The sequence below is a fragment of the Trematomus bernacchii genome, unplaced genomic scaffold, assembly GCF_902827165.1.
Source record: "Trematomus bernacchii unplaced genomic scaffold, fTreBer1.1, whole genome shotgun sequence".
Lineage (NCBI taxonomy): Eukaryota > Metazoa > Chordata > Actinopteri > Perciformes > Nototheniidae > Trematomus > Trematomus bernacchii.
In genome coordinates, this window is record NW_022987591.1 from 228,581 (window position 1) to 350,476 (window position 121,896).

The window sequence follows — 121,896 nt, forward strand, 5'->3', positions numbered from 1 at the left end:
TGTAGAGAGCTTAGAGTACAATCAAATTGATTGCCTGGTGTCTTTTGTAGTACATAAGAACACACTTAATGAGATGTTATACACTGTATATGACAACATTGCAGGTAAACAACAGCACAGTGGGAAAGAGCTGTGTGAGTCCAGAGTGGTGATGAAAGGCAGTAAATAGGCTCTATGAGTTGTTACCAGGACGGATATACAGTTTAGCTGCTCCCTTTGGGGACAACCCATTTCCCGAAATCCTTCAAATCTTCTGGTTAAGCTCTAGTTTTGTAAAAGAAAATGTGATCGATATCAGGTGTGTGTTATGTGGAGCACTTTGTCTTTACAGTAAATGACCTGTAAATGTAATGTCTTTTTTTTTCTAGTTGTGATTTTCGTCTAGCATTTACCACAGACACAGAGATAGTTCAAGATAAATAAATAAACAAAAACAAGTTACTCCTCCTGGCTGTTTCTGCCCCCTCCTCTGTGATGTGTTTAAAATGAAACGTTGCCATTATGCAGCTGTCCTCCCTGACTCAAAGCTATGCTCTGTCTCCAAGGTGACAACACATTTACATTGTAGCCATGGACACCACATCTATCACCCAGAGCATGGCATCCAGTGACTTGCACATCAAAGAGGCATCAGTCATGATGATGTCAGATGAGCTTAACTATGTCTTTCACATACCCAGCAAAAATGCAATGACAGCAACTCTACACAGTGAGATATAAAGCCACAGCACCAGTCAGAAAAGATGCTGACTGACAGAGAAATCAATGTGTATCAATTGCTTGGCCATTGGGTGCACAGCGTGAGGTGAATGACAAGCGTGTCCTTTGGCCTGATGATATGATATTCCCAGCGAGGTCATCAGAGTCTCCCCCCGTCCTGTTGCAGCTCTGGATCTGTATTATTGAGCTCAGGCCCTCCAGCTCTCTGGAGTGCTATATTTTCAGTAATTGAGTCGTGGGATACACGACTTCAGCTCCAGAGTGTGTATGTATATGTGTGTATAAGAGCTTCAATGTGTGTGCGTGTGTGAGTGTGTAATAGATGTTTTGACTGGCTTGTCAAAGGTAATTGAGTCGTAGGTAAGAGAGAGTGAACTTGCCAGCTGTCAGTCTCTTAAAAGGCAAATCCATCAGAATGCAGCAGTCCCTATAACCTAAAGAGACGTGTGTGTTGGTGTGTGTTGGTGTGTGTTACATGTGTGTATATAGATACTGCACCTCCAAACAGGCAGGGCTGCAGCTGTATAAAAGGCCACAGCACTATGATTCTGTACCATTACCATTTTGACTACAGAATGTGCATGACAAATGGAGTTTGAACATGGACATTCTGTAATCTTGAAGTCAATCTGTTTAAGTGAAGATAATAAAACAGTCCTTCATCCTCAATTCTCATTTAGTTCAAAGAAACCATTTTCCCTTTAAGGGACATTTTCCAACCGAATTCTGAGCTATGAGAGTGTTTTGCAAACAGAAATGAAAAATAAAGAACATATATGCACATATTCCAAAAGCTTTTGTGTTGCTCCTTGTTTGAAATGTCAAAATACATTAGGCCTGAATATCAAAACCTGCAGTTTGCGCTGTAGATTGTCCACGAGCCAGCCACAATATAGATTAACATCTTTATTTTAAGATGACCATTAGTCCACCTGCCTACAGTATGTGACCTGTTATCGTACACATGTTATTGTGTAAGTCTGTTCACATCATTTCCACCTCCTCCAAAGAAGCACAGCAGACATATCCTTACCTGCATCGATAATGCAGCTATACAGCTCTTTATTGCCAGCATCAGCACATCTGCCTCGACATAAATACTAGAGATTTAGCATATGCTTTCGCACACTGACTTTATTTTAGGTGACTTCATTTTGGTAGCCTATTATGTTTTAATCTAACAGAATAGAAAGTGCTTCATGGGGTTTTTATGCTGACTTGAATCAAATCAAAGAACCTCAAGGATAGAGCTGAACAGCCAACAGCTGTGCTAGTCTGCACATAATCTGTCTGTCTCCTCCAAGGTCACACTGAGAGAGCAAGATGTTAAATACAGCAGCACCAATAGTAAACATGAAAAGAGGAAAAAACAGCAACATATAATATTCAAATGTATTGCTAACATGCATTTTGGTCCATGTCTTGTTTTTATCTTCTGATGAGCTTAATACGTAGATGATCCCATGCATGTATACTGAGATGTTGTGTACATGTTGATATGCTTTCTGCCCTCGCTGTCCTTTTATCAAGGGACATTTCTCTCAGCAACCCACCTGTCAGCATGGTGTTTTGGCTGTCATATTTACAATTTGACCCAGTTATAGACTGTGAGATGTGACAATTCTGACTCCACCAAGCCATCACATCCGTTCTAGTCTGTGGTTGACATCAAAGCAGCAGGGTAACATAGTCTTTCAAGATACAAATTATATTAGAATTGTGATGTAGGAAGCACAATTATTACATCAGTCTTACCCTTCAGAATAGGTTTTCTTGGAATCTAGCTTTTAAGTGGCCAGTGTTCCTTCTTGTAGGCCTATATCAACATCACCATCTTACACCCACTTCATTTTTACATTTGATGTCATGCATGAATGATAGCTACAGACCCTGTCTGTTCATGCATTATAACCCAGCATTGATTATTCACAAAGCCCACTAGCTTTAATTTGGGTATTTTACTCATAACCTGTAAATATAAACCTTCACCTAGTGATTTTCTGGATTATACTCTCTCCTATAGCACCACCTGGTGGGCAAAATTCGAATTCGAATCACCTGTGTGTAAAAGTGGTTCCTGCTCTCTGTGTGATAGCATTTCAAAACGTTGCAACACTGCGTCAAGCTAAATGGGTACTAATTGTTCAGCAAACCTTTATGAAAACAACTGTATGCTTTTCAGTTTTTAAAAGCTTTTTTAACAAAATATTATTGTGAAAGGGCCAAATGAATTACAACTTTGATGGCGTTAGAATGTCTTGAACAAATCAAACATAACAAATTCCTGGTCTGTAGTGAATGAGTCTATGCTCTGTTTAGTTATAAGCCACAAGCATCCAATAGCCTTAGCCTACAATTAAAAACTATTAGCAATATATTGAATAAAGTAAATTAAATGTAGTAATTAAAGAGGGCACAGAGGTCACATGTGCTTGATACTTGTAAGCATATGCTACAGTTCTGTGATGATAACAATCTTATTTTATCAAGCCAAATACTTTTGCCTACAGATAGCTATTCATATACACAGTAAGCGAGGCCTGGCACACAACTTCATGGCTTGACCATTGCATAAGCACTGCTAATGCCCATGACATGTTAAGATCAATTGAGATTGTGTATGAGGCATCCATGTTGATCACATTCCTTTTGTAATGTCACTAGATTGTGATAGTCTCCCTGAGATGTCTCAGGAGGTTAACAATGCCTGTAACACTAAAGTGGATTGGTCCAAGCTCACAAATGAGGATAGGCTATTGTACTATGGGTTTATCGAGCAATTGCACAGCTGATAACAAAGCAAGCGGCTCTGACCGAATCACTGCAGAGCACCTTAAACTGGCAAGCCCGAAGGTTGCAGTTCTTGTTGCTATTTGTTTTACCGGCCTCATGACTCATGGTGTGTTGCCGGACTCCATGTTGACTGTTACTTTGGTGCCTGTCATTAAGGACAAAGCGGGCAAGGTAGGGAGCTTGGATAATTATAGACCAATTGCTCTAGCCAGTGTGTTATCCAAAGTCCTGGAAAGAATTTTGTTAGATAGATTATGTTCTTATTTATGTACCTCAGATAACCAGTTTGGCTTCAAGGCTAAGCATGGTACTGAGCTATGCATCTATGCTTAGAAGGAAATGGTAGAAACATATAGAAGACAGAATTCCACTGTTCTGATTGGTTTTATTGATGCCTCTAAGGCTTTTGACACAGTTAACCATCATAAACTGTTTTTTAAATTGAAACAAAGGGGTGTGCCCAACAGTATAATTAGGATCCTGGCTTATTGGTATGCCAACCAGAGCATGCGGATAAAATGGGGGAATGCAGTCTCGGTGCCATTTGGTGTTAATAATGGAGTTCGCCAGGGCGGGCTCCTCTCACCATGCCTTTTTAATATCTATATGAATGATCTATCAGATGATTTAAGTGGCTGTAAAACAGGATGTGTGATTGGTAATGTGATTGTAAACCATCTTATGTATGCCAATGATTTGGCTATTGTTTCTCCTAGCAGAGCTGGATTTCAACAGTTGCTAAATGTTCTGATTATGGTGTCAAATTTGATGTTAAATACAATGCTAAGAAGAGCGCTGTAATGATCTGCAGAGCAAAAGGGGATAAGAACCTTGGTTTTCCAATATTCTATCTGTCAGGGCAGGTGCTGTCTGTTTGCTGTAAAACTAAGTATCTGGGACACATCATTACAGATGAAATGGCTGATTATGATGACATGTATAGACAGTGGCGTATGTCTTATATACACAAGCTAACATGTTGGCTAGAAAATTCTCTTGGTGTTCAGATAAGGTTAAGGTGAACCTCTTTAGAGTTTATTGTACTCCTCTTTATACTGCCCCCTTGTGGGTCAAGTTTAAGAAGGGCGAGCCTCCAGAAGCTCCAGGTTGCTTATAATGATTTTTTGCGTGCCGTATACTGCTTAGAAAACCAAGGTGGTGCAGTGCAAGTGAAATGTTTTATAATGCACGAGTCAACACGTTCCATGCTCTCTTGAGAAATCTGATGTCCAAATTCATCTGTCGATTGAATGTTTCTCATAACTCTGTCATTATGCTTCTTTCAAATCCGTGTCTCAGTGCTGTACGATACCAGTCACCTCTGTGGAAACATTGGTATAACTGCATTTTTGTATTTATATTTGAGTGTTTACATGTCTTTTTAAAAAAATTGACCAAGAGTCTCTTTAAATAAAGCTGATGATGATACTGCTCATAAGGGCACTCAAGTTAATGAGAGACAAACTAGAAGTAAGCTGTTAAAAAATAAATCAGACAACCATATTTACCACTATTTACAAATCAGAGGGCAAGGAAATAATATACAGAAGAAAACAATTTATGGGCAACTAGGATCAGAAGATAAGGGGAATACATTGACATGAATTGAGAGAAAAAATAAGTTGGGAGCCTTATAATGACTGCATTAAGTTAGGACAGCGTTATCTGACCGGCACACCCAGCATCTGGGCAGTGTGCTGTCTGATGTGGTGGTTGGTAGTATTGGAGCCCCACAGGGGACTGTGCTGTCTCCTTTCCTGTTCACCTTATACACCTCTGACTTTCTATACAACTCAGAGTCATGCCACCTGCAGAAGTTTTCGGATGACTCTGCAGTGGTAGGGTGTATAAGGGATGGACGGGAGGAGGAGTACAGAGCGCTGGTGGGTGATTTTGTTGAGTGGACTGGAAGAAATCATCTGCTTTTGAATGTGGCCAAGACCAGAGAGATGGTCATTGATTTCAGGAGGAAGAGGACATCTCCTCCTCTGCCCCTGTGCATTCTGGGAGAGGATGTGGCAGTTGTGGAGGTCTACAAGTACCTGGGAGTGCACTTAGACAATGGGCTGAACTGGAGGATCAACACTGACGCTGTGTACAAGAAGGGGATGAGCAGACTCTATTTTCTGAGGAAGCTGAGATCCTTCAACGTATGCAGTAAGATGCTGGAGATCTTCTATCAGTCTGTTGTGGCTAGTGCACTCTTCTTTGCTGCGGTCTGCTGGGGGGGCAGCATCAGAGCCGGTGACACCAGCAGGATCAATAAACTGATCAGGAAAGCTGGGTCAGTCATCGGCATCAAGCTGGAACCCTTTGAAGCTGTGGTGGAGAGGAGGACACTGAACAGGCTGTTGTCCATCATGGATAACCCCACCCATCCTCTCCACCTGCAGCTGGACAGTCAGCGGAGCTCCTTCTCCTACAGACTGCTGCAGCTCCCCTGTCTCAAGGACAGATACTGGAAAACATTCCTGCCCACTGCAATAACTCTGTACAACAAATCACCTCTGGCTGGAAGAGAACTCTCTGCTCCATAGTTTCTCTAGAAATAAAACCACCTTGTACATTTTACTCACACATAATCTGTTTCATATTTAATACTCCATAATTCCATATATTTTGAATATATATATATTTGTATATTTGTATATATATATATATATATATATATATAATATCTGTATGTATATTTTGTATTTTGACATGTATATTTTATATTTTATTTTATATTTTATTTTATTTTATTTCTATTCTTGTATATTTTGTTTTATTGTAAAATGCCTTTTATGCTGCTGTAACAAAAACAATTTCCCAATTTGGGATCAATAAAGTACGATCTATCTATCTATCTATCTAACCGGTGCTTATAAACACTTTCAGGATCCAAACACTACTGGAATATGATGGATGTGGACTAGATGTTTGACTGATGGGGCAATAAACGCACCCACCAGACACTGTAGGAGTTAACTAACTCCAGAAGATGGCAGCAATGCAACACTAACTGATTTTGAACCTCAGAGAAGAAGGAACCTTTCTTCTGCATAGCCCAACCAACACGGAACTTATTAGGGATACACTAGCAATGCTAACCAGCTGTGTGGCTAGCCGGGTTCCTGTCGACAGTTATTCACCTTGCTTCCTCACAAGTTAACTTTCACTGTAATTTATCTAACTGCTACATAGCCGCATGACAGCAACTTTGCTGTCTATGTGTTACGGTTTTGTGAAATATTCATGCTGCTGAGGTGCTAAAAATGAGAGAAGGGTGAGTATGTGGCTACTTTGCTAACCATTGAAGAGATAGGTGGCTAAATAAAACAGTGCTGTTAGCATTAGCCGCAATGGGAGCTGTCATAGGATAGGTTAGCTTGATAGTTAGCATGCTTGTTACAGAGCTAAGCGAGCTAGCTAGCGTATATTTCGGTTTTATAGTCACTCAGTTCAAAGCTTGGTATATTGCCGTTTCGGAAACAGTTCGGCTTGACAGTCCATAAATGCTGTCGGTAATGTTAAACTTAAGTTATCGTTTGCCGGATAGTGCTAGTTTTTATAGCTATCTTAACGTTAGTCGTTGCTTTTATGTGCTTTTCACCAGGCTGCTAGCAGCTGTCAACATCTCTTCCTTGTGGGTGGGGTCAAGAGATGTTTTGTTTTAGTCTTGTATTTTTTACATGTATTTTATAAATGTATCCTGATGTTGTATTCAGCAACATTAACGTAGATTTATCGTATTCCCGTTGGTGGTGCTTGTTCCTGGTTCTGGAAAGCCCTACCACTTCTACTGACCACACCTGATGAGGTGAAGTTTCAGTTCATCCAGACGTGTTGGCCACCACCCCTGTTGTTGGTTTAACTCACTAACAGACAAGTGATGGTTGTGATCAGAGATCAGGCACATAGCATTTGATTTGCCCTGAACACAGGATGGAGATGCACGGTGTTGTTCCCAGAAGTTGAATAGTTTGCTAGGGGGCTTTTTGATTATGGGGGTTTTAATCCTAAACTAACTAATCTACCCGGTATCTCATATTTACCAGATATGTAATTTTTATATACATTAATGCGAGTATTTTTTAGTTTTTTCTCAAATTGACATACACTGGGGTTTTGCATTGATGCACTAAATAAACATATATTTTTTTTACTACAAACAAATTGAATTGACTATGATTTTAATGTGGACCGCATATTCTGGCCAGCATAAGTACATCCTTACCATGTTTTTAGTAATACTTTCTATAATCAGGTACATTCATGTTGAAGCACCTCCCTTTTACTCTTCCTTTTGTTCTTTCTTTATTTGCAGAGTGTGTGTCCAGTGACTCAGCTCTTGTGTCGCCATGGAGAAACCCTGGAGGCTGTGGGCGGCAGTGGAGCGTTGTACCCTGACTCTGGCCTCCTGGTCCTGGGGTGCTTGTCGAGTCTCACTCTTGGCTCTCATCCTCACCTTCCACCTCTATGGAGGCTTCTTTCTCCTAGCTCTTATCCTAGCGTCTGTGACCGGCATCCTCTACAAGTTTCAGGATGTGCTCCTCTACTTCCCTGACCAGCCCTCCTCCTCGCGACTTTACGTTCCCATGCCAACAGGAATCCCTCATGAGAATGTGTACATTCGCACCAAAGACGGTGTGAAGCTTAATCTCATCCTGCTTCGCTACACAGGAGGCGACACACCTCCCGGGGCCACCTCTGGCAATCAAAGCAGCCCAACTTCCTCTGCTCCACCAACCATCCTTTATTTCCACGGTAACGCAGGTAATATTGGACACAGGGTTCCAAACGCCCTGCTTATGCTGGTCAATCTGAAAGCTAATGTGGTGCTGGTGGACTACCGTGGATATGGAAAGAGTGAGGGGGAGCCCTGTGAGGATGGGCTGTACCTGGATGCAGAGGCCACTCTGGACTATGTCATGACCCGTCCCGATCTGGATAAGACAAAGGTGGTTCTGTTCGGCCGCTCACTGGGGGGTGCTGTGGCTGTGCGCCTGGCGTCAGTCAACCCTCACCGCGTAGCAGCCATTGTTGTTGAAAACACCTTCCTCAGCATCCCCCACATGGCAGCGACGCTCTTCTCCTTCATACCCATGCGCCTGCTGCCCCTGTGGTGCTATAGGAATCAGTTCCTGTCCTATCGACAGATGGCGCTGTGCCGCATGCCTTCGCTGTTCGTGTCCGGCTTGTCGGACCAGCTCATCCCACCAGTCATGATGAAACAACTGTATGAAATGTCCCCTGCGCGGACTAAACGCCTGGCTATCTTTCCAGAGGGCACACACAACGACACGTGGCAGTGTCAAGGCTACTTCGCTGCTTTGGAGCAGTTCATTAAAGACCTGATGAAGAGCCACGCCCACGAGGAGAGTGCTCAGCCCTCATCTAGTGTAACCATCATCTGAAATAAGCAGTCAGGGATGACTGTTGACTCCATATTATAAGATGGAGGAAGTGACGGCTGTCACAGTAATTGTTTGGATGTACTTATTCAATTTTTTTGAAAAGAATGTACCTTTTTATGCTTGTGTGGGTTTCTATATTATTTCACTCTTTCTACCTTTTCACTTTATGTAAATATAACTTTTGTTTAAATAATTTGACTATTTCAAGGTTTTAAGAGAGGGTAACAATGCCCTTATGGGTTCTTTTGTGTTGCAGCTATGAATGCATGTATTTATGACCTTAAATGAATGAAGCCAGATCATACATGCCCATACTGCAAGACATGTCACTACCACAGGAATCTGTAATGGGTCTACTGAAATTAAACTGATTACTACTGGAAATAAAATTAACCTCATCATAAAAAATAAAACACTGATATGTAGGCCTATACTGTATATATATTCGTTAATATTACATTTAAAAAAAAAAATCAGATTTACCCGAGTTTGGAGTTATGTCGGCTAACATCTTCTGAGCAATACTTGGAAATCTTGTCAGGCACAATTGCGTAAAGAAAAAACTTGTGCTGTTGAATAATTATATTCAGCCATCAAAATATTTTAGGTGGCTCTGACATATATATTACTTCTGACTATTTAAAATAACTTATTGAGATATAATTTCCTGTCAAAGTGCTTCTGTTTGGCGCGGTTTGGCTAAGCTACAAGATATTTACCCTGATCCTCTATACTGTTAAAACAGAATAAGGTACATTTTCCTCTTAAATAGGCCCAAAATGCTTTTTTTAAGCAACCTACTGGCTACTGTAGTTTGGTAAAGAGCAATTGCTCTGTTTGTGATTTGTTATTTAAAGGATAGGTGAAGTTTTCTACAAGTTTATTAGTACCCTACAACACATATCGATATCTACAATGAAATGTTGACTGTGTAAACCTCCTTCCCTAACTGACGGGATGCACTTAAGTAAATCCAAGATAGTTCAAGAAAAGGTGGTGGACAAAATAAACATCCTCTTTTCATGCAAATACAAATAAAATATAAGGCTTCTGCAGTCTGTGCAAGATACATTAAATGAATCTTTTTTTCAAGATAAGGTCTAGTGAAAAAAAATGGTTTTCCTGCTCCTCAACCCAAATTAAATTTTTCCTAAATAGATTTAGTTTAGAAAATGACATTCATTTAGTCCAACTCAGGGTGCAGGATTTGTTCCTTGTTTCTTACAGTCTAAGCACACTAGGAAGGGATTCTTAATGGCCAGTATAGACAGAAGGATCGATTACAGCGACCAATTACTCCCTCAAATACATGGCATGTGAGTATTGTATAGAATAGTCTTGAAATGATCTGAGCCTATCCTTTAAGAACTCAAAATAAAGTGTGAGCATTTTAAATGAATTATGTGAGTATTTGTTTGCCATCATCAGCTTTCTAATTTGTCGTCGGAGGATTCTAGGTGTTCGTCTCATCGCATGCTTATGTGGCAAAAAGGCTTTACTCTCTTGGAGGGCTTTTGATGAGCTAATGAACCTTTCCTGCATGTCTTCCAGGGGGAGAAGAGCCGGACGATTAGCACACTGTTTCCTGCTTTTGCTTTCCAAATGCAGCCTGCTGCACTGCAGTGGTTCTAAAGCCATTCGAATACAGATATACTTAGCCATATTTGATACTGTTTCCAAACAGTATGCAGAGCAAAATTCAACAAACATCAAAAGACCAAACTTGGCATCAATGTGAAACGGTAAAATGGGCTTAATGAATGTAAATTGTTGTCTTGAACTAGCAAGTGTGCTTTTACAAGAATTACTGTATAGATGGTCTCTTTTCTCCCTTTTATGTGTGACTTACTGCCACCAGTGGCAAACAACAGTTTCAAACATGTTTTTCTTATGTCGAATCCATAAAAGAGTTAGATTTATCCCATTATATGTTGTAGAGCACATTATGCAATCTGGATTCAACCTTGTGAATAGAAACTCATTTTAGTTCCACACTTTGTTTTCCACACTTCTGCTGTTTGCATGACAACATGTCTTCATTCAGGAAATATATAGAACTTCAACGTCATCATTCACTTAATTGTGAGGGTGGCTGGCCTGAAGCAAATTCATTCTAACTAAAGAATTGGGTTTTTATTCTAGCCACATGTATTATTACTTACCAACACCCTGTTGATGAAAAGAAATGGAATCAAACTGAATGTGTCTTCATTTTGTTTTCTTAATCTACCAGGTTTTCTGCAAATGCACTATTGAACATATTTGTATCTATTCATATGATTGTTATTTGAGTAGAATGAGTGATGTTGAAAGTGTTGGCATAATTTGGAATTTCCATTTGCAAGCTGGCATGTGATTTACGTTTTCCTTTCTGTAATGGACCTGCACAGTGTTTGTTTGTGTTAATATACAATGACTTACAGTAACTCCACATGATGGAGTATCTGAACAGTCAGACATCTGAATGATTCATATTTATCCTCAACATAACGCAGTCAGTTTGAGAGATTTTCCATCTTACATATGTTGTTTTTCTATTTCCAAACAATGTCAACAACATTTTTTGTAAGTACACATTTTCACTTTCTATTTTCTGTACTGTAACATGCAATAAATTGATACATTAAAAGCATGTCTTGTTACATATTTTTTAAGATTTCATAATGTAACCACTTCACTTTTTTAATTCTGGGAATCACATTTGGTTTGTTTTGCCCTTTACATTTTGCTTCGTTCAAAGTTGAAATGTTGTACTTCCTTCTTTCAGTACGTCTTGGCTCCCGTAGCTGTCACATTTAAATGTTATTAATAATGTCTTCATCTCTCTCCCCCTATTTTCCCCACCATCTGCCAAGCTTGCCTACTTGTTTGTTTCCACTCTGTAACTATCACATTGTTTTTTGAGAAGCTGGAATGTGTTTCTAAAATGAAGAGAAGAGATAGAGATGTGTCGAGGCAGGAAGCAGTGAGTGTGGTTAGCTGAGCGGAAGAGTAGAGGGGAAGCAGTTTTTTTGTACAGTATTTGTTCTGCGTAATCAGTCAGACATAACTGGAACCGGCTACTGAAGGATAAAATGAGAGTTAAGGAAGTTGCTGGAGCTTTTGGTGTGGCGATAAGGTAAAGCCAGAGGCACAAATGACCGAAACAAACTGCCAGCATTCCGAGCGCCAGTGTGTCTGTCTGGTGATGCAGTCAGTGTGAGCTGTTGGGAAATTGTATGGACCCTGGGATGGCAGTTTTGGCAGGTGTAGAGCCTGGGACGGGAAAAAAGACAAGTGAAGGGAGGCTGTCCTGGCCTGTTTTCCTGCTGACCCTAGCTACCGTCACCTCCTCCCTTTCTGCTCTGTCTCTGTACCAACTGGTGGCCCTCAAAGCCGAAGTAGAGGGACTCAAATCTGAGGTTTATCGCAGGAGAGAAGAAGGACAAGAGGCCAGGCATGGAAGCCAGGTGAGAGACAACTATTCCATAAAGACATCTTCTTCTGCACAGGATTTGAAAGGCAAGCATTCTACCAACATGTATTGTTTTTCTGCTTTTTGTGTCCATTCAGACTGATAATATTAGTAGGAGAAACAGCCATGAGTCCATGCATCAACCTGGGTCTCCCCTGATGAGGAGGAGAAGATTAGTCTCTGGTTCAGAGACATTAGGTAAGACACGGTAGGCTGCACCTGAACATGGTAGTTCACTGTTAGCAACCGTTAGTCCGTTATCAGGTCCTTTAGTTTCATGGGAAACAAGAGTGTTAATGTTTTACAAATCCATTTGTTCATTTGCAAAAGGACCGAGGGTGACCTGTTTCATTTCTGATGTTTAAGGGGGTATTTAAGGTATGAAGCTAAAAATCACAAAATGTCTCAGAGGTCTTTACATACACACTACCATCTAACAAATGAGTTATGAGCGAAAACTCATAACTCAAGAAGACATTGTTCGTTTTAAAATGGTATAATAGCCAAGTGCTCATGACTCATCATTTTTGGTGAAAACCACTTGCCAAATAGGAAGTCTGATGTGGTGAGATTATGCAACCATCCACTATTAACTAATGGCGTGAGTGTGTTCAACATTAGCTTGAACTAATAAACTACCTCTGGGGTGTACAGGACACCAATATGTAGATGTTGTTACAAAGAGATTAACTTGTTGGAGAAAGGGAAGGATCAGATGGAAAAAGAGAGGCAGCCATGAAATAAGCAATGTACATATTGTTGGGAAACAGCTGACCAGTTTTAACATGTCGACATTGTTTTAACAGTAACTCAGCCTTGTCTGCAGTTGTTGGCAAACAATAACAGGAGAACCTTTTCGAAAGGTAAAGTATGCCTGATCTAGACTATGATAGTTTTCTGAATTGTAATGGTGATTTTATTTACATTTGATCTGGATTGTAATTTGACATTTAGTATATGCATTAGTACAGCACTATATTTCACCCTTGATGTATCAACACCATATTAGTGACTCCAGTAACTGATCTGAAACAGGATGACAGTCAGTATCCATCTTTGATGCTTTGACATGGTTTCTGATATATTCTTATCTTTCCAGAACATAACTCGGAGCCACACACAGGGATCCCCTGGCAGACTGGACTGAAGAGAGGCTCTGCACTGGAGGAAGATGGAGACACCATATTAGTCAGAGAGGAGGGATTCTACTTTGTGTACAGTCAGGTACATATGTTCGCGTCATTGCATCGTTTTTCCACAGGGAGGTGCTGCTACAGTAGTCTGTTTGCCAAACACCAGATATCAGAAAAAAAGAGAACATGCCTACATGCATTGCAGAAAAAAGGGTGTGCTTGATCTTAGTATACATTCGGTTAACCTTGAAGAAAAGTAAGATAAAGAAGAGGACATGCAAATGCTGCATGCATATTCAATAAGCAGCAAAGTAGCAATTGATATAAAACCCACATGACTGTTTAAACATGCCATGCCTCATCATACCACAGATTTAACCCAGTGTTTCTGATGTGAACAGGTCTACTACATAGACAGCACCTTTGCAATGGGCCACGTGGTGATCCGCAGGAAGAGGAATGTGGTGGGAGACGAGCCTCAGTATGTGATCTTGTTCCGCTGCATCCAGAACATGAACCCTGTGTACCCTTACAACACCTGCTACACCGGAGGTTAGTCTAAGTTGTTGTTAAAGCCAAGTTCACGCTGTTTTACAACACCTGTTATGGAAGGCCAGCAAGTGTGTTTATTCATTATTCAAGCTCTCAAGCATATGTGTGTGTCTGGGGATTGGCTGCATACTGTATGTTTGTTGTGAAGCTGTTAAAAAAAAAGGCAGTTCTTTGTCTCAAGTGTCATTTGCATCCCTCAGGTATTGTAAAGCTGGAGGTCAGGGACCACCTGGAGCTGCTGATCCCTCGTTCAACCGCCAACGTGTCCCTGTATGGAGACTCCACCTTCCTGGGTGCTGTCAAACTGACTTAAATTGTGACAACCACAATGTGCACCTAGAGATGCTGTTGTGGCAGGAAATAGGTACCATCAAAGTAACAAGGCACAGTTCTAGTGACCTCATTTGACTGAGACAATATGTGAGGTGAGGTGAGGTGAAGAATAAGGAAGCAACCGTTTCTGCATTGGCTGAACAATAGACGTGTGACTCATTGTGTGTTCAGACGGGCGGGACATGAAGAGGACTGAGTCACATAACATACAGTAGTCTTTACTCTTTCAAAAATACATACACCTAGCTTAATCAGTATGGTAATTTCTACAACACAACAGGGAAAAGGTGTTGTGAAAAGTACTTTTTCTTTCAATATTCACACATGGTAATATCTGCATTATAATTTTTGTATCATTCTCATACTGTTTAGTTCATTTATCTACTCCTGTAGTGTCATTACTGAAATAGTTATTTCCATCTGCTTTGTTATTCCAGATATTTTAACATAAACAACAGCTGTTTGATGTATCATCTGTTAATCATCCAATGAGGGTTAACCTATATATGTCTACTCAAAAATTCCGATGCAATAAAGAGAAAGTTCTTGCACAAGCCATGACATCATCTGGAATCTGGGTGGATGTTGTTCCTCTGCTGGCCACAAGGGGGAAATGTGTTCAGTGTGGCAGATCATCCTGCCAGGCAGCAGAGAGACAAGTGTGGCTCAGGTTGAGCAGGAAATGTGGAACTTGAATAAAGTGTCTATTTTTAGATTGAGACAAAACTGTACAGGCAGATGATGTCTGCACATTCAAAGGAGATGCTGCTCAATGAATTTGTAATGCCTGCGGAGCCTGGAGGTACAGTAATAGTGAAATGGTGTTAATGGATGAATCTTCATGTTAAGCTTTAGGAAGAGGGAGGGAGAGTAACATCTGAGGCAGGATTCAGACACATTTTGATCAATGGCAAAATGCACAAGAGACATTACTCCCCAACCCAATATTTTTATGGTATAATTTTTTTCTTTCACTCATCCTCTGATAATGCTACTGGCTTACCGTATGTGTTAAGAAAAAAAACAAAAAACTGTTACATCATGAAAAAAAAATGAATTTAGTCATAGACCTTTCTTTAAAATGTAGATCGTGGCATTATTGAAGGTTTATATTATTTTTGGTTTCTTCCAGTCTTCCCAATCTTGTTTTGTTAATAAAGTAGCCTAGTCAAGTTGACCTCACCTTTACTTTTAGAATATGGATCTACTCAGTCTGAAAGTCACTCAGTCACAACATGCATATTGTGGGGTTTTTTCAGCCAGCTAACTGTTTGTTTGAAAGAAATTGATATTTAAATGTATTACTATTTGGGTTCTCATTTACGCGCCACCCTGTACAGCCATTTTCTCCCTCTCTGCTCACTCACACACACGTAGGCCTTCTGTCGGTTGGGGCAAAGAGTTAGACAAAGCCCAGTGGGTGGTCACTCCTTCACTAGGCAGTTTGCCCTTGGAGTCATGGCTCCATTTGACATGAAGAGAGTCCAAAAGAGGGGGAGGGAAGAAAAAGGTCTAAAATAGAAGCCTTGGAAAGAAAGATTTCAGATGGACTAAATGGATAGCAGTAGCCATTAGTGGAATAGAGAGAGAGAGAGAGGCTGGGAGGCTAAAACAGAGAGCAGGCCCGGCCCATGGTACTATAGCAAGGGAAGTCAGAAACGCTCTTTGATACTCTGGTAAACAGAGCAGGCGGCTGTACAAACACCGATTGGAAAATAAGAAGTAGGGGGAAGGAGGGTATACGAGAAGTGGGAAGCACAGACCTCTCCTATAAATGTGTCAAGCATGATGCTCCCCCTCCCTCATGGCCAGAAATGTCTTTGTGTGGTGCCATGGTGACGGCTGGTGTGTTGGCGGAAGCTGATGTCATTGTGGGCTCGCCTCTCAAAAGAAAAACCAGCGTCTGACTGGAGAATCAGGAAATGAGACCTGCTGAGTACTCATGCTGGCACTGTGTATCATTCACACACTCACACACATGTGGCAAGTGCACAGATTTGTATTATCAAACCCACAAAAAAATTGAAATGTTATTTTCACACATACATACTTAAAATGTTATATATCTTTTACGATAATTACATTTCTGTTTAGTAATAGTTTGAACATAATTTGCATTAGGATAAACACATTCAATACATTTTTAGCTGGAGCTGACAATAAACATGCCTTAAATGTTTAATGGTTGTTATTTGAAACAGTCTTACAGAAACTAAACAAGAAAAATACATGCCAATATTTGTTTTCTTCTTTTTCAAAGGTCACTAAAATTGATGTATTTTCACAGGAGGTACAGTAAGCAGGATAACCTCATATATACATGTTTTGTGTGATTTTAGTTAAATTCTCAAGTAGCACAGTACAAAATATGTTGCCTCCTTTAAAGAGATGGTACAAATCAGTGGAATCATCAGTCAATCCCTTAGAATCTGACTCCACCAGCATCTCTGTGTCCCCATTTGTCCTTTTCATTTCTCCATCCTCCCTCTCTCCGCGTTTGGGAGCTTGAGGACAGACCTGACTGATGAGGGTGGCTAAAGGTGATCCCTGAAGCCAAATATTAAAAGCCAGCAAGCTCTGTTTCTGCAGCAAACCAACAAATAGTCATTCTGCAGCATTTGCAACATAGATTTGCACATAAATACACTTACATGTGCAGTAATTTCCTCCCATAAACACTGACAAAATATAGGCTGCTGCAGCCTACATCTATTCTACATCATATCAGTGTGCTTCAGTGTACAACACAGTTTTTCTACTACTTCTCTAGTATTTGGGGATTACTTTGATCTGCTGCAGTCAGACCAGAGTAATCAGGCTGATCCAGAGCCCTCCAGCTGAACTGGCAGCAGCACTGCATGGATTTCTTATTTAAGTGAGGATTTGGTTTACCAACATCCACGATCGTGCCATCCGTTACTATAAAGTCTAAACACCGTGTTCTGTGCCAGCATTTCTGTATTTTTGATCGATTCAGCTTGAAAAGACACTTACTGCTTTTGATCTGAAAAACCTGATTGACCAATTATAATGAAAGGTTTATTTGTAACAGTGTTAACGTTAGATCTGGTTTAGTTTTCTCTCCCCTGACAGGATCTGTTGGAATATAAGCTTATCTATAATTCATAGTTCTGCCTCTGCCAGGAACCAAACTGTCATGAAATGTAAGGCTTGCAATCTGCATGTTCGCATTAAAGAGTCAAAAACTGATTCAAAAGTTGTCTCTGTTCAAGATCATCTTGATAAATCGTTAATTTTTTCTTGGTCTTTTTTTCCACAAGGACATCGGCCTACCACAGGGGAAAAAACATCAAATGTGAAAGAGGAGAAAGGGATTTTCTACAATTTGGCACCCTTTTTTCTCTTCATCTCCTGACTCCCACACTCTGCGTCTTTATGGCTCCAAGATGGAGTTTTGGCAAGGGCACAGAGAGCCAGCAACATTTGTCTGGGTCTTTTTTGTCTCTTTTTTAGATGCCCTCCCAGATCAACGGGCTGCGGGAGTAACTGTGCACTTTGTTAACGCTGTAAATGTTCTCTTTTACACTACTGTCAACTGATCTCCTCATCTCTACGCAACACTTCGTTCAAAAACATATAGGGAACACAATGGCCTTAACATTGCATCAACATGCATCTTTTGAGATCCCTGTAAGCATGAACACAACTAAAAACGCCAATTATTATAAGAACACAGATTACTATAAATCGAGGTATATTCATGTTGGTAGCCTAGCCTATGTCAAAAATATTCTTGCGACAATATTTTGACAGAAATGTGGTTAATCTAGTGTTCATGATTGCTAATAGTCATAATGGTGCTTTAAATTGATGTCAACATGCTAACATGCCTACAATGACATTGCCAACATGCTGATGCTTACAGTAGGTATAACGTTTACCAATTTCACCATTTTAGTTTAGCATTAAAACGTGCTAAGATTAGCTCAGTCGCATTAAACACACAGTTTAGCTGAGGGTGATGGGGTTGGATGGGAATTTGTTTTGTTAAATCTGAAACAAAGTATTAGACCATTTGTTATTTCCATCCCCAGACTATGATGGTTGAAAATTGAAAACAAAGATTAAATTACGATATTATGAGGAAATAGTCGAATAATCCTATAATTTCCTAGTAATTTCAGCAGCAGCAGGTGCATGCTGGGTATAGCTAGCTAACATGTGCTAACTTGTTCAGGTGTCTGAGACCATTGTTCAATAGTCTCCAACCGTGAAGATGGGTTGACAAGTTGTATTGGAGGGAGACTGAACGAGCAGAACACTTTGAGGATTTCGTCGCGGTTCTAAATCTCCGAAAATGCTCTTTAGGAAGGTGGGTAACTTGAATTATATTTAAAACGTCACAACCACTGTGTATGAGGTGTCTAATACATGTGCTGTTTATTTGTGTTTACTAGTAGGGCCTATGTTTGTGCGCTGTAGCTACTGCCGAGTTTACTGCAAAGCCTATTATTTGTACATATCTAAAGAGGAGTGTTATTTAGCCTTTTACAGTTTTTCTCGATTGCTAACACACTTTTTTTTTTAAATTGCTCAGTTTCTCAGAACACTAAACACAATTCACAAAACCACACACCCAAAGTGCAAAACACCTCATTTCTCCTGCTAAATGAAGAACTGCACTCAAATCTACATAAACACTTACCAAATGCAAACTTTTGCACCAAATATAACACACTTCATTCATAATACTAGATTGTTTGACCACCCAACTACACACTGGTCTAGACAGGTATTTTCTGTGTTAGAGTTTTACTCGCTACAGGGTGTACTTTGAGGGTTTGTGACTTTGCAGACCGTTTACATGCAGAAAAACCTTCATAACACACAAGGGGACGGGTAATAACCAGAAAAGCATGATATGGGCCCTTCAATGTTGGTCATCAGAAATGTCTACAAGATGGTCTACGTACAGATTTGCTGCGTAAAACTCCTTGGTATTGTAAAATTACGAAAGGAAATTGTTAACAGCTCAATAAATACCCGTTCAAATAGTAGAATGAGCAAAAATATACAATTTAGAAAACATGAACAAAGTAGTAAAGATTATAGAAAGATTCAACGTGAAGTATGCAGTGCACATTCTTGTGTCTGTCATTGTTGTTGTGTCTTCCTTTTTTGTTAGGCTATTTCTTTTACTATACACTGTGAAATGATATTGTACACTATTGATATGATTATCAGTTCAATGCACAGTCTGTGAATTAGAGAGGGAATTACTTGTTGGTAATAAAGGCGATGTTGTTCCAATTAGTGCTTTCAGTAGGACTTTATTTTGTAGCTTAAGGTACTCTTCCTTGTAAAAGTTCTAATAGGCTAACATAACTGACCTACTTACTACTTTTTACCTTTTTATCTGACACATTTAACAATAATAATGTAACTGTTACTGCTACTCTTTCCATCCTTCGAGTTAAGGGGATGAGAAGACATGTAGTAGCTAGGAACTGTCCTCTTGCTCCCCACATCTGCTCTGCACTAATTCTATTGTCCCCCTGTTTCTCTATATGGTTTCTCATTCAGTCCATTGTTTAAGTGTTTAGTTCTCCTCCCCCTAACACTAACACATCATGCAAACACCCAACACAGCGCAACAGAGTGTAGTGTGTATGATGTCCTGTGTCACTCATTCCCCCAGCTGCTTCTGGGCTTGTGACAAGATAAGATTTAAACTCCCTTCTCACTTGCTGTTTTTTTTCTCTCGCAAACACACGCTCACTCCCTGACAAACTCCTAAATCTTCCTCTCTCTCACTGACTCATGCTCTCTCTCTCCCTTTCAACTACTCCCCCCTCGTTCAACCAAATTGGCACACTCCCCTCTCTCCCTCTATTTCCCCTTTTCTCTGATGGGATGTCAGTGGAGGATTTTTGCCTATGGGTGTAGATGCAGAGAGAGCTGGAAGTTGATCTCCATCTTTCTCTCTCCCTCTCTCTCTCTGAGTGTTTCAGATCTTCGCAGCTGATTGTCTCTGGATGTTAGCTGGAAAGGAAGCATCCAGAACTACGGGGGAAATGTAATCATGAGGTACGGTGCCACTTGTTCCTTGTTTGTCTGAGAGTGTGTTTAGCTGTGTGTGTTCTCTGTTTACTATTTTACCTGATGGAACAATGTTTAGCCTTTGGCAATTTGTTCTCACTATCATTTTAAATCCTTTATTAATTACATTCATGTGTTTTGGTAAATGAACAAACATCTCAGAAATAGTATAATGTCTGTCTGCTTCTGCCTCTGTCTGCATCCATTCTGTTTTATATGTTTTCCAAGGGAAAGTCCTTTTATTCTTCTGAAATGGCCACCGTCTGTCTATTGACTGGCCCTTATGTTTCTCTCTCTTTTTTCCCTTCTTGCGTGCTTTTGTTTGCCTTGAGATGTTGCATGTGTGCTGGCTGGCAGCACAGAAAAAGGAAAACAGATTTGTTGGCTTGATTACTGCACATTCAAACACTCTTCAAAAAGCCTTTGGGTAGTGGATGTCAGCTGGGAATCGTCCCAGATTCAGAAGGCCTTGGGCGGCTTTTATCCAAAAGCTGTGTGGTTGTGTTGTGTGTTGAGTGTCTACCGGTGTATCACTACCAGAGAGTGAAACAGATCAAAGAAGCAGGATAAGTGGGAAGAGAATATAAAAACAATAAGACACATAAACCAACCAATTGAACCAGGCAGATTGAAAAGAGCAGCGAGGAGACGGACAGACCAGTCTGTAAAGCATTTTCAGTTTGATGTGACAGAATGTCGCTGAGTAACAGACAACATAACTCTGCCTGTGTCACCCCACAAAACTCTGCTTTTGTTTCACAGGAGCTCACAGATGGGCTCATTCAGACATGTGTGTGGGAGAGGATGTGTGTGCATGTGAGTTGAAGTTGTTGGCGTTAAACCCTTGTATAATACGAGGCAGAGTTGTTACTTTGACACACTGTGTAAAACAATAAATCATGGTACTGATGTACAAGCCATTGTACTCACAGCCCCACTTTCAAGTGTGTGTGTGTGTGTGTGTGTGTGTGGTGTGTGTGTGTGTTGTGTGTGTGTGGTGTGTGTGGGTGTGTGTGTGTGTGTGTGTGTGTGTGTGTGTGTGTGTGTGTGTGTGTGTGTGTGTGTGTGTGTGTGTGTGTGTGTGTGTGTGTGTGTGTGTGTGTGTGTGTGTGTGTGTGTGTGTGTGTGTGTGTGTGTGTGTGTGTGTGTGTGTGTGTGTGTGTGTGTGTGTGTGTGTGTGTGTGTGTGTGTGTGTGTGTGTGTTCCTGCGTTCCTGCTCAGCCAGATTGTGGGGTCTGTGTAAGGCAGTGTTGCATGGAGGTATCACTCTCTTTAAACTAAAGAGATTATCTCAGCGACATGGTTCCATAATGCCATGTTCCAGCAGTTGCCTTCTTGCTTGTTTTCTGCTTATGTTTCTTCTTTGGAAAATGGCAAAGCGTGCCGTCGTGTTGGTCTTTGGGTGTAGCCAGCAAGAGGCTAAAGGCTTGAGGCTGTAGACAGTTGGTCTGAGTCAGGACGCAGCCCAGTCCCCTGTGCTGTGGTCATCTGTTACACCACATCATCTCAAGATTTAGTCACTCTGTCTCTGTCATAATTATGGGCTGATTTAGAGGTTAAGGAGAATCATGACGAAGAGGACGAGTAGGATGGGGAGAAAAGAGAAACTGTGCAAAGTCTTCCCTGCAGGAACACTCTTTGGATGGATCGTCTGCTGTCAGAGCTCCAGAGGTGTTCAAGGAATATACAGCCCCTCCCCACTGTTTTACTCATGGACAGCTGCCCACCGGCTGTGTTGCAATGCTGAGGCCCTGTGGCTTTTGCAAGATTTAAACGACACCTTTTATGCATGATTAAGTAGGAGAATACTTTGCAGAGAGGTCTGTTAGGAAGTGTGGTGTGGTTGTAAAAGCCATAGCTGCATTGAATTCAGAAAGCATAAACTAGGAATGACAGCCACCACCTGTTACCTAGAATATTTCTTTCGGCTGTCTGATCATTGAAATCAATCTAGTGAAGAATTCCTGTTTGCTAAAGCCTAATTGTCGGCCTGTTCATCACAAACCTTTGGTGTGTCTACCAGCTGATCTATTCTTAGACGGGACCAGCCGGTTACCCATGCTTACTGGGTTTCCGTTGCATCTCCTTAGGATCATCACCCCACCCCCTAACCCCTTCAGAAAAAAAGCACATACATACATGCACAGACATACACTGAGTAGATTGATGTATTTCATGAGCCTGACGTCAGAAGGCAGGCAGCTGACTGGGCAGACAGAAGGGGGGGTGGGGGATTAAGGGGGTTACCGCTCATCTGGGGAAGCCTGGATTAGTTTCACCCTCAAATCTGGTTAGTGCAAATTGTAATCCACACCAATATGTGCTATCTATAATTGGCAAACTATGACTTGAGACAGATGTCTGTCATATATGACTGGACATGTAAAGTATTTATAAGCATCATGTTAAAAAATAAAAGAGAAGCAATGTGTTTACTGCAATTAACTTTAATGTTGATTGGTCCCATAGGTTACTTTTTTATTAAAGCTTGTTTTGTCCAAAAGATCTGTTAATTCGGATAAATCCTAAATAAAGCAGGAATCAAGAAACAACAAACTCAACAAATTCCAATGCAGCAGAAACAAATTAGTATTTTCATCATCAATTAATGAGCTGATCTTTTGTTTACATTTTTTTACTTTAAAATGTCAGAAAAGTGAGTAATGTTCATCCCAATTGTATTAAGTCCAAGGTGATGTGTGTGTTTTGTTGAAATCTCTATATTTGAGAGGCTGAAAAAAAACAGCATTTCCTGCCAATATTGAAGAAAAATTGCTTAAGCTGTCAATTGACTGTTAAAATAGTCAGCAATCATTATGTCCATTAACTATTTAGAAGAAATGGAGATATTACCTTATTTTTTGTTACATACATTCTTATGGTCAAAACATGGTGCCTACTTTACCAACAAACATTACTTGGACACCAACAGTTGGGTCAGATTTTCGGGTGTGTTTTCCGAGAAGCAGCTAATGTTGAGGTTGGGGCTGAAGAATACTTAAGTTGTATTCCTGAAAATCTAATAAGTAGAAGCAAAAAAACTGAAACATTTTCTGCTTGGCATTTATTTTCTTCCTTAAAAACTCAGGTGACTGCATGAGTGGGAAATGATCCTGAGATGCAGATGAAATCCTAGACTATTCTTATAAGTGATACCCGGGGGACTGGGCAGTTGGCAGCCTCAAACAGCAGCTAACGCTAATGACAGGTGGTGGGATGCAGGGCTGGCAGCAGCAGCAGCAACATGTTATTTGGGCGTGGAACTCTTCCAGCAGGCTAAGATTAAATCCAAACCTCTGGTCTTTGAGATTTTCCCCTATCTGATGAAACAATGTGATCAAAGCGAAGTGGTGTGCATGGATCCAATACTAAACAGGTGCTTCGGTTTCACCAAGCCCTATATGATGGTTGTCTCTGTCAGAGGAGGGTGTGCTGTTTCCCATGTGACCTAATCTTTCTATAGAAGACTTCCTCGTATTAATACAGGCCTGCTGCGGCTGCCATGTGGCGGGCGGCCTTGTAGACTTTGTTTCCCTTACATGACTATTATTGGACACCGTGTCAATAAAGGACATCAATGTTGGGGTCAGTGTCTGGGCTTGCCGGGACTTGCTTCTGCTCCATTTTGACGTGTTTGTGCGTTCAAACATGTTTGCTTCTTACCTTCTCTGCTGGACAAAGAAAGCTATATAGCATGCAGACAATGAGAACAAAATAACAAACCGTGCTGGACATTATGCTTATGGAGAGAGAGAAAAAGCACTCCATACTGTGGGTTAAGGTACTTAAACGTTATGAGAGTCAAGGAGTGGGGGCTGAAAGGACAAGAGTGTGACATGGCAAGGATGGTGATGGAATATGGTAAAGGTCTCTTTTTAGAAAGAGGTGGGAGGAAATGGAGCATCTGATAAGGCAGCTGGTTCTCTCCCTCCCTCGAAGGTGTATAGGAAGGCTGGTATATGAAATGTAACTGCTTTACTGCTCCCGTTACCATGAAGCCACGCACGCACGCACGCACACACACACACGTCGACCCTCCCCTTGCACAAAACACTTGTCCTCATACCTGGTTCCCTTGCCTGCAGCCACACAGTGAATGTTACAGGGCTGAGAGTGAGCCCAGCTGCAGAGTCATGCAAATGATTTGAACAGGACTGGTTAAGCATTCCCTTTAAGAAAAAAAAGACGCAGCTTTGATCTATCCAAGAAGCCGTGGGGGGGGAGTTTATGCCGAGATGAAAGATAACGTCGAGCTGTGATGTTTGTGTGCTTGATTTCAAACTCTCATATTCAACCTTGATCAAATTAGGTCAATACTTAATGGGGCATGATGCCCCCTTCTTACAATGCTATGATACGCTCCCACCTACAATCATGCTAATCTGCTACAGATCCCCGTCAAACTGATGTCTATCCGAAGAGAGGGAATGAGAGAGCTGGATGAAAAAATAATTGAGAAAAAGATGAACACGCAGTAAAACTACATTTAGGGTGGAACATAGTGATGGAAAGAGAGAGGAATCGAGGTGAAGGGTAATGTGATTGGTTGAGAGAAGGGATGGAGGAGAGGGCGATAAAGGACTGACTGTTGGTCTCGTATTAGTCATTTTCTCTGCTCACTTCTGTAGGTGCAGATAAGAGTTCTGAAGAGTCATGATGTCTAAGGCAACATCTCAGACTATACTGTGAAGGGAATTGCTTCGGCTTTGGATTACAGGTTCCCTCCTCAGGTGTGTACGTGTGTTAGTGTGTGTGTGCGTGTGTGTTTGATTTGAACCACTAGGCTGGTAATTCCATGACCCTGATGTCCCGCAATTCAGAGATTTAATACACGCTCACCGCTGAACCTCCCTCACCTTCTCACCTTCTCCATCTTCCTCCTCTGCTCATCCTTCTTACGTTTGTCGACTTGGCCTATTCCAGAGTAGAGGGGAGTTAGCTCAACTTAAACCACTACCACACGCTTCACTCCTTGTAACATAGGGCTGATAAGTGTTAGAAAGTATTGATAAGTCAAGGTTAAGAATGATATTCCAAGTAAATGTGACCTGGCGTAGCAGCCTGACTACAGATTAGCTTCAGGAGTGGCCAGAGAATGGGAAGAGTTCTTTGTTTCTGTGTCTAAGAAAGAAATGTCACCCACCTTATCCTTGGCATTACTGCAAAGTCAGGGTTTGCAAGGCAAGGGCATATACATTTAAAAAAAATGATCATAGAAGGCTTCATGTTATAAGCAGAGTATAAGCATGTCCCATGGTCATTAAACGCGAAGGAGAAGAACATTTCTCTTTTCACTCTGTCGCTGTCTATTCTGGCCCATTATGTAACTAATTAAAACAATTAATTCAGTAAATTAATTAAATTAGAGTGTAAGTAAAATGCAAAAAGCGAATGAAGTCAAGATTCATGATGTCGCAATGTCGAGCTGAGAAGTGAAAATGTGTTACTCTTATCTGTGGCTGGGTAAAACCATCGTTAATTATGTGAGAAGCAACAAAGAGATTTAGAATGACGGCGTGAGATCGATGCAGACAGATGGAGAGATTTACGGCACGGAAAGCTAATTAAAAAGCAGATAATGTGTGAAGAGATGTGACTGAGAGGAGATCCCTGTCTGTTCAGGGATACCCCTCACTCTCTTTCTCTCTTCAAGCCTTCTGAGTTACTTGCTCATTTCTTTATGATGACCTTTACAGTATAAACTCTGCTTCTGTTCCCTTTGTCCCGAGTCATATCTGCTGACTCTGATAAGAAGATGTTTTGATTTGTCACCCCTATGTGTCTTCTGTTACAGTTTCTGATCTGACCCTCTTTGTTTTTAATGTGAAGATGAAAGTAGGTATAGGAGGGGAGATGCACAAGGGAGATATGAAAATAGCGGGGTGGTGATTGATGGGAGTGCAATGTGAAATGGTTTGAGTAGGTAACATCTGAAGCCTGTGAAGAGACGGCTTGCTGAGAGTAGAAATGTGGATTTGGGGGCGATGGTGGCTAATAATTGAATAAGATGGGGCTTTAGACAAGGTGGTGATGTGTGTAAGTGTCTCTTAGTGACCACATTTTCCTCCCCCTTTTCCAAGGTCAACATGGGGATTATTAGCAGAGAGGCACCGTAGTAATTATGGTGCTGGTCATTAACTATTCATCAGCTCACACTGCTCTGCTTGGCCAAGTGTTTGTGCTTATGTATGTGTGTTTGGGAGATACACACATCTGTGCTTCAGTATTTAGGCTCTGTATGCAAATGAGACAGCTGGCTTACGTCTCAACAGGAGATTTCCAGGCGCACCTATTCAGCCTCTGTTGTGTCTCCCACTTCTCTTTGTCTTTATGGGCAGCTTTGACAAAACTACGCCCGCTTGACCACAAACTCTTCAGGGCGTGTGCGCTACATGAGGTGAATCCATGTGCCTCCCCTTTTTTGTGTTTTGTACCCTCCTACTCATTTTTTACACCAGCAATGTCATGGTTGGGGGGGGGGGGGGGTGTGTAACTGTACCCCGTCAGATGGAGTAAGTGGGCAGGGTTCACCGGGGTCTGGAGAGGGGGGAGGGATATAGAAAGAGAGCGAGAAAGACAGACGTAAAAGAATGAACGGCTCCAAGCGGCAGAGTTGCCATGGCTACGGGGGGGAAACGGATGAATGAATGACATCACAGTGGCGGGGAGGTGAGGGAGTGTGAAATTGATTTGGTGGCGGAGCACGGGGAGGCGTCTCTCGTTGGGTTTCCGTCGGGCAGACACATTTCTCTCTCCTCCGTACCGTGGTGTCTCCGGTGGACGCACTCTCACTGGTAAGGCTGCACTTTCTCTCTTTCCACGCTGCTCATCAAGAGTGAAGGCTGTTTTTGAAGAAGCTGGTGAGTGTATGTTTGATGTTTCACTCTGATAAATGTTTTCAGCCCTGACAACGTGCGAGACGGACATAGTGAGAGGACGCGTCTGTGTGAATGTGCGTGGATGTCATGTGTTGCTCCCGGCATGCCACTGGGAATGAAGGGAAAGGCAGATGTGCCGTGCAGTTGTCGCAGCTCTAAATAGACCCTGAGATGCTTAGAGTGGAAGAATGCGTGTGTTTCTGTCTGGGAATGAACAGCTGATTGAGCAAGAATGATTACAATGTGCTGTCAGATCCTGCCTAGAACAGAAATCTGAGTCAGTGTACAGTATATGTTGCCAGACTTAAGGGCTGTTCTTATTATGTTTATGTTTTTTAAAGAGAGACATGCACTCTCGTAGCGTTGTTGTTGTCAAGCAACTTGGAGAGGGAGAACAAAAACATGGGCAGTCATTGAACAGTTCCCTTGTAGTAGGTGAAGTCTCTCTAAAGAACAAATCACTCTCAAAATTGGAGTGTAAACTTGGCTCCTCTGATTAAAAGGGAGGTCGAACTTCTCAGTGCACCTCCCTGCTGCGAGTTCTTGGGCAAAGCCAGTGCCATTCATCTGCTTGTGTGATTAATTACGAAGTTGACCCGCATTGACCGCTGGGTGACAGACAGCCAGAGTTGAAGCGTCGGAGCTAGAGGTCAGAGCAAAGCCAATCAGAATCCTCAGTGTCTCCTCCCTATGGCCCGCATCCAGAAATGGGGGGACAGATTACATGGAGGATCAATGGATCAAAAATGTTGGCCAAATTGGGAAAGCATAATCCTTTGCTATGACTATCAACTGATCTACAGATCTGTTGTAATGCACCCCCTATCACAGTGTGGAAGTGGTTTTGGGATGGTGGTTGGGTACATATCTTTTAATGGATGCCATCAAGGCAACCCTGATGTTGAGCAGAGCATTAAAGCTCCAAGGACACTCTCCTGCAGGCAATCTAGTAAAGTGGCCTTGTGTGGCAGGTACATGTAAACAGTGCTGTCTTTGTTTGGTTCAAAGGAGAATATGTAACAAGATACATTTGCATTGCTATTTGCATTGTTTAGCTGACATTCCTAATAAGACTAACCTGTTATTTTCAGCAAATCAAAGCAGCCAAGTATTAGGCTAACGGTCATGACCATACATGTAACACAATTACCTTGATGGCTATGGCGGGGAAATGTTGCCGTTAAGGCAGGAATTTAAAATGTAAAAACAGCATTACTGTTTCTATATGATTCTATTTCATTTTCATTTTAGAATCACTGCAAGGTAGAGTTTACTGGAGCAAGTGTTGCTGTCAAAGTGTTCAGCGTCAGCACTGTGGGTAGGCTAAAGGCATCTATTATGAATAGGGAAGGGACGAATATACCTGAGGCTCTCTGAGACAGTTTAATTTGAAACTGGGAAAAAAACACTCATGGCAGGTGTAGGAAACGGCTCTAGGTGTGGGTCACTGTGTCTTTGTGTGTGCATATTCCTTGTTTCATACACATCAGGCAATCTAGTTGGCATGTTGTATGTGATGTGAGGAGACATCCGGGCGTATATTTTATGGCTTCAGTACAAACAATACAAAGCAGTGCTGGCATGTCTTTTAAGTCTAAAGTCAGTTTAAAGCCAGCCGGGCTAATGGCTGTGAGTGTGCCAGCTTTTTGGATGGCACGGTTGGGGGCACAAGTGGGTCAGTAGTGAAGAGCCAAGCCAGCTCTGATCGCACTTTGTCTCACTCTGAGAACAGAACTGCCCTGTAGCGAAACACAGCTCAACTTAGTGTTTGTATACTGTTGTAAGAAAAGATTCTGAAGTCTATTGCATCGTTTTTATGTGAGTTGAGTTTTATACTAGTTTACTTTGTTCTGCTCTAGTTCCCTATCCATGACTACTGAAAAAGAGGAGGCGTTCCAACAAAGTGTGTGTGTGCGTGAGTGTGTGTCCATCTGTCAATCCATCCTCCTTGTGGTGTCCGATGGTCGGCAACGCTGTGCTCTGGTATGGTGACTGGACCCGTACACAAACACTCCCACAGTTAAACATGCCCACATACACAGACTGTGTGGAGGGTTTGGCATGCAGTTCTACATTATGAGTTATACAGACTTCCAATAAGATAAACTGCTTCAACTTTAAAATTGCCATGTGGACAACTCTGACATATGAACCTAATAGTGACTGTAGTCTGTGTAGAAATAAAACCTACGTAATTAGTCAGCGCTCACACTCATCAAACAAACAAAAAATCGTATTTGTGAAGTGTGTTATCAGTACGCTTATGGTTGGTATAGGTAAGCTACAATAGCACACGTTTTCTGATCCTCACAGTAGCAGCATGTTTTGCAGTTCATTTTAGCATGATCGGATTAATTGAATAGCACTCTGTATGTCTGTCTTTCTGTCTGACTTGTAACTTCAACTGGTAGCAAATGGAAAACCTTCTAGTGTGAATTGACAATATGTACAATGGATACAGTAATTGGTGTATACGTTCTGACCTTGTCCAGCTTGAAACAGGCTATACTAAACAGTAACGGAGCGTCCACACAGCAGCGTTAAAAAAATCTTGGAGGTGGGCGTATCTGAAGCTTGGGGATTTTTTGCGAGCAACGCGACCAACAACCAATCACATGAATCTCCCGCCCCCGACATACGAAGCAAAAAAGCCCGGAGTAAACTGGATATAAACTCCCCAAACAGGCGAAAACCTACCACTGTCTCTGCCACCTCCCTCCATGCCTGGCTCCTCCGGTTTATATCCCGGTAGGTAAATAGGGACTGGTCATAAAGCACCGGGTGATTCCCTACCGCTAATTTCTCCTCCATTTTTTGGAATATGAGGAAATGACCTGCGGTATGTCTCTCCCAGCATACACGCGGTTTGATTGGCTAGCGCTTGAACTGTCAGATTAGCATAAACGGGATTTGATTGGCTGACGCTTCCACCTCAGCTTCAAAAGTTGAACATTGCTCAACTTTGAATCCTGAAAATCTCCGCTCTGCTGCCCACAATGCAGTTCGGCGCAAAGTGACGTCACCCCATTCAAAGTGAATGGGCAGAAGCGTTCCAAGATTTTTTTTAACGCTGCTGTGTGGACGCTCCGTAACAGCATGCATGGCCGAGAAAAGAGTGTCCAAAGACATACAGATAAATGGTTTGTAGACACTGTCCTGTATGTGTATATGTAAACTATGCATTGTCTGTCTGAGCTACCTGTCAGTCTTTGCTCCATGTTTACTTGTCGGCTGTAGCTCTTGACCCCTAAACAGGTAATCCTCCTCCAGTTCTTTCTGTAAGGAATTGTAGTTGTTATTGTATTTTCATGTTATTGTTGCGTTTGAGTTCTGAAAGATTGATGGAAACAAAGAAACAGCAGATTTTGTCCTTTAGAGACACATTTATATCAGTCCCGCTTTTCTCCCCTTTCTGCACATCAGCGTTCTAAAATCCATTTAGACATCCCACAGTCATGAAACATTAGATTAGGAAGAATGATAAATGACTCTGCACTGTTGTCTCGTCTTGTACAACAAATGTGTCTCAACTAATCTGTCACTTTTTAATATTGTATGTGCTTGATGCTGCTATTCTCAGTTGTTCAGATGCGAAAATGCATACAGGAATGCACAAAAGTTGAGTTTTTGAAAGTTAGTTTCTGGGACTGTTTGTTCAGAAAAGGCCATTACAATCTCTCTCACTGTCATTCTTTGCTTTTAACTGTGTGTCTCAACTCTTTCTATCTACAGTACTTTCATGTTTTTGTTTTGCAGTTGTTGATGGCACTGTGACCAAATGTCTGTATGCTCGCTGTGTTATCCCTAAGATCTGCTTGTTCAATGACTCTTAAAGCCAGATGGGACTAGTTGCAAATTGTAGGGATAGGAACATCTTTGTTTTCAAGTCGTTGCTCTGAATTTCAAAGCAGTTACTATTTGCATATGAAGCACTCAACTATACGTTGTTTTCTTCCAATTGTACACTCAAACATTATTAATGTTCTACTGATATTGCACTTTCTCTTTGGTATTCTATCTCGGCTTTCCTAAGAAAAGAACAGGCAAGTTCAAAAACCAAATTCAGATTATCTTTATTCACCTTTATTGTCAGGATTCATGCAAAATAACACAGGACATAGTATACAGATTGTTTCTTTAAGAGGATCTTCAGCACCCAGGTCAGAGTACAAGTAAACAGCCCAAACAATCTATAGACAACAGTTTAACATGTGAATGGCAGCAGGATGAACGTGGCCTCGGAGCTCTTGGTCCTTCTCTTTAAAAAGACGACCTGAGGGTAACAGATGTATCCGTCTGAAAGCGCTGGGGTTATCCTGGCACTCCAGAAGTGAAGTAGCCTTTCTTATTGTGAATACATCAGTAAGCTGGGCTTGAATCCTAAACAACCCTTACTACCAGCCACTTTAATGAGGCTACCAGGCCTGCTTTTGTTGGCCAACGGCAAGTTAGCATATAAGCAACAATAAAGAACATCAAAATGTATTTAATTATACGCTATAAAAGAAAATCTTCACCTTACCCGAGAAATGTTTCATTGCATTTCTTCATTGTGGTAGCAGCATTTGTTTCAGCATTGTATAGTTAAGTGAATTTCACATATTCAGGAGTGTGTGCACAGTACAGCATGTGGTCACACTTGCTCAAGTACACAGCAGGTATCTTAGGGAACACTGTTTCTTAAAATGTCACAGCTGTTAGTGTTGCATGGTAACATAAGCTGAATGGTGATGTGGGTTATGAGTTAGACCAACTGTGCATACGTCTGTTAGCTCTCTGTGAGTCACTAATACAGTGTGTGTCATGGAGTGGTTATGGTTTTCACTCTCAGTCTAAACCAGAACAAGAGGAGGACTCTGTGCTGAGTGTCACTTCAGTTGGGAGCTTCTCAGATGCAGGCCTGCGTTGCTCGTTTGTTTGTCTGGTTATTGATTGTCTCTCGCTGAAGCTTGCAGCCAGCCTTTATGATCCCATGTTGTCCATTGTGCCAGCTGCTTAGAGCTGGGAGCTAGGGGATGGGGTAATACAGGAGAGACAAAGGCAGAGAGAGAGATGTACTCGCTTCCAGTTTCAGGGGTTTTGGGCTTGACAAGAGGAGGGGAGGTGATTTAGAAGGAGTAGCAGAAACGTAATTATAGGCAGAAAGTGAGACATTCAAACCCAAGAATGTGTAAGGGTAGAGAAAGTGCCTCATAAGTAATTTATTGTTTTAGCTTTCCTCTGTCTCACAGCCTTTGTCCTATACGACACTCATTTACTTAATTTGTCTGTCAAATTGTCTTGAATCAAACAGACTTTTCACTGAACTCTGCCTCCAGCTCACAATTCCATCATGTCCGTTCCTTTCTCCCCACAGACAGTGGTGTTAATGAGATGTCTGCCACTGTTACATTTGTAGCAATCTATCCATTTAAAGACGCTATAAATGCTAACTCTCTGTCCTTGCTTCACCCTCTTCTTCTTCACTGACCTGAGAAATAACATCAAGATTACCAAGCTCCTTTATTGTCCAGCTAATCTAAAGTAGGTATAAAATAAGTCTGCCACCTGATCATACTGTTGGGATCCTAAGCAAGCGGAATGAATTATAATCAACGAATGGTCTGGTTTTTTTCCCAGTCCTATTTATTTGTAATTTTTTATAAACCCTTTGATTAGAGGTCATCCTTTTTGTCTTGATTGTCAGTTTCTTTGACCATCTTCAAAGGTGAGATGGTTATAATAATATAGATTAGGGATCTTCACATGTGAAGACATGTGCAGTGAGTGCTTATACATACAGTACATATGACAGGACTGCAGCAGAATGACAGAGCGATGATGATCTGCTACACGTGACGTGCAGGCTGTTCTGAAGCAGATTGCCTATCTTGTCACACCTGGTGAACGCCTGTTTTCCTGGAACAAAACAAGTCTTGGTTCAGAACGAACGATTATTATAAAGATTTTATTTCTTTATTATTATGTATTACTTAGGAAACAAACGTCACTGTTTGGGCAGGCTCATTTACATTTATTTGCTTCTTCTGCCAGAATTATACATGTGTTTTCACTTTTTTAACACTTTTTAAAAACAATTGATTTCATTTTAAGAGAAGAAGCAAAATATATCCGATCAAATAATTTGTTAACAACAGTACAAAGATAATGCTGATATTAGTAGTGAGATAAACTCCTTCTGACTATTGGACAATGTTTACACTCCAACAAATCAAGATCAAGAACATTGCCAGTTTGCAGCAATAACATTCACAAGTTTTCTTTCCATTTGAAACAAATGAATTGAAAGGGAAATCACTTGCTTTGTGTCAGGCGCATTAATCAGATTAAAGGGGAGGACATGTGTCACTCTGCTGCGATGCCTGTTCGATCAGTGTCTGTGGGCTGTTTAATGCAACACTTGGCATATAACAACTGTCTGTGAGTCAGCCACTCCAGTGGAACGATTATCTCTTTGGGACAGATGGCTGCTTTTTACATGATGCCTTTCCACCTGTTGTCCATCATGTTTTACCACCGATGCATTGACTTTGTTTTCTGCTAATGACACCAAATCAACAATGTGACAGATATCCATACGAACTTTATTAACTGATATTGTATAAGAGTTTGTTATGTGTGAGTCGGTCTGAATGGTCAATAACTGCAGCTTTAATTACCACTCATATGGACTTGAGAAAAGTACAATAACTCTTTGATTCAGTTTCTTGTTGCGCTGCAGCATCATGCAGAAAAGCATTTTAATCCACGTTCAGGAAACAATCCACTTCTGAATCGACCAAAAGCTGCTATGCTATTAACTAGTATTATGAATATTAAATAGTAATCCCTGCTGTTCAGTTTAAAACTGGTTTGATCTGCTGTTTTGGAGGAAGACATGGTTGGATTATAATATAATCCATCCTAAAGTATGCTATGAATATAAATAGATTTTAGACAGAGGAAACGGAGGTCTGTGCACTTTTTTACTGCATGCTAAGTCTCTGCTAGTAGAAGGCCATGAATATTAGAGAGAAGTTCTATTTTGCTTGAAATGGAAAACTCAAACTTCTTCAGTCGGTTAAATAGCTTCTTAATTATAGTTATTCTATATCTTTCTGTCTTGTTGCTCCCTTGTTTTGGGTTACAGTATATTGTGCCTACAGTATATGTGTATAATAGATGCTACTATTTGTGCGCAAATTGCCTTCTATTGAGAATCCTGTCAATAGAGTTCAGTTTGAGCAACCACACTTTATGTAGACAAACTGGAGGGAAATCTGCCATGTAATGATTTTTCTGAAGCACAAACACTGTGAAATATTTAACAAAAGCACACGTTTGCACAAACACATACTAACTTGCTTTTGTAAAACACTGCCTCAAAACACAAAGAGAGGGAAAGCAATCGATGGAACATCAGCAAGTCACTCCCAAAACCTCAACAGTGTGACATCAGCACCATACAGGGCCAATCTGGCTTTACCTCACACATTACAGTAATTACATACTATAGCACACTTTAACAGGACATACCTTTAAATCAGTCACAGCCTAAGTGTTGTTGGTGTTTTGATATTTGTTTTTTGAAACCACTTTAGTTCCATTTGGTCATAAATGTTTAATTCTTGCACTTACTTGCATGTTTTTATCTCCTTTCTTCTGTAGCTAGCACATATTCACAAGGGTGTAACTCATAGTGTAGACAGTCAACACCTGGCCTTGTTAATCCATGGCTGCTCACCACCTAGTCATTACATATTCTAAAATATGCTTTAACTAATCCTTAAAAACAACGATCATGTGGGTAAAAAGATGGGCTGACAATACTTTAGTGTGTTTATAAGGTAAGCTTACAAAAGAAACTGGTCATAAAGACAACTTATAAGTCCTTTTTTATTACTGAAAATACTCAGATCAGATGTAAAAAATGTATTTCTGAGAGGACTCAACATTTCGTTTTACACTTTGTGTTTTGGTGCAGTAATGATTCAGTGTATTGCCTTAGAATGTCCCCATGCAGTTTAATTTCCAATTAGTTAAATCTCATGTAAAGAAATGAACAACGAACCATTTCCTAGTGTTTCGTCAGCAACATTTTGAACAAAAACTATTACAGTGAAATTGGCAATTTAACAATAAAACCCAATGTAGTGACTAAAAAACAAGCTGCCACCACAGATTACCAACCACAGCACGGTGCATTGCAGCAAATGTTACACAATGAACTTTGTTAATTATAACATTCTCTGTGTATTTATAGAGAACCTTGTTGGGAAGAACATCATACTGTACCATCAATGGTGGGGTTTTTCCCCTAAAATCCTCATGAGCAAGACATGTTTTGCTGTGTGTGTGTGTGTGTGTGTGTGTGTGTGTGTGTGTGTGTGTGTGTGTGTGTGTGTGTGTGTGTGTGTGTGTGTGTGTGTGTGTGTGTGTGTGTGTGTGTGTGTGTGGTGTGTGTGTGTGTGTGTGTGTGTGTGTGTGTGTGTGTGTGTGTGTGTGTGTGTGTGTGTGTGTGTGTGTGTGTGTGTGTGTGTGTGTGTGTGTGTGTGTGTGTGTGTGTGTGTGTGTGTGTGTGTGTGTGTGTGTGTGTGTGTGTGTGTGTGTGTGTGTGTGTGTGTGTGTGTGTGTGTGTGTGTGTGTGTCTCTCATTCATTACATGTGGACTGTATGGCAATCAGTTATGATCTAGCAAATCATACCAGAATTTAAAATGTGACTGATCAAATAAATAAATATTTATTTGTGTAAATATATCACACTTGCTGAATAATTGATCCAAAGAGATCTCAATTCATATATAATGCATCACCCCCAAACTTTCCACTGCCTTTGGCTTTGCCGTAATTGGGAACATTTCCTGCATCAGACATCCTACATTATTAGCATCAGCCGTCATATTCATACATATGCACTCACTCCATTGTGTTAACCATAGAGCATCGTAGTGGTAACACAGTTGTAATATTGACTGACACCTGAGGGTGATGATTGCAGAGTGACAGCTGTTTCAAAGAAAATGAATTTTGTCATGTCCTCTGGGACAGAAGCTGTTAAAAGGAGACCGTGTCATGGCTGTACGGAGGCGGGGGGGGGGGGGGGGGGGGGGTTGATCTCCCACAGCATCTGCTACAGTTAACATTAATTATGATGCAACACAAATATGCACAGATGTATATTGTTGCACATTTCTAGATAGATGGAATAAATGCATCTTTAAAAACAGTGACACCAGCAATTGCTGCATTTTAAAATATCGAACATCTGTATCATCTCTTTTCTCTATTATCTATCTTTATTTCCTTCACTGAATCTGCACTCTGTGTGCGTCACAGCTTAGGTCCTAAACCTGATTGTAGCTGAGAAGTAACAAATGATAAGGACGAGACTCCCACACATTATCTTGATGCTGTTACACCCGATATAACGTGCCCTCTAGCGGGGTGTCTCACATTGAGACCTCATGTTACCATGTTACTTGTCCCAAAGCTCCAGCACGTCCCCGCTCCACTGATACAGCATGTTGCAGGTCTATCCCTGCAGGCACACATTCACACGGGCCATTAATGCCTCACGACATTCAAATGAAAAAGCATGACATTTTCTTGTCAGACTCACGCTGTGAGGTGTGGATGTCAGGGGCAACGTTAATGGGCTAGTCAATGTGTTATTCTTGACCAAAAAATATGACACTGTCTGTCTGGTGTGTGTGGAGGAGCATGCAAGCCGCAAGTGGTGTTCAGAGCGTAGCAATGACTTATTCAGTAGTCGCTATACAGCAATCTTTGCTAGAGATTCGGCATTCAAATATACTCACTCACTCACTCACTCACACACTCACACACAAACCCGGCCTCTTTACTCAGGTAGATGTTTGAGCAGTTGTTCCAGCAGTGTCTCGCTGAAGATGCAGCACCTTGCTTCTGTGACCTGATTTCCTAGGACAGGAATTACTCGAGCATTCAGTCTGACACACACACACACACACACACACACACACACACACACACACACACACACACACACACACACACACACACACACACACACACACACACACACACACACATCCTTTTATCTCATCTCCACATGCCCATGTTTGACAGCTTTGAGAGATTTAGCTCACCCCCCCCCCTCCCAGAAAATGCAGCATGCTACATAACTTGCAGATGTGTGAGCACTGTGGCACAGATTCTTAATGTGTGTCACAATCCTTAAATCACACGATGCACACCTCGTTAAGCTCATCTGTCTTGTGTGTGAGTCTGCAGTCTTTCTTTCCATCTCACTTGATCTTTTCCTCGTTTTCACTCTAGTCTGCTCTTCCCCTCTTCCCTCTCCATTCTTCCTCTCTCTCTCCTCTCGTTCATACTCGCCTTCTCACCCTGCTCGTACAAATCCTCATTTTAATGCAACGCTTTATTCATATATGCAAATTAGCCTTAAAGTCAGACATTGCCCTACTGACATTGCAAGCGCATAGTGCATGTTGCGTCACTTAAAACTATGTGTGTTGAAGCATGGTAAACGCATGATGAAGTGTGTGTGTGTGTTCATTTGATGGTCTCGAGCCCTACAATTCTAGTAAACTATACTTATCTTGAGTCCATTTGTGGCCAGTGTAAGACCGTTGATGAACACTTAACCTGTCACCGCACCAAAAGCCGCACTGCAGCAGCTTCTCTTTTCTCTTTTTAGCTGTCCAATCCAATTTAGGATTCCCTCTCTCCGTCTCTTTACATCTCTTGCTTATTTTTTTTCTCTTGCTCCCCTTGCTGTATCTGTATTCCCTCTATTCTTCTCTATTTCTCTATATCTATCCTCCTGGTTTCTCCAACCCCTCTGCTTTCATTCTTTATCTCTCTCTGTTACCGCCACAGAATAGGGAGGCAACATTAATCCCACCCCCTTCTTTTCTTTTCCATTCGGCTGAGAAGGTGGAGGATAGTCCAAAGAGGTGTGCATCCCTATGAGTCACTGCATATATGTGATTGACGGAGTCTGGGAGGGGGGTGTGTATGGAGGTGAAGAGCATTGCGTCATTGGGGGTGTGTTGCGGAGGAGGCGGGTTAAGCCGGCTGTCAGTCAGTGACGCGAGCGCAGCACGTGCGTCGGTCATGGCTGGGGAGACGTTGTGCGGCGGTTTTCAGGCTGTAGGCGAGGAGAGCTAGAAACAGCCGCAGCTTCCTTTGCCGACGGGTTGATCGAAGGAGTGAATGTCTGTGTGAGTGTGTGTGTGTGTGTATGTGTGTGAGTCTGGGTCTGTGTGTAGATGCTGCATGGTGCTGCAACCGGAGCTGCTGCTGTTACTGCCGGTGAATAGTGCAGACAAGGGAACGGAGTTTGGGTAGCATGCAGGGAGCCAAATTAATAATGCATCCTGCCGGGCTACATTAGTTAGTTCTGCTGGAACCTGTAGCTGCCGACTGTCTTCCCGCCTGCTTGACTTACTGACTCCCCGCCTACCTTCCTGCCTGCCTGCCAGCCTTTTTGCCTGACTGGCGGACTGTCCGACTTAGTCAGAAAATGTCTCACTACCATTTCATCAAATGCTGTAAGTAGCCATTCACCATCTCTTTCTGTGTGTGTATGTGTGTGCAAGTGTGCTTGTGTGTGCCTCAGCCGAGGGTATGTGCTAATTGTATCAGCACTTACTATATATGCAGGGTGTCATGTGCTGTATGAGTTTACATGCTTAAGAATTCTGGTCACCAGCTGCCAACACAGCAGCACAATCTTAACTTTGAGTGTGTATCCTTGTCCCTGTGTGTCCCTGCCTGTGAGTGTGTGTGTGTGTGCACAGTAAGTGGGAGTGTGGGCTTGCTGCAGAGAGCTGCTGCAGATGTGTGAAGTTGACCGGTGAATGCGGCAGGTACTGGCAGAGAGAAAGAAAGCTAAAATAGAGGCACAAAGATGCAGACCCCAAGAGCATTTGGCATATTCATAACACAGTGACAGACTGACAGAGAGAGAAAGTCGATTCATGGAAAAAGGGACAGATGGATGGAAACTGGTGATTTAGAGGAGCGTTGCAGAGAGGAGATGGAATGGCAGGATGAGAAATGGAAAGGAAGTCAGGATAGGATGAGTGACACATCAAGATTGCAGCCAAGAATGATGAGCAGATGGAAAAAAGGAAGGAGAAAGAGGGCATAAAAGGGGAGAAAAGTGAAAAATATCATGAAGGTGATGCATACTGTCATGAAGACTTTCCTTGACTCTGAGAACCCTACCTGTCTTACCCCCAAATCTCTCCCTACAACATACATCCATATATACCCTGCACATTTATGGTGTCTGCAGTTTGCAGTCGGTGCCTGAGTGTGTGCACATCATGTTGCACAAATTTCAAATGTACAACGTCCTGCAGTGCTGTCAGAGTTATTAGCTGGAGCCTGCATGGGATGTTCCACATACAATAAATAACTGATAGCCTGGTGGTAGCCTGATGGCAGCAGAAGAAAGCAACTGCTTTCCATCCCTCTCTGTCTCTCCACTCACTCCGTCGTTCTCATTCATTCAGCCTCTGTTTCCCATCAGAGTCAGCTCTTCTGTCTTTCCCTCTCCTATTCACATGTCACTGGTCTGTTCAGAGCCCTTCACCATACAGTAGAACATGCCAGTGTCCATTTTTGTATGGCTATTAAGAACAAACATTGTCATAGTTTTTGCAAATTCTGTGATTAAGTGTGAATGATGTGTGTTTTCTTCAGCTAGGTCGATGCACATTTGCATACTGTTTTTATTAGAAAAATGGAAACTCAAGTATGTATTGACTGAAGGCACATTCTTATTGATCTTTGCTGTCAGTGCTTTCCGTATTTGACATTTTCATCTACAAAAGGAAGACAAAGAAATGCTCCTGGGAATGTATTGAAAAACCACCCAATAATATATCACCGCACATGTATATCAGAAACACATTTCAGCCACGTTACATACAGGAACATATACTTATAGCAAGTCACAAGGGACATATTTTATAGCCTCAATCACAACATTTAATACCACATTCGAACTACTGCAGGTAAAGAAAACCTTTTAGCAGACTGAGCAAACATCATTATTAATTTACATACAAGTGCATTTGTATCACTTAATGTTCATTTATTGACAACATGATTATTTAACGTCAGGGTGGTCTGGAAAATCTATTTTATCATCTCATGCAGTGGTTCTCAAATGGGGGTACACGGACGCCTAGGGGTACGTTGGAGTACTGCAGGGGGTACGTGAGATTTATTTTATGTTAATGAAAAAATATATATATAATTAATGCATTTAAACAAACTACTAATAGTAGATTAACAACTTTATTCAAAAGTTTACAGTAATTCTGGATAATAAAATGGGAAAAATAAACGGGGTGCTCTCTTTTCCTCTCCCTCTCCTGACAGCCCGTCAGTCTCGTGCAGCTCGCACGCTGAACCTGTAATAAGTAAGTGACCCGACAGTAAAGAATACATATATTTATAACTAGTTTAGCTAGTTCCAGAGGTAGATAAACTAGCTAAGTGTGTTAGGTCTAACTCTTAGTGTATTTTGCTCCGCTCAACGGTCCGTCACAGCGGCGGAGCTGTGATCCGGAAGAGCTGCGTGTTCTCCGTCAGCAGCAGCTGATCTGATCTCTGATCTCTCTCTCGCGTCCGGTTATACTTCACTCGCGTTTATGTCCAAATCTATTAGATCTAGCTAGTTCTAGTTAATTATATGACTGCCTGCTTATCAAAGGACCTAAACAATAAGCGTCGCTTGGCATCGGCGTGTGGCCGCAAAGTATAGCGCAGCATTATGCATAGGCCTATGTTTATATGAGGAGTCAAAATCCCCTGCTCATCAAATGCTCATATATTTTTTTCTCTTCATTCCCCACGCCCCAAAATAAATAAATAAATAAATATACCAATTTTAGGAAAAGTAACGAAGTAGGGCAGTGTGGGTTTTATATTAACAGAGTTACACATATTTCAAAACACGAAGTGTAATAACTGCAGTTGCCTCCCTGTCAGAATGACAAAGATCCTCAGTGAAGCAAAAGCCCAGGTTTCTCACTAAATTGTAAGTACAACTTATTAAAAACATCAGTTCAATGCAACTAATGTCGTCTTAGTGTTATTGCATTATGTTAAAATTGGTTTGCCATGAATTTAGTGATGGATTGTAAACATTTGAAATGTAGCATTTAAGTGTTTCTCAGTTACAAGGTTGTTGTTTTAATAAATCAGACGCTGATGGTGCAGCGCTGTACTGTACCTCTTTATATAGGCTTTTTTTCCCTAACAAATTGTTTTTGCGCTGATCAGGGGGTACTTGGCAGAATTTTTTTTTCAAAGGGGGCACATTATTGAAAAAAGTTTGAGAACCACTGATCTAATGGATATCCATATGCTACTTAATGTATATATCAAGTCTGCATCAATATGTCACGTTGTGTGACATCTGTCATGTGCAGGGAGTATATGGGTTGATGTGACTGTAGCCTTGAATGCCTGTATAGTAGATGATATATGAGGTTGACAAAGAGTGTGAAGGGTAGGCCAAACCAAGGAGGAGAAGTCATGGCAGAGATGGAGACATACAGTTGGCCATATCCACATTGTGTGTGGTTCAATGGAAATAGCTAATGGCTAATCTAGCTAGCCTAAACCTACAGGAGTGGTGACGACTTCTGCTCTTTATGCTCTGTACTGTAGCTCTGCAGTGAGCTCTATGTCAGCTTACAATAGATCAAGGCAACAAATACCAGTTCACCCAATCTCATAGATGTCTACTTGGACTCAGACTGAACACTCAACACAACTGCTGCTTCAAGCCACTGATCAAAATGGCCTGAGCAGAAGAAAAGGTGAGCAAAAAGGCAATAACAGTAGACCTAGAGATAGAGTGGAGTGGTATTGGACAAGGCAGTAGGGAGAGTGTGCTTTTGTGTTTGTGTGTGTGTCTTTTCAACGTGCAGCCAAGTTTCTAAAATATAATACAGTTGAAGCAGACACCTGGCATGAACAGTACAATAGTGCCCCCCCCCCCCCCCCTTGTCTGGAACCTGAATACAAAAGAACCTTTTTACATGTCTAACCAGAGCAGATGGTACTGTATTGTGCAGAAGGTGTGTGTGTATGTGTATGTGTGTGTTTATGTGTGGCACATTGGGGTTGAAGGGGCCGGTGTTGAATAAATGTGTCAATGCAAGTGGTCTCTATTCTGCCTGCATAGTTGTGTCTGCTCCAGATAGAGATCTAGTCCAAACACACCTCAGGCCCTCCAGAGAAGAAACAACATGTCACTGTATAGAGTTTACACAAAGCAGCAACAGTCCTCTAACAGCCAGTCAAGGCCTTTTAGTGTTATGCTGATTTTTACTCCTAAATGTAAAACTGTTGAAGACACATATCATATTGTGAATAAGTAAAGAGATGAAGAGAAATGGTAAAGGAGTGAGAAAGAGATAGATGATGGGAATTATGGAGACAACCTGTAGTTCCTCAAAGCTATCTCACTAAAAACAGCCTGATGTGAGCTCCATTACCCTTTAGCAGAATTGGAGAGAAAGAATTGAGACACAGAGAACCACTTTAGATCAAAATAGAGACAACGATGCTCCAAGAGGGGGTACTCACCACAAAATGGGTCTAAAAGCAACAGAGTTGAGTTTGGTGAAAAAAACACTGCAAAGACCTCCTCCTCCGTAATGGTGGATGTGAATGTCAATGCAATCAACGCCAAATAGATTACGTTTTATTTATAACCTTATATAAATATTTATATATAAGTTTATCTTGATTTTACCTGAGCACACACTCTGTGAATCCCATTCTGAGCCCACCTACTGCTCGGATCTGTACATCCTAATCATCCAAGCAGACCATACAAGGTTTAGCATCTGCCTGAGATCTGATTGGCTAACTTCCTCTGAGAGGCAGAGAGATGATGTGGAGTCAGGAGAGTCACTGGGACAGGAGAGACAACAAACAAAATGCTGTGATGCTTTTCTCATATCACCCCACGGCTAAACAGACACAGAAGATATTGTTTACAGTAAATATAATAAACGACTGCCCACACACAACTGCAGACACAGACATGCATGCACACAAAACAAGAACATGTTAACAAATATAACTGACAGCATTAGCATGTTGTAGTTGATATGGTCTCCTTAGCTCAGTATCAGTGTCCTACAGTAAATACTATGGACTGCAGTGTGTTCACTGGTTCACCAGATACTTTCCCTCACTTCTTGGATGGACAGCTTGCCACTAAAGCTTCAGTGAAAACAGATAATGCAAGAATAAATTAGTTTGGCCTTTTTAGTTTTCTGGCAGTTGACATCTTCATCACTCTCTTGCTCTTTCTGTGTTTCTCACCAGGTTGCTTCCAGCTATGTAATGTCTTTCGTCAGAACATGGAGATAGACCAGTGTCTGCTGGAGTCTCTCCCCATTGGCCAGCGCCAGCGGCTGGTCCGGAGGATGCGCTGTGACCAAATAAGGGCGTACTACGAGAGGGAAAAAGGCCTTCAGAGACAACAAGGTGGCCTCAAGGTTCGAGCCCCGGCCACCCAGCGCAAGAAACACCATGTCCGCTTCGGCCTCCCCGATGTCATACAGGATGCCATAATTCGCCATGACTACAAAGAAGGTGGGTTTGCAGGTGCACCTTAGAGAGAGTGTATGAGTGTTTCTCATTATTAGTGTGTGTGTGGATGTGTGTTCATTAAACATGTAAAGGACAGATCTAGCTACTAGATTCACACACACACACACACACACACACACACACACACACACACACACACACACACACACACACACACACACACACACACACACACACACACACACACACACACGTGGGCCAATACAGTGTTTGTTTATGACTCAAGGTCACACGATCTTTTCGGCTGGAAGTTGTCAACACCACTGACAAAATCAGTGTGAAGCTTTTATCCTGATGCAAATTGCTTTCAATGACAGAAATACATTAGCAGCGATAACAATGCCTGCTGTAAAGAGCAAAACTGTAATTCCACAAAGTGGCAGTCACTTATTTACATAAAAAAGCACTGTTCATTGGCAGTGAAAACGGGTTTTGAAATATTCTAATAAATGCAGAAACTAACAAAAGAACATATGACACAGCTTTTTGTAACACAAACATAAATTAATGCATCAAAACAAATATCAGCCTGTTAAACTTTTATCCCAGGGACAATGAACACTGGGCATTGGTGAACCATGCAGCCATTTGTTTTAAACAAATGAGAGCTTTCTTATTCTGGCTGTACGTGAATGATTTTGTCTTCTAGGAACGCAGATGACATTGAGATCGATTCAGATTTATCTGCTGCTAATTCGGCAAAAAAAAGAGCTTTCCTTAGGTGCATAATAGAGCATATCTCCCCTCTGCAGCAGCACTCCTGCCTGCTTGTCTCCCAGTAATGACACACTCAAGTACTCAGGCTCGTTTTGTGAGATCGGATACTCATAAACTTTAAGAGGTCGTCACACTCAAAAGGACATTGATTTTTTTGTCTAACCTCACTGTCTTTTCTTTTGACTATGCCAGTCATTTGCCAGTCGTTTACCCAGCTGTCCGGGTGTATCTGTGTCACTCCTACCAGCAGCCTTTGCAGGTCACTGTGTTAATCTCTGCTCTCTGGCTGCCAATTAGGTTCAGATGGGGTCTGAGGAAGCAGCTGGTGGTTCAGCCAGACAGAAAACAGGGTTCCTTGGCTTGGCATGAATCAGATCTGATACATCTCTGTCTGCGTGATAGATTTCACTTTATCAGACTTGTTGAGTATGAGGGTCACTTGAACGTTTTGTATTTCATTTATGTTACCCTGTGTTGGCCTGCCTTGTTCTTGCAGTGTCTCTTTCTGAGTTAACACTTGTTTGGGTGGATCAGTACTATCAATATCTTGACAATAGTTCTCGAGCGTTCCTCACTTGACTTCATTTGATGACAACTCACTTTTTCATACTGTGCTGCTTAAAGTGGACCCATCATGCTATATTTAAATGATATATTGTAGGGCCATACCTATATAAGGTATATTTATACGTTTCTGTTTTCAAAATACCAAACAGATCATGCATTTTAGCTATGCCTCATTTCGCTCTATGTGCTGTTTGCTGTCTACGGGGCTGATCTCTGTGAGCTGCAGCTGACCACGCCCCCCTGCAGGAGAGGAGAGCCGTGCTCTGATCAAGTCAAGAGGGGGAGAAAAAAAGATCGTTGTTCATTTGTTTTAAAGCTCAATAAATAACAAAGAAGACCTTTGACCGGCACTTTTCTAATTTTGTCCGGAAGATTTAAACTTTAACGGACATCTTGACCGGCGAAAGAAACTGAAACTGAAACTCTGCCGCACGGTCCCCTCGTTCCTTGGAAGAGGTGGAGAGGTGGGTGTTTGTCATCTGCTGGTGGACTAACCGGAGAGAATTACAGTGCTTGCCTCGACGGGGAGGGATTGCATTGAATTAAAGCAGCGGGAGCAAACGCTTGCCTCGGGGAGGGAGAAAGAAAGCCACAGCGGAGAATAAACAGAAGGGTAACCATGGTAACTATGGGCGGGAAGTCTTCTTCGCTGCTTTTGTGGCAGACTACAGCGCCACTTACAGGCCTGGCATATGTACTACAGCGTCTCCAGCGCTTTCGAGCGGCAATGGCCGGCCGTGGCCCAACCTCACATTCCCCTGATAGGTGGAGAGTTGGCCCAATAGCCGTAGCGCCACTTCTGTGACGACATAGAAGTGTTCAAATCTGGATCAGTCTGTATCAGATCCGTTGCAGCCCCTTTTTTAGAGATTTGGGTATGGAGGAAAATAGAGAGGGTTGTGTTTTCTGACACTTGGTGAGTTCCCTGGAACACCGGGGACACATATTCATGTATAAAAGACGTACAAAAGTGCATTTTGCATGATAGGTCCCCTTTAAGTTGGTTCTCCCTTTTTCTTTTTTGTACACAGTGATGGGGTTTTTCCTAAACTTGTACTTTCCCCAGAGTAATGTGGCAGTCCAAAGGTGTTAATCTGGTTGGTAGAGGTAAAAACTGAAGAGATTTGTATTCTTACTTACTTGACAATGCCAAGATCCACTCGTGTCTTGCCTAGAAAGCAGAACTTTTAACTCTTTGTGATGCAGATTGATCATCGTATCTGTATCAGATGATACCAGAAAAATATTGCAATTTCTTAATTATTTTATGCTTTCCGCATTATCGTTAAAGGGATTCATGAGAGGAAGGATTAAGTGTGGAGTGCGAGACTAATGGACTCATCGTATGGAGCCAACAAAGGAATGAACGATGTGTTAACTGATATCATTGCTGTCATCTTGAATGAACTGAACACTTCTTAATTTGATTAGTTTTCAATTCTCAGCCCTGTGTTCCCCAGCTTGTGGAAAATAATGAAACAATGGATGAAAAGATGGTTTTGGCAACTAATCATTGTTTTTCAAATTAAATAAGACCGGGAGAAATAAAAGGAGAGGTAAAAAGAAGGGAAAGCAATCGGGTGAACGTTTTAATTAAAACCTGTTTTCAGTGAGCTGGGTTTAGAAAATGTGCAGAAACTCAGTCTGCTGACAAGGCAGCAGGTAATCAGAGATCTCTCACACACAGTCACACAAGGATGTATTTCTTATCGGTCGTATTTTACAGGAAATAAGATGAATGAGATAGTGGCAGGATGGAGAACAAAGGCAAGGTTGACCACAAAGGTAAAAGGAAAAATTGCAAAGACAAAGACATGTAAAAGCAGCAAAAACAGAAGCGTTAAGTTAGGAAGGATATTGAACGGTAAGGGGTAAAATAACTACCTGGACCACACAGCCCAATACTATAGGAGCAATACTGTATACCTAATTTCCTTTCTCCATTCACATCTGTCCTATGTAAACATCTGGCTCACTTGCGTTTGACATTTGGGGAAATTGCTTTTCCCAAACCAATCTCTTAACTTCATGAAAGAAAGACACAAGTGGAACGGGAGCAGCTGTTGGCTTGTAGGCATGTAACTTACAATATATTTGTATTATGTCTTCCCCTTTCAACTAAATAATGATATTAAATATGACATTTGGATGTCTGTTGTACTCGTGGTGACCAGTCCTGGCAAAACACAATGTGAGAAAAGTTGATTTGCAAACACTTAAGCAATTCAGTTACATTTCTGAGGACAATTTAGTAAGAGTCTGAGTGGACTGTAGTATCACATCATCTGGGACACATGTACTTGGAATGACACATGTATGGTTTGAAAACCCATCTTGTAAAAACTTTACAGGTTAGACAACAACCCATGTTGATAGCTAATTGTTCTTTTGTCAAACAGCCCCATTCTTACTAATATATTTATCACATTTTCTATGGGTAAACATATTTGTTAAATCCTCTGACATTACTATATTTGTTTGGTTTCATGCATGTGTGTGCATGTGCCGGTTTTCTTTTAGACACACATGCAATTCGACTCTAAAGCATCCGGGAGCTCTACCGTTATTGATCAGAGTATAGATCCAGTCCTTCAGGCACAGCGCAGGGACTCGGACTGCAATCAGTTCTCCATAGCGGGGAAGTGAAGCCAGCAGAGGTAATAGTCATAGGTAATAGCTTCCAGATTTGAGTGGTGTTTTGAAGCTTTGCCTTAGACACAATTCATAAAACTGAATCACAGCACGGCTAAAATAAGAACATGTGCACCATGTCTAGTGTTATATACAGTATGTATTGTTCAGCCATTAGTGTTAATGCACTCACCACCCCCACATTAGTGCAGCAAAGCTTCTTCACAAATGGAGCAGACACTTTTCATGGAAAGTTAAAATAGGGATTTGCTCTATTAAATCACTCCTAAATACCTGGTAAAGGTTCCCCTAATGCTCACAATTGATCCAATTTATTACACAATCAAATTGTATTAATCACAACCTGTCAGGGTTGTGTACGCAGGTATATGCTAAACTGTATTTCTCTGCACTTTGTTATAGTTTGTGTGTCCTATATTCTCGGGTAAACACCTTGTAAGTGTGCTTACTGTGCTAGAGAGTATCATGGATGAAGTTAAAAATGTACCACTCGGAGTGGTCGGGATGTTTCTACTGTGATATGAAACTCCAGATATTTAGCTTGTAGTTTATTATTAGTCAGATTAATAGATTAAACACTCAGGTGTCATGTGGAGAAAACATGTCAAATTGTTAATGTGAGAAATGTAAGATTATGAAAATATATGTATATAGTCTCAGAAAAACACCAACCAGACAGGGAAGTGGAGAGACCTATAATATGGATGTTAGAGGACAACATTGATATGTTTCTACAATTGAGTGATTGAAGCCATGTCAACAGTGTTGTGGTTTTGACAGAACTGGGTCTAGGCCCACAGAGGTGTTAGAGAAATAAGTCATGATAGCTTTAACTGAAATCCAATTGAAACCTTAAAACTCTCAGTCTGATACAGCAGGGATCCCTTTAGTGCCAACTGCAGCCTCCTGCAGCATATTGAACATTCACACCGGCACAGCCTAGTGTTTCTCTGAGCTTCTAAAATTACATTTCTGGTTCACTTGATGACTCATCGCTGAACCTTTTTATATAACAGTTTGCAAAGGATCGAAGCCAGCATGAAACATAAAAGTACTTTATTAAATAATCTTCTCACAAAGCTCATTAAAAATAAATGTAGACGTCTTCCTTCTATGTTTGAGTATTTGGATTAAACCAAGTGGGAAGAATGTGTAATGACACTCCTTTCCCCAATATGGTCAGCACATAGTATTTAGGGGTTGAAACAAATTCACTGTGTTTACTGTGAATGTTTTATCAATGTCATCCATAAAATCATTTCATATCTCAACAAGTGGGCAGGAGACCCCTGTTCCATTTCACAGAACTCCTCATACGGTAATCTGCATTCAGAGTCAAGCTTTATTGGAAAACTGTACAAGTGCCTTTTTGTCATCATGACCGAGACAATGGAAGCATGTGAAGCTCATTTCAGAAACATGGGGCAGTGAGGTGAGACAGAGCTACTCGTGAGTATGACTGTGTGATAAGGACCGGAGAGACAGCAGCATTTATAAGACTGAGGGATTTGGACAGAATCTCATACATGGCTGCAAGGAATGATGGGAGAATATGTCTGGTCGCTATATGAGAAAATTGGCAATATTTCTGTGAGTGGCATATTATGGAGGATGCATTACAGGGACTTTATTACATTCATGGAGTGTCACGGCCCAGTAGGATTTAGAGGAGCCAAATAATAAAAAGAGAGGCTGAAGAAAAGTACATTCAATATTCTACTGTATCTACAGAGCATACATCAATATAAATGTGCAATATATCTACTTCAACAAGTTCAAGATCTGCAATAAATAATATTATTATCACTTACATGGCTTTCTGTGCAGGTTTATGAGAATATGTCTTAACTAAAAAAACGTTTCAGAGGAGGAGAAAAGATAATGTATTGTGTTACCTGTCAAAGGTGTGCAATTTTCAGTATAAGCTAGAAATAATGTATTCAGGTATCGTACAAAGACGGTTAGAGGACAAAACGTCTGTCAGTCTGAATGATGAGCAGGTGAGTGGTCAGGAGTCAGAGCTGTAATATCTCCCTGTACCTGGTGTTAGCTACACTTTGCCTGTAGTCCCTGATGCATGTCGATCAATCCTCACATTATTTAGGTTGCTCTCTCAACCTCTCTCCCCCCTCTCTCTCTCTTTTCCACTCTGCTACCGGTTCCTATCTGGTTTCCATGGAAACTCCACATACTTCTCGAACAGCTGTTTTGCAATTTTCCACAAAATGACAGCCGACTTTGCTTCTAAACCCACTCTCCATTCCCCTATCAGTAGCCTCCTAATAAAGGGGTAACTAACACACAGAAAACACACAAACACACTCCGAAACTCACAGCTACATATAGAAGTTTAACATAGAGATAAAACTACTGTTGTTGCTTTGGTGCGTGCATAATACAGTTATCTAAAGATATTCATCTCTATGGTGACAAGTGTTTATTTTCTCTTTAAACTACAACGCCTAAAACACTCTTAAGATGCTCCTAAGTAGATCATTTCCTCTCGACTTTCTTGGTAGATTAACTTTTTCTAGTTAAATCACTAGATAATAGGATGTTGTATGAATAATAACACATCTCTAACTACAGTAATGTCAAAGTAGCCTGCAGTATTTATTAGCACAGCTGGAATTGACCTTAAACCAATCAGATTGGTTGCCATTTACAGCAGCATCTGAGCCTTGGGACAAGCAGTCATTTGTATCCATTCTCTTATCGACTCGACACATGGCTTCTTCCCTCTGTGGGTAAAATCCCAGGCCGGGGGATTTTATAATCAATATTTTAGAATGGAAGAACCCAGGGATCCACTGATGGCCAAAACGAAAAGGGTGAATGATTACATTGAGTGAAACCTGTTGAAATGTTCATATAGACTACTGAATACACAGGAAACAATATGTGATCCTACTTTTTTAGTTACACTGCTTTCAAACGAATGATTGACATGTTTACCTAATAATGCTGTCAATATCACTAATGCAAAAAGCAAATAGACACAGTTGATCCCTGGGTTTTACAAAAAGACTACAATCTAGGTTGATTTTGAAAAATCTGCCAATGGTACAACCGTGCTATTGATCTCTAATGGCCATATCGCCGCCAGACAAATGCTTTGCTTATTGCTGTATCTATTGACCTTTCACCTTTATTTAGACAAATCCAATGCCATAAAACTCTGGTAGATCCACGCATCAATGACCAATACTAACTGGCTCTAAAAATTGGGAAGTTGTCAGACCAGAGCGATCCTTACTATGGAAGTTATTCTATTTTTTATAAATAAATCATTCTCTAAAATGCATGCTTAAAAATGACTGCTCCACATTAGCCATGAGCAGCCCTGTAATATACCGTTTGATCGACAGGAAAGCAAGAGCATTATCTATTCCCTGGTGACGACTTTAGTGCTTGATGAGCCATAATTGGGGGTTTACGGTCGGTGCCCTACAGTATGTTGAGGAGACGGGAGATAATTGTTCTGATTGACTTAAAAGGTTGGCCAGTTTGTTTCTCAGCAACCGTTTAAAGGCCATTAAGCACTGGTGGCTATTAGAAGAGTGGGAACATGCCTGTGCACAGTATGTGTTCGGTATGTGTACATATGCTTAGTATCTTAACTGATAAGTGAGCTGATGACAGCATTGATAATGGATAAATGCTAAAGTAATCTCTCAATGGTTCAAAATTTAATTAATTTGCTTAATTACATCTTTGTAAATGTTATTCTTTCAAAACATGGATGTTTCTCAAACTGTGGCAGATTTAATAAGTAGGGTTGCAGTTATTTTTATTACATATCTATACTGATATTTTTTACAGACTTAATGTGTTATATATTGTAAGTGAGTATGTATGGGGTCTGGCGGTGGGTGGGTAAAGGCATGACACACTGAACATGGTCATCTGTGTTTATGAAATATACAAATGACGGAGGTTAACCTATATGTTTATGCACACAGATACACGCCTTTATACTTTGTGGTGCCATTGAATTGTATGTTTAACCAACGACTTTAAAGACAGTTTCTTTCAGATTTGATAAGGAGGGTTTTTTGCAAAGCTGTTGATAAATACTTCAATTGTTTTACTTACATTGTGTTCATGCTTGCAGCAATGATTAAACATGTTGTAGGTTCAGACAGAAGCAGAGAGTTTGGTATTTGATCTGAGGGGAGAAGAGAGTGTAACAGCTGTATCTTGGTAATGAGGTTAGCAAGTCATAGACCGGTACATGTTCAGTAATCATCGAGACTGTGTCAAGTAGAGTGTGTTAAATCAGACGTATAATCGTTTGTGAGGCCATAATAAAGTTCTTTATTTTTTGCGTCATCATTATAATCAGGGGTCACTTGTGTCACAAAGCATATTTGCGTACCGACGTACTTGTGAAGCTTTTCCAGAAGGCGGTTAGATCACCGGACGACAGAGACAGGGCTGCTGGTAACGTCGGTCTGTACAGCAGCGCTGCGCTAAAACAGCTGATCACAACGTTCACACGCTCTGTGGTCACGAAGCTGTACTCCACTCTACATAATGACCCTTTAATTAAAATGACCTCATGGGGGTCATCAACAGGCTTCATTAGCTAGAATTATCACCACCGTAATTACCGTGGTTTCTGTCTTCAGCCGGTAGTTTCCAGCTTAAAGGTGTGTGTGTGTGTGTGTGTGTGTGTGTGTGTGTGTGTGTGTGTGTGTGTGTGTGTGTGTGTGTGTGTGTGTGTGTGTGTGTGTGTGTGTGTGTGTGTGTGTGTGTGTGTGTGTGTGTGTGTGTGTGTGTGTGTGTGTGTGTGTGTGTGTGTGTGTGTGTGTGTGTGGTGTGTGTGTGTGTGTGTGTGTGTGTGTGTGTGGTGTGTGTGTTGTGTGTGTGGTGTGTGTGTGTGTGTGTGTGTGTGTGTGGTGTGTGTGTGTGTGTGTGTGTGTGTGTGTGTGTGTGTGTGTGTGTGTGTGTGTGTGTGTGTGTGTGTGTGTGTGTGTGTGTGTGTGTGTGTCAGGGACTTGGCAACTGGAAGGTCACCAGTTCAAGTCCCGGCAAGACCAAGTGCTACAGAGGTGTCCCTGAGCAATGCGCCGTTCATAATGGCAGCCCACTGCTCCTAACACTAGGATGGGTCAAATGCAGAGAAACCATTTTGTTACATAGTAAGTAGGCCCACTGTGTAATGACAAGTATAAAAAAATAAATCTAGTGCTGTCAGTGTCAGTAAAATCACATATGTCCAAACCCCCTCTCTCCTAGCCTCCTCTTGTTTGTCCATCCTGCTCTATTTATCTGTCACACACTCCAGTTCTCTCTCTCTCTCTCTCTCTCTCTCTCTCTCTCTCTCTCTCTCTCTCCCTCTCTCCTGCTCTCTGTCCTCTCTGCCCTGCTGTCTTCTCGTTCCCTTTTGGTACATGACATAAATAATATATCAGTGGTATAGTGAAATCGCTGCAACCTTGTTCAGCCTACTACTACTTTTTTTCATCTTTTATGGCTGACTGCGTGAACTTGTTTGCAGTGATCTGTGTTTCCCTCAGTAGATCTGTGTCAGTGTGTGAGTGGGTTGCTGCTCACTGGAGCTTACACTGTGTGACGTGAGGCTTTGTAACCTAGAGGCTTTCTGACCTGCTGCTGGGACAAGGAGCTACCAAACACACACACCCCTAACACTGATCCACACTGACACGTCGTGGACAGTCAGAGGACACGCAATGCACATTGGTTCTGATAGAGTGGCAGTGATTAGTGCGTGTGTGTGTAAGTGTGTTAGGCTTCATGTGTCTTCACTATATGCCCTAAGCGCCCTCTCTGTCTTCACATACAGGAAGTGTTAACACATGGATGTTTGTTGTGTTACAGTGTTGCGTCTCCTGAAGGAGGGAGCGGACCCCAACACTCCCATTTCTTCCGGCGGATCTTTGCTACACCTGGTAACACGCACCAAAACAAATACAGACAAAAAATTACAGTTTTGTGCACTTTTCATGCAATTACAGCTAATCAAGTCAATTGTATTATTATCACCCCCTGTCAAGATTAAGTCATATTAAAAAAAAAAAAAAATCTTTTTACAAGAAATGTTTACTTTGTTTTGAGATATTAATAAATAGTGTGATATAGTTATTTAAATGCCTAATAAATCATACTTTAATTACAATATACCTTTATTTGTATTACACAGGAGATGCTTTTCTTTCCCCCTGCTATGTATATCATATAGGTCAACTCTACCTCCTAATTATTATTTTTTATTCTTTCAAAGTGATTTATGACATATTCTTTTTAATAATTGTAAAACTAGAAAACATGCATTAATTAAAAAATGTTGCAGCAAAAATGGTGGCTGTTTTTAAGTCCCAATAACTGTTCTCCATGCCTTTTATCACTTAGCATTTTACCCCTGTAGCAATACAAGTGTGAAGTTGTTAAAATTGTTGTACAATACATTTTTCACATTATTATGCAGTGAACCACTCATGTGCACTGTTTATTGTTAGCAGTGCTTCAGGAAATGTACATATTTGAAAAGTAATTATAATGCCATCCGCTGTGCTTTCATCCTGCAGTGTGCTCGCCATGACAACGTGTTTGCGGCAGAAGTTCTGATTGAGCGAGGCCTGAACGTGAACCTGCAGGACGAAGACCTGTGGACCGCCCTGCACGTGGCGTGTGTGTGCGACCATGCAGACGTGGTGCTGCTCCTGCTGCTGGTAAGACACACACATGCAAACATGAACACCTGGTATATTGGGCGAATAACAGCCATTTGCATGCATCAATGGACACACATTTTGTAATTAAGTTATTTTCTCGCTATTCCAAGCGTCTCCACTACAAATTAGATCAGTGTTTTCGGAAAGTGTCGACATACTAGCTCCACGTTTAGAATCAGCTCCGAGCCATTGGCCGTGTTTACATTAGTCAACTAGAAATGTCTTTTCAAGTTGAGCCTTTTGGATTACTGAGGGTCTGAAACACGACTTTCTATTCTCCCACAAAACCCAGCTGAATAAGATGAGAACATTTATTATGTGGGCATTAGCATGATATCAAAGGGAGAGCCTGCTCTGCGGAGGATGTTCCCAGCTCCTGTCGGGTCTGTCTTGACGGAGCTGCAGTCGTACTGATTAGGTCCATGACGAGAGCGGGGCCAGCTGCAGGGGAGGGGGTGCACCTCCAGCCGAGTCACTCAGTGGGCTGGTTCTGTTCTGCTGGTGCTGATTAGACCCAGGGAGGGTTCACTGTATCCAGTACAGGCTGGTTCTGCTGATTGGGTCCTGAGTGATTGCTAGCTGTTTGTCTGCGGGGCAGGAAGGAGACGTCCCTGAGAGGAATGGATGTTTGAAGATCTGCCAGCGCAAAGTGTATCTGTCAGTCTGTATGACTGCTGCTTCATGTGTATGTTTGTGTATTTGCATGTATTTCATTTCCTTCAAAGCAAAGACTCATGCAGGCGGCCTAGCTTGTAAAGGAGGCTGTGCTATAGATACGCCAAATGCAATTTATGCAGTGAGTTATGCTTTCATGATACGCAATACCACGGGTGAGAGGGAGAGAGATTTCATTCTGGTGCCTTGGAGGCAGTATCGAAATGTCTCCCATACACTACCAAGTCAGAACCAGTTCCTTATAAATGAGGTCATAGTTATTTACTGTTGGAAGAGAGCAGGCGGTGAAGAAAAAAGGGTTAGAAAATCTGTAAGAAAAATAGGAAATCAGATTTAACACTGTGAAAAGTTCAAACATTTTCCAAGCAACACCAAAACATATCTTCAGCTTTCACAGCTATTTGACTGTGTTCATGTGAATATGCCCTTGTGCGTGTCTCTGCGGTTTTGAGTGGACTAGCCAAGTAAGAAATGTATAAAAGTATACATTTTCCATAAGGATGCACAATATGATCGACTTATTTGTGTCCCTTTAGGGTAAGATAAGCCCTTGAGTTTCTTTCCTGGTACCATCGGCAGGAAACCCCAATGCTCTTCCTGTCTAACGGTAAAAATAGCTTCAGTCAAGCAATATTTCCGATAGAGATGCAGTATCCCTTTTCTTCTATCTATTCATTTTGACAACCATCTTCTCCGCGAACCGTGCCAGTGCTCAGTCATTCATTTTGTACTCAAGCTGCAGCCTTATCAGAATTGTAAGTGTGGGATCTTCCCTCTGAATATAACAGGTTTCTTTTTTAATGGGAAGTGGAATTGTGGTCTCGCCAGAGGAGCTTGACTGGCAGCTTTATCTTTGATTGGCAATATGTACTAATCTGTTGTGTCCTCCTCCTCCATCTCTTCCTGCGCTTCCCTCCCCTCGTCCTCTGCCTATGTCCTTGATTTCCTGTCTCCAGTTCCAGGGAGTTTTTTTTTGCTGACTGAGATGTTACCAAGCTTTTCTCGTGAGTAAAGGAGGAGAGGTTGATTAGAAGTCATTGTGGCACAGCGTCCGGATTGGCAGAAATGTTAATTCTCTTATCTCCTGCCTCCAAACAGCAGGGGAGGAAGTAAGCCATTTCTAAACTGTCTCATTCCCACTCCATTTCTAAATACACTCCTAAAGCTACTCCGAGCTCCAGCTCTGTTAAATTGTTGGTCATTGAGAACCTGCCAGGATGAACTGACTGTTCAGAATAGAAAACATGACAGGGTGTGTAGGCTTTATGACTGATTCCACTCAAATATGACATTGTTAGTGTAATATTCAATGGGGAATACTGTGTGATTAACTAACAAAACCCGATAGACCTTTACATTTTCATAAAGATTTCAATGTAGTAGGACTTGGCATTAGGAAGCATCAACAGCGCCTCACAATCTCCATGTGCTACATTTTAGCTGACCTTTAAATTCCTCATGTGCTATCTTGTGAAACGCTGAACTGAAAAGATTTGGTAAGTGATTAGACCTAATCACAGACTGGCCCTAATTCTGATTGAAGTGTCTCCTTGAGAGGAACTACACAGTGTTGAAGATATGGACTCTTGGAGAGCATAATAATGAGTCTCTGAAACTGTTTACCACTTCAACTGATGATTTTTTGTTTTTATTCATAACAATTCTCTTTGTCCTCCTCTTTGTCATATCTTCTCTGATACTCAAATTCAGTCCCCAGACTTAAGCCAGATGTAGCAATCATTTGATCCCTGGGAGACAGGTTCTTCTCCAAATGTTATTTCTCATCGCACTGCTAAAGACCCAACGGGGTTACAGTTGTAGAAGTGACCCACTTTCATGGCTTGTAAATTATGAATTTAAAACTCCTGAACTCTGAGTCCTTTGAAGTCAAATTATTAACAGTAAGCCCCCGGCTGCACCGAACTCCACATCCCACCAGTTGAATTTGGTAGATTTCTTGTTGATAATGCAGCCCTCCCTCCTCCGAACATGAGTTCATTAAGCAATTGTTGCACACCACTATTCTCTTTGCTCTGTAATCTGCTTTAATTGTAGTCCCAGAACTTTGAAGTCTAAAACATTTTTTGGATTTCTAAGTATTTGTGCTTATATTTCAATTCAAATAAATACTTTTTCAACCGACTCTTGGTTAGATATATTGAAATAAATGTATTTATCTTAAAACATTTGAGGAAATATTTAATGTTGTTGTGAAGATTTGTCCTCAGTTTTATGTTTGTTAACATGACAGTAGGTTGTGTTATCCTTGCATTAGATTCCTCATCAAGTCAATGTGCAATCACAACAGAAAGCACTGACACATGCCATGTGGTGATTTAGAAAAAAGTGTGATCATTACAGTTTTTAAAAACACATTTAAAAACTGCAGTGTGGCAGGCCACAGCTGAAATGATGTTGACAATCCTCAATTGCTTCTGATACATGTATTTGTCGCAGCTCTTTGATAATCATGTTTGAAGTTTCCTCGACACTGGAATACATTTTTGTGAAAAATATTGGTTTGTTAGTTTTTAATCAGAGAAAGCTTTGGGTTTATTTAAAAACCTTGTTAAACATGTGATTTTAGATAGGAGAGTCTAATAATAGTGTGTATGGATAGAGTGTATCCCTGCGTCGGATGCTCTCCACCGGGCTGTGACAGTGTGACTCCCCCTGGGAAAGCTTTCAGTGCATATCTGCTCGTTGTTATTGATTCTGTAACAGTCACTGCACCTAACAACTGCCATTATGAACCACGGACAGCGTAATATAAACAGATTTCCATTTCTGCCACAGCCGGGGTGGATTTATCAAAATGTGTCAAGGAGCGTGTCGGGGTCAGAAGTCAACTTGTTAACCCCTCGCAGCCTGTGAGGCCAGACAGCACCGACTCGTTTATACCTGTCAGTTCATATCATGTGAGCTCAGACACATTATTAATGTGTCTGTATCAATGGCCCACACATCACACTTACTTCACCATAATCTGCTTGTCTTGGACATAAAAGGAAATTCAGAATATTTGTTTCTGTTGTGACTGATTGTTATTGTTATCAAAGTGTGTAAAACTACTGTAGGCTTAGGAAAGCAAGTATAGCATTTTCACTTTGTATGTCCCCAGTTATAATACATGCATTTGATGTTTATTTTTTTCCTAGATTTTGAAAATACAATGACTTTTTGTATAGCTTTGCTCACAGCCAGTCACCCCAAGTGTTCATTGATTAACGCAACCAGTGATTGACCTTCTAATGCAGCAGCTACAACCCTAAAAGTGTGTGGTGTGGTAAAGTCAAGTGTGGTGTATTTCACAGAGCAAAAATAATTGGCATGTAACGTGCCTACATTCTTCTATTCTAATGATGGTTATAGAATGAAGTTAAAGAAAATGTATCAAAAGGAGTAATCTGTTGGTATTGGCATTGCTTTAAAGGTACTGGTAACAAAAATGTAACAACAAATGTTCTCTCTCTGCGCTATGTCTGACCGAAAGGGATATACATGTCTTTCTGTCAGCTGATAGCTTTATATAGCCAGACCCCTATTGACTTTTACTGAACCTTGAAGTGAATTGTCTGGGTTAGTGCACCCCTTTACTAACCACTGTGCATCACACACACACACACACACACACACATACACATACACATACACATACACATACACACACACACACACACCCCCACACACAATAACACATTTTGACCATAGACTTTATATGAAGATGTTAAAGGAGAGGTGTCATGGCCATTTCCACTGATCATAATTCCATTGTTGAGGTATACTAGAATAGATTTATACTGTGCAATTTTCCAAACTCACATTGGTTTCTCATACAGCATCTCTGTAAACTACTTGTATTCACTGAATTTCACTCTCTGCCTTTAACGGCTCGTTGTAGCTCCAAAAGCTCCAGCCCCCACCCTCCCTGTGAGCCCAGTGTGCTCTGATTGGTCGGGACGTTGTGAATCGCGCTGAGCTCCGTGGAGGTGTTGTTTCCTTGTTTAGCGATACACAGCGAAACACAGCCAAACTCATCCTGAGCACACACAAACTCACAGCCGAAGTAAAAACAATAAGTGTGGCTTGATATTGAGTAAGAAAAAGGTTGATAAACGCTGTGAGAATGGGTCTGCAGAGAGAATTTCGCCGCGATCCCAACTGTCTGTTATCAGTCTGTTATCAGCCTGCAGCCAGGGAGGAGAAATCAGCTGAGCTGCCTGTGTGTGAGGAAGTCCGTGGATTGGTCAATTTGGACCAATCAGCGGGGGCTTAACGTAACGGCTCCACGGATTGGTCCATTTGGTTCCGGGTACCGCATGACCGTATCGCGTCATAGCTCTGGGTGTGGCTTCTGGGTATCCCTACGTAGCGATACCCAGGAAGTAAACAATGGACAATGACGTATCTCCAACGAGGCGTTTTGGGGAGGTATTTTCTGTGTTAGAGTTTTACTCGCTACAGGGTGTACTTTGAGGGTTTTGACTCTGCACACCGTTTACATGCATAAAAACCTTCATAACACACAAGGGGACGGGTAATAACCGGAAAAGCATGACACCTCTCCTTTAACAGAGGCTACCAGAGAGCTGTCAGGTTTTATAAATAAGTGGATTCGGCACATATGTAAGGAATATAGATTGAGCAGTCAAATGTGTCATTCGAAGGAAAATGTAGGGGGGTGTGTGTGTGTGTGTGGGGGGGGGGGGGGTAGAGGTGGGTGGAGGGGGTGATAATAATTTGCCCTCTCTGACTCACTCATCTCATCTCTCCTGCTCTTCAAGCTGTGCTTCACGGAGCGATAAGGTTTTCTTGTTTGTGAGTAGTCACGAAGCAGCAGCTGATATTTTTTTATGTTAATTAATTCCCTTTGTTAACCCCTAACTAACCCTTATTACTGAGTGAACACAGCTCCCAGTAGACCACACAGAGGGGTGCAGTGCACAATGAAACTGCAAAGCTCACCAGAACAAATCCTCTGATAACTGGAATCAACTGCATTGTGCTGCCTTTATTGAAGTGCTCAGGATTTCTTGGATGACATTTTTTTCCTCCGAATATCCGCACAACTTTTTTGTAATTAGCAGAATCAGCAGTCGTCTTATTTATATCAATTAAAGATTGCAAGGTTGCTCTGAGGGTTTCAGGCTCAGTGTCCTTGTGGTTTTGCTGCTCTGTTTTCAGAGCACTAAGGTTAACAGCTCTTGTGTTGCTCTGTCAGTTGGCTTTCTTTGAATTTTCAGCCATTTTCTTCTCATTTTTTCCTGTCCCCAACCCTTCCCTCTCTTTCTGCTTGAGGACCAGGTCATAAATCTCTTTGCCACGCTCCAACTCGGTCGTTAGAATTCTATTAGTTGTAAATATTCAATAAGGATCCTCACTTAGAGTCCCCTGTCCCTGTTATCAGACCTGGTCCAGCTACGATCGTTACACTGGCTTGTCTTTTATGTTTAAGTCAAACAACAAGAAGCAATTTATGTCTGGATGCTGACAATTGCCTCTTGAAAAGATGTATGTTACTTCTAGTCCCCAACCCAAGAGGGGATGATAAAAGTGAAAAGGACAGAATGTAAGTCCAGGAGTACATTGTGAATATCTTGTACACATTTCTGCTCTACTGGTGAAGCATTGCAACATTTTTACAATGCAGTTGAGTTCCTCCAAAGAAAGGCAATCAATCATAGCCATATTGTGACAAACGACTGTGCTGTTGTCAGAGTAACAGTCATTAAAGCAGCCCGAGGGAAGGCCTACCATGTTATCTCATACTATAACAGTAAACACTGTGGCAGGGTCCTTGTTGAGTAAATACACATTAATCATGTCACACACTCACCCCGATGAACCAGGTAACGGTAACCAGCACCCTCGCTCTTCACCGCCCCAACCCCCCCCCCCCCGGGCCGTTTTTTAATGAGTTCTTTAATTCACTGTATTGTTTGTTAATGTCTCCATGGTTCTCCTCAGGTATACGCCTCTGGGAAGCCAAGATAATTGTGCCCACTTCATCATTGATTCGAGTCTGATGAATGACCCCGGCCAACACTCAGTTTATTTGTGTCTTCTCTGCCTTTTTTCTGCCTTGCACGTTGAAGTCCGGGGTGAATGTGCTGCTGCAGGATGTCAACGGAAACATTCCTCTTGACTACGCATCCGAGGGAACTGAGACCAGCTACATCCTCCGAAAACACCTGGAGGAAAATGGTATAACTCAACTGTTATTTGTTTTTGTGTTCCACGCATGTTATCGTCCCCCTTTCAAATAGAGAAAAATAGCAATAGTATTTCATTGAGGAAGCCAAGGGATGATTTAAATAGCTGATAAGTCATGCTCTCAGGTAACCAGGAGGTGATTTGTGTGTGTGTTTGTGTGTGAAGGTGAAGTATACCCACAGGCGTAATGATGGTGGGTTGCGATTGGGGCTCTTGTCTCCCACAGAGAAAGTAGAAGGTCAACACAGGAGAGGCGAATCCATGAGATAAAGGCAAAGGCAGGTTGGAGGCACACAGGGACAAACGTATTGGGACCAGAGATGGTGACGGAGGGGGAGGCAGGGCAGAATGCCAGAGAAATACAGAGAGACAGAGAAAAAGGGGAACAGGAATCATGCTGACAAAGCTAGACAGAAACAGATATAGACACTGATGGAGGGTCTCCCCTCATCCATCTGCCATTGGCCACAAGTTCACATGACAAATGCCAGCTTCTGAATGCAGACAGCTAACTCATCAAAGCTCCGACCACACATACTGTACACACCCACACCCACACACCCAGTCTCACTTTCTGACTCCCAAAGCACTGCATTTTTTGAGACTGTTCTCTGCCTCTGTCTGCCCAACCCCATGGTGCTCTCCCTCCTGCCTAGCTTCAGCTCCCATGATACCCCCCCCCCCCATCACACTGGGCTTTGCCACCATGAAACACGCATAGGCTCACCCTGTTCTGTTGCTATAGCAACTTGGTTTTACAGTTTCCATTCCCACTTAGTTTCTGTGTTTGTGGGAAAAAGACAAACTGTACATGTGTCTCCACACCAGCAAGAAGTAGAAATGTTGTTTTCCTACTTGTTGTCTTAGCTCAAGTCGTTTGTCTTTTTGTTGACACCGTTTTTTCTCAATGTATTGACACAGAATAGAACAAGAACTTTCTTCTTATGTTAATGTCTCCATGAGCATGTCTTCAAAAGCTTCACATCCAGTGGCTCTCATTTGTTTACAAAGACAAACTCATTGATTAGCTAATCCAACCAGTCTACTCTGAAAAGTCCCATTAGTTAGTTCCCTGGGGCTAAACTATAGATTGATTGAAAATCTATTCCTGCTATTACCGCAACCAAAGTCTGATCCAGTGTGTGTATGTGGTTAGTTGGCAGTGCATTGATCTTCATAGTTTTTGGATAGACCTTGTGTCAGTGAGATTAGTGACTGAAGCCCTGTATTGATCAACCTCCTGATTTATTTGTATTGATTTGTCATCAACATAAGGATCACTTATAGCCATCCTTTAATCCGCCAGGCTTGATAAGTGTGTTATGCAGTTTTGAATGTGTTCACACGGATGCTACATAAACAGCCAACATCCTCCCTAAAATGTGATTCTGTAGTTGTGTTGTAATACAGTTTGACCCTGTATGACCACTATCAGATAAAGTCATCCTGAAGGCAAATTCTGTTGAAAAATAAAGTTCTGCATAAAACTGGGTTATATTTATATGCAAAATGTGTCAGACCCCTTTACCTAAATGCAACCCATCCCTAGATATTGTGAAAGCCAGTAAACTAACTTTGAACCTGTGAATGAGGTTAAAAGGATGTGTTGGACAGTTTGGGAAATATGCATTATTGCCTTCTTGTTTAGAGTTAGATAGATAAGACACATAACAGAACATTTTCTTTGAAGTCAAGCTAGCTGTTTGACTGGGTCCCAGTTGCTATGCTGGAAGCCAATGAAATGCCTTTCCGTTGCGACACTAAACGTCCCCTGACTATAGACTCTTTAACACAAAGATATGAGAGTACTTACTCTAACATGTGTCTCTATTGTGTTTTTAGGTGTGGATGTGTCATCCATGCATGCAATGAAGATGCAGAGACCAAGCACAATGCTGTCTGATGTGAGACAGCTTGTAGCCAAGGGGGAAAGCATCAACCAGCCCAATGATGACGGGGTCACTCTGGTGAGTAAGGTCACATGGTGTCAGTGTGTGTGAGTTGACCCCATTGTGTGTCTATTCCCCTGGTTTTGGATTATTGTTTTTTATTAGATACTGAAGCTTCAACTTTCTGCTCTCATAACTTTATCATTCCTTCTTTCTCTCTCTCTCTCTCTCCCTGAAGATCCACATAGCGACCGCCAGTGGTTATAGAGAAGTGGTTTCTGTGTTGTTGGAGAGCGGGGCGGACCCTCATCCTGCTGACAACAACTTCTGGACCCCTCTTCACCTGGCTGCTAAATATGGAAAGGTAACTCACAGCTGCTCAACAAATTGTCAAAATGCTTTTAATGAAGTAGTTTCCTAATTTAACCTCCTGTAGCTGAATTGATCGGATGTGATGAAGTCATTAATGAAATAACGAGGAGATTATTGACGGATTGATTGTTCCTCCGAGGCAGTTGCCCCCGGTTACCCTGCACACACTCTGATAAACTTCTCTTTTTGGGCCTATTGATCAGAAACAGTCAAACTGCTGGCACAGAGCAGCACTGCAAATGCATTTGTTACAGCATTTTATATTAGCAGTTTAATGGTCTCTCTTAGTGGAAAGGAGATTGATTTCTAGACGGGGCGGAGGAGAGCTTTTGGAGCAATGAGATCTGGAGGTTTGGAAGGGTTCCAACTATGAAGGAGAGGAAGTGATCACATTCACATCTTGCTGACCCAACTGTATATTTAATTACATTTCTGGGCTGTGTGCTGTGGCTGCTGACAAAGAGAATTCATTCAGTTGGTGGTATTAAGAGTCGCACTCTAGTTCTTTGGTTCATCTACCCCGAAGCCATGTTTCTTTTCTCCTACTAGAGTGGGTTTTGAAAATTCTTGCTACTCTGTTAGCTCGCTGCTTTTTTCGGTTTCATTCATGCAGTTCTGCTTCCTTTTTTATTCCTCTCGCACAATCCTTCATCCATTTGTTGGATGAAAAAATAATCAGTATTCAGTCGATATACAGTAGATGTACAATCTTCTAAATGGACTTATAACCTCCTTGTGTCTTTGTTTTGAGACTTTCTGCATACTCAATTACTCTGTGTGAGTGTGAGTAATATGTAAGTGCATCTGACTGAAGAGTGGCAGTCTAGAGGATTGCAGAATCGATTGGCTGCCCTTACAGTGCTAAATCACCTCAGCCATCGGCTCTTTACTGGTGCCAGTGCTCTGCCTCATGCATACCAAAGACTCCCTGGGCCTTCTTAACTCTCACTTCCTGTCACCGTTCCCTTATACTGACAGTGACACGTCAGTAATGTAGGACAGTGCGGGTTTAAGATGTGTGTATATATGCAGCAAACTAGAACCCAAGAAGAGTTTTGCTGATATGAGGCACATGCAGACTGTTGCCTGGAAACACTTGCTGGCAACTGTAACACTAGCTGGTATGTTAAACCCAAAGACCCCCTTCTGCAATGTGCCGTACGTACTACACTCACCCTTTAAGAAGATACATGACCCTATTACTGCAGTTAATTAAGCTTCCTTCTCCCGGTCTTGTGATAAGTTGGACCCTCGCTTGGCGCCCTCGGTGTGAGTCGAGGCTTTTCAAGATGTGTTCTCATGAGGAAAAGATTTTAAATAGTTTTGTGAGTGGATTCTTTAACAAAAATGACAGGATGTTTAAATACAGCCCTACTGGGATAGGATTAGTCCTTTCAGTTTTATAATGAGGTACATGTGAAACCTAGGGAAATAAAGCAGACTCCCTGAATCTGTGTACATTTCAAAAGTACCTTAAGCTCAAGATTTATTTTCAGCTCTGACAAAAATTATTAAAAGAGTATTTGGGCTCAAGCCAAAAATGGCTCTGTCTTTTTAAATCTACATCCACTCTGAGTTTGCTCCGTCCCCGCTGATCTCAATGTGATGACCTTTTCCCGATCCTCCCGACCCATTAGAGAGTTCAGATCTTGTGGTGCCACTGACGTGTGCTCAGTATTTATAGGGTGTGAGTGCAGCTGACAGTTTGTGGGCACTACAGATGCTGTAGACTCAGTAGAACTAAACAGCTGTCGACGTGGGTCACTCTGCTGAATGTGCTGAGTCATTCTCTTCTGCACTGCAGTCGATTTACTCTGCTATGGTACAAAGAAGTTCTCCTGTTTTGTAATACTCCACCAGAGCCACAGAGGGAATTTGTTTATTTATTTATTTTGTGGTTAATACTGCCCATGTTTTATAAAATGTTCTTTATGCGAGTGAAGTCCCCTTTATGGTTTTACAATGTTGAATTTGAAAGCAGTATTTTACTGAAGCATCTGCTAATCCTTTTGAATGCAATAAAACGCAGAGAAACCATAATTATAGCTTTTGGTTAGTTCTGCCAGCTTAGTTTACTTGGTTCAAACTAAATAATATGGTTACTTTCTGTTTATCGTACTCAATGCACATGTTAAGTTCAGAGAAGTGGATTGTGTGTATGTGTTTGTTCTGATATACAACCTCAATGGAACATCCTCAGTCTTTCAGTGCTTCCTCAGTGTGTGTTTTATTGCAACCGAGTGAAGTAATAAAAACTGAACAGTAGGGGGTTTATTATTTTCCCAGATTGTTTTCCCAGAATTTGCGCTTGTAAAGTTGCTGCTTGTGTTTAATTATTATCCACTGTTTTATTTTTTAAACAATTCATTTCAATGTATTCCCTAAATGACCATACAAATCAGTATGACCGATCACATAGAGCATCACCATTCTTGTATTCTATGCTGTTGAATCTCCACAGAGTCAAAGGGGGGGGGGGGGGGGGGGCAGGCAGAGAGAAGGTAATGAGAGGGGAAGGAGAACATGTCTGACAGCGAGACTGAGAGCATGTGTGAGCTAAGACTAAAAGAAAATCCTAGAGGAACAATAGAGGACAGAGGTGACAGCCATCACATGTAATAATGGTGTAAATGAGGCAAGCCTATGGGGTTCTTCAACTGTGATATGTGTTGGAAGATACACTCATTATTAAAGGATCTCTCCTGTCAGGAGCGACACTTGTATAAGCCTGTCATGTGTGACATACTCTGACTGTTTGTGCCATCTGCTCACTGTTTTAAATTCTAGGTCTGTCATATAGTATATCCTACATTTACATATACAGCAGTGTCTGTTCAGACCATCCCATTGCTTGGCCTCCAGTATCACCGCTCATCCAAATAACTTCACACTCGACACTGTATTTCTTTGGGTCCTTCACATGCCATGACATAATTGCATCTACCAGCCATGATAAAGTATTTGTGTGCAAAAGCTCACATGATCATCGACGCAGACCTAGCTGTACCCAGCATGCCGTTTGGTGGTGTAACAGTTCAAAATGATCTCTCTTAACACACTACACTGTTTACATAATAAATGAATGTGTCCCATAGGTCTCAAGAGCTTGTACTTAACATTACACTTGCGTCTTCAGCAACACACCTGCGAAGTTTGAAGTTGAATGGATGAACTGTTGATGAGAAAATGTAAAGACAGAAATGCATACATACATTCCTTCCATTTGAAGTTGATACATCTGTGCTGTAGCAATAAATGTGGGAATAACATTTGCATCTTCTATAACCAGATAAAATCCGCTGTCAAATGTGTTTTCTCCTTGTGCTGATGGTTTGAAAGTAGATGCAGAAAATAGTGCCCTTGAAATGCTCTGTTTTTCTCAGATCTAATGAAAATGGATGTTGGTGTTTCTCCCATCTCTTACAGACAAGCATCGTTAGCCAGCTCCTGAGGCACAGAGCAAACCCGACTCTGTTGAACTGCAACCAAGACAAGCCCTCAGGTAACATATCGAGGCATGGACACAGATATACACATGTTCGTGTACACGCACAATTATTGCTGTTGCAATGGGCAAATGTGTTTTAGCAAGCAAAAGTTAATGAGGCTAGGAAGCCAAGAAATGGATTTTGACTTATTCACACACACACACACACACACACACACACACACACACACACACACACACACACACACACACACACACACACACACACACACACACACACACACACACACACACACACACACACACACCACACACCACACAACCACACAGTGAATGATGCTACGCCACCATCAGTCTCTTCTAAGCTCATTTGTGCTCATCTGTATCTGCAAGAACTCATTTATCAATTAAAGAAATCACCAACATCTTACTGAAGCCTGTCATACACACATCGAAAGAGGCTTGTATGCTTAATTTGCTAATGGGCATAAATGTATCATATTTTTATCGAGGGGGATTATCAATGCAAGGTTTTCTTATAATGAAAGCTTACAGGATCAACAGAGGAGATTTGACTAAAGACAACACAAATTCAAAAAGGGGTATAATGTATGTGGATCCTGAATTGCCTGATAGGCTCTACACTTCACATCTAATTGATGATTAATTATTTAAACTGCGTAGATACTGTTACCATCTCAAAAAATAGGCATAGTCTTACTGTAACAGTACAGTATTTCATCCTGCCCTAATACCTGAACAAATATTAAACATACCCTGAACTATTTTATTTGTATCTCCAACACTGCCATGGAGAAATGTCTTGCTCCTTTTGCAAAACTATCTAAAATTGATAAAGAGCAGGAAGATGGAAACTGAGGGCTGACTAATGCAGTTTTCTGCTTTGATTCACTGTGGGAAAATCTGATGTTTTTAAAATCACATGAATCCTACAAGTAAAATCTGTATGTACATGTAATAGAGGTGACACACATGGGATGTCGCTAGTGTAGGCTGATAAGTCCTAATCTCGTGTTCTGCTGGCATGCACACATTCCTGCCAGCTGGCGAGGCTGGTACAACTTTCAGCACATTGGGGCCTTACAGATGCACGCATTGCATTTTGAAGAGGAACACTGGCTAGAAACATAAATGTGTGTGTGTGTGTTAACAGGACACTGAATGCTGTAGCGGTAAATGTAAGCGTGCATTCCTGTGAAGGTGATGAAATGTGTCGTATAAAGGTTATTTGCTTCTATCCATTGTGGCCTAGAATATCATTGCTGCCTCAAACGATTTACTCCCATGGCTTCATCACACCCCTGAATGCCTCACTCCGGCCTTAATCAATAGCCTCTTCTCGGGTGTAGGCTTCGAAAAGATGTGAGACAAGCCCTGAGAGACTGAGACAATCCCCCTCTTTCTCACTCGGAGCCCCACACCCATCCCTCAGCATCAACGTGACGAAAGAGATCCGGAGAAAGAGATGGGAGTCTAGGGGGTTGTCAGTCACACAGAAATAAATAGACAGGATGAAGCCGCTCCCCTCCCTCGTGCCCTGTTAGACCTCATTACAGACAGGGGGGGGGTCTTATTTCCCCCTTCCTCTTAAGCACAGTTGGATTGATCCACAGTGGGGTTCACATTCTGCATCAGAGCAGGCTCATCCACATTGATTTTTAAGGAGCATTTGTATGGTGAACATGTGAGCAGAAAGGCATGTGTCCTCACCAGTTGCACAGACAAATCCAACATTCTGAAGTTCTTGTCAATGTCAAATTAAACTTGTTTCTGTGAAGTTCCCATTTCATAACAAATTGTTGTATTGATGAGCCTGTCTTGTGTCATCTCACCAGATATTTCCGCGTCAGAGCCCATAGCTGACATGCTGCTGAATGCAGAGGAGAGCTGGCTGCAGAGACTAAAGGACCCCTCCGCCCCCCTACCCTCCACTGACCAACGCTATGATGGCGGTTCACACGACCTCAACACTCCTGTCAAGAACTTGTGAGTGAACAGTTTCATGGGCACAGTGGTTAACTTACGGTTATTTCACGGATTGTTAACCCTGCTTTTTTCCCCCCATTTATCTCTCATCCTTTGTCCCAAATCTGCTTCCTTTCCCTCCATCTTCTGTCTTTGCCAGGAACCCCCTGGGTCTCTCTATCTCTAAGCGGGACAGTCTGCTGGAGAAGTGTGCCATGTTCAGAGAGGCAGGTGGAGCACTGAGCCGACAGCCCTCACAGGACAATGGCCTAGATGGCCCCTTTAGCTCCGGTGCCAGCAAACTGGAGCAGGTACCTTGTCTTTTTAAGCTTCGGCGCTACGTAAAAATATCAGCTTTGTGCCAAATTGCAGTTTTGATTCAGCTCAGCAGTGATAATTGAGAAGTAATCAAGTATGTAGTAGTTAAACAATGTGCTATCGCTGCAATAGTGTGCATTTGAGACCCAAGAGCAGTGTAGATAAAGAAAAGAAAGTAAAGAAATAAACCAGTGCAGAGTGTGATTGGAACAATGAGTTTACATCTCTGTGGGCTACAGTTGAATATGACTGTAGATCACTCTCTGGGACTTTGAATGTTTCATTTAAAATACTCAAGCTGCTGATGTTAGTTGGTTTACATTTTCACCTTGCATTTCCCTTAGGTGAAGCTGATGCCTCCAGCTCCCAATGACGACCTGGCCTCCCTCAGTGAGCTGACCGACAGCAGTCTGCTCTACGAGATGCAGAAGCGCTTTGGCAACGACCAAATCTACGTAAGACTCGACTGTCCTTGTGCCACTTAACAAGGAGGTCCCACTCAGCATTAAACATGCATTAAAACACACAGAACAGATAGAAATACAAACATTCACACACGCTTTCTCCGGCATACTGTGTTGTTTACAGTCTGGGAATTTCAGAGTGTAATGTTTGGATCACATCACACGGTGTTTATACCCATGAGCACCTACTGCAGTGGCTTTCCCTCCAGCATATGTTTGTGGAGTGTACTCTGTTTCTGAAGTATAAGCACTGCACAACCGTGTGTTACACATGATCTAACTTTCATTGTGAGTCCTTTTACGACTGGGGGTGAGTCGTTTTTCTGAATGTAGTGAAATCTTTATAAGTCCCATACACCCTTTTGTGTTCATGAGCTGTAAACCTTCCCATGCACACACACACACACTCATTCAAACATATCCACACACACATGTATATACTTACTATGGGGACAATGGCAAAATCAATACCATTTATATCGATTGGAAAGATAAATCCATCACTATATTCAGGAGTTAAATGCCTTCATCTCCAACAAATGGTCCATTTTCTATTCTTGTTTCCTGTCATTTTCTCCTTTCCTTTAAAATGGTGATGTAGCCCATACTTCTCCATGGGGACCGAGCTCTATAAAGACTGGAACCAGATCAATGTGGAGCCATCCCGTGCACTCAGCAGTAATGGTCTGTTCTTATAGAAACCCAGATGGGCGACAGACAGTAGGGTTAGCCACAGCAGGGGGACGACTGATAACGGGATGACAATAGGAGGCAGTAGATTGGTGGATGAAGAAAAGAGAAATTATTAGAATAATGAGGGCTGGATTTGAGGTACAGTCCAAGGAGAAAAGGTGAGAAGAAACGACAGAGTGCGGCTATCATGTGGACATAAGGCACATATGATATGATTGTACAGTATATACCTTCTGTCATGAAGATACACACATTGCATCGTTCTCGTTCACATTATAATTATAAAATGTATGCAGTTTAGCAAATAATGGTTTTTCATGTAATGTTAAAAGATTCAACTGATAAACAAATATAAATATACCCTTATATACTTGTATGAATTGTTTTACAGAACAGTTTACACCTGTACATTTCTAGTTTGCATTCAGTTTATATTTTATTTGTCTTTATTTGATCCCACTGCACTGTTTCATGTTTTCGATTCAGATTATGTTTGCTTGCAGGAATGTATTTTCTATACATATTTAATGAGCATTGTTGGAGGATGACTAAGATGAAATAAGGTTTTTTTAAAAGCCCTTGAACCCTTTCTTAGAAATGATTTTCATGTTACAGAGTAAATGAATTCCTTTGCATTTCTGCACTTTTTCACCTTCTTGTTGCAATACCATAAAATATGACTTTATGTACACAATGGACGGTATTTAAAGAAAAAGGTGAACAAGCATAGATGTGATGAGGGACAGAAATAAGGGGGAAGGACAAAGGAGGTAGATGCTCAATATGTCCCCAGCAGGGTGGTCAGAAAGGGGGCTTTGATGAGGGGGCTGCTGCCTTTTGCCAGGATAGAAGGACCACTAAACCCCTGAGCAGAGGGCCAAGGAACTGGGGAAGGATATGACGGAAGACACCGTTTCATCTTTTCACATGATTGTCAATCCTTCAACGTCTTCAGTTAGTGTGGAAGTTTTACGTGTAAAAAAAAAAAAGCAACACTTGTATATTGACTTTCGCTCGGTGTCTGCAAGCAGCGGAAAATGTGTTCAAGTCATTAACCTTGAGCCCGGGCCTGAGGACAGAGCAGCATGCTGCAGAATGTTAGCATGTCTGCGCTCTCCCAGGAGACACCGTGTTAGCTTTCAAACAGCCTCCAGGACTCTAACTGAGAAACAGGGGGTTAGCAGTTTAGTGGGAAGGGTCAGGAATTGGCAGTTGGTTATTTTATCTAAATGGCCTCAGGGTTTGTGTACGCGTAGGAGGGCAGAATTGGGTTTTTTTTCCTGGAAAAAGGTCATTACTAAGGTTATCCTTGGAGGTCTCGTCCTGACCTTTCTTTGCCATGAGATTACCATATTCTTTAAGGTAATACAGATTGTCACCACCATGAATACTAATGTGAGGAAAGAGGGTGACAGCACTTATTCTCATTTCAGTGTTAGCTTCAGGCAATCTGTCGGTAATTAAAACACAGCTTCAGCCTGTTTCAAAACGGTCACGCTCGAAAGACAAAGGTTTTTCATAATTTTATTCATGAGTAAAAGATCACTTAGGTGGGTGTTTTTTCTTCCTTGTAGACTTACATTGGACACATCCTTCTGCTGGTCAACCCAAACAAAGAGCTGCCCATCTACTCCACCTTGGTAAGCATGCATTTCAATTACATCTATTCCACATAGGCTTAAAATATATGCTGTGCTTTGCTCTCCTAATGTTTATTTTGCATTTCTATGTACTTTGATCCACGCTTAAAACACGTGGGTTTACATTTGATAGGTTATGCATTTTACATGTGCAATCGTACTATAAAGAAGGCATGTTTGCTGCATAAGAAGCAGGTCATGAACAGATGAAATGGACCTTGTGGTTGATAAATAATGCAGTCTTCCTGTCAGTGATACACAGCACTAGGCTGACTCTGCATCAGCTGGGGCGAGAGATTCAGTTTAGCTAACACACACACAACCCCACACACACACTCTATTATGTTTTTTTTACTTTTAAAAACACTTTCTCTACCGGTAAAATACAGCATATTTTTACCTTTTACACATTGATTGTTTGTCAGCCATGTTAAACAGTGATTAACTCAAAAAGCGGAATTAATGCCAGCTGAGCCCCTTGCTCATGTGAGCCCAGGAGGGGTTGGATGGAGGAGACATCTTCTCCTGCCATGACAGAATGAAACCAGGCCCCCTCTGGCCGTCCCATTCCAGCCTCGGTCTGGACTCACTCCAGGCGTCCACACCCACACCCGATGGAGAGGACATGTGGACGAGCAGGGAGGGGCCGGTGTGAGGAGGACATATGTCACAACATGTGTGACCTGCTGGCCGTCTGTCACCCCCTCTGTTCTGGTGGTCCACAGCCCATCCTCCATACCTTTTCCATTGCCAAATACAGCACTGTTTGGCTCACATCCTCTCTACTGGTTAAAGAAAGGGTGTCATACAGTAGTACAGTTATATCAGAGATTAGCATGGCAGACAATGGTGGGATTAACTTTCTGATACACTGACCGTGTTTCAACAAAAAGAAAGAGTCAATATCGTGAGTAACATTCTATAAACCCTTCATTTAGTCAGAGACTTAGAATGACAACATTGTTATAAAAACTGATTTTTAAGTCTGAAATAAAAGCTATTAACATTTCCAGTCAATAGTTCAGTCTAAATTTAAAGTCGGGTCCCATGGTAGTGATATACAGTATACATAATACAATTGTTTTTAAGACAACAACAACATCAGTGTTTGAAACAAAATAGATATGTGATGTTTCCAATAACAAACTAAACAGAAAATCACATTTTGGCAATTATTTAGCTACATTTTTATTATATATCAATAAACTGTTACCTTCCTAAAACTATTAAGGAAGAGGAATTCCTGTTGCTTTTTTTATTACAGAGACATGTCGGGGAATTTGTCCATAGTGCATTTGCTGGCTGGTTGTTTGGTATTTGTAAGTTAAACAGCAGAAATGAGTCTGAATTCATCTTGGTCAGTGTAGGTCAAATGACATGGCTAGACTGAGTAGTAAACCACACCTTCTTAGTGGTTTAGTGTCAGTGCTATAGAAAGTTATATCCAGCATGGTCTCACTGTTTCCCTGAAACGTTATCCTCTGTGTTGCTCACCCCTGTGTGTGTGTGTGTATCCATGTAACATCAGGTTGTAATCTAATGTCTTAACTTACTTGTCTTTCTCTCTCAGGTGAGTCAGTTGTACCTGAGCTCCACGGGTCGTCTGTGCTCCTCTCTGCCGCCTCACATCTTCTCCTCAGCAGAAAGAGCGTACCACATGATGCTGCAGGAGAGACGCCCACAATGTTTCATCTTGAGGTACACACTCAACTCCGTGCCTTCTGGATTATGAGACAAGAAACTCAACAGAGGGAAATAACTCCACCTGTTTAACACTCCCTGAGAGACTAATAGCTCTCCGCCTGAGCTGAGCAGTGGACCTGTTCAATGTTCACGCAGCGATGGAGGTTAGCTCGGAGTGTTGTAGCTTCTTGCCCTTTGTCCTCAGCTGGACGGAGGCAGCTTCCTGATTGCAATTAAATCCCGTTCCGGCTGTACAGTGACATTCCCGCTGAGTTGTAACCAATCTGGCAGAGAGTTAATGCGCCCTGGCCACAGGCTATCCATCTCACTCACACACACAAACAAACACACACACACACACCTGCTCGGACATGACACCGTGCCTTCCCACATACACACACTGTATTTTATTCCTCCTTTTCTTGCTTCTCTTTCAAGCCCTCTGTTTCGCTCCATATTTCCTCACACATGCACACACTAACACGTTTACAGGCAAGGCCATGATCCCCCAGGGCTAGTGCTCTAACAAAATGCCCTTGAAATCTAATAAAAATCTGTTAAATGAAAAGGCAGTGGAAAGGCCTTTGGACTCCGCACTCATAGCAACAAACAGCGCACCACAGCACACTGTGGCCATTAGTGATGATTTCTGACCTACTGCAGCCATCTGCTAGGTGTTACACGCCGGTCTCAGCTCTCTGCGTGACGGTGAGTGTCGGAGCATGTACTGCGTTGGTACCTGATTTAATATCTACTCAATGACAAATTGAAAAAAGCCTCAACTGCCAGATAAGTTGTGGCAATAACAGCGTGTGGAAAGTGGTGATCAATGGAGCCCCGTTAGTTGTGTCAGAAAGACGGAATAGATGGTGATTTAGATGGGTGGGGGTCCCTGAATGGGTGATGTCAGCTAGGTGGAGGCATGCAACTGAGATGACAGATGTTGGTAACACCCTCATGACTAATGCATATCATCTATTCTTCTGAGACACATCTAGAGCAATGTAACTGACACAGATGCTTGGTTTTGTCCTTTTATTCTCGTTTATTAGAGTTGCTTAGTAGCAGCTTTTTAATTTGACTTTGTTTGCTTTCCAATAATTGGACTCTAGTCACTATCTATTAATTTAAGATAAAATCATATGAGACACACATTTTTTCACAAGTTTTTTCACACTTTTTTTAAGTATAAAGAGTTATTTGAAATATCAATACGGGGGAAATTCGTGACATGTGGATTTGGTACCCCATCATTAACATTGGATCAGAAAGACTCTTTAATTGCCCAGGATGCACAGGAGGAATTATCTCTGCAAGCTAAACCGGTTTCACTGTTCAGTAATTGCTATAAAACTTTAATAAATGTCGAAACATTAATAACATCACCTCAGGCAGGAAGGACATTAAATTAGCAATTTTCTCTTTCTCTCTAGTGGTGAAAGTGGTTCTGGGAAAACGGAGGCCTTTAAGCACATAGTGAGACATCTGACAGCCCGCTCCAGCCCCAAAGGCTTTGCACTGGAGCCCAGAATGAAACACGTAAGTCTGTTCTCTATACTCTATTTATTTAACTCTTCTTGCAGTCGTCAGGTCGGGTCCTGGAGGCTTATGGCTTACGAACATGTGATGAAATCTCAGTGTCTTGAATCATTTGTTGCTATAATGCCCTTGAGTCATTATTTTAGATGGCGAAAAGGCGAAATGTTCGAACGATAATCTTATAGTAGAACTGTGTGCTGTTATTTCATTTCAAATTCCATGGCACTCACAATCATTCCTCAGTGAGAAACTCATGAATATTTGTGCACTCTTCAAAGCCAGGCATATTTCACCCTATCTCCCTGATCTTATGTTTTTACTCTGCCTATTGTTCCTTCATCATATCATTTCTTTGATAACAAATCAGATAGTGACAGTGCAAGTGTAGTAAGGCAGGAGTCATGTAAATGTCTCCTTCTGTTGCCGTGCTGAGTAAAATAGACGTATAGATTACCACACAGAGTATGGGGCTTAACTGAAAGTCTTTTTTTCTCTGCTTGATAGCTATTCATTCGCCAAAGGCATCATTTGAGCATTCAAACCCTGTTTGATTGCATCATCAAGATTTCCATTAAGATCCCACTCTCTCTATACTGTGCTGTTTCTGTTCGGCTAAACCATTTCCAGCAGAGGAAATCATTTGAAACGTTTTTCTTAGGAAGCAGTCCCTTTTCTCTACATCCTAAGAAAAGAGTATTGATTTAAAAAAACTATATTAGGGTAAAGCAGGACATTAAATACCCATGTCCTTTCCATGGCACACTATTAAGTGTTTAAGCAAGGTCAGGTTTTCATATCCTCCATTTATTGTGACACCATCGTGGTGCTTTCCATATGATTCACTGTTTTGCACTGGGTCTATCAGGCGGGTAACAAATCGTGTGTCGCCTCGGATTGCAAGTGCTGTATTCTGATGAAGTCATCGTTATGTAGTCGATAACTGGGTCAGCTCGCTCTCTGATCATCCTGGGACACAAAAAATACTCAAGTCCCAGATAATGGATAAATATTGACATCTAGTGGTAGCAATTGGTATAGAAGCAGAATTCCTTTTTGATTCAGGTTCAGAAATATGTTTAACAAACTTGATTTGACTATTTTGGAAAATAAAAAGATGAACATACTGTACAGTAAAAGTCATGCTTAAGTAAAATACTATCTCACTGGTAACAATTGTATTTTGGTGTGATACAATATGCAGGTAAACTGTATTCTGGAGGCCTTCGGTCATGCAAAGACTCTGAAGAACAACAACTCGAGCCGTTTTATCAAACTGTTGACCATCCAATACTGTGACAAAAGGAAGACACTGCTCAGAGGTAAGCTACATTTCTACAGGGAAAGTGATTGTTTGTTAGTTGGCTTTACAATTACTTTCATATAGTTGTATCTGTATTTTCCATAAGAGTCAGGAGAAACTGAGCAGGGTCTAAATATCCTACTTCATTCTTCCAAATGTTCAAATATATCCTGAGCTTTATTGTCAAGATAAGAAAACAGAAATGTTTAACAATCTTGATCACAAGATTTGAGAGATCTTAGACATAAAACATAACAGACTCATAGTAAGGCACCGCACTACTGTGTGATTATTATTATATTATATTATTATTATTATAGTGATTATTCTTGCACTATTTTATTTCTTCTTGCACTATTTTATTTCTATTCTGTTATTTCTTTCACAATTGTAATCGTTTTTTATTGTTTTATGTCCTATATATATTCATGTTGCATTGTTGGAGGAGCCTGGGACTTAAGTTTTTCATTGCTATATGATCTACACACTGTAGTATACTGTGTACATGACAGTAAAGCATTGAAGAAATCTTAAATCTCGCCAGCAGGGGGCAGTTGAAGCCCATCAGTCCACTGTTCTGGTGTTTCTATTTGTGATCTGTTTTACAGCCCCTCACCTTATTTTTTATCCATCTTAATTTGATCAGTGGCCACAAATGTACTATTGTACTATCATCAGCACTGTTGAAATGTAATTTACCCACGTGTTATTGAACTAAAATACACTTCTGATGTTTAAGCCCGTGTGTACGCCCACATGCTGGAGAAGTCTCGTCTGGTCCACCTGCCTCCTCAACAACACAGCTTCAACATCTTCCATCTGATGGCTGAGGGCCAGTCGCCTGAGGAGAACAGCGCACTTTACCTCAACAATGTCCTGGCTCATAGGTACGTGGCATTCAGCTGCCTTGTGTATTTTGAGAGTTCACAAAATCACCTGTGAAGGTAGAATGGCAGCTGGTTGTTGCTCTCACCAACAAGAGTAATTGTTTATTTAAATATCTTTCTTGCCTCTTAGTTTAAGAGGTTTTTACTTACTTAAAAAAAAGCTGCTCACGTACACAGTTCAACTCAACACTGACGATATATAAACATTCATATTTAATGTCTTCAGAGAGATTGTGTGTGTGTTTATGCCTGAATACATGAGTGTCTGTATCCATTTTTAACACACATTGTTCTCTGAGAATCTCTTACTTTTATCTGGTGTTTAGTTTGTGTTTCACACCTCTACTCATGCATGCTCTTTCTTGCATAGCGACAGTGGGATTGTGGGTTACGCTAACAGCACTTTTATTCGCGGTACTCCACCAATGCGGTAACCACTGACCTGGATTGCTCTGTTTTGCAGACCCTCTGGCACCTCACTATCCTTTTATGTCTCCATGGGTCTTTGTTAGGTGTGCATGATCCAGTTCTGTAGATTTAAAACCCAATTTGCTCTTTTCTCTCCCTTCCAAACACAGCTCTCTGAAAAGTGTGCCTGGGACTTTTCTACACAAAGATATTTAAAAAAGAAAAGTACTGCTGAGCACATTAATAAATGTTTGCACCTGAACACTCATCATAGGACGCACCTTGCTCACTTTGGTAATTTAGTTTTTAAGGGTGTCTTAAACATTTGTCCACATTTCTCTGTTCTTTTCCAGGTATCTTAGTGGAAGACTTCCCGGGGAGAACCCTCCAGTAGCTGAAGCCTCCACCGAGAGCAGGGAGCGCCTCACAGCCGTCAAACACGCCCTGCGAGCCCTGGGCTTCAACAAGCAGGTATCGATTGGCACTGCATACGGCTTCTGTTCACTCTGTTTATTCAAAGGTTATTGACAGCAGGCATCTTTTAAAGTGTTGATGTCACACACACTAAAGTAGCTACATATGAGGTCATTGATGAGAATTATCCCCAGGTCAAAATAATGTCTGTAAATGTGCCCGAGTCTTAAAGCTGGATTATCCAAACGATGTGTTTGTACCCTCATAGACAGAAAAACGAATGGCTTAGACTATTGAATTTAGTACAATTTGTAAAGAAAAATATTTGAAAAATGTATGGCCTCAATGTTGTCACAGTAATACCTCGTAAATAATGACATGATCATTTCCAAGTTGACAGGGATTGTCCATGCTCCATTAAACAATTGACCAGTGCATAATGGATTGTGGGATACCAAAGGATACAACAGGGTGTCCTCTCGGTTCAGGCACAGCCTTTGAAATGAGACAGGCATCATCTGCCTGTTATGACATATTCGGCCTAGATGTTTAGATTGGGATTGGGACTCTTGGGGTCCTGAATTGGGACTCATCATGTGTTTCAATTATCTATCTAAAGACATGTGTGACCAAATGCAGAAGACAAGGTCTTTAGAGATTTATGAACGCTGCGTGTGCTACAGTGTGCACCACCAGCTCTGTTCCCAGCCCCATTATCAGGTTCTATTCTTAGATTCCCAGTCAGCATCTGTCAGCATCCGACTGACCACCAGCTCACCTTTTAATCCAGCAGCAGTCAATACACACAGGCAAAGCCTAAGGGACAGAGGAGTAGAGCGATAGATTTATATCGGAGGGCACTAGTGTCCGCCGGATAAGAGAGAGAGTCCAGAGGACAGGAGACGCAGTGGGGGAGTAGGAGTGGAAGTCTTAGACCACCCATTGGTCTCTGTCTAAGTCTAATCAGGGGAAGATTCCCAGTCCAGACCCAAAGGTCAATCGTCATTAACGCTCCCTAACGCTCCTTTCTTTCTCCCTTGCACCCTTGCTCCCTTTCTTCTCCTTTTCTAAGCAGGGGGGGGTCTGTCTGTGTATAGAGTGTCAGACAGAGACTAATGCTTGTGTTTATCTCCCAGATATCAGTTCCAATATCCTGCCTTGAGAGAGTGCACACGCAGACATATTCAGACACACAAACACACATGAGCACACACTCTCAAACTCCAACATCCCCCTCTCAGAGATTCAGAGCAGTGGGTAATGGGGTATTCCATTAAGCGTCCTCTACTCAAGGGCAGAGAGGAAGGGAGAGTGGGGCGAAGGAAGAGAAGTGTGTGAATCAAGGGAGGAGGGTTGATGCATATCATTTCATGGGAAGTGTTGACAAAAAAATAGAGAACATCACCAGTTCTTTCATTTTGAAGAGGTTTAGTATCATGAAACATTTCCTCAGCATTACTTGAAGTGCAAGTTGGTATTTATCATAAAAAAGGAAAATCTATCTTTTTGATTAGGACTACATTTGACTTACTTAATTGTGTTAATGCCTCACTAACACCCCACTCACTCTCTTTCCTGTCTCTGTCTGTCTCTGTCTCTTTTAGGAGGTTGACTCAGTGTTTACTCTGCTATCTGCTGTGCTCCATATTGGGGACATACGGTTTACTGCATTGACAGATGCCGATACAGCCTTCCCTTCGGACCTGCAGCTGCTGGAGAGAGGTCAGTGCCTCCCCGTCACATACCCGTGGTCACATTTCCCCCCTGTGTGTAGGTGGGATAGTGCGGAAAGGAGGGGTGCATCACATCCGCTCAGCTTGTTTACCTCGTAGTCATCGCTCCTCCCCCCCTTGTAGTTCTGCTTGGCAGCTTGCCAGCACTAGCTAAAGGCCAGACATGCACCTGTCTGGTGAGCCTCATGGTGGTGAGGAGACACACTTTCCTGCTCATTGTGCCTGGGTTTCCAACCTTTCTCCATCTCCCTTACAACCGCTACATTTATTCCTGTGACCCCTGACCTTTTGTGAGATGGTAAACAAACGACATCAGCACCGGAACGGGAAAGTGTAGCCACTCGTTGTCAGGGAGATGTGATGTCATGGCTTGTGAGGGATTCTGGCCTCATGTCACCTGTCCCTGCTGCTTGTTTATGGGCTCTGCTCAGAAACCCGCTGATGACTAATGGCTGCCAGCTCTACTGATCGATGAAGTGGGAATGATCTGAGGCAGAGCTCAGCTTGTTGTGCTGGCAGGGTGATGAGTAGCAATGAGTAGATGTATTTCTGGGATGTTATCAGCGTTTCCTTTCTGACAAACATCCTCACATGTAGTGATTAATGCTGTGATATTTCTCATCCTGTCATCACGTCACTGTCAGTTATTGAGTTACTGTGTCTTTCTCTCTCTCTTCCTCTTTGATCTTTCTCTGCACAGTTGCTGGATTGTTGCAGGTGTGCTCCGGGGACTTAAGCAATGCCCTCATCTCTGACGTTCAGTACTTTAAAGGTACCCACACACCGGCCTTCGCCATCACTCGGCCATTCATATGCCACACACATTAGTAGTTTCACAAGGATTACTACAGATTAATCTTTTCTCCAGAGAATCACAGCAGAGGAAAAACCTTGGCACTGTTCATAATACACACTTGCATCTTGTATTTCAACAACCACCATGTCATCAATCAAGATCAATCCTATAAAGGTTTATAGTAAGTGACTAATGAGCACAGTGTAAAGGGAATTAGGTGGTTCAAATTGGGGGGGAAAAAAGGCAAATTTGTCAAAATGTCTTTCGTGAGAGATTAAATATCTTGTTTGTCAATGGAAATATTTGTTCAGTTTGACAAAGATAGTCATTTTCAAGTTAAAATATATTTTAACAGTATCTTATATTCGTTTTTAGAGCAAAAAAACCATAAACACAATATGTGATTAATGGATACCTTATAATGTCCAAGATTTGTACAGAATACATTTTTTTGTTTTATAATTATAATTTGTTTACATAAATGTTCTCTCGTGGACAAAAGATGATAAAGTGGCACAACTACACAACTTCAGAAATATCACTGCTCTTAATCAAATTATAATACATTTGTGTTGCCATGTCCCCTTTACCTCAGGTGACATGATCACCCGACGCCACACGGTGGAGATGTCAGAACAGTACAGAGACCAGCTTGCGAAAGCCATCTATGGTCGCCTCTTCAGTTATCTGGTCAACAGCACCAACGAGTACCTACAGGGACAGGACGACAGCATTGGGTATATCTATGTGTGTGCATGTGTGTATATCTGTGTTTATGCACATGTGAGCCAAGGTTGTTTCTTTTAGTGTTAACTGCCAAAATAATTTATTTTTGAAGCCCTGGCAGCTGATAACTGTTATCATCAAAACAACCAAATATTTCTGTCATCACACAAGAGCAGTCTCTCAAAGGAGTGACTGCTCTCATATTGTGACACAATCACACATAGCATAGAGATGAGGCTAGTAGTTTACATGACATGCACAAATAGGTATGTATGCTGAAATGGAAAGTCCTGAACAAAAAACGGTAGAGATGGAGGACACACCCAAGGTTTATGTGAAAGTCTCTCACTCAACAACTCACACACACACACACACACACACACACACACACACACACACACACACACACACACACACACACACACACACACACACACACACACACACACACACACACACACACACACACACACACACACACACACACACACACACACAGTACACTCCTAGGTGGAGGCCAATGGAATCCTTGGTATTGTTTATGTTGTGAAGTCTTATCACACTCTGTCAGATAACCGGCGCTCCATCTTCTGGAATGTGTTTGTGCTTTGCCTTGGTTACAAACCAACCTCAGAACATAATAAATATGTCAACCACACTGCTCACTACGGGTACACCCCTTTTAAATGTGTTATTTCACACACACACAAACACACGCACACACAAACAAACATACACAAACACATGGGAAAATGTGATAATTCCTGTCAGTCATGCAACCATGCAAACACGTTCTCAAGGTGATCCTGGAGTGAAAGTGGTGTAAGATAATACAAATTCTCTTTCTTCCAGTGATCCTGCCCTCGAAATCGGGATCTTGGACATCTTTGGGTTTGAAGAATTTCAAAGGAATGGATTTGAGCAGGTGGGATGATGCTTACTTGTATTCAATTTAAGTTAACCCCAAAGAAACCTATCAATGTGTGTCCTCTTTCACTAAAGCCGGCAGATCAGGCCAAATGCATTTATGACATTCCCTGAATAATTGTCAATTTGCTTAGAGGAAATCTCTCTGAACAGAGTGTGGTAATTTAGTTTCACACATATCTTAATCAAATTCTGACAAATATTTGGGGCTTTTTTCTATTTTAGCCCGGACATTTTAGTCTGTAATGAATTAGATGAGGTCTGTGACGTGATGTTCAGCTATCCTCAAAATGAACCGACGGCGGACACAATGAGTGCTCAGTGTGTGAGAGGTTGGAGTAATGGGCAGCTTCAAACCAGTGTGTATTTGTCCGTGTGTGTGTGAGAGTCTTAACGTTTTTACATACATTATTTAGTTCATATTTCTCGGGTGACTGTACAAATCATGTACGTATGCACCTGTTATGTACACAGATAGATCAGCATGTCTGTGATGCTTGGTTGCTTTCGGTATTTCACTGTATGTTATTACATTGCATTGTTTAGTGAGTACAACATGTGCATCTCTCTACAGCTCACCTGTTATGTACACAGATAGATCAGCATGTCTGTGATGCTTGGTTGCTTTCGGTATTTCACTGTATGTTATTACACTGCATAGTTTAGTGAGTACAACATGTGCATCTCTCTACAGCTCACCTGTTATTGGCCATTCATCTTTTATGTGCTCATCAAGAATTCACTGTTAATGGACTACTACATTGTAAGACATTGCAGAGGTGTAGTCACTCTGTAAATCACTGTGTGTGTGTGTGTGTGTGTGTGTGTGTGTGTGTGTGTGTGTGTGTGTGTGTCTTGTGTGTCTTGTGTGTCATGCACAAGAGGCTAAGTACTCAGAGCTTACGTTTCTTCAATATGGAACTTCCAATCCCCTCCCAGACTTTATTAAGGCCAGTGTGCCATTGCTTGTGTGACTTAGGTTTTCGTGTGTGTGTATGGCTCTAAGATGTCAGTGGCATGAGTACCCTCCATGTTCTCTAATCCAAGTGGAAGCGAGGGATTGCGTGACCTTTCCTCTTCGGGTCACAGAGAGTGCAAGTGCCAGAAGGAAAGAAAAGGGGAGGGGGAGTTAACAAAATGAGAAAAAAGGAAAACTAGACCATCTTTGGCAAGCGGTGGCATTGCCTCATTCAATCTAACCTCTTTTCTTTTGTTGCTGCTGAACGACCTATAAATATCATCCTGTTCAAATCACACACATTACAATATTCATGTCATATGCACAGTAGCTAAAATGGGGCGAAGCCTGCAAGCTAGTTCAGGCAGTCAACTCGAGCACCAATGATACATTAACACGTGACGCACCTCGTCCCTCTTACAACCAACCAAACACATTCTCCTCAACATGCCGCTCTATTTAAGCTGCCAGGTCTTCCTGCCTCCGCCTCGCTATGCTGCTGCTGCACTGCTGTGTTCACTTGCTATTGCTACGTTCATGTTCCTGCTGCTGTGTTTCATGTTGCTGCGACTCGCGTGCCCCACCACCACCCCAGCTCCACCCCAGCTTCCACCTGTAGGCTCGGGGGATAGTTATCTAATCATCACTCAATGTTCTTTGTAAATCTGTGGAGTGATGAGGCCCGAGCCTAGACGCCAAACTCAAACTATATGCTGCTTATAATAAACATATTAAGAAACACGTGAGTTGTCTGACTGAAGTGTAGATATGGCAACATTACCGCCCACCCACCCATGGAAAGTGAGAGTGAGATCTGGATAAACAAACTCGATGATCTCTTACAGTAGATGTGGCCCTCACTCTCTGACATGTTTGTACACACATGCAGACTCAGGCTCTACAGGCGCAGCTTGATCAGGTCATGGTCATTAGGGCTCGTTAATTAGAGCTGTGTTATACCTGCTCAGCACTTTGCTAATGAGTTAACTCAATCAACCACCTGCTGGGACTAAGCCTTTAATGTAATAGACTCCCTTGAAGACAAAGAATAGACAAACACTGATGGAAAAAAAACAGGCCCATAGCCGCCTACTCTACAGCACAACACACCTTCAGATCAGCACTTATTGGTAGATACTTAGCATTACCCTGAAACTACGGCTTCATGGCTTTGTTTTAGTACTTCACATCAATATTTAGATGTTTTACTTTATTTTTAAGTCATTATCAATTCACCTACAATATTCATGTCATCACATGGCTGAATCTCTCTGGTATAGCGTTCGATTCAAATCCTTTATCCATCCACCCAACAACCGGTAATTGCTTATATTAATGCATGCGTGTTGCTCGGCATCGTTAAAAACAGCAGCGTAACAGGAGCAAAGAAAACAACCTTTTGGTTTGTTTTCCCCCCTTTCCAACAATCGGCAACCAAAATAACCCTTAATTCAGTTAAATGTGAAACTTTCCTGGCTTTAAACACCTTCCCCCCAGTGTCTCTCTGATGCTGAGCAGCGGCTGTTAATTTGGAGGTCGACCATTACATTTGCTAAATAAAATGACAAAAATCTCCCAAAAAAACAGCCGCTGATGTACTCAGCCAACAGCCAATATTTTCAACCATTCGCCCAACTCCAGCCACGACTAAGAAGGATGGATACATCAGATTTTGGGTTGAAAGAAGGGACACCTCAAAAAAACACAGAATGACAAGTTCATTCCTAGTGTACAGCACTATAACTTTTTGTCTGTTCTTCTACATGACACTTTTGGGTTCAGGAACAGTTGAAACTGGCCTGCTGCTGCAGTCTTCTGTGCTGTGTTGTTCCACTTCATATTCTGTGATTTCTTTCATTACATCAATGTGACAAGTCACACTTGAGTCTCCCCTCCAGAGCTTCGCACGCAAGACAACAGACAAACTCATTTGATTGACTCCTGTGCTGTGATTGGTTTACTGCTGGGTTAGGTAGAGTTCATGTGTCCCAGCAGGAACACTTGGTCCATATTATAGTGGGATCGAAAAAGCCCCTACACAGGGACATCCATCAATAATTTCTGGTCTGGTGTTTATATGAGTAGTCATTTCATTTATGCCCCATTGACTTCCCCGTTGGTGCCCCAGCCGGCTGTGTTTGACATCACATTTGTGCATTTGTTTTCTTTAAAAACAAACATACAGCATGGTGTCTCTGAGGAGGAATTTCATGCCATGTGCACTGAAGTGTGTGTTTACAGGTCCATGTGTGTGTTGTGTGCATTCCAGCTGTGCGTGAACATGACCAACGAGCGGCTGAGGCAGTATGTCTCTGAGGTGCTATTCCAGCAGGAGCAGGCTGATTGTCTGCAGGAGGGCATCGCCATGGAGACCCCCCGCTACTCCAGCAACCAGTCAGCCGTCCTGGACTTCTTTCTTCAGGTACGTTGCTGGTTTAGACCGGTTCAGTCCAGTTAGTGTGTTATGATGTTATTCAACATTGCACACACACGCAGAGCTTTGGCAAAGGCTTTTACGAGACTTACATTTAAAGTTGGAAATTATTTCAACAAATGTGAAGCTGTTTCTCTCATTTATATAAAGTTACATTACTGGTAGGACTGGTGGTGTCCCATGTAATGGAGACCTGTCCCTTTTATTGCATGTGACCCTTTCACCTTAGATTTTTTTGTCTGTCTACAATCTTTATCAATTATGACCAAAATCCAAACAAAACTCAAAAATGTATCTGTTATCATGAGGGACGACTATACGGTGATCAATAAAAGTGTCATAATGGAAATAATGAATTACTATTATTATGAAAAGTGCTTTATGAAGGTGACATAAACATGTGGTCTTCTGTTTGCTCCTCACCCAGAAGCCTCAGGGGTTGCTGTGCGTGTTGGATGAGGAGAGCCAGAGCCTGGGGCCGGCGGAGCAGAGTCTGTACAAGAGGCTGTCAGCGCAGCTGGACTCATGTCCCACTCACGGTCTGTCTCTAACGACCAAGGATGGCAACGGAAACCCACCACCCAAAGATCAGGGGCCAGCCTTCACTGTCAGCCACTACGCCGGACAGGTCTGTCTTTATTACATTCAAATGTTTATATGTATTGAGAGGTGGTAGGGCTTGGCATACGTGAATCAGGCACGATTAATTGCTCGTCAATCAATATCTGGTCCATGGAAAACCCAATATATTACACTACAGCCTAGCTCAAATTGTGAACCTAATGTGGACCCATGCCCATTTTTTAAATGCATTACTTTTACTCCTAAAAGACAGTCCAAAAGTATAAGTAAACATGAACAACGTTTCTCCCAAATCCAAAAAGTGCTAAAATGTTGATGTCATCAAATATGAAGTCTTGCTCTGCTCCATAGACAATAAATAAATAAACATATCCTGAAATTCCTTCTTATCTTATCTAAATTGGGAAAGATGTTATAGATGACACTGACAGCACCCAGGCACGCGTACATTTCTTGTTTCACAACTGAGAACACTACAATGGAATAAAGCTCATTGGGTTTTTACAAAAACTAACCATCACATCACAAAACATTCACAATATCAGTCGCGCATTTATTGTCTTTGGAGCCGCTCCAGACATAATACTTAAGGAAATCACAAGTTTGGGACCTACTGCTCTGGTTTCTGGCCTTGAGACAGAGTAGCTCATATTGACAAATGTTGATTGAACTCTCTTGGGCCATGGAAATGACATCTTTGGGTTGGACAAATTCAGTTGCAAAAGATGTTTTACTCTCCAAAGATTTAAAAACAGAAATTACCAAACTGACCCCCTCTTCTTCACTACTGACATTTTTCTTTTATCTTAGCACAAACATTAGATTCCTTTTCTTAAAAAAAAAAAATAATATTTAACTTCAAACTGGCTCATTCCCTACATATTGTGTCTAAAACTGCAATGTAACCAATGTCATTTCCTTATGGAGTTATTGCAATTTATCATAGTTGAGGTTATTGTTGCTGTGCAGAGGCACATGCTAAAACAAAATGTGTATGTGCTTGTATTAAAGCTGCCTTTTTCCCTTTATTGGAAACTTTATGACTTTTTAAAAGCCAAAAGCCCAGTGACAAAAATAAGGTCTTAAGGTATTAAGACCTTTAAAAAAAATGAATAATAGTTCCATTCACCTATCCGTACAAAGTACTATGCAGCAGAAAATTGCAAACTACATAGTTGTCATTTTTCATAATATTGCTTTCCTTTAAAAGACTAGATTGCGATTGTCCAAAAGTTAAAAAGTGACAAAAAATAGATAACGTTTTCTTTTCAACTCATACATGAAGATGTTGTAAAGGATTAAAACATTTTTTTACATCTTATAGCCATAGAAACTAGTTTAGTGCTTTTACAAATGTACTAGTGTAAATGCACTGAATATCCATGTGTGATTTGTTTCCCCACCAGATTTCATATGATCTCACAGGATCACTCACAAGAAACAAAGACTCCCTTCCTCAGAATCTCCTGTTTACGATGAAGTGTAAGTACCAAATGAAAAACACACGTATGAGCACATTGTGGCGTCAGGACACTTAAACACAAAGATGCACTCTTGTTTAAACTAACAGCACACAGAACCACTCTTTGTCTAAGTGTGCTTGTGTTTGTATGTGTGTGTTTCATCCCATATGCAGCAGACAGCTCCGTCTGTGTATATTGTCTATAGAAGGTGCCAGATGTGGGGTGTTGTGTTTAGCAGGACACAGGCAGTCTTTGTGTGTCTGCCAGGCTAGCCTTGCATCCAGCAGCCTAATTGCTATAATTTCCATGATGAGGCTAATCTTCTAAAGGCAAGCCCTTCACTCACACTTGGCTGTTGTCCCTCCGTCTGACCCAGTCGATGCGTCGCCACCATTCAGCCACACACACTGACATACACACGACGTGGTTACTTTTTATGGATGTCATCTCTTCCCCACTTAAAGCTAAAGCCTTAAAGCTAATACAAGAGCAGAGGGATCTATGTAAGTCTATACTCAGGAGGCGGTGGAAATAATTGCTTTAAATGAAAAGACAATTACACTTGAATCTGTGTGTGATTAAATCCTTAAATGAGTGCAGGAGTCATGTTTGTTTTTCTTTGCTTGGTACTCCTACCTGGCATCCTTTCTCTTTCCCTTTCCCTCTCCCTCTCTCTCAGCCTTTCAGATGAGAGCCACACTCCCACGTTCACACACATGTTGTTTGGCTTTGTGAATGGGCTCGTTGTTGTGGTCGCGCCACGTGTTGTCGAGTGGCATTGTCCGCCCCCTCTTGTTGCCCTCAGATTGTTTACATGGAGACTAACTTTCTTCCTCTTCCTATTCTTCTGAGGCCTCTCTCCTTTCTGTTTACCGATTTCCTGATCTTTCTTTTCTTTCTTTCCATCTAATTGTTCATTTCACCTTTCCTTACTCTCCTCCACCCCCTGATTTCCACCAATGCTGTTGCTTCTTTTCATCGTTATTTTCCTCCCTCTCTCTCTCTCTGTGTGTATGTGCTTGGTGCCCCACAGCCAGTGAGAGTGTGTTACTGCAGCAGCTCTTCCAGTCCAAGCTGACTCAGACTGGTTCCCTGGTGCCAGCAGCGCAGGGCCGTGCCGGGCTGAGGGGGCCTAAAGCCACCCTGTTGCTCCACAGGATGCCACCATCCTCCCTTGTCACTGTCAACAGTGTCCCCCAACAGCCCCGGAGGTACCATGACCTTTCCAAGGTACAGTACGCTGCTCACAGGGTGTTGAATGCACGACTGTATATGAACCACACAAGCAATGAGTCTGTTGTTGCGCTGTAGCTACGCCCCACTTAATAATACACCCAAGCATCTTGGTTGAATTCATTAAATATATTCATGCTGTGCCGATCAGAAAAAAAAACAGGAATAGTCCTTCTGCGAAAAACAACAATCTACAGTAATTTAAGCGACTTCCCTCCACAGTGCTATTTATAAACCTCTGGGGATTTGATTTGTTTCTGACAGAAACGCCACAGTCATGTGATCAGATGATTTACTTATGAAATGCAGTCATTAAAAAACTAACACCTGACAAAAATACTATCAATATTATGTTTTCAATCAATCCTCCCCCTCTCCTTTTCTCTGTCTTAATTTGATTGCTTTTAAAATTTAGAAAAAGTATATTATACTGGTGCACTTTACACTGAACTGGAGAGGCTTACTGGTTGTAACCTCCTGGGGGTCCTGCCCGCTGTCTCAGTGTCTCATTAGCCATCTCTAGAGAACAGGCTTACCAAAGACCTCTCACCTCCCAGATCTGTGCCAGCAGCGTTATACGGTAACATTAGCTAATGTGGCATTACTACACTAGTTGTAGAGAAAGCAATACATGCCATGGGTTGGGTTGTAAAGCAAAGGAAACAGAATAATTGTGTCTGTTTAGTGTGCTTTGCAAACATCCTGCACAGAATCAAGACAAAAGGAATCGAACAGTGTTTTGTCGTCTAGTCAAAGTCAAGTATCATGTGATGATTATATTGTAATGATTCCATATTCCTCGGTGTCCTCTATGATGCACATCTATCTCATATGTTTTTCTCTCTATTATCTTTTTCCATTGTCAGATCTTGAAGAAGAAAGGATCGAGTTCCTTCCTCCAACGGCTGGAGCGCTGTGGGCCCATCACAGTGGCTGTCCAGCTGAGGGTAAGAAACACCCCATCTCCCAGTTTTTGACAGGATAAGCCCTATTTCTACATCTCTAAGTCATAAACCAAGATGATTGGTTTTATTTTCCATGTTGACCTATTGGTTAGCAGTTGTTTCCCACAGTCGGATGTTAAGAGTCTGCCGTCTGTAGGGAGTGGAGTTTTGAACTTCCTCTGCATGGGCTTCTCCCACACAGTGATTGCACTCTAAATTGTCCATAGGTATGAATGTGTTTGTCTGTCTGAATGTGTTAGCCCAGTGACCTCAGTCTCTCAGTTTCTTTCAGTCCTACTGCGAAGTAGTAAAACATTATATGAACAAAAAAAGTTAATATACAAGTTTAATATATATTTTTCTGCCAATCAGAGAAAAGCAGTATATTCATTTTCTCTTGTCCTACCTGTTCCTTACAGAGTATACCTCCAAGCACCTGGAACAGATCTTGAATGAATGAAGGGATTTGTTTATGAAACTTAAGGGTTTTTTGTGAATTAAGTTTTCATCTCAATAAACCGCTGGACGTATTTTTTGATTGCATTCAGAAGGAAATGAGTTCAGTCTCTGCTGGTGACAGAGGGGGGCTGAAATGTGTCTCAGAGCAGCAGTACCTTTGGCTTGAATGAAGCCACTGTATTGCACAATCAGAGTTGTGGGTTTTTGGTGGACAAGTCCCTCAGGGAATGGCAGGGAAGGAGAGAGTGGGATGAAGAATGAAGCTGTACCAAGCCAAGCATGAAGCCCTCATGAATGAATGAACAATGAACAACAACCACTGTGTGCCGTGCGCATGCATTTGTGTGTGCGCATGCACATGTTTGCAAGGAGGAAAGTAATGTAAATACTGGTAGTGACGTTCAAAGTCGAGGAGTGAGTTGTTGATCGTTGTACCCAAGGCTATGCAGAGCTCAGGCTGACGTCAGTTTGAGAAGTGTAAGAAACACAGATGTAAGCGTTTACGTAGATGTGTGTTCATGTGTGTGTCTGTGTGGCCCTGGAGGCAGCATCTGTGAATTCAGGGCTGGAAGAAAAACTCTCTCACACTCACACATCCTTTCTAAAGAGCTCTTTGTTTTTTTGTTTCCAAAACACCGCCACCCCCCAAAAATCAGACCACTTTGTCTCAAACACTATGTGATCTCACTCCAGTCACAAATCCAGTTACGACATCAAAGACAGCAGCCAGAGAGCACTGCCTTCCCATGGCTGGCAGTGCACAATAACAGCACAATAAATGTTGTTAATGCTTTTATGACTGTAAAAGTACACGTGGGTGCCTTCAACTGTATCTCCTCTCCTTTTTCCTCTTTCAGAACACACTGTCAGAAGTGATGAGTAAGCTGCAGGCTTGCACTCCTCACTTTGTGGAGTGTGTGCGCCCCAACACAAGCGGTCAGCCCGAAAGTTTTGACAGCTCCCATGTGTCCACCCAGCTGCAGTACATCGGGGTGCTTGAGATGGTGCGCATGATCCGTTATGGATACCCTGTCCGCCTCTCCTTCCCAGGATTCCTCAGCAGGTCTGTATCAGAGCATGTTGCCAAATGATAAGAGCCGTAAACGTCTGAAGTCTTCTTCTGAAGTTATTGTACTCTTCTTAAATGGGAAAGGTTTTAAAATGGATTCCTCTGATTTCTCTAACTGACGTTTAGATAGATTACACTCCCGGCAGGTCAATGTGATCTCTGTCAGTATATAACTGGGCGAACAGGTCAAAGCCTTAGTAAAGATGAATGCTTTGTTTATATTATTTTGCCACAGGCCTGGACTATAGGTTGAATGTATTAAAGGGCCCATGTCATGCTTTTCCGGTTATTACCCGTCCCCTTGTGTGTTATGAAGGTTTTTATGCATGTAAACAGTCTGCAGAGTCAAAAACCCTCAAAGTACACCCTGTAGCGAGTAAAACTCTAACACAGAAAAGACCTGTCTATGCTGCCCCAAAACGCCTCACCAATCCGCGGAGCACCTCACACACCAGGATCCCTTGGCTAACTAACAGGGAGTCCCCATTGACTTGCATAGAGCTTCCTGAACGCTGGTAATAGACGAGTTGGGATCGCGGAGTAATGCTCTCCGCAGACCCATTCTCACAGCGTTATAAACCTTTTTCGTACTCAATATCAAGCCACACTTATTGTTTTTACTTCGGCTGTGAGTGTTTGTGTGTGCTCAGGATGAGTTTCGCCGACCCGGAAACCTGTCCGCTCCTCGCAGCAGCTCGCAGCGGCGAGCAGCAACGAGCCTCGCAACGTCCCGACCAATCAGAGCACACTGGGCTCACAGGGAGGGGGGGGCAGGAGCTCCAACAAGCCGTTTAGGACAGAGAGTGAATACCTGGTGAATACAGAGATGCTGTATGAGAAACCAATGTGATTTTGGAACATTGAACAATTTAAATCTATTCTAGTAGACCTCAACAATGGAAATATGATCAATAGAAATGGCCATGACATGGGACCTTTAAAACTGTCTAAGAAGTCATTTAATTTGCATGTAACAAATGACAGCAGCCTTCTCTACCTGTCATAATGAATGCAAAGTGCATATATTGAACAGGATGTCACGCTCACATGCAGACTGACACATTAGCACTGACAAGTCACTGCAACCGTTAGTGTTAAAAGGACAAAATGCCCCTGAAAGGCTTTTAGTATGATTGGTGTCTATTGCAGGCCTAAATGCCACTATCACATTTCCCATGTCAGCCCGACAAACACATTAACCAGTCAGTTGTGTGTAAGGTCTCCGTGACCCCAAACCTGAATTTTAGTTTTCCCCCTCACCTCTTCTCTTTACTTTTTCACTACATCCCAGGCTTTCTTGCTAAGTAATAGGTCCCTCTTAAACTGCTCCTCGGCCTTATCTCACAAGCCTTTTTTTTGCTCTTTCTATTCGTAAAGTGGAAAGAATTATTTCACTCGTCAATTTTCTTTCTTTCAATATATGCCTCTCAGTTTTACTGTTTGTCTCCCCTCTGATTCTGAGAACTAGTAAAGGATTTAGCTCTAAATCTCTCTCTCTTTTTCTCTCCCTACCATCCTCAGTCTGTCTCCCAGCCTCTCTCTCGCTCTTTTTGAGGATAAAGGGATTAATATGACATTCCTGCCAGATAATAAGAGAGGACAAAGCTGGTCACATGACCCCACCCCCCAAAAAGTTTCCACTACCCTGCTATAAACATCATCACATTGCTAGACACACACACACACACACACACACACACACACACACACACACACACACACACACACACACACACACACACCACATCAACCATGAGGTTTGGTTGATGTGTGCTGCCTTTATTTGTCCAACACTCAGGTTTCTGGTCAAACATACACCAAGTGTTATTGAAACTCATATATAATAGATTTTCATAAGGGAAAAACGGAACAGGGAACCATGCCGAATGCTGAAGTGAATCCAATATAGATTGGAGTGTTGTCTGTACATAAGCTGCCGCCAGCTCCTTTGTGTTTTTGATGGATATACCTTGTAGAGCCAGGACTCTCATTGTTCAAGCTGTAATTGAAAGAGTCCTGCTGAGGGTTTTGTGAAAGCTGTTAGTTAAGCTGCGCGTGTGTGTGTTGTGTGTTGTGTGTGTCTGAGCTTGAGTGAGTATGGTAGTAAGTGTCATACTATATAAGTTTAGGCAGCCCTATGTTGTATGATAATCTCCTGGCCATGTGTGGGACCAGCAGATAACTGAGCATCACAAGGACCAGCTGGTCACTAGAAAGTGCAAACTTAACCGTCGCTGGAAAGGGTATACACCAAAGTGTGTATTTTCTGTTAATTATGAGGAGGTTATTTTGATCGTAATATTATAATCAGGCAACTCTTTGAGTGCAGGCTGGTCCTCAGATTGTTCTTGTACATTGTGAACTTAGAAGTTGTTTGTCTACATCAAGCATGGGGGGAACTAAGTGGAAGAGCAGGGAGACATGACAGCTCCAATAACAACATCTGAAATATCCACTTCAGGTATAAACCGTTTAAAAGAGTGCAGTGTGTTGGAAATGCAGGAAAAAGTGTAGGCTACAAGGAGTTCACCTGAGTTCACCCAGTCGAGGCAGCATGCTGACATTAAACTAATCTTGTTGCCTCCTCTTTTTTCTAATGGTATTATAATGTCTCCATTCCTTGTTATCCCAATGGAAAGAAGCGTTTGTTTAATTGTATTTCTCTTTGAATTCTGTTACAATATTCAATGCATTTGAACGGAAACATGGCTATTTTCTGGAGTCGAGAGGGAGAAGAGACAGACAAGCACCAGAGTGGAGATTGTCAAACAGTGTGTGTGATGGTTGGGTGGTTGCTCTCTTTTTTGCCAAACACTTCCTGCAGGTTGTTATATGTAACGTTAGACAGGTTGACAAGGTGTGATTGAGCCACGAACACTATTAATAGTCTCAGGTGAAGACCTGTGGCAGCTTGGTTGACACACAGTCCTCCATTTCTCCAATTTACCATCTGTCCAGTCAATTTGGGGATTGTGCAGAGCGGGACACGGTTTCATCAAGACTCAAGGAAAAGTCAAGATCAGCAGACAGCCATCAAGAGAACGGACAATGATCTTTTCTCAGCTGAAAGGAAATCCCCACATGTCATCTCATGGAAATTGTCAAACTGGTCACCTGCCACCTTGAATCCATGAAAGCAATATTGCGCACGGGACGGGTGCATGTGATTCCCTCGAGGGATCTTAGGGGACACCATCAAATGCGAGACAAGGGGGGGGGGGGCGGCAAACGAGGAAACTCTAAATCATTGTCAGCTCTGATCTTTTACTGGATGCTAGTCAAGACTAACTCTCTATAACCTTCCTATAGACAGAAAACGGTATGTGAATCTCCATATGCTTTTTTTACATCTAAGCGAACACTGAGGAAGGAGAGAAGAACAGTGTGTAAGGGTAAAATAGTGAATATATCTGTTTTCTGCCATGATGGTAAAAGAAGGCAGCACTCAATTCACAGAGTGTACTTATCAACTGTATTGCTCTGTTGTTGTAAATAATACAGCTTCTTTGCTATCTTTTGATCTGTAACTGGATGATTTATATATTGTAGATCTGATGCAAGATCAAAGAGAGTGTGGCAAGCAGATGCTCACTGCTCTTATAATGTGGTGGCCCAGCCTGGCCGGGGATGGCCTGGTGAGTAAGGACATCATCGATCATTTAAACACTTACATGGCTTAGCTTCCAGGGCTCAGGGAGTTCTGTAGCTGTTTCAATCAGCCACAGCACAGGATGTTTCTTCTAGTGTCTGAAACTGCTTCCAGGCTTCCCTGCAGTGGTCCAGTTTGTCCTGGTGGACGAGTTATATTGGCCCGATGTTTGCCAGGAAATGTACTTAAACAATGTTTGCTCATGAATTACTTATTACTTGATACTAATTGTAAATGTTATGATACTGAAACCATTTTCACCTACTGGATAAAATACATTGAATCCCAAAAATGTTGAAGCATCACATTTTTAGTAGAAACTGAAGTTTGAAAACTGGATTTCAATTGTATTGCCACTCATTCAAATCCCCATTATTCTTCATTCAGCATTGCACAACTGCCCAGCTCTGGTTTGTGTGCATTGCGTACGAGTGTTTTGTGTTCATACAAATGGACCTTTTTGAGTGTGCCTTTGTCTGACGTGTGTCCCTGTTCTGCTGTTTATACATTAAGTCCATGCTTAATTTGAGTGGCTGCCACTCACAAAGACACCAGTCAGCCTGGCCAAAGTGCCATTCATATTTCTCTTTCTTTCTTTTTCTCTCTCTCTCTCTCTCTCTCTCTCTCCTCTCTCTCTCTCTCTCTCTCTCTCTCCTCTCTCTCTCTCTTCTCTCTCTCTCTCTCTCTCTCTCTCTTCTCTCTCTCTCCTCTCTCTCTCTCTCTCTCTCTCTCTCCTCTCTCTCTCTCTCTCTCTCTCCCTCTCTCTCTCCCCTCCACTGGTTCAAACACGATATGGGCCAATGGAATGAACCACAGTCTTGGCCAGGAGAGGAGCTTCCCCTGCAGAGGTGGGTGGACTACACTGCCGTCTTCACAAAGCTCGTTCTCACAACAAATTCTTATCCTTTCCTCACATGCTCTCTCTTCTCTAAACTGCCTTTTTTTCTTTCATCTCCTTGCCTTTTATTTCTTCCTGACCCCGAGATCTTTTTTATTTCTTTAGTCCTTTCACTCTCTTTATTTCAGTCTTTATCTTTCCTTTTCTCCTCTGCCTGTTTTCTCTCATGTACACGCACACTATCGCATTTTTTCCTCTTTCTATTTGTCACTCTTTCAAAACAACCCTGGCCCTTGACTAATCAAAATGACAGGACAATAAATCAACCAATAATCTTGAGGTTGCTATATTCTCGTGAACACAAACACACACTCGCACACTGGAAGCACGCAGGCCATTTCACTAAGTCATAGTGGCTGCCTGAAGCAAATTACATTATTGTCCTGGTAACCCGGATGATTTATGAGGAAATCTATTTTACTGTAGCTTTTATTTGTCTTTTATGATACACAATGTGTTTTATGGCCAGATTTATTTTCCGCCAATGTGTAAGGTCAAATCCTACCGCTTGAACCTTGTTTCTTTCCTCAGTTCTTCATTGCAACAGAGTGGATGAGAGAGACCATCTGTATTCATACAGCATGTCACAAATGCAGCACACAAGCACATAGGTCATGTTTTCTATATGGCCAGTTCCAAGTGGGTCCTCATTACCTCCCACTGATGGATAAAGACACACATTTGTAGGTTATTAAGTTACCTAGAGCAGAATATCCATCATTTCAGAGTGACTAGTGGGATGAATATCAAGGACTAGGCAAAGCCAAAAGGATTTGAGAATGTGGCAACTGAAATAGGTGTGTGATGGATAGGAGCAGCTTCAGATAGGAAGGGAGTGGTTCAAAATCCAGCTGCATTACCTTAAGCATCTTTGTGACGCTCACTAACAGGGATCTGATGGCCTGTTGTCACATGGAACAGCGTTGGTTGCACTGTAGCCCTCCATTTAAACTCTTATCAAAGGCTTTATTTCACTTCTTTGACTCCACATGAAGCCCCCTTGGGTCTTGTAAAAGCAGGGTCCATCGATGGTTTTCATATCCTCACAGGGAAGGTCATGGGTTTACAGAGTTTCTTTGTGTTTTATGGGCCCAGTGGGATGGCGTTTGCTGTCTGCAGGACTGGTATTAACATACAGAGAGAGGGTTAGGCAGAGTTCAGACAGAACCCACTCCTGCAAATCAAACACATCCAACATTCACGTGCACTTACTTACTCACTATTGACAACACAAGTGGTTACTGCCTCCAGCCATCTGCTTGTTATATTTCGTCATCGGGATGTCACGTCTTCAGCGGGCTCTGTGTCTTGTTGATAACAGAAGAGACCAAATGCTGACTATCCAACTGATATGAAGTTTAACTGTTTTGTGTATTTCATTCAGAAAATATACATTTCCCTTGATGTCAAATAGGTTATACAATTTGCTCTTGTTATAATGAGGTGTGACAAAGAAAAAAAAGATAGGATTGAAAATGTGGGACTGCCTAATAATCTTCTTGTGTTGCCCATGTCAGGTTCTTTTTTTTTATATCACGAACATCATCACAGTTTAACAAGTACATTTGAGATTTGTAAAACTTTACAGTAATACTGAAGTCTTTCAAATGTTACATTAACAAATTCATTTACCTACATTTCCTGGACCCTTATTAGACAGGGGCCAATTCTCAACCTATAGTCTTAAAAATAAGAAAATGTGTCTCCTGTCAACTTTAGTATTTATTTTTTGTATTTAATCATTGTCATGTTCTTGTGCATATAACTATGATCTAAGATGAACTAAGTATCATTTTGACTACGTTCTTTTTTCTTCTGTACAATTTTGTATATGCTTATCGCACTGTGTTGCTGATGCGTCGTCCTTGAGCAGGTGGCTCAAAAAAGTTTCTGCTAATGAAAAGCACAATATATTATTATACCACTCAGAGTTTTTGTATCTGGTACAATTGGGAATTCATTTCATAACCCAGCTTCTGTATGCCAATATAAAGAGCAGTATATTTTCTGTTATTGGATTCTTTGTAAACATTTCTGCTCACTTTCCCTTTCACCCCCACCGTCCCAGGCACAAACAAACCACTGTCTCCAGCTGACCATTCATAGCAACCGTTGCCCGCGGCAACACCAATAGGAACAGATGCTGTGTGGCTGGTCTGCCGTATGACCCCCACTGAACTTTGAACCCATTGTTTCTGAGAAAAGATGCATCAGCGTCAAATGTTTAAGTTTCGCTCTTCAGCTTTAATATCTCTGTTGTTATCTCTTTGTGTCTCAGATATAAAGATCTTGTGGTCCCGACTTTGGGAGACAAGAAGAAATTGTCCCCTGAAGAGAGATGTCGCTCCGTTCTGCAACAGTCCAAACTCCAGGGATGGCAGGTGTGTGTGTGTGTTTTGCCTCTTTTTCTGTCCCCATCAATAACAAAAGATTTGCCAAATGACTTAATCCCTGACCCTCTATTTGAAAAATCCCATGGAATTTTTGACAACTCGTTCCAGCTGTCCCGCCTCATCATCATTCTCCTCACACACCCTCAGTCACACGGCAGCATGGACCCGTCCGCCCCCCTCTCTGTCCTGTCTGCCAGACTGCTGTTGTGTCTGAGTGTGTGACCCTACAGGTCACAGCAGCTCCAGCCTCACACACGCATACAAACTCCTCCACAATGCCTTGCAGACACCTTTTCATCCAGCTCTGCTCAACACACTCGCACAAGCACCACTCCTACAAGTAGCGTGTGTTGAAATGAATGGTGTGTGTGGAAGCATGTCACCCCCTCAGTGCTGTGCACCTGTTATAGGGTGACCTCTGCCACCCCCCAAATGCCCTCTAATCCAGGAAGTGAATGCCGTGTCAACATGCAAACTCCATACCCTGCCCACACTCCACACCCACCTATTATCATGCATCACTGCTACATCACTGCTCTGCCATCTCTCAACTAACAAGGCACTCTCTTCTGAGATTTCCTGACAGCCAGACTCACAGAAGCTGGCGATGATACCACTGTAGTTTACAACTATGATTTGTGTTGTTGTGTGTGTAGATGGGCAGCAGCAAAGTGTTTCTGAGGTACTGGCAGGCCGACCAGCTGAACGACCGCTGCTACCAGCTTCATAAAAAGATCATCACCTGTCAGAAAGGTAATATCCAAAACACTTGTTATTACTTGAGTGTTCAGCTGTCTTTCTTTTACTGACACCTCTGACATCTCTGTCTTCCTCTCCCCTCTTCCTCTTCCTCTCTTCCTCTTCCTCGTGTCTCAGTGGTGCGTGGCTGGCTGGCCAGACAGAGCGTTCATCGCAGGCTGTCCTCACAGCAGAAAGAGGAGGGCGGTGTGCAGCGCTTCCTGCAGGGGGCAGAAGACATAGGGATGCGAACCTATGACCACTTGGTCATCCAAAATGCTTCCGACATCTCAAGAGAGAGCGACCGCCTGCGCTGCCATGGCAACAGCCTTATCAACATCCTTGGCAACAGCCCACCACTTGGTGAGAGGCCTGAGCCAGTGGGCAAGGAGGAGGATCAGCCCATGAAGAGGTATATTAGCAAACAGCCTCGAAACTAACACACCTTTAGTCCGATTGGAATATGTCAATGTGCAGTCAGTCATTTTGCATTTACAAACAATATACAGTAGCATAAAACCAAATGAGACGGTTTTACAGTGACTGTATTTAACCTGAAAGGTCATCAATGTGTAGTTACTGAAATGTACAGGATTTTTGATTGTAAAAAGCAATCATTGGCCTCCATAAGTGTGTATGTGTGTTTCTGCATGCGTGTCATTGTATCCCTGTGCAGTGAAAGCTTTTAATTGTTAATTTCATGATGAATAGTCAGAGAATGATCTGCGTTTGTCAGATTGTATTAGTAAAGTGTTGCACCAATGGAAGGCTATCCTTATGTCAACCTCTCCGCATGCTAATACAACATATCATTACATTGGAATAATCCTGCAGGGCTACGAAAGGGTTAAACATGGGTTTTGGTAATACCTCAAATGTGACTTTGGAATTTTAGTAATTTTAGTAATTTTATGCTTTCTATGGTACGCTGCATTATATATGCATTTATTATTTTTAATATAATCTTTTAGCAGGAAGCATTACCATGTGTGTTGATTACTGCCATTGTCCCATGATACTGATTTTTCTATCTCCACCTGACAATGATTTGTTAACAAAATGCTAAAGTCTGAAAGCTTTCTGACTAAATATATGTTTATTATATTATAACAATATAAACACATATAGGATGTTTGCTTCTAAACATCATCTTAGACAAACCAATATTTATATTAAGCCTGTCAAACTAATAACCTATAGTGAGTCTTTTCCACTGTATTTAATCAATGAGCAATTGGAAACGATTAAAAATCAATTAGAAAATGTCACCGCACTGCAATGTACTGACATTTTTTAACGTGTTTTGATTAATTTATGGAAGGAATTATATCCTGAAAGATGAAATGAGACATAAACACACATGATTCTGCGTCCTCTATGTGTCCTTGTCCATGTAACATCTGCTACTCAGACAGACGCCCAGCAGGAGGAGGGGTGTCTGTGGGCGGACTGGGAGAGAGTCACAGTTGTTGTATCGTAGAGGGGATTCAAATTCACCCAAACTCACCTAATTTCTCTGCAGGTTTTTTAATGCCTTTCCACATCACCTGCCCATATGCCCGGCTAACCCCCGCCTGCGATTCTGCAACCAACAGATGGCTCACACAGATTAGCAAGGGAAATATCTAACAGGATGTTATCAAATTACTGCAAGGAGATTAGATTTAAAGCATAATCTCTTTGGTCCTTATCCTTCAATTGGCCTCCTTAGCTCATATTTGTGGAATGACAGCTGAAGCAGGCATACATTAAGGTTGAGCATTCTGATGATCTAAATGATATCATTACCTCAATCGGATCAGAAAATTATTGGAGTGGAAAAGGGTAGTGCCTGAAGCCAAGGCGTGTTTGTTATTTTGTTAAAGCATGCAAATGCAATAGTAATGGAGATTAATGGCCAGAATTAATTTTTTTAAAGGTCCCCTATTATACTGTTTTTCATCAATATATTATAGGTCTCAGATATATACAAAACATGTCTCTAAAGTGTTTGGCTCATCAGATCATTCATTGCAGCATCCCATAAACCCCTCTGTTTCAGCCCTGTTTCAAAAGTGCTGATTCTGTGTCTTTTACTTTAGATGAAAATAAGGAGCCACTCCCCACGCCCCTCTGATGCCCCTTTCACACCGGCGCTTTTCCAGCTCCTGCTGGGAGCTAGAGCCTGAAAAGCGCCGGTTTTTCCTGTTCACACCGCAGCGGCGGCGCGTCATAGCTCCGGAATGCGGTTCACTTCCAGCTCCAAAAAGTTGTCGGTCCAGAGGCAAGAGCTTTGGAGCTATGACGCGGCGTCGCTTACGTCGAGGCGTGCAGGAAACCTTACTTTGACCATCCGTTCGCTGTTATTGATCATTGTGGAGAGCAGGCAGACGTTTTGTTATTATAGCAGCTATCGGATGGAATTAATACATGGGCTGTACAGGTTGTCATGTCCGACTATCACAAGTAGAATCATAATGAAAAATACGCCGGTAAAATGTGCCTGTAGAAAACGGCTTAGCAAGTAGTCAGTTTAGCTTCGGTTGCTATGCTAACATCACCCATGTTATACCAGAGAAACTTTCATAACAGCGTTGTGATGCCAAACAGCGTCAATTCAGACTGACACACATTCACTTAAGGGGAACTGGGGATATGTATCAGCTGCTTGTGTGACAGTCAGACAGTGAATACTTTAGAGCCGTGTGAGCTAACGGGAGAATAAACTCCCGTTGAAGAGCAGCCAGCACTGCAGCGGTCGGTAAATGCCGCTGAAACACATTAATAAACAATGAACCACGGCACTCTGGAGAAAAGTATAAGGTTGGAGAAGTCGTTATTTAATTTAATCTGGCTTCGTATGATTAAAAGCAACACGATCGTCGACCCGACGCAGTCCCCGGCCCGTTGTTGTTGTGGGAGAAAATCTCTCGGCAGCTCTGGGCGGTGTGAACAGAGCGGGAGCTGAAAAGGGAAACCGGAGCTGAACCAGAAAAGCTCTCGCTAGGAGCTAGAAAGGGAAAAGCGCTGGTGTGAAAGCCGCATGAGAGATATTTGGTTAAAAATAACACAAAAGGCGCTTTCACACCGGAGTACTTTTCCCAGTATAGTTCCGATATAGTTCCGAAAATGTGCGTTCACACCAAAGAAATCCGGAACTAGAACTTAGTTCATGAGAACCGTTTCACCCCCTTTTCAGTCACTGCTAGAGAGCAGATACTTTCATGGGAGAAAAAGGTTCCCATTTCTGATTGGCTGGGCGGAATGCAAACCATGCCCCGTAAAACTCCCAAAAGGTTTTGTGAAGCCGCCATTTTATTATCCTCGCATTAGCATTATTAGCATTAGCATTAGTCCAGCGCACAAACGCAGAGAGACTAACTTATGGCAACACAAAATAAAACATGGGAGCGGTGGAGTGATGAGGAGGTGTCGGCGTTCTGGTGATTTACTCGGAAGGCTTCAGTAGAAGCTGCTGGGACTAGCCAGTCCCCAACTCCGGGGATTTCCGGCCGGGGTTCATCAGAACTAAAGAGTTCTGATGAACTAAGTACGGCAAAGTACTTGGTGTGAAAGCGCCTAATGGTGCTCTAGGAGGAGATTCAGGTGATAAGGTGGGGGGGGGGGGTTACCTTGGTTGGTGATTGACTAATGGTTACACAAGCCAAAAAATCGTTATGACATCATAAAGTGGCCAAAATCTGATCAGCTCATTTTCAGACAGGTTTTTATCTAAATGGATCAGGACAAAAAGTGAGCGAATCTTTTTTCCTGAAACTTTCAGAATCTCTTTACACTGAGGGGACACATGTTAAAGTAAAAAAGACATGAAAAAGTGGATTTTGCATAATATGTGACCTTTAATGTATTTCTGGTATCTGTTCCTTTTGTAGGGTTGTGGAGAAAAGTGGGAAAGTCTACGATGGTCCTGTCAATGGGGGCGGTCGAGTTATTCGCCACTTTCGGTCTAGCTCAGTACCCATCCCTCTCGCCATGGAGAACATGTTCCCTTCCACAGCGAGTCCACCCATCAAACCAGCCCTGCAGCAGGTGGCTCATACCAACGAGGATGGGGCAGGCAGGGGGGGTCTCTCCTCCCCTCGCAAGCAACCTCCGCCCAAACCAAAGAGGGACCCCAACACCCGCCTGAGTGCATCTTATGAAGCAGTTAGTGCAGGGTTGACGATGTCAGCCAAAGAGAGTCCCACTCCTGAGGGATATGGTTCCCCAGCTGGAAGCCCTCCTAAATCCCAGCTGTCCCCCACAGACCCATCAGGTAAATCACCTCTACTCGTCTTTAGAAGATGCAACAGATGGTCCTTTCTGTCCCTTAAAGGTCCCCTGTTATACTTTTTCAACAATAAAGTATAGGTCTCAGAGGGGCATTCTACCGAATTAGTACAAAGCAATAAAAACTATTTAACAAAACAATTAAGTATTCAGACATAGATATTTACTAAGAATATGTTATGGTCTATTTAAACATAAGGCATTAAATTAGATAGTGATAAGCTTAATATATACAAAAACATCATTTATAGGGTATACTTTCTATTGGGAAGTAGCTGTCCCCAACCCTGACATCTAAATTTCAATTTCTGTAAATAACTCTTAAAACATTTTTTTAAATGTTGTTCAATGGTGTATTTAGAAGATCTTTGAGTACATTCAAACAGAAGTTGGAATATTTAGATTTATTGTGGGTATCATTTCTTAATAAAAAAACTATTCTCAAAAAATCATGTCCCCAGTTTTCATGTCACTACCGAAACACAAGGGGTTTTAGTCCAATGGCTGAGCCTGGTTTTTAGCAACACCCCTGCATTTTTGACAAGGCAGTGACACTGCACCCCTGTCCCTCATGGCTGAATGGCAAGTAGCTATATCCCATACTTTTGATATAAATCTGTTCCAAAATCTGAAAATCGGCTTGTAACCTTAAGAATTGTCACTACCGAACACATATTATCTTCAATTAAGTCAACTTTGTCGGGGTTTTACAGTATGCAAAGTATTAGGTTTTTATGTGTGTAAACCTCTTCAAAGACGTGTATGCTAGCCATGTACTTGCTAGCATTCAAGTTATGCTCAAACTTAGCTAGAATCGTCACTACCGAAACATATGGTTACGTTTCGGTAATTGACATGATCGTTTCGGTAGTGACAAAATGGAATGGTAAGCAGGTAAATCCCACCATTTTGAAATAAATCAGTTTTAAAGTCTGAAAATCAGTGTGTTACTTTAAAGGTCTCTTATTATACTATTTTTAGGCATATATTATAGGTATCAGATATATAAAAAACATCTCTATGAAGTGTTTTGCTCAAAATATCAAACAGATCACCCATTCTAGCCTCATTCCCCTCTATTTCAGCCTGTTACTAAAGTGCTGATTCTGGGTCAGTAGCTTCAAACATTCACACTTCAACATAAGGCATGTTATGAGTTAAGATTAAGCAATAAGGTTGAGGGAATATGATACAACCTTGAGAGCAAGATACTGTGGTCACTACCGAAACACTGGATGTTTTGTAAAAAATGAAGTATATTGAGTTATCAACTAAAATGATATGATACTGATTGGTTTAATGTATGTTCAATTTCAACAATCATTAACTCTGGAATCAATATGATCAGTATTATGCATTTTACAAAGAAAGTTTGCATTATGATTTTTATGAATTGTATAAATTGAACTTTGAAATTTGATAAAAAATGCACTTTTATTAATTTAATTGTGAAAACCCTCAATAGATATTTGTTAAAATACTATTTAGAGAAGGGAAGGTAAAACAATCTGAACAGGTTAATATAATACTTTTTTACTACAGTGTATGTACTATGTTTCGGTAGTGACCATTTTTGGTAGAGGAAGAACATTCCAATACAGTCTGGAAATACAATATAAAAATGTACGGTTCTTTTACTAGATATTTGTAATTTAGATATGGTACAAAATATATATGGACAAAGTTTTGGGAAAAAAACTACATTTCAAAACATTTCCAACCTGACTTTGGTCCAATTCGGTAGAATGGCCCATAAAACATGTCTCTGAAGTGTTTCAAAAGTGCTGAATCTGTGACTGTAGCTTTTAAATGCAATTGAAGGGTCACCCCCCCACCCCCCTCTGGGAAGTTTTTGTTTTAAAAAAACACAATAGGCGCATTCACACCGGAGTACTTTTACCCCGTACTTTTCCCGTTTAGTTCCGTTAGTACCCCTGACGTCGCGTTCACACCAAAAAGAGTACTTAGTGCCGGGAACTTTTACCCCCATTTTCAGTGCCTGCTAGAGAGGTGGTACCAAAAAAGTACCAAAAAAGTACCAATTTCCATTGGCTGGGCGAATTGCAAACCACGCCCCGTAAAACTCAAAAAAAGTTTTGTGAAGCCGCCATTTTATTATCCTCGCATTAGCATTAGCATTAGCCCAGCGCAGAAACGCAGAGAGACTAACTTATGGCAACACAAAAGAAAACATGGGAGCCGTGGAGATGAGGAGGTGTCGGCGTTCTGGCAATTTACTCGGAAGGCTTCAGTAGAAGCTGCTGGGAGTCCCAGCAGCTTCTACTGAAGCCAGTCCCCAACTCCGGGGACTTCGGGTGGCAGTATACGCCGTGAAGTTGTTTGCGGCCTGCCAGTAAACCCAAAGCAGAAGAAGACGAAGTTACGTCAGCGGCTCATTTGCGTAATCTTCCCTCAGGGAAAAGTACTCCGGTGTGAACGCGATTGGTACTTAGTGCCCTGGGGTAATAAGTGCCGGGGCACTAAGTGCCGGCACTAAGTATGGCAAAGTACTTGGTGTGAAAGCGGCTAATGGTGGTTTAGGAGGATATTCAGGTGATAAGGTGGGCAGGTGTTACCTTGGTTGATTATTGGCTAATGGTTGCCAAACCCAAAAAGACATTGTGACATCACAAAGTGGCCAAAATCTGATCAGCTCATTTTCAGACAGGTTTTTATATAAATGGATCAGGACAAAAAGAGAGAGAATCTTATTTCCTGAATCTTTCCGAATCTCTTAACACACATAATAGGGGACCTTTAATTCAGATGGCTAATGTCTGACTTTCTTTGTATTTATTTGCTTTCTTTATAATTTCCCCAGCCTTGTCCAAGCCCCGTCCCCACAGTGATGACTACACAACCATGAGGAAGGTGCCACCCCCGAAACCTAAACGCAGTCCCAACACCAAGCTGTCAGGCTCATATGAGGATATCAACGCTGCATCTCCACACATCCACCAGTTCCGTCCTGCTGAGGTGAAGCTGGCCTTGCTGTCCCGGGCTGGCGGTTTCTGTGGGTTTGGTGGTTTATTGCAGAAAGCAGCATCTGTAGATGTCCCACAAGGGCTTGGACTGAGCCTGTACCGTGGCCAGGGCGAAGAGGACGTGTACATAGAGATGTTGGGCTCCAAGCAGCGGGCCCGGAGCCTCCAGGAGCCTCCTGACAGCCCGGAGCTGGATGACTCGGAGGCCGTTTACGAGGAGATGAAGTATTTCCCTCATGAAGATGGTCCTGCCACCGTGGTAAGCAAGGCGGCCAAACTGGAGGCCCTAGGCTTGAACCTGGTGGGATTGTGTGCGTCTCCCCCTCATAGCGGGGAGATCAAACGGATGGCGGCAGGGTTGACGGCTGCCATGGACCTCACTCACTCACAGAGCACTGCCAACAGCGGCAAAGACGGCAGCTGCGACATCCCCTGCCCCCTTCCCCAACTTGCTCCCCCCACCGTCCACCTTCTCCTGGTGTTTCCCCCCTCCCCCGTCACCCTGCTCTCCTGCTTCAGATGAGTCCCCCCCTCACCCCTCTAGAGGTGAAGAAGCTGCCCGTGTTTGAGACCAACCTGAACTATGCTACCGGCCCAGACAGCCCCCTGTCCCCTCAGTACGCCCGCCAGAGGGCCGACTCCTCCCCTAGCCTCACCGTCCTCATGCCAGAGAAGAAGCCCACCACTCCACTCACCCCTCCACCTCCACCTCCTCCCCCCAACGCCCTGCCTCCCCCTTACAGACCACCGTCACACTTCCCCTTCCCCCCACCTGAGACCAACTTCCAAGGTATTACCAGATGTGTCACAGGAAGCTCAGACCCTCCCAAAACCTCATGCGCTCAAAGGGCAATTGGGGAACCCCTGGGGAAGCCCCCTCCCTATTCCCCAGTGAAGATGACCCGACCTGAGCCTCGGAGGGCACACTCGTGCTCCTCCTCGCCCCTGCTGTTCAACCCAGCCAATGGCAGACCCCTGACCAGCCCCCTGGATGAGCTCAACACTCTGTTCAGCTCGGGACGCAGCCTGCTGAGGAAGCCCAGCTCCGGCCGAAAGACCAGAGATGGAGGTCTGTTTCTCACACATCTGCACACACACACACACACACACACACACACACACACACACACACACACACACACACACACACACACACACACACACACAGTTACAGACAATTAAAACACAGCAGAAAGGGGATCACAGTAAGGTTGGATTATATGGAGAAAATCAAATATCCAAATATTTCTGATCAAATACCTTGATATCGACATGGAGAAAACATTGTAGGGTTGACTATTGTTTTTTACATAGAATATTTACAACATTGAATTTATTTTAATATAAATTCATCAATTATGTGGATATAATGAAACTGTGTCATGGCAAATATTATAACTATTAAAACAGTCCGGTTAGTTCAGAAAATGATATCCATTTACTGTCATGCAGCCTTCAAAACCAGCCAAAGACAATTGTGGGATGTTACCATAAATGTAAGACAATATCTGGTGTCATATCACAATATCAGTTTAGATATACTGCCAAGCCCAGATACTGTTTGAACACCACTGCGTGCGTGCGTGCACGTGTCCATTTTGTAATCTGTGATGAGTTCATGATCAAAGTCTCAGGCTGCTCTGTGACACATGATTTATTGTTCACTGGGTGATTACCTTCTGTACAGCAGTAGTTGTGCAGGGTTGCAGGTAAGTAATAACCCCCCCCCCCCCCCCGCTGTTTTTGTGTCGCTCTCTGCGCCTGTGTGAATGCGGACTCATACATGTAGGCTGTGTTTGAGTGGTAGGGCGGTCAGATGGACTATCACCCAACAGCCTTTCTCATAAATGCCCCTTTTCTACATTTAGAAAGTCCTTACATTGATTCAGGGTTAGCTAGACACCCTCGTTGGCCTACTTGAGGAGGCCCATTTGTTACAGTCTCCAGTGCAGCTGCCTCCTTCCATGTTACCTAATGAGCCCGCTCCTGTAGCCCATTTAGCATCATACTGCACTGCACAGTAAGTAGGATCTACTGTGTTGGTGTGTGTTGTAGCTCAGTGCTCCACATGCAGAGCACATTCAGTCTCTGTGACACTGATGCAACGGTTGACCTTTGCAAAAAGAGGATAAACATATTTGTTCCACTTTGTCAATGAAAAGGGGAAGGTCCTCAGGTCAGAGGTTACCACCCCACAAAGAGATTACTTTGTTGGCCCTCCTATGAAAGTGAATTTTCTTTTTATACCTAAGCTGGAGAAAGGACAGGAAAATGAGAGCAGTTACAAACTGTGTTGTCCCTCTGTGTTTTTATCGGAGTCTCTGTTTCCTCCAAGTGTATTAGTTGTGGCTAGGTTAATAATACATGAGCAGTAGAGTGATGAGGATGGGTATAAATATTTAACAGCTCATTCATGTTCTCCTGAAGCCAGTGTGACTGCCCAGCAGCAGAAGCAAACAAGACACCCTGAACAGTTAGAAAAATGACAATCAAGTGAAAGGATTATCTCTCGCTGTCAATAATCAGAGGCTCATGTTATTGTTGCGCTTGAATTATATAAGACACAGTTATGTCATAGGTCTATGAGTGTTTCCCATGAATTACCTAGGTCCGCAACAGTTTCATAATAAACCGAAAAAGTGTTTAACTTTAAAATGTACACATTTTTCTTCTGGGAAAGTGCTTCCCCGGACCCTTCTATGGTCCGAGCTCCGACCACCACAGTGAGACAATCCTGTGAAGTACTGTGTCTAATAATGTTACAAGTTCAAGGGGTAGATAGCTGAAGTCCTTATAAGAGATGGAATGAGAGCAGTGCGCAGGCTGACCCATATGCCTCACTTGACATCCTGCGCTTGACTCATCGTCAGCACCTGAACCCGCGCGGGAAAAGCACTGGCGTCATGGAAACAGTGTGTGCGACAGGGGAACTTGGCACTGGGGTTCACAACCTTGCTGTTATTTCGAGTGGGCAAAGCAAGGCGGTCTGCTTAGATCAGAGTGCAGAGGGATACCGAGGGGCTTAACAGGATGGCCTGCTTCCGCTCCCTTTCGGCTGACTGAGTGTGATACCTGACGCTGTGGGAGTGGCCGCGGGTTTCAGTTGCCATCCCAGACATCTCTGTGAAGAGCAGCTGCCTCCCTCCTCCTCCTCCCCTTCCTCATCCTCAGGGAATGAAAAAAACCACAGGAATGCCAGGGGAAGAGGGCAGGTGGTCTTGGCATTCAGGAAAGCCCTGTCATAAGACACCTCATGCCTCAACGGCAACATACATATTTCCTAAAATTGGATTAAAGTCTAATTCTCCCTAATTATAGTCTTTATTGTACAAATCAAAATACTCACTGTGACTCTTCACAAGCGGACAACTATCAGATTAAAATCCCTCCCTCTACCTGGCCTTGTGTCCGTCAGAAACACACACCTGCCGTATGCTAACTTTATATTTAGGCATCTTGTGACCATGGGGGGGGGGGGGGCAGGGAGGCACACATTCTCGTGTGGGACGGCAGCTGACAAATTCCCATTCACACTCTCATGCACATTTGTACCCACAGTCACTTACTGAATCAGTGTGTGAGAGCATGTGAGCCCTGAGGAGCAGCAGCAGGGCAGAGTCAGGTCATGTGGAGTCACCTTCGACCAGACACAGAATGTGGATACTTTTTTAAGGCTTAAAGGGTTAGGAGGGGTGGGACTCAGGAAATAGAGGATTTGGGAAGTCAACACATGATGAGCCACATTTTAAAGTAGCACAATTAGACAGTTATGCCATATTACCAGTTTTAATATTTTCTGTATCGACTGTTTATGACATGCACTGACAGCTAGTGTGTTTTCCTCTGGCTTCATTCTTCACAGGATTCAATTCTAATATCAACCTGCCGTCTGTGCAGCTACAGGACAAGAACGCCAACAACCACACACATCCTCACTCCCAAAGCTCCGCCCCCGTGGAGAACGGCAACCAGATTTCCAACGGTAACAGCCCGAGTATTTCACATTTTTACAGATAATTTCCAATCAAATCCATTTTTTATTTAAGGCTGAAACTGATGATACATACTACAGCAAAAATAAATAAATGAACTCAACCTGTGGAGTTAGAAAAAAATTCCTAAAGTGCAGTTTGAATATGTGTTAAATGTTTTACTAAGAGATGTGAGTTTTATATTGGTGTGTAGGTCTGCAGAGCGTACAACAAAGTGATGGAAGTCAGGCTCAATGGAGTGTCCTCCAAAGGCCCTGTGATCCTAAATAAAGAGGCTATTGCTATATTTAGTGTCCTTTAAAGTCCTTTGAGGCTAAAACCACTGACCTGTGGAGTGAAGAAAGGAATCTGTCAGGCCGGACCAGGCTATTAACTCTATTTCTATTTTAACCCCTTTGCCCATGTCACAACTAAATCACTTAAACACTTAAACTTATCTTTAACATGCCAGAAATAAAAGCTTGCCGGTAGGAAGGGTTTCAAAGAATGAGGGCGACACAATGAAGAGGCCTGAGAAATAAGAAAGAATGTATTGTAAGATATCATTTATCGTTTTTCTTAGCTCTGGCCAAAGACTGTTTACAATAAACCATAAACGCTCAGAGAGATTGTCAACCACAGTGTGTGTCTGTGTGTGGGAGGACTTGCAGTTTGTGCTAAACAATGCTTGTGACATTGTGTGTTCAGGGTCGCTGGAAGATGAGAGTCACAGCAAGTCAAACTCCTCAAGCTCCACTCTACACAGACACATGGACAGCCATCATACTCAGGTAAACACACAAAGACAGGCACTGAGCAGCACACAGATCATGACAACATGTCTATATTGGGCCTGTATTTTGTTGTGGGTTTCTTTACATTTTAAATGGAGAGGAAAGTGGCGTCCTTTGAACAACATGTATCAGTCATGACATGTGAGCTTGCTGTGGCTTTGTAGACAGGTGTTTGGTTACAGGATCACATGTAATGTCCTGCAAGCACATACACACACAGCCTCTGATATCCAATTGATAAAATGCAGTTGACCAAATGGAAACCATGTTGATTGAAAAAACGTACAATACAAAACAATAGCTGCATGTATTTTAAAATGCCTTGATGATTTAAAGATATAAACATATAGGAGTGTAGCAGCTCAATCACACTCACATGACTAGCAAACAACTCAGTCACAACAAAAGCTCTCCTGTAATTATACTGTACCTTCTCAACTCCAAAATAGGATTTGTATTTTGTCAAGAAAGGCCACATTCATATTTTATAACATTTGTGAATTGTGATAAGGCTCTGTCTTAGTTATCAATCATAAGACTGGAAAATGTGTTCTCAAAATTACTACAGTGTTGTTAAAATAATAGTATTTGAACAACACTGATAACACTCTTCCTTCTTTATTAGCTTGGTGGGCAAATTGTTTTGTTGGATTGACATTTTCTTCTAAATGTCCCTTTTGATCATTTTATACCATTGAAGATGAACTGTTACAATGTGAGAAGTATTCACTGGGAGAGAAAAGACCAGATTTCTAACTTCTCTCATCAATAGTTGACCATAATTCCTTTTCAATCTGCTGTAATGCAGATAAAACCCTTTTTTATAATCACAACATCGTCAGACAATAAAAAGAACACTGTTAGATCAGCTGCACTAACATATATAAAATGATTGATAGTTAGTAACAAAAGGATGTCATATTCATGTACAGCCACGGAGCCTCCATTACACATCCACATGAGCTGCTAATGTTTTTATACTTGTTAAACATGAAATATGTAGGCAAATCAGCATTTTATTATTAATGTGGCTGGATCGTGACGCAGCCACATTCTGTTTACATTCGATATAACAAACACACATACTCAAACACACACACTTTCTTTCTCTGCAGTTATTTAGATGATGTCCAGAGGCTGAGCAGTGAACCCACAGACTCCAACAGGAAATTTGATTCATTTAAGACAGCGGCTGTCATAACAATAATTGATTTGCACATGTCTGCCGTGTTAGCCTTTACTTACTTTACTCACATCTGTTCCACCACTGCATTAGTGGCATCTGGAAATCATAATAATGCAGGTTACATACACAGTGAAAGCTCTGGCATACCAGCGTCTGTGATGTAAATGCTGTGCTCAATAGTCTCTGTCACTGCATTGTGTTTTTAAGTACGCAGCTTTAGTCCTTGAAAGTATCAGCACATTGAAACCAATTCAGATTCTTCACAATTGGCATCATTCAATGTTTGAGTGTCACTGTGAGTGATGATTGAAGCACAGGCACATAGTGTACCACTTTGAAAGAAACTAAGGACACATTCATAAGGTACTGCCACTAGAGATGTGAAGGCACGTTGTGTTCCCACTTCACAATCCTCTGGTCCACCAAACTGTAGGGGTGAACTCACCTGTTTAAGACTGCTTCTTACAAACTTAGAGAAAGTCTTAAGAACATTCCTGCTAACCCAAAAGTCTAAGGTTGTCTCTCAGTAAGTTTGGTTGCATATAAATAACTCCCTTTCTCCTTCTCTCCTGTTGTTTCTAATGAGCTAGGCTGTTACTCTCACTCCCTCCTTTATCTTCCAGAGGGGTCATCTCAACTTTTCTCCCTTCGGTGCGGGGGCTGCCCTCTAAAACAGCGAGGGGGGGGGCAGGGGGTTTCACTGGAAGCCTGGTTCACATGTAGGGATGTGGTGAGTGTATCTCATTCCTCGCTGCTCTCCACCCTCACGAGCAGTGTTTTTCTTTTACAAAATGAAAAAAGCCTCAGACGTTTGTTTAAAGTAATCCTCCACTCTACGTCTATTTCTGGAGATGACCAACCCTCCTGTAGAGTGGCTTTAAATAATGTATAGTTTAACTGAAGATGTGGTCATCTGGAATTTATTGCCGTAACAAACGATTCCAATAACAACCAATATTAATGGCTGGAAAATTACAACACTGTTTTGATAAAAATGTGAGGGTGGTTTGATCCAACCATACCAACTCCAGAAAATACCGGCCATCGAAGGCAACATCTTGAAAACCACTGCTTTTCCAGAACTTAATTTATTTTTTACCTGCTCCCATTATTTACTGCGCTCTTTGTCCTTTAAACACTGCTCTGGAATCAGATTAGCTTTCTGCCCTATAGAGGGGGGGGAAGGTCTGATCCTAGAATCAGTGGCACTGCTTGTTTTCTTCCTTTTATCAGTCATTCCTTAAAGGAAACTGCAGCTCTTGTTGCTAGCTATACGTCTGCATCTGTACACTTTATCATCATTACTGCCAAAATATATACCTAATAAACTATAATATTTCCTTCTCCTTCGAGACAATAAGTATTGTTTGTTGTTCAGTGAGATCATCTTTATTATGATAAATGAATGGAATCTGTAAGTCTGTATATCTCTATATACCTCTCTCTATATTCAGTGATACAGGTGGTACTTGTGAAAGAGCACATCATAAGTAAGCCTATCCATATGACTGAATAATATTTGAGTTATGAATATATTGTAGCTGGTATCAAAAGCATCTAAGCAATATTAGGTATATATGATTTGTGGATGATTAAACTGGTGATTAAAAATGCATAAAGTAGGTTTTATGTATTTGAATCTACTTAAACACATCAAAAGTTTTTATACAAGTTTGTTTGTTGTAATATTTTTCCACTTAAGGCAGCAACGTGATCTTACAAGAACATCTTCAAGGTTGCACATGCCGTGGAAAGAAATGCAAAAAAAAAAAGTTTGGAACATTCTGGTCCAAGAAATTGCTTTTGTTCAAAATGACCAGAGAACCTGGGCTTTATCGGACATTTGTAAAATGCATCTAAATGCATCTTTCAGGGAACAGTAGGCATCCTTGTTCCTTTGAAACTGTCCTCGGATTAACAAATGCTAATAGCATTCAAATGAGCATACATGCCGACACTGATGCACATAGATTTTAAAGCTAACAGAAACTCAAACTTCAATTAGGTCTGTTCAACAAAGCAGAGCTGCAGTTTTTATTGTTGCTTGTTCACTTGCTTGCTGGGATTTTCAGTTGCTGATCCATCACATTACTCCCTTCTTATATCATCCTTCAAATATTGTTTCTGATTTGTATTGTCAAAGATGTTTCATAAACTGCAAGTTGTATAACCTCAGAAGTTACTACAGATCTTCACCCTCATGTGCCTGACATTATCTCTTGAAACATGGCTCCAGTGATCTCATGTGTTTTCCGGAACAGGTTCATTACCATGAGTTCATTCAAGAGATGGGAACAACTACGTGACCCAGAATGCCTTTCAATTAGCTGCATTCCAGTCAGTGTTTATGTGGGATTAGCAGATCTAATGGGATGAATGAAAAGGAAAGGATGAAGGAAGAACAGGGGGACGGATAACTCTGTTATTCATATAAAGAATAGGTGGACTGTCCATTTTGCCAACTAAATGATAGGATGGCACTGAGATTATTGTCATTCTTTGTTTATCCCCTTGACGTTTAAATGGGGAGAATGACTGCGCCACATGTTTGTTATTCAGAATAACAACACTTTGAAGATGAGAAGGACAGACGGGGACAGAGAGCCTTGGTGTCTCTGCATGAATCCCCCCCTTGTTTGCCAGGGTTAAAGCATCCGTGTGACAAAAAGGTGTCATGCCAGTTTCTCTGAAATCCCCACATGACCTAATCCATTCGTTGCAATTTCCAGGAAAGAGCTCCCACATAGGTCAATAATGAGCATCAACATCTCTATCGCTATTATCAGTCCGTCTCTTTTGCCACCAGTTGCTTTCCCAGCCCCTATCAAACCGTTGGGGAAATACGATGCTGGAAATAGACACTGTGATTTTTCTCCTTGTATTACCGTTAGCCTAGGCATTTATATTTTGTAAATTAGATATAATCTGTGCAGAAAGTGAACATAAAGTGTATGTGATGTACACACACGCTGGGGATCAATCAGAAATCATACAAGCAGGGTGTGTGTGTGTGTGTGTGTGTGTGTGTGTGTGTGTGTGTGTGTGTGGTGTGTGTGGTGTGTGTGTGTGTGGTGTGTGTGTGTGTGTGTGTGTGTGTGTGTGTGTGTGTGTGTGTGTGTGTGTGTGTGTGTGTGTGTGTGTGTGTGTGTGTGTGTGTGTGTGTGTGTGTGTGTGTGTGTGTGTGTGTGTGTGTGTGTGTGTGTGTGTGTGTGTGTGTGTGTGTGTGTGTGTGTGTGTGTGTGTGTGTGTGTGTGTGTGTGTGTGTGTGTGGTGTGGTGTTGTGTGTGTGTGTGTGTGTGTGTGTGTGTGTGTGTGTGTGTGTGTGTGGTGTTTTCTGAGGAGAAGCTCAGAGGTCATTGTCAAACCCTGTGGCCACAAAATCCTGTCTATAACTGACAATTTAGAGTGACCACTAGTGTTCCTACATTACCATATTATTACCATAAAATTACCAAAACATTAACATGTTGGTTTGGATATCGGCTCCCTCCCCCATGCCATTGTGATCAAGGGCACGGGTACAATTTCAGATGTCAGTGGATGATTCAATGGAGTCTGGTTGTCCTCAATCAGAAAATGTTTTAATTTGGCGACTATTCTGCAATTGTATATCCCTCATATAAGCTTGATTGATGAGATGTAATTGGGGAATATCCAAGTGAGCATGTAATTAGACAGAGACCAGCCCTGCGTGCAAAGGGCAGCATTGTTGGAAGCATGTTGATGCAGGCACCATAAATACTAAATAAAATCTATGGACACTGTTATTACATTATTGATTTGGCCGTCCTTAATGGTTTGGGTAATGCCTCTTAGTTTTAAATAAAACAATATTTATTCTACAGTATAAAATGAACTCTAAGGCAACACACACGTGCCTATTACCCCACGGTTCTCTTTGATTTGAGTGTGGAAGATCTTGACAGGCCTGATGAAAGGTCTTATTGCTGAATAAGAACAAATCCCTGCAGCCATGTTCCAAGAAGTTAAGTGGAATATAATTGCTTATGGCTTTGAAATGAGATGTTCAACATTCACACTTAAGTGTGATGTTAAGGCGTCCACGTTCTTGCAGTAAGAGAGTCTTTAGCATGAGGTAAATGTAATGTCTAAAGGCAGCAATACCATCTTCTCACCTTGACTCTCTGAAGATGAGTATTCAAATTATTTATATTTTAAAGCATCAAGGCCACAAACTATAAATGTTTCAAATGTTGTTCTCTCAGAATTTGATTCTTCAAATGTTTATGTGTTGGTGTGTGTGTATGTGTATGTGTGTGTGTGTGTGTGTGTGTGTGCGTGCGTGCGTGCGTGCGTGCGTGTGTGTCCATGTACAGTCAGAGTCATGCATTGCAGAAGGACACGGTGTTCTTTCTTGTCTAATGTTCCAGTAGCTGGTGTTCCTGCCTGGCGCCAGAGCAGAGAATAGCCTGGCAGGGAGGTGTAAATTATGGATTAGGTCACTGAGTTTTGTGCTCTTGCAGGCAATCAATGTGTATGTGTGTTTGAGTGCATGTGCATATGGACACTCACAGGTGTGCAACCCTCCAGATATGTGCATGTGATCCCTGTGTGTGTGTCCAAGTATTTATTGTGTGTGTATGTGGCAATATCTTTGAGGAGTGCATCACTAAATGAACTACATATGCTTGGCAGAGATTCAAAGCAGAAAAGGTTAAGGGAAGAAAATAATTATTTTAAAATACTGCGATTTACAGCATCAAGTAGGTCTGCTTTTGTTTTTTATTTAGATATCTTCACAGTAAGAAATACACAATATAGTAAAGCCAGCCGTATGCTTCAGATCTCATCTCTGAGCATGAGGGTAGAGTTTTTCGCACTTCGACCCCACCGTTAAAACCCCCCCCTGCCTCCTCTGGTCATGATCATTAGGTAAGGACTCGGCCCTGTTGCTGGTATTTACCTGGATCTTGGCAGAAAGCTCATAATGTGCTTTACACAGAATGACGTCCATGTGTGAGCCTTTTGTGTATTTGACCATGTGTGTGAGAAAGAGCAAGAGTCACTTAAGTGCTTGCTGCTCAAGGGCCCCTTCTGTACATCACAATAGACTTCATTTGATGTAAAGAATGGGGATCCAGAGACAGAATATGTAAATGAGGCGCTGTTCATGCTGTCAGTTCAGAGAAGGGATTCCCCTCCTACTGCTTCCCTCTTTATCAACTGTCTCATGAGATGGCTTGGTGCCAGCCCCACATTCATCTCTGTTGTTTAGTGATTCATGAGAAAGACGGTCCTGCTTTTAAAGAGAGGAGCCCAGCCCAGTGATCACTGCCTCTTTCAAGATGGTGGATCAGAAAAGAACTATCCTATCTTTCTTGCTTTAGTTTAGAGGCAGGAATCTCTGATGGAGACATGATGATATTTGACATCTTTTATTGCCATTTTTGCACGACAAATGTGATACCTTTGTCTTGAAATGAAACCACTGCTTATCATTTACACTCCCCTCCAATCACGGCCTGGTCATTTCAGCTTTCTGTCATCTTCTTGTCAATCCACTCAGGGGAAAGTCACTATTTATGTGTGATTTGAGTTACATCACGTTCTCTTCTTCCCCTTCTTCTTGGCTCCAGGTGTTCCAGCGGTTACGTCTGTCCAACGGGGATGAGAGTGCCACCCTTGGGGATCTTCTGCGATGGCGACGAGTTCAGTGTGAGGGGCGGGGTGACTGGAAGCACCGCCCACCTCAGACCCCCCCCCAGCCCCACACGCTGCTCTGGACCAACAGGAAGGCCTCTCCATGACAGAGGTTATATGCAGATGCAGCTCCTTTTTCTTTTTCACTCCAGTCAGAATCACATTTTTTTTTCTTTGGACCAAGTTACCTCCATGCCCATGAGTTATGTTAGAGCGTCAAGTCCCTGGGCTGAAGGTCCCGCCTCTGCGCCTTTGACCTCGACTGTGGAGGATCCCATAACCTAAATGATACAAACTCGGCACTCTGTAACACTTCTATGAAAAGATACAGTGGGACACAGACACAGTAAAAGTCTATAGAGATCGAGATTTTATTATTAGAAGGAGACATATTATGAATTATTTTCAGTTCTTCTAAGACAAAATGTATGACGTCCATAAAAGGGTGGTTGAATTAAAGAACAGAGTAGTAATGTTTTCATAGTCTATTAAATGGCCCTTTTAGTCTGTCTGTATGCTAGCCTGTGTTGTTCTGCTGCACCCAAAGGAGCTCCACCCCAGAACATGGTGCTGTAATACGTGACTTGCTGTCCTGTGATGTTCCCATGAATGCTTGTGCGTGCGCCCCCGAGGCTCTGACCTCTCTGAAGTTTACAAGTCAAACATGGCCTTCGTACGGGATCAGACATGGGACCTTTTCAGGTACAGCTCTCACCTCGCCTCTCACATTCGGGCACCAAGTGCTACTGCAGCCCTGGCAATGAGAGACCAGGGGTCAGGGTAACCTCAGTAATATCCCAAGGTGCACTTCTCTTCCTCATTGTTACCACCAGCCTTTGGGGAACAAAAACCTCTGGCCTAAATAGAAACTACTGCACTTACCTTTACGAGGAAAAGGGGATCCAACAAAAGAAAGGACTGTGGTTTAAGGTATAAAGGTAAAGCTAAGTAACATAGCTTTAGCTGACAGGTATATAGTTCATGTTGTGAACATGAAACTCTGTGCCAAAGTGATACAACTTGCAAAATAGACGTCTAAAATAATAGAGTTATTTAAAAAATACTCATATGTACAGACTGACATGAATGACCAAATCATAACTGTGCTTCAGTGTTGATTCAATGGACCGTTTCTCAATAGATCAGATGAACATGGAGAAAAGAAGAGAAAAAAACAAACAGTCTACACTTGAAAAGTAGCAACTAAACTCTCATTGTGTCTCATCAACACCTGAACAGTTTTGTGTGTTGGGTGTTGTTCAGGAGACTGTGCAGAGCTCAGGAACTCACGCACAGATGAACTCAATTATTGTACAGACCTTCATCTCCTCCTCCTCGACCCCACCAAACCCACCTCTTTCCCACCCCCCCTTTCTAATGGATCAAACCGGCTCTACGGGTGTTTCCATGATGACCGCTTTGTAAATAGTGACCAGTGTTGTATGTTCAACCTTTTACTGTATGATAGGAAAGCACCGGGATTGAATTGAAAGAGGAAGAGATGAGATAATGCTGTCTATGATGGTGAAACTGAGATTTAAGAATGTCTTGGGTTAGATGCAATGACTGAGGTAAAGAGAAGAGGTTTATTTTAAAATGTGAATATCTTTTTTTCAGAATGATTGTCTATGGCTATTAAATTCTTTATACTCTATTTAATATTTCCCCTCCCTCTTGGCCCCTTTGTTCTGTTCCAATGATGCAAGGCAAATGTTTTCATTGTATTTGGATGTTTTATTGCACAATATTTATGTGGTGTGGTGTTGACTTCGGTAATGGGCTGGGCGTGTCTCAACAAGCTTTTTGATCTTTGAAGATCGGTCGGGATTGTTGGAGCCGCAAAGTATCAATAGCTCTAATTGATTTCTCATTCCCACTGATCACCCACAATGTGTCTGATTGATTCGGACTTACGAATTAGCAGCGCTATCACAGGATCGATCTCAGCTGCTGTCAGGGCCCAAATATTCGAGAGGGATTAGAGGATATCACGGATACTCACAACAGAGATGGCTGAGCTGCATTTTTGACTGACTGGCTGAATGTATAATAGCAACGTTTTCTTCCACTGCCTGAAACCCTGTGTATATTATTACTGGAACATGCGCCTGTATCTAAACAGTGTACCTGACTGCTTAATGTGATTTATTGTCTTCAGAAGTTGTGTGTGTGCAGGCCATTTTTTTAAAAAAGCAAGTTAATAATGATGCAGAATTTCTGATACGGTATTGATTTGCTCCGTGTGCTGAGATTGGGGTTGCATGAGTAGCACTGCAATGCAGAACTATGTCAAACATTTTCATCACGGTTCAGCCAAGATCAAGCTACTCAACCTTGCCAATGAAAGAAAACATAGAGCCTCTGAATTAGTCCTTTATCATGATCAGGGTTCTGGTTAGTCGTTTGCATTATGGTTTTGTGTGATTCCATGTTCACTGAAATCATGAAATGAGGAGATTAATTGTTTTTGTATTGTCTTTTAAAGCATATCAAGCTTTTACCTTGCATGACCACATGTTGGGCCCGGCCCTTTATAACGTCCTCATGCTGAAAAGATAAATATGGCTTTATAATGTGAAGAACAGCTTCCCACTGCACTGTGAATCATTGCACTGTCCCCTGTCTGTCATATAAACACTCATCATCCATTTACATCCACCTTTAACTGGACTGCTCCGTCATTTACAATCCCTGATGATCAGTCTGTCGTAAGCAGAACTCTGGCAGCCAGTCATTGTTGTTGGTCAGGAATCTATCAATCCTCTGCTCTGAGATCAGCTCTCTGGTGCTACAGCCAGTGCAGAGCGGCCATTTTACCGTCCCCAGTCCATGTATAGTTGTCCGGAGAGACACAATATTTTAGCAGGGGTATCTCACTGCCTTTCATAGTGTTGTTGCTTTTTTTTTATTGTTGTCGTCTTTCTTTTTGTACATGACATACAGTATATTTTAACCTGCATACATATGTGTTTGTGGAAAGAAAAAAGATTGTATGTGATCTTTCATAATTATTATGTTCCCAATGTTTTATAAGTACTGTACCTGTACAGCAATAAAGCACAATTGTGTCAATTTCAGGACTCAAACGTAGATTATTAATTGGAGCTCATTTATTCTGGAAATTTGGAATCAGCAAAAGTACAAAATTGTATGTGAAATGTTGTAGAGTAAAAGGACACGTAGCATAACATTTAAATAATCAAGCATAGTGGCCAATGAATGGCGTATGAAAATGATCCACCTGAGAAAATATACTTGTTTATATTTCACCACTGGCTCGGTGTGTGTGTGTATTCGTATCTCTGTGCATACACAACCAAATCTTACAAGTAAGGACTGGCAGATTGAAATGAGCAGCACACTCAAAGACATTATTGTTTAACAAGAGAGTGAGATTCAGTTTAATGCATAGCTTAGGCACCACATGTCAATTCTGACTCTTGTAACCATACAGATTGTGGTGCTGTCTTTTGTTCAGGTGTTGGACCCCTGTAGAATTGTGCATAG

At 41.9% G+C, this 121,896-nt stretch overlaps 3 protein-coding genes across 3 annotated transcripts; all 3 read left to right on the forward strand.

Annotated features, from left to right (window-relative positions):
- Positions 1-6,579: 6,579 nt before the first annotated feature.
- On the forward strand, positions 6,580-11,544 carry abhd13 (abhydrolase domain containing 13). Its single transcript, XM_034129112.1, has 2 exons — positions 6,580-6,781; positions 7,823-11,544. Exon 2 carries the CDS (start codon positions 7,857-7,859, stop codon positions 8,910-8,912), a length of 1,056 nt encoding a protein of 351 aa, XP_033985003.1. The 5' UTR covers positions 6,580-6,781; positions 7,823-7,856; the 3' UTR covers positions 8,913-11,544.
- A 378-nt stretch (positions 11,545-11,922) lies between these two features.
- On the forward strand, positions 11,923-14,950 carry tnfsf13b (TNF superfamily member 13b). Its single transcript, XM_034129113.1, has 6 exons — positions 11,923-12,361; positions 12,465-12,564; positions 13,173-13,229; positions 13,466-13,590; positions 13,901-14,051; positions 14,252-14,950. The coding sequence occupies exons 1-6, from the start codon at positions 12,131-12,133 to the stop codon at positions 14,362-14,364; spliced, it is 777 nt and encodes a 258-aa protein (XP_033985004.1). The 5' UTR covers positions 11,923-12,130; the 3' UTR covers positions 14,365-14,950.
- A 23,876-nt stretch (positions 14,951-38,826) lies between these two features.
- On the forward strand, positions 38,827-121,317 carry myo16 (myosin XVI). Its single transcript, XM_034129114.1, is given in 37 exon segments — positions 38,827-38,858; positions 43,672-43,941; positions 53,740-53,810; positions 54,447-54,590; positions 61,364-61,472; positions 63,324-63,448; positions 63,609-63,734; positions 67,169-67,244; positions 69,047-69,197; positions 69,337-69,487; positions 69,839-69,949; positions 72,226-72,291; positions 73,862-73,989; positions 75,408-75,513; positions 76,715-76,832; positions 77,553-77,700; positions 78,462-78,579; positions 80,127-80,244; positions 80,956-81,027; positions 81,647-81,788; positions 82,630-82,702; positions 85,932-86,084; positions 86,524-86,724; positions 88,085-88,160; positions 89,175-89,371; positions 90,241-90,321; positions 91,635-91,840; positions 98,672-98,774; positions 99,443-99,539; positions 99,663-99,936; positions 103,397-103,779; positions 106,615-107,279; positions 107,281-107,304; positions 107,306-107,846; positions 110,640-110,759; positions 111,457-111,539; positions 118,326-121,317. Coding segments are annotated over 37 exon segments (5,826 nt in total). The 5' UTR covers positions 38,827-38,830; the 3' UTR covers positions 118,497-121,317.
- Positions 121,318-121,896: the final 579 nt, after the last annotated feature.

Coding starts and splice junctions, on each gene's coding strand:
- abhd13 (XM_034129112.1), top strand. CDS start 7,857: ATGGAGAAACCCTGGAGGCTGTGGGCGGCAGTGGAGCGTTGTACCCTG.
- tnfsf13b (XM_034129113.1), top strand. CDS start 12,131: ATGGACCCTGGGATGGCAGTTTTGGCAGGTGTAGAGCCTGGGACGGGA. Junction 13,230..13,465: donor CAGGAGAACCTTTTCGAAAG/GTAAAGTATGCC, acceptor TTATCTTTCCAG/AACATAACTCGGAGCCACAC. Junction 13,591..13,900: donor TCTACTTTGTGTACAGTCAG/GTACATATGTTC, acceptor TGATGTGAACAG/GTCTACTACATAGACAGCAC.